This window comes from Oryctolagus cuniculus, chromosome 3 (assembly GCF_051225735.1).
Source record: "Oryctolagus cuniculus isolate XC-2025 breed Fujian yellow rabbit chromosome 3, ASM5122573v1, whole genome shotgun sequence".
NCBI lineage: Eukaryota > Metazoa > Chordata > Mammalia > Lagomorpha > Leporidae > Oryctolagus > Oryctolagus cuniculus.
In genome coordinates this window covers 174,488,840-174,605,322 of record NC_142869.1, presented here as the reverse complement: position 1 = coordinate 174,605,322, position 116,483 = coordinate 174,488,840, and the positions used below count along the sequence as shown (strand labels likewise).

The 116,483-nt window shown below is 43.1% G+C and overlaps 1 protein-coding gene, 1 long non-coding RNA gene and 1 pseudogene across 31 annotated transcripts; 2 read left to right on the top strand and 1 right to left on the bottom strand.

Annotated features, from left to right (window-relative positions):
* Positions 1-4,184: 4,184 nt before the first annotated feature.
* On the bottom strand, positions 4,185-84,687 carry EZH2 (enhancer of zeste 2 polycomb repressive complex 2 subunit). Of its 30 annotated transcripts, none has more exons than XM_089329575.1 (21): positions 84,550-84,687; positions 51,764-51,887; positions 51,087-51,215; positions 40,764-40,939; positions 36,976-37,092; positions 30,933-31,053; positions 29,223-29,363; positions 27,302-27,404; positions 26,618-26,796; positions 19,267-19,358; positions 17,573-17,813; positions 14,845-15,014; positions 14,215-14,309; positions 12,553-12,593; positions 11,985-12,110; positions 11,010-11,188; positions 7,452-7,547; positions 6,804-6,885; positions 6,052-6,132; positions 5,794-5,878; positions 4,185-4,509 (listed from the first exon to the last, which is right to left on the bottom strand). In XM_089329575.1, the coding sequence occupies exons 5-21, from the start codon at positions 37,009-37,011 to the stop codon at positions 4,449-4,451; spliced, it is 1,929 nt and encodes a 642-aa protein (XP_089185701.1). In that variant the 5' UTR covers positions 37,012-37,092; positions 40,764-40,939; positions 51,087-51,215; positions 51,764-51,887; positions 84,550-84,687; the 3' UTR covers positions 4,185-4,448. The 30 variants fall into 30 exon arrangements, with proteins under 30 accessions (XP_089185701.1, XP_089185703.1, XP_008256292.1 ...); XM_089329577.1 differs by having other exon boundaries at positions 26,633-26,796; XM_008258070.5 differs by lacking the exons at positions 40,764-40,939; positions 84,550-84,687 and adding exons at positions 79,355-79,519; positions 84,195-84,323.
* Positions 84,688-96,061: 11,374 nt separating this feature from the next.
* On the top strand, positions 96,062-97,138 carry LOC149127610 (large ribosomal subunit protein eL33 pseudogene; annotated as a pseudogene).
* A 10,372-nt stretch (positions 97,139-107,510) lies between these two features.
* On the top strand, positions 107,511-110,696 carry LOC138849075 (uncharacterized). Its single transcript, XR_011387483.2, has 2 exons — positions 107,511-107,701; positions 109,631-110,696. It is a non-coding gene; the product is annotated as an uncharacterized LOC138849075 (long non-coding RNA).
* Positions 110,697-116,483: the final 5,787 nt, after the last annotated feature.

Below are 116,483 nucleotides of genomic sequence, written 5' to 3'. Positions count from 1 at the left end.
GGTAACAGCGTCCCGGGGTCACCCAGCGGGGCACCGGCGGCGTCCTCCCCGGGACTGGGCTCTGCAGGGCGGAGGTGGCGCGCCCGCCGGCGCCTGGACGCCCTCCGACTCCAGGACCCCCGCGCAGTAGCGCAGTAACGCCGTGAGGTCCTGCCGCCGCGCCGGCTCCTCTCCGGGTAGGGGTCCTGCCCCAGTGGGAACTGGCACCGGCAGCCCAGGTGGGCGCGGGGTGGGCGCGGGGCCCAGTCCCCCGCAGTCTTGCAGCTGAACGCCTCGTCCCTGCTCCCTTCGCGTGAGACAAATGTCAGGTCGGTGGATGTGGACAGAGGCCAAGTGTCACTCGCTGCACTTCTCTAGCAAGAAATGCGAAACAAAACCTTGTGTGAGGAATTCACTTTTCATGACAGCTCTGTAGCTGCTTGGAGGCAGAGGCCCAGTGTCCCAAAACCCGTGTGTGTGCAGTCCCTATGGGAATCCTGCCCGCCCAGAGGAGAAACCATGAACATCCAGGAGTTTGCCCTTCAAGGAGACCCTCCCCCGCCCCACCCCGCCCTCTTACTACTTGGACGCAGCACATCTGGATGGTGCCATGATGTTGCAAATGCACTGGGGCCTTCTGCTGAGTTACCACCACGTGTACTTGTGAACCGCTGGGTGCATGTGTGTGTAGCAGCGCCGCAGCGCACCCTATAAAAATGTAGGACACTATTATGGGTCCAAGCTTTTAAAATAAATTAGCCAAGCCTAGTATCTCTGGCCTAATCCTCAAGTCCCAGAATGGCCCACCATATCACTGTCGCCTTTACCCTTTCCTAAAATTTATTTTCACTTTTATTTGAAAACCAGAGGAAGATCTTCACCCACTGCTCATTCCCCCAAATAGCCGCCGCGCTGAGGCTGGGCAGCCTGACGCCAGGAGCCCTGTACTCACCGAGCCACCACTGCTGCCACCCGGGGTGTGCATCAGCAGGAAGCCGGAGTTGGAAGCAGAGCCGGGGCCAAATCCAGGCTCTGAGAGGGGACGACGCCGTCCCAAGCGGGATCTTGATCACCGCAGCAGTGCCCACCTCTGCAGCCACCGGAACCCAGGGCAGAGATGCGCGCTGCTCAATCCCCCAGGAGGAGCCGGCACCACGTGCATCACCCCTGCTTGCCAATCCTTGGTTTTTAGAATGTGGCCAAAGAAGTGGGAACAGGATGCCAGCAGCCAAGAGTGCATCTTCATCGACTCGACTTTCAGAATCCCCGTGGCCTAATCAGAGCTGGACTTTGGCTCCCTCAGCCCAGATGAGCAGGGTAAGCGGGTGCCCTGAGGGAAGTTTCCTCTTAGCTCGGGGAGACCAGGCAAGGGGGCGGTCACCTCCACGCCCTGAGGGCGGCAGACCCCCACCCCCAGTGGCTGCTGGCAAGCATCTTTGGTGTTGCCTGTGTGAGAAAGCAGCCGGGCAGATTAACCCATGGGAGTTTATTTGAAGGCTTGCCCTGAGGACTGGATGACAGAACAGGACTTGCAGGCCCCTGGAATTTTAAATCTTTTGGGCATTTTAAAGTGTTTGTTAATTGCCAACGTCAGTACTTCAGTTTTCTAGACTTGACTGAACCCCAAGAAAGCTCCAACATGTTCTGAGGATCTGACCCTTTGCTGCATAGGTGGTGAGCGGTTTTTGTCTTCAGGAATCGGTCGAGCGGCTGTGTATACCTTCGTGTCATCTTGCCATCCAGTGCACGTGCCTGTCCCATGGCAGACCACACAGCTTTGTCCTAACAGGTGAGTGCAGCTGACTTCTGATCTACAGGACAGTCCAATGTTGAAAATAAACAGCAGCTTTAGGTGAATGGCTGTAACTGATTTCTCATAAATAAATGGGTATTTCAGTTTATAGAAATCAGAATTAAAAGATTACAGAAAAAAGTAAAATCCAAGCAGCTTTTCCATAATACACATTTTCCATGAGCTTTTGGTGATTTCATATGCAAGTATTGAAAAAAAAAGTTGCATGGCCAGTGCCATGGCTCACTTGGCTAATCCTCCGCCTATGGCGCCAGAATCCCCCATGGGTGCCAGGTACTAGTCCCAGTTGCCCATCTTCCAGTCCAGCTCTCTGCTGTGGCCCGGGAGTGCAGTGGAGGATGGCCCAGGTGCTTGGGCCCTGCACCCCATGGGAGACCAGGAGGAAGTACCTGGCGCAGAACTGGCCATAGCGGCCATTTGGGGAGTGAACCAACGGAAGGAAGACCTTTCTCTGTCAAATTTTACAAAAATTTGCATTAAAGTAAACATCGTTTAAGTCTACTTTCTGTTTCAAAGTACTTATAGAAGATGTTCTAGATTGAAAAGAATTCTAACAAGCAAAGCAATGCTCTTTTATGGTGCTTTTAACCTCTGCACAAGCTGGAAGCCGAGCACCTACTCTTGGATGGCAAGCTCTGCTGCTTCCCCCCACACAAACCAAAGTGTCCAGCTGACAGCCCTGACTTAGATGGCCTTTATTATCTAGGATCTCACTGGCCGAGGTGTACCCATCACTTCTGCTCAGAAAACCTTCATGTTCATGGAAGCCACTGCAGAGGGCATTTAGAATGCCATTTCTTTATTTGAAAGGCAGAGGCACAGAGATGACTTCCATCTGCTGGATCACTCCCCAGATGGCCGCAACGGCTGGAGCCAGTTGTTTCTTCCAGGTCTCCCTCACAGGTGCAGGGGCCCAAAGACTTGGGCCATCCTTCCTCCACTGCTTTCCCAGGCTGTACCAGAGAGCCGGATGGGAAGTGAAGCAGCTGGGACTAGAACCCACGCCCGTATGGGAATGCCCCACCAGCTAGGCCACAGCACCAGCGCCTAAAGTGCCATTTCTAATCATGGTATAAAAAGCTTGCTTGTAGGTTAAGAATACAGTGGGGTAAGCACTGTGGCACAGAGGGTTAAGCTGCCAGGTGAGACACCCACACTCCATACCAGTGTCAGTTTGAATCCTGGTACCTCCACTTCTGATCCAGCTTCCCACTGATGCACCCTAGGAGGCAGCAGATGGTAACTGCCACCCACAAAGGAGATCTGGACAGAGTTCTGGGGCTCCTTGGTTCAGCCTGGCCTTAGCTGCTGCACACATTTGGGGAGTCAACCTGCAGACTGGGAGAACTTTTCATCTACTTGAAAAAAAAAACAAATTAAAAAAACCACCAGATAGTGCTCAAAACCACTGAGCAGCAGCTGGCTTGACATAAAGGCGCCACCTCTCAGCTACTTACATCCCGGGATGCACTGTGTTACTGCTGGGCCCAAGTCTCATCTGAACAGGCCCACTTGGCAATCATGAAGAGTGGCTCCATTTAGAGTAGGAAAAGGAGAAATGACCCAACCAACCAAAGTAACAAAATTACCTCCTTATAGGCTAAATGGCTGGCCATTTTGCCCAGGGACACAGAGTGCCAAGGGAAGAACAAGAGGCAAGCAAGGGTTTCCTAGGTGGAAAGTGGGAATAGTTAGAGCCATAAAATACATCCGCACTAACACCAGAAAACTGCAGAGTCTAGGACAACACACAGGAGACCGGAGTCGCAGGCCAGGCCATCAAATCCTTATCCCTGCAATCAGCATTCTTTGCAGAGAAGGCAACTTGCTAGCAAGTAACTAGGAACTGCGGAGCACAGACTGTAATACCCCCACTGCAGTAGACTGACTGACAGCTATCAGGAGGAGGGTACCTGGTAGCTGAAAAATCCCTCTTGGTCGGGGGCTACTCTGAGACAAACTGTTGTCATGCAGAGTACAAGGTACAAGCACCCCCCCATTTTCTTGATATTTTGAGAGCATGTTTTTCCCTACCTCCCCAAGGTAGATTTGTACCTAGTTTGTAGGTATGTTAGGAATTCCTGCTTATACTATTCTAAGAATTAGACCCAGACTAATGGAATTTAGAGGTAGATAGGCTCTTAGGAAAGAGGACAGATTAGAATGTAGCCGCCCTGGTCTCCTGTCTACAAGACCAAGCTCCTTTCTCGGCAACCCGGTGTCATTCACTTACATACATATGTCTTCTGTATACTGACAGGCACTACAACCATTCCTAGAATTTGCCACATTATAATACAATCAGTTATTAGTATCTAACAGGAACACATTTTCTGTCCTTTTCTAAAATCAGTTAATGAAGCTTGATGATAGTTGACTCAACAAACAAGGAGAAGTTCAAGTATTCTTTATTCAAAGTTGAAAAATGTACCATACTGCATTATTGCAAAAATTCACTGGTACAAAACACTTTTGCAGCTGGTGAGAAGGCAATAAAAAGTTGATTTTAAAACATCACTATAAATTATTCTTACAGTACTCTGCAAATTCAGAATTTCAAACTGCATTTTCTTTTTCTAAATCGCCCACAGTACTCGAGGTTCCTGAAGCTAAGGCAGCTGTTTCCGAGAGGAAGGGGAGGAGGAGGTAGCAGATGTCAAGGGATTTCCATTTCTCTTTCGATGCCCACGTACTTCAGGGCATCAGCCTGGCTGTATCTGGAACAACATGAAAAAACAATCGTCACCTTTCCAACATGCGGTGAGACTGCACACAACCAACCCTGCTTCTTACAGTATCTTAAAAAGATAAGTACATACACCCACTTACACAGCTACAGGCATTGAGGTACATTCATGGAAGGCGACACATTCTGTGTCACTGGTAGCCTAGTTAAGAAGTCGCCAGGTTCTGAACTGAGAAACCTGTTTCATTATAAGCATTCCCCTACGCCACTGCAGCAGCCTGCCCCAGGAGGGCACGTCTACATCATGACGTACAGGCCTAACACTGGGAAAGTAGAACAAAAAGGTAATCGTGATTTGGAAACAGTGATCTGAGCCACCAAAGAGCAGCTGCACACGGGTGAAAAGGTGAGGGGACAGACAGAGAAGTGTGAGGCCCCGACCACTGGGTGCAGCCTCCAGGCACCCTCAACCCCAGGCGCACCTGCCTCTCTGTTCAGAGCACACTGGACTGAAGCAGAGACGACCATGCCCCCAGAAGGACCCCCTCTCTGACCCGACAATCTCAGTTCTCTCCGTCAACTGTGTGGTGGTAGTCATTAAGCCCTGGTTTGCAACAACTCTTAAACAGCTTCTGCGTGGGATTCATATTCGGCAACAGGATTCCTTTATTAGACAGTCACCTGACTGCATCTGATTGGATGTTAAATATATAAGCGCATTGAATTTAGTCCACAGAACTTGATAAGCTGTATAAACTGCCAGCCTAAGGCCTCCCAGCATCCCAGTGGTTTTCCTCCCCAGAAAGAGCCCAGAGGCAGGTAGTTACCAACAGTGCTGACTTTTTAAATAATAATGTGGTGTGGGGTATTTCCAGCAACTAAAAAGATGAAGTAGATGTAAGTGTAGAACTAAAGTTCTGTGTAGCATACTGGCAAGTCAAAGCAGGTGGCCGAGTAATCTATGTAAATATGATGTGATCACACTGTCTTCAGACAGGTGCCACAAGCAGGCTTGATGCGTGCACCAGGACAGGAGGACTAGGACTCACACAGCTCTCGGCAGGCTGAGAAGTGGGGCTTTCTGCATAGGTTTTAATCTAATTGTGTAGGTAATGCTTATTTTTAAAATGATGAGTGGAAAACGACATTACTGTGATGGCAGGCTGCAATGCCGCACCGACACCGATGGCAGACAATGCCCAGTCATGCCCAATGACAGCCGATCTCGCAAAGAACTGAAAAACAGCCCTTGTCTACAGTTCACATGTAGGCAGGCAAAGCCCCCAGATCACATTAGAAATGTACTTTTACCAACCTGTAATCAAAAAACAGCTCTTCACCAGTCTGGATGGCTCTTTTAGCAAAAATACCTATCCTGTGATCTCCATTAACCATCATAACTGGAAAGAAAGATACACTGGTGTCAGAGCAGGTAGCGTTAAGACAGGCCACAAGGTGGTTCCCTGACTCGGGAACTTCATAAAGCTGTCCCAGAACTACTCAAGCCCCCATCACTGTATAAGAAAGGGAGTCCATGTTATCAAGCTACAGTTCTGACTTCTTAAGTACCCACCTTTTGCATAGCAGTTTGGATTCACTGAATGATTTGCAAAACGAATTTTGTTACCCTTGCGGGTTGCATCAACTACAAAATCTAAAAAAAAAAAAAAAAATACACTGAATAATTTGTTGTCAATCAATAAACAGTTATTCTGGAAATACAACTGGGTATAGTTCTTCAGGGTTTGAATTCAAAAGCAAAAAGATCATGCAGTCAACTTCATTCAGTTCTAAATGATACTTGGGAGAAAATGCTGTTCTAAGTTAAAACTAATCACTGGTAACTCAGGATGGTTGTCTATCTCATGCTATTACTTATCAACTATGCACTGCTGAGCAAAACCTTTCTAAAAAAGGAATCTAAATTCCTAACACAAAAACATCCATTTTCACATGTAAAATTCTATTAATGTTTTTTCACTATACTGTCTATGTAGCAATCACAGAAAAACTACTTGTTCCGATTGCGTTCCTGAGAACACCTGCACGTGACTGGAACAGCAGCAGCTTCCTGTTCACAGTCCTTGGGTAACACCCAGATCAAGTGTTGGATGATGCTTTCACATGCAACACTCCATGTCCTTCCCAGGTCAGACAGACTCGAAGGGTGCCAAGCTTACACAGCACCCAGGTTCTCAGGAAACAAGCTGTCCTTTGGAGGTCCTCCTAGTCACCTCATGGAATTCTAACGCCATCTCCAAGCACTCAGCAGAAGGCTCCTACGTGCAACCCAGAGGAACTAAACAAGTTCTAGTTCAAACATACCATTGTTCAAGTTGAACAAAAAGCTGCACATGTATTTATCATATACTTTTCCTCTTCTGTCTGCTTCATCTTGAGAAATTATCTAAAAGGAAAGACATAAGAATAAAGTGTTTTGGGGCAGGTGATACAGCCTGGTAGAGCACACAAAAAGCTCAAGAGGATTTAGTCTCAGGGAGACTACTAAGCAAAGGAACACTACAGCCTCTCTTTCCCATTTGGCCTGTTCACTGGTCAAGAAGAGCAGTGACATTTTCAGGACTCCAGCTCAAAGATGGATCAAGTGATTATGCTTGGAGGAAATGGCTAACGAAAGTGTTTCTGCTGAGTAAAAGCCACGGCCTGCAGCTTCAATACAAACTGAAGCTAGGCCTGTGATTGTTTCCCTTAACCTACAACTAACCCTAAGAGCATTTCTAGGTCCTCTTCCGCTAGGCTGTGAATTTAAGCAGGACAGACATACAAGCTCCCATGCTCCCCCTTTCCCCAAATCCTAAAAGCTACATGTGGCTAAAACTGAAGCATTCCAGTTACTAAGCCAAACCAAAACCCACAAGCCCAAGTCAAGCTGGAAAGACATTTTATTCATTTCTAATCAAACCCAATGGACTTGCCCAATGAATATGAGAATATGCAATTAGTGTGCCTTACCTCTCCACAGTATTCAGAGATGAATTCATTTTTCTGTACAGGGTCTTTAATAAAAATTCCCCAGCCTGCCACATCAGATGGTGCCAGCAACAAATGCTAGAGAACAAAAAGCAACTATGTAATCATATTTGGAAAGCAAAGATAGACCTGTTTCAATGCAATTCAATACACTGTAGACTGGGTCATCTGAAAGCTGCTGAGGATAGCTGGCAAACTGAAAACACCGTTGTGTTTCTGTTTTTTAACCAAACACAGGCGGACATTGTGGCACAGCAGGTTCAGCCGCCACTCGCTCGCATTCCCTATTAGAGTGCCTAGGATTGAGTCCAACCTCCACTTCTGATCCAGCTCCCTGCTAATGCACCTGGAAGGCAGCAGCTAATGGCCCAAGTACTTGGGTCCTTGCCACCTCCTGGAAAACTCCGATGAATCCTGACTCCTGGCTTCAGCCTGGTCCAGCCCCAGATGTTTGTAGCCATTTGGATCTTTCATAAAGAAAACATACAGGAGGCCGGTGCTGTGGCATAGTGGGTAAAGCTGCCGTCTGCAGTTCTGGTATCCCATATGGGCACTGGTTCGAGTCCCAGATGCTCCACTTCCAATCCAGCTCTCTGCTATGGCCTGGGAAAGCAGCAGAAAATGGCCCAAGTCTTTGAACCCCTGCACCCACGGGGGAGACCCAGAAGAAGCTCCTGGCTTCGGGTCGGTGCAGCTCCAGCCACTGGGGCCATCTGTGGAGTGAACCAGCAGATGGAAGATCTCTCTATCTGCTTCTGCCTCTCCCCATCTCTCTAACTCTTTAAAATAAATAAATCTTTAAAAAATACATACAGGATAATTAACTCTTACAGAAAATACAACTTCTGGTGTTACTAGTCCCTTCCAGTTATCATTTAGTAAGGTCTTTTAGGACTGTGCACTTTTACTTCCCTATCCCACTAGTCCTTGAATTCCTTGAGTAATTACTTTCAATTTGACTTTAATGAGGATACACCCAATCATTGCCCCTTCTCCACACCTTTTCCCTCCACTCCCAGCTACTCCGTTTTCAGTTCAAGCCCTCCCCAGCCCTGCCCCTACATCCTCCCAGCACTTGCCTGGCTTTCCGTCCTCTTGCAGTCCTGCCACTTCTCCCCTCAGTCTAGCATTCTGGTGGTAGCAGATGCCAAGATCACCACCAGTGTCAATTAGACAGTTAGGGATTCATCCCCATAGTCTTTTCATCAGGGCTTATGATTATGCTTTCATTCAAAACCCATGACATGTCAAAAGGTTCCCTGATCACCCAGGCTTCCAATCTCGCCCTATTCTAGTCCATCCTGCCTTCATTTGATGAGTGTCCCAAATCCCCTCCTCATCAGAAATAAAATAAGCTAAATATTATGAAGAAATTAAATCCAATTGGTGAAAAGTAACCACATAGGGGCCAGCGCTGTGGTGGCACAGCGGGTTAACAGCCTGACCTGAAGCATCGGTTCCAGTCCTGGCTGCTCCACTTCCAATCCAGCTCTCTGCTATGGCCTGGGAAAGCAATGGAAGATGGCCCAAGTCCTTGGGCCCCTGCACCCATGTGGGAGACCCAGAAGAGGCTCCTGGCTTCTGATGGGTGCAGCTCTGGCCATGGCAGCCAATTGGGGAGTGAACCATCATATGGAAGACCTCTCTGTCTCTCTTCTCTCTGTGTAACTCTGACTTTCAAATAAAAATAAATCTTAAAAAAAAGTAACCACATAGTATTCTGAGAACAGTATGGCCCATTTTCTGAACAGGGAAGGGTAGATCTATCATACAATGGCAAGTATAGTATGAGGGGGAGAAATTATAAAATTTTTAGGTCTGAAGATGCCACGGGAAACTAAACAAGCACCAATGTGATCCAATGACCTAAATGCATATATAGCCAGATAGAGTTAAACTATCCAAATGACTTACAGAAACAAAAACCACCACCCTGCATAGCTGACCCAGACTATCAAATCTGCCATACAGACTTTGGTTCAAAGAAACAAGGAGACAAAACACAAGAGTTCTGTGTGATGCCTGAACAGAATTCCTGGTACAAGGGCACTACTAACAATAGTGGGATCTCATAACAGTTCAGCAACCTAAGATGTTTGCCTACCAAACACACACGAACAAAAGAACAGGTAGACAATACTGGAGTAATAACATCAGGGAGCTTAGGGCCAAATGCCCAGATTCGATTTTCTGCTATTTAAAAATCATGTAACTTGGGTTTCCTTATCTGTAAAGTGAAATTGACTATTCCTAGCCCACTGAGTTATGAGGATTAATGAATACACAAAGCACTTAGAACAGTACCTGCAATGTATTATATAATTTAAAAAAAAAGAAAAGCTATTATTACTATAAAAACAACTAAAGATTGTGAATTTCTCCAGCACTCTGTTGTTAAAATTTCTTTTGTTCAATATTTACTTGCTGACTGCTATGATTAAAATCACCTACATGCAATTCTTAGGCTTCAAAGTATTAAAAATACGATTTTTTAATAAAGATTATTTGAAAGAGCTACAATAAGAGAGGGATCTTCCACTCACTGGTTCACTCCCCAGATGGCTGCAATGGCTGAGCCAGGAGCTTCTTCCAAGTTTCCCCCACAGGTGGGAAGGGGCCCAGACACCTAGGCCATCTTCCACTGCTTCTCCCAGATGTATCAGCAGGGAGCCGGATTGGAAGTGGAGAAGCTGGGACCTGAACCAGCACCCATATGGGATGCCAGTGGTGCTGGCAGGGGCTTAACCCTCTGCACCACAACACCAGCCCCCAAAATACTATTTGATTAGAATGAGTCTCTATATTCTGAAAGAAATCATCAACCACTTTACCTTATTACCTTATTTACCTTATTTCCATTAAGGAGACTAAAGATGAACTACTATTTCTATTACCTAACATTAAAAAGGAACTCAAGTCATCTATTAAGCAACTAGTAAAATGCCTGAAACCATCAACGGTCATTTCTCAGAATTTACTGGCTTGGGGCCAGTGCTGTGGCACAGCGGGTAAAGCCACTGCCTGTAATGCCAGCATCTCATATGGGCGCTGGTTCGAGTCCTGGCTGCTCCACTTCCGATCCAGCTCTCTGCTGTGGCCTGGGAAAGCAGAAGATGGCCCAAGTCCTTGGCCCCCGGCACCCACGTGGGAGACCTGGAAGAAGCTCCTGGTTCTTGGCTACAGATCAGCGTAGCTCCAGCCATTGCGGCCATCTGGGGAGTGAACCAGCAGATGGAAGACCTCTCTTTCTCTCTCTGCCTCTCCTTTCTCTCACTCTTTCAAATAAATAAATAAATCTTCAAAAAATTTTTTACTGGCTTATCATAACACTTAAGTAAGGTATTCTATGGAAAACTTAAGAAGGAGATTGCATTACTTGGAAAAATCCAAGTGCATTATTCAAAGAAAAACCATTTTTGGTTTCTCGTCTGCTGTGCCATTCAATGATCATGTTTACTTTTTTGCTCCCAGCTGAATGATCTAGGACTATCCTGACCTCACATAGTCTACCAAAAAGACCTTCTTGAAGTTGACAGTTACCTTTTTGGAACCCCGCTGAATACTACAGTTTTTGCAGGACACATTTTTACTGTCCCAATGGTCAGCAGCTCCACAAGTAAGACAGAGGTCAGGGTCACACTCTCGGACAGCCAGATAGCACGGGCACTGCTTGGTATTGCACTGCGCTTTGCAACGGCATCCAGGAAAGCGGTTTTGACCTTAGAGAGATGTTCATCATCATCATCATCATAATCATCATCATCACATGCAAAAAAGGGCATAAAGGGAAGTATCACAGTTGGGTTGGGTACCCAACTGATACATGTAGCCCTCACAACCACCACCTTACTATCCATCCCACAGTACAGATGAAACAACTGAAGTAACAGCAAAGTATAAGCAGTCCGTACCAAAAAAGATCATCACTGAGTTCTTGTTTCTCCAGTTTGTATTGGTAAATGGTATATAAGGTTCTATGATTATAAAATAGGTATGAAAGAAGGGTTGAGACTACAAAATATCCATGGTCCACGACCATTCTAAAAGCTCACAGTTCTAATCACTTCCTTAACATCCCAGCTTTGTGTGCAGCTTCATTAAACAATTATAAAAAGGTATTAGCCTTATGCTGTATTTCTTTACTGAAAACTGAAATCCTCCTAACAATCTCTGGTGCCTCAAAATTATTTGGTAACTACTAGATTCCCCTTTCATTCTGTGCCAACTTTATTATGATTTAATATAAATGATCAGAGACAAAAGAAAGATTAAGTTCCTTTAATGCAATTTGGTCTGTCCTGCACACACACATACACGTTACCCAGGAGAATGAATGGACACCAGCACAGTGCCAGGTATGACACTCAATAAATGACTGTAAGATAAGATTTCCTAAGTAAACAACAAGGGAGCCACTCCCGTGTCCTTTGGTTCTGATTTAAATCACTATTTTTAATTGCTGGCCAAAGGTCTCCTTAGTTCTCATGCAATTGCATCAAAGCAACAAATACTTACACTCTGAACTACACTGACAAAACTTTTCACAAAAATTTTGTGCTATCACACAAGGGCACGAACTGTCACAAGGCTGCCGTGGATGATCACATGGTTGATAGTTGTAAACATGGTTAGAGGAGCCATCTGAATAAAGATAACAGCAGGCAGGCCCATTAATCCAGGAAGAGGGGAAAGGATCACACACAATGAACAAGAGTACACTCTTCCCTACCACCTTTGGAGCTGTACTGTATTTACAATGTTACACACAGTCCTGTTTAAAAATGATGGCAAAAGCAACCTCCCACCCCAAAGTGCTCAGGAGCTTTGCCACTAAGTCTCAAAGTGCATCTTTTCCAAACTGCTTCTCCTTTAACCAATTAAGTGACTCACTCCATCCAATCAGCTGTCTCTTTACAAAGAGCACTGCTTGGCCATTCATCAAGAGACACCCTCCATTTATACAGGTTTGATGTACAAAAATGAATTCTATCACAGCAACCCCAACTCTAATGCAGTCACTATTCTAAGTCAAATGAGAACAGACATTTAAAGCTAATAATGAAGGTGAAGGAAAGATGCTAACCCTTTTTCAGTTGTATCTTTCTGCAGTGTGCTGCCCACAACCTGCAAAAAAAAACAAAAACAAAAACAAAAACAACACACACACACACAAAGAAAAAAAATACAAACTTCACATAAAGCTAGGGCACAGGGTCACAGCTACAAATCCAACAGACAGCTGCTTCGATGGCTCAATCTGTGCCATTAACACAGCAGTGCTTTAAAGCCAGGTTACAACCGAAAAGGCACACACTATCCAGCTACTATTTGCCATCAGTTCAGAGCAACTCCGAAACAGCCTCATCACTCAGGCTGCCTAAGGTGTGCGGAGAAGCCAGGCTGGTGGCATCCCTTTCTATGCTCATCCACATCACCTGCTCAGGACTTATAAGCAGATATACTTTGTGTAGCAGCAAGTGTCTGTATCTACAGATTTATTCTGATGTGAATTATGCTGATACTATCTCTTATTTCAAGCATCATTAATAATCTAGCTGAGCTACACGGTCAGAAATTCAACCAAAACTTCAGAAAAATCTACTAAAACCTAAATTCCTGTGAGAAAATCTTACAATTTAAGTTCTCAATTAGGATGACTTGACCTTTATTAAAGAAATACACAAAGAGCCTATCTGTAGTTTTTAGGCATATGTATGTGTTTCCTTAGCCACTCAACTATGCTTCTCTTTTAAAGGAGGCAAGCATTTGGCCTAGTGGTTAAGATGCTTTTGTACCATATCTGTGCGCCTGATTCTAGTTTCCTGCCAACAGAGCAGCAGTGATGGCTCAAGTAGTTGGGTTTCTGCCAGTCATGTGGGAGACCAGGATTGAGTTCCCAGCTTCTTGCTTTGGCCTGGCAAATTCCCTGCTGTTGTAGGTCATTTGGGGAATGAACCACAAGATGGGAGCCATCTGTCTCTTTCTCTGCCTCTCAAATAAAATTAATTAAAAAAAAAAAAAAGATACACTCCCTAAAACTAACCTGGAGCTCACAGTAGAAACACCTATCAAAACATTTCCTAAAAAAATGCTAAAAAGGGGCCGGCGCCGCGGCTCAATAGGGTAATCCTACGCCTGCGGCAACGGCACCCCGGGTTCTAGTCCCAGTCAGGGCACCGGATTCTGTCCCGGCTGCTCATCTTCCAGTCCAGCTCTCTGCTGTGGCCCGGGAGTGCAGCAGAGGATGGCCCAAGTGCTTGGCCCTGCACCCCATGGGAGACCAGGAGAAGCACCTGGCTCCTGGCTTTGGATCAGCACAGTGCGCTAGCCACAGTGTGCCAGCCGCAGCGGCCATTGGGGGGTGAACCAACGGAAAAGGAAGACCTTTCTCTCTGTCTCTCTCTCTCTCACTGTCCACTCTGCCTGTCAAAAAAAATGCTAAAACGGGACTATTTATGTAGCCTTTACTGGAAAAAAAAAACAACTACTAAATCATTTATGTTTTTGATAACCAATACACATGGTAACCAGAACTTTTATGATCATTCCACATGTACTGATGGCTGTTGTATTCTTACAGAAAAACAGCAATTGCGAGTGGAAACACGATTTCACAAATATGTTTTTGAAGACAGTCTGAAGTTGTTGTATAACAGCCCAAGTAGAAACTGATCACTGCCTTTATAAAGTGCCTTGCCTGCAGCACCTATTTTGACTTCTCTAAACAGCCTCACAGCAGACTTACCGGTGTTTCCTTTTCTTCTTTCTTGGAGGGGTATCGACATCCTCAGCGGGAGCTGGAGCTATGATACTAGATTCTTTGACTCTAAACTCATACACCTGACAAGAGGCAGTCACAGTCATGAGAATAGTTTTTGAAGCAAATCATTTTTATACTCATTCATACCAAAAAGACTTCTCTCTTCTTGACACTGCTAAATGCTAGGGATACAGGAGAAATAATTGTCCCTACCTTCAGGAAGTAGAGAGTAGCTGCAATTATTTTCTGGTCAAGTGTAGTGATGCTGGGGTGAACACTGTGGCGTAGCAAATTAAGCCACCACTTGGGATGTCCACATCCCCTATCAGAGTGCCTGGTTTGAGACCCGGCTGTTCCACTTCCAATCCAGCTTCTGCTAATATGCCTGGGAAGGCATGGGATAACAGCCCAAGAACTTGGGTCCTTGTCACCCACATGGAGTTCCAACTCCTGCGTTCAGCCTGGATCAACCCCAGTGTTGTCGGCATTTGGGGAGTGAACCTGTGGACTGAAGAGCTCTCTGTTTCTCCCTCTCTGTCACTATGCCTTTTGGATCAGTACATACTTATATCTATATTTGGAGCTCTTGTAATAATATTGAACAGTTATGCTTACCTGTCTACATGTTTTGGTCCCAATTAACCTAGCAATGGCACAGAAATTATCATAGTAAGTGCCAATGAGGACTCTAAACATCGAGGCTTCAGCACCACTCCACTCCACGTTCTCTGGAGGTTCAATATTTGGCTTCATCTTTATTGGTGTCTGACATCTAGAATTTGCTTCTACAAAATCAAATGTAAACAATGGTCAAAAAATAGTGATTCAAAGAGGTATCACCTCACCCTGGGTAGAATGGCTCACATACAGAAATCAACTAACAACATGCTGGCGAGGATGTGGGGAAAAAGGGACACTAATCCACTGTTGGTGGGAATGCAAACTGGTCAAGCCACTATGGAAGTCAGTTTGGAGATTCCTCAGAAACCTGAATATAGCCCTATCACACAACCCAGCCATCCCACTCCTTGGAATTTACCCAAAGGAAATTAAATTGGCAAATAAAAGAGCCGTCTGCACCTCAATGTTTATTGCTGCTTAATTCATAATAGCTAAGACATGGAATCAACCTTAATGTCCTCAACAGTAGACTGGATAAAGAAATCATGGGATATGTACTCTATAGAATACTAAACAGCAGTAAAAAAAAAAAAAATGAAATCCGGTCATTTGCAACAAAATGGAGTAATCTGGAAAACATCATGTGGAGTGAAATAAGCCAGTCCCAAAGGGAAAATATCTTATGTTGTCCCTGATCGGTGACAACTACCTGAACACCTAAAAGGAAACCTGTAGAAGTGAAATGGACACTATGAGAAACAGTGACTTGATCAGCCCTTGTCCTGACTGTTGAGGAACAACTTACTATTTTATTCCTTTTAGTATTTTTTTGTTCTACTTAATACCATTGGTTGAACTCTTTAATTAACACACAATTGTTCTTAGGTGTTTAAATTTAACTGAAAAGTGATCCCTGTTAAATATAAGAGTGGGAATAAGAGAGGGAGATGTACAGTTCGGCACATGCTCACTCAGACTTACTCCTATTGGTAGAGTTAGAAACATACCAGGGGATTCCAAATTAATCCCATCAAGGTGGCATGTAATAATGCCATCTCATTAGTCAAAGTGATCAGTCTAAGTTCATAATTGATCATAATAATAGGACTAAGTGTCAAAGGGATCACAGAAACAAGACTAGTGTTTGCTAATAATAACTGATAGAATTAAAAAGGAGAAAATGATCCAACATAGGAAGCAGGAAACACAGCAGACTCGTAGAATGGCAGATGCCCTAAACAACACTCTGGCCTTGGAATCAGCCCTTAAGGCATTCGGATCCAGCTAAAAAGCCCATGAGAGTTGCTCAGGCATGGAAAGCCAAGACATTGTGGCAAAAACAAACAAGCAAACAAACGAAAAAAAACTAAATGAAAGGTTTCTGTGAGTGAGATCCCAGTGGAAAGAACGGGCCGTCAAAGAAGGACGCACCTTTCTCTGAAGGGAGGAGAGCGCTCCCACTTTGATTATGACCTTGTCTAAGGTCAGAGTTTGCGAACTTGAGAGGCTTCCATAGCCTTGGAAGTTCATGACAACAGCCTCGGGTGATTACTGACGCCATAAATAAGAGTGTCAATTGTGAAATCAACAACGGGAGTCACTGTGCACCTATTCCCCATGTAGGATCTCTGTCCTTAATGTGTTGTACTATGCAAATTAACGGTAAAACTACTACTCAAACAGTACTTTATACTTTGTGTATCTGTGTGGGTGCAAACTGTTGAAATCTTAGTATATACCAAGTTGATCTGTATATAAAGAGAACTGAAAATGAATCTTGATGAAAGAATGGAATTGGAGAGGGAGTGGGAGATGGGATGGTTGCGGGTGGGAGGGAGGTTATGGGGGGAAAAAGCCGCGATAATCCAAAAGTTGTACTTTGGAAATTTATATTTATTAAATAAAAGTTGAAAAAAATTAGTAATTAGAAATAGTATCAAGTAAAACTCAGGATGCACTCAAGAAAAAAAAGCAGGAAATAGGGACCAGCATGTAGCACAACAGGTAAAGCTGCTGCCTGCAGTGCTGGCATCCCTTATGGGCACTGGTTCATGTCCCAGCTGCTCTACTTCTGATCCAGCTCCCTGTTATGGCTTGGGAAAGCAGCAGCACATGGCCCAATCCTTGGGTGCTGTGGAGACCCAGAAGAAGCTCCTGGCTTTGGATCAACCCAGCTCTGGCCACTGCAGCTATTTGGGGAATAAACCAGCAGATCGAAGACTTTCTCTCTCTCTGCCTGTTAACTCTCTGCCTTTCAAATAAATAAATCTTAAAAAAAAAAAAAGCAGGAAATAATCATATTTTCAATGAACTAAGTCTAGAAATAATAGTATCAGTAACTAAAATCCAATCAGTAAAATACTAACTCATCAGTACTAGTTTTCTCTCTAACCAAAACAAATCAAAGAACTTCAAGAACACTAAACCACATGATCTGAATTTCACGATGCCCTGTCTGAGAAAGGTGAGAAAGCACATAGCACAAAGAGAAAGAATAAGCTGCATTATCAACCTTTCAACAACCCACAGTCCAGAGTAGGAGTTGGGGGCAGAAGACAGCAGTAACGGTTCAGCTTCACATCCCTGAATGATGTTCTGTGGTCTTGGACTTCTGGTTATATTGAAAACTAACCAACTAAGAAAAGTATCCAATACATCCTTAATCTTCCCAATATGAAGCTTTGAAAGCAATGGTAAAACCCAGTTATTAGATGTGCCTTACCAGAAGAACTAGAAGTTTCATCTTTTTTCTCTTCTTCCTCTTTATCATTGTTTTCTCCCCCTGTTTCAGTTCCCGCCTCCCTATCACTGTCCGTGTCCTTCGACTCCAGCACATTGATGGTGGGGGTGCTGGGTCTGCTACTGTTATTAGGGAGCCGTCCTCGTCTGCGACCCCCTGGGCGTTTTGGGGGGGTCTTTATCCGCTCAGCAGTGAGGGCAGCAGCAAACTCCTTTGCTCCCTCCTACAAAATGAAAAAGGCAGACATCAGGGTAAAGTTCAAAAATCATTTTGGTGGAAGAGCAAAAAATAAAGACTGCATAAGACAAATTAGTCAAGACATCTATCATAATATCCATTTGTCACAAATAAACATTTGTATATGCTTTGTTTTGATCTGCTTTTGATAATTTGAAAATTTTAGATTAATATGGGTTTAATATATTGTCAGGCAAGACCGTTATGTGTAGTGGATTTGTGAAATATAAACTGATTATAATTAAGTTAGACCATAAAATAAATTATGTATATATAAAGGTAGTTATTTCTATATTTACATTTATATTTATACATATTTAAAGGAACATCTTTACAAAAACAGTAACATGTCTAATGTACATTAGGTCAGATTCCTGCTTCAGGAGTTAAGGTAATGCATAGCCCTTTATGGTGGTGTTTACTTAAAGAATACAACACACGTACACAAGCTTGACTTATCACTTCCTGCCATACTATAAAAACATCAGATTCTTTCTTCCTGTGAGGGATAAGCTGCCACAGGAAGACATGAAAGGAACTTCAGGAACAAGACTGCCTGAGGGTTACAGTTCGCATTATGAGGTACAACAATCCAGTCTCAGAAAGTATAAAACAATGGTAAGAGCATGGTTTATACAGAGATCACAGAAACATTTTAGATGAGCCAAATACAATTCTGCCTTATATAGAATATTACAAAATATGCTCAAGAATTCTGTTTTTTTAGTGGAAATAGAAGGGAGAAGTTTGAGAGTAGCCAACAGTTTTATACTTCATTCTACACAAACCAAATTGCTTAAAAATAGGATACCTTCTGCAGGTGCCATTCAATGAATCTTCTGTCCAAAATCCAACAGGCAATTTATACCCATTTAGTTCCTAGGTAGGAGTGGCTTGGTTCAAAGAGGGGAAATGGTAAAAATAAGATAGTACCCGTAAAAAACAACTTTCCTACCTCATATTTTCCTAACCCCTTACCTTGTCTCCATCACTTAAAAAAATAACAAAAAAAAAAAAATTGGGATCTAATATAGCTCAAACTACAGTGCTTCTAAAGAAACTCAAGAAAGAATATGGCTATGAGAAAGACTTAGGAACTACAGCATAAGATTACTGAGTTTCTGGTTTCGAAGTGGGCTACCTGTACTTCACATTCTCACAAACTTTGTGGAAGGTATGAGTCCTTGATCCTAAAGACCTTGAAATGTTGCTGAAGAGATAACACAGATAAACAAAAGATAATAAAAAAATTAATGAAGGACTAAAATGTGTGGTACACGGGCTATGAAAGAAATAACATGGGTAAGAAAATCTACCTATTATATGGCCAATAAAAGTATGGGTACAGACAATGTTAACACTGACTTTATCACCTCCACCGAAGTTCAAAGTTAAGGCTTCTCAAATACCCTCTGGAATAATAAAGCACTAAATCTTACCAAATGCTGATAACACTGTGGTCCACAAGGTTTATTGTCTAGAGCTGTTTCTGTGTTCTTCCGCTTGTAAGTATTGGGTGTTGCATGAAAAGCTGCAAAATAAATTAAACATCAACATCAAGTACCCATTACAACTGTGAAATACTGTCACTTTTTTTTTTAACTCTCCTGGGAAAACTAATTATAATAAACTGTAACCTTCCTAATGTGGTTTACATTACTTTATACAACTTTCCTTCAAGTTCTCATTGAGCTATTACAATGTATTCTCTGCTGTTGCTCCTTCTCCTCCTCCAACCCTAAGCAGGAAGGCAACACAGTAAGTTCTAGAATGATTAGTAATTTCTCTTTTCCTTGCAAACAGAATTGATGCATGTAAACTATAAACATATTTCAATTAAGTCTTTACTATTCTCCATATGAGCAGCTGATATTCCCAAAATAAAATCAGATTACTATTTTATCAACAAAATTCTGACACCTACAATTTCTTGATTTCAGCAATAAATTATCAAATGGAGAGTAAAACACAATACCACTTATTAAAACTCATTTTTTTAAAGATTTATTTATTTATTTGAAAGGCAGAGTTACGGAGAGGCAGAAGCAGATAGAGAGGTCTTCATCTACTGGTTCACTCCACAGATGGCCCCAGTAGCTGGAGCTGCGCCAATCTAAAGCCCAGAACCAGGAGCTTCTTCCAGGTCTCCCATGTGCGTGCAGGGGCCCAAGCAGTCAGGCCATCTTCTACTGCTTTCCCAGGCCCTCGTGGAGAGTTGGATTGGAAGTGGAGCAGCCGGGTCTCGAATTGGCACACATATGGGATGCTGGTGCTGTAGGCAGTGGCTTTACCTGCTACACCACAGCGCCAGCCCCAAAATTCATTTTTAAAGGTAAAGAGGACAGGTACTAGCACTGTGCTTTAACAGGTAAAGTTGCCACTTGGGACACCAGCATCCCATATGGGTGTTGGTTCAAGTCCCAGCTGTTCCACTTCCTATCCAGCTCTCTGCTATGGCCTGAAGCAGTAAATGATGACCCAGGTCCTTGGTCCCCTGTACCCATATGGGAGACCTGGAATAAGCTCCTGGCTCCTGGCTTTGGATCAGCTCAGCTTTGGCCACGGCAGCCATTTGGGAAGTGAATAGAGGATAGAAAACCTCTCTCTCTCTCTGGCTGTACCTCTTCATCTGTCTTTCAAATAAATAAATAATTCTTCGGGGAAAAAAAAGAAAGAAAGAACCTAGGGAGAGCCTGTCCCTTTAGAGGAAAATACGAAGATCAGATAAAAGACTTTATAAAGATGTAAGTGTGTGAAACTTAAAATTATCAGCCCTTGTCTCTACTATTGAGGAAATATTTTTTTCTACTATTTGTTGAATTCTTTACTTAGCAGAGAGTTAAGCTTATGATTATAAATGATTATAAAATAAACTGAATGTATGTCATAAAAATTAAGAGTAAGAAAGGAGGAAGGAGGGTAAGAGACAGGGTAGGGTGGGAAGTATCACTATGCACCTGAATCTGTATATATGAAACATATAAAATTTGTTCACCTTATATAATTTAAAAATTATTTTAAAAAAAGAAGATAGGATTTTGGATGCTTTCTCTATAGAGAAATATAAAATGCTTGAAAGGGTAAAATATTTGCCATGGTTGGGCATTATACAATGTATACATATAATAAAACAGCACATAGTACCCCATGAATATGTACACTTGTATGTCTATCAAAATTTTTTTTAAAATTCCAGAGAGAAAAGAAGTTCTCAAATGTGATAACATTAAAGTAATGGCACACTGGTACATGAAAATAATGTCAATATGCATGCTGTAATAGTATGAACTTTAGAGAATTCATTGTGAAAGCTTGCTTTTTCCTGTACAAATGTTAGAAATAGCTTATTCAGAACTACAAGATGAAAATTATTTCAATTTGAATTAAAAAGTGACATATTCACAAATCATTTCTAAATATTTATGAAAGGATATTAAAACTAAAGTTCCACGGAAAAGACAGGGGAACTAAAGGTAGACTATACGGGAAAGAAGGGGACAAAAGGTAAAATTATAACGTTTTTAAAGTAAAAGTCAAGGCTAAAATTTTGTTTCATGTGAGTGAGCTTGTTTCTCCTAGAAAGAGAGCCTAACACCTTATGCCTAATTTAGCACTGGCTTACATTTTGACCAGCTGAGGACCCCTAATACAAAAACCAAGCTAGACCTAGCAGTACATACATAGCTACATATTTTTTTTTTATTTTTTATTTTTTTTTTATTTTGACAGGCAGAGTGGACAGTGAGAGAGAGAGACAGAGAGAAAGGTTTTCCTTTGCCGTTGGTTCACCCTCCAATGGCCGCCGCGGCCGGCGCGCTGCGACCGGCACACCGCGCTGATCCGATGGCAGGAGCCAGGAGCCAGGTGCTTTTCCTGGTCTCCCATGCGGGTGCAGGGCCCAAGCACCTGGGCCATCCTCCACTGCACTCCCTGGCCACAGCAGAGGGCTGGCCTGGAAGAGGGGCAACCGGGACAGAATCCGGCGCCCCGACCGGGACTTAGAACCCGGTGTGCCGGCGCCGCTAGGCGGAGGATTAGGCTAGTGAGCCGCGGCGCCGGCTCATAGCTACATATTTTTGACAAGAATGTGTTTTGGGGGGCCAGGGCTGTGGTGTAGCAGGTAAAGCCGCCATCTGCAGTGCCAGCATCCCATATGGGCAAGGGTTTGAGTCCTGGCTGCTCCACTTTCAATTCAGCTCTCTGCTATGGCCTGGGAAAGCTGTGGAAGATGGCCTAAGTGCTTGGTCCTTGCTCCTGTGCAGCACTGGCCATTGCAGCCATCTAGGAAGTGAACCAGCAGATGGAAGATTGATTCTCTGCCTCTGCCTCTCTATAACTCTGCCTTTCAAATAAATAAATAACTCTTAAAAAAAAAAAAAAAAATGTCCTGGGAAAAGCAGCCAAAGATGGCCCAAGTACCGGGACCCTGCCACCCACATGGGAGACCAGGAAATCTGTTCCCTTTATATATAAACGAAAGAAAACAAGAACTTCCATGTGCCTCAGGTGCAGACACCCCCCCAAATCCCAGTCACTTAGTCTCTCCACCTCCCTCCCTCCCTTCACAGTCCCACTTTTATGACTGCAAATCAATCTCTTACTAAAATCAGCTGGCTGAATTGAGGGATTGGTGCAACCTGCTCTACAAGGTCCCTAATCACAGGACTACTGGGGTAATTTATTTCCCCTATATGTACTGGCTTGCTTTGTGGGAGAAGGGGGATTTTTTTTCCTAGTAACCCTGGGCCCCAAGCAAAACGCAACTACCACCTGCACCCATCCCACAGACTGACTGGAGCCCACTCTAGCCATCGTCAAACTTCCCTGAAGGACATACTGTTGACCAATAAGCGGATCAGGAGCATTGCACACCGAATGGGAACTTGGACAGGAGCCAGCATGCTCCTTTCAGTCTCAATTTCAATCTGTAAGAACCGTAACTCCTGACCCCTCAGGGAGTCTGGGAATTAAGCAATAGCTACAAAGCTTCTTGCTCTGTTTGTGATAAATTCCTGCTCTCTTGCAATAAACACTTCCTTTCTTCTACCAAGACTGTCTTGCTGTTCATCTGGCAAAAGGATCAGCTTTGGGTCCTATAGCAACTTCTCCAACCACTTAGGGGGCCATATAAGGAGTTCCTTTTAGTATCAAAAGATCAATATGCCAGAGAATAAAATCAGTTTACAGCAAGTAAAATATAAATCTCTTCAAGTTAAAGGAAGATCCTCACTGTCATTCAAAAAGAATAAAGATGCAAATTAAAACTATGTTAAAAATAACACTTTCGCTTACAAAATCAAAATGAAAACATCAAAACTACTTTGACAACACATTTCATTGGCAGGGATCAGAGGAAACAGACATTCTTATTTTGCTGGTATGTCTTTAAACTGGTATATCCCCATATAGCTAAATAAAGTTTATCACTTAAACTGGAATTTGCGAGAAATGAGTACAGGCACGTGCAACGTTATTCACTGCAGCACCATTATGGCAAAAGGCTAAAAAAAAAAAAATCCAAATATTCATGTTTAGGGGCCAATTCAGTAAGTTAGAAAGCCTGTCATAATGCAGTACTACTATGCAGTTGTATAGACAGGCCTAATAATGTATAATATAAAGTCAGAAAAGGGTAAAGTCAGAACACCATGGCACCATTTGAATATGACAGGATAAAGAATATATTAACAGTGCCCAGTGAAGATGTAAAAGAACCATAAAAGTGGTTAAATGCAAGAGAGCTGAAAAACTCAACGGGCAGAAGTGTTAGGAGGGCCGGTGCTGTGCCACAGTAGGCTATGCCTCTGCCTACATCCCATATGGCTGCTCCACTTCTGATCCAGCTCCCTGCTAATGGCTTGGGAAAGCAGTAGAGAATGGCCCAAGTGCTTGGGCCTCTGCTCCAACTTGGGAAACCAGGAAAAAGTGTTAGGGAGACCTCACAGTATGCATTTTAATTCTCTGTTGAAATGTAAATAATATGAATGATGACCTATTAAAAAATAACAATAGCTAATAGAAGCCAGGTATTTCAACTATTTCACACACATTAATTCAGAGATAAAAAACTACCTCAAGCACAAAATGTTATGTTTAACATTTATTTTAATAACTTATTTTATATAAAAAAATGCATGGTTTGTAGTCAAAATTCATGTAAGGCAATAAAATACCTTAAGAATTTGTTTAGGCTCAATTATAAAGAAAATGGCTCTAGTACAAGAAGGGAAGGTGAGGGGAACGGCCAATGCTGCAGCGTAGAAGGTTAAGCCTGCACTGCAAGCATTGGGACTGTTCTACTTCTGATCCAGCTCCCTGCTAAGGTGCCTGGGAAAGCAGCAGAAGATGGCCCAAGTGCTTGGGTCCCTGCACCCACGTGGGAGACGTGGAAGAAGCTCCTGACTCCTGGCTTCAGCCCTGGCCATTGCAGCCATTTGAGGAGTGAACCAGCAGATGGAAGACCTCCCTCCTTCCCTCTCTGTATCAAATAAATGAATAAATATATTTAAAAAAATGAAGAGGAAGATGAAGGGAAGCTGCACCTGGTAGTTGCTGCAGGTGGCAGTCTACTGTCCCACAAAGGCCACCTTTATTAAAGTGAAGTATTTCTCTTCTCTCCAGCTTGAATGAGATCATTAACATGTTCAAGGTTCATCAAAATTACTCATCTCTGAAGAGCACAATGAAATAACTCTAATAATAAGGCGTACCTTATTTTGCTGGTTCATGTGTACAAAAGATACATTAAATGCTATAGCTATAAACAAATTGGAAAGAACTTTTCAATGACTCAAAAACAGAGCTCCCTCCAATTCTTTTCTTATGACATCTACATGCAATTTACAATATTAACAAAATGGTGGTGTATAAAGAGGAATTAAAATGCAATTCAAGACGATCATTTCAAGGGCTGTGTGAAAATAACAGTTTAAGACCAAACATTTGATAATCGTCCAATGCCTAAAGCAAAAAAATGGAAGATATACTACAGATTATACTACCATATCATAAATTTAAACTAGTTTAAGAGTATAGAGCATAAATGTTTAAAAAAAAAAAGAAAAGGGGGGGGCGGGGGGCTGGTGCTGTAACTTATCGTGTAAAACCACCGCCTGCAGAGCCGGTGCTGTGGCTCACTTGGTTAATTCACCACCTGCGGCACCAGCATCCCATTTGGCACCGGGTTCTAGTCCCAGTTACTCCTCTTCCAGTCCAGCTCTCTGCTGTGGCCCAGGAGGGCAGTGCAGGATGGCCCAGGTGCTTGGGCCCCTGCACCCACATGGGAGACCAGGAAGAAGCACCTGGCTCCCAGCTTCAGATCAGTGCAGAACTGGCCATAGCGGCCATTTGGGGAGTGAACCAACGGAAGGAAGACCTTTCTCTCTGTCTCTCTCTGTATAACACTACCCATTAAAAAAAAAAAAAAAAAAAAAAAAAAAAAAAAAAAAAAAAACACCACACACACAAAAAACACCAAAACACCGCAAGCGGTGCCAGCATCCCATATGGATGCTGGTTCAAGTCCTGCCTGCTCCCCTTCCAATCCAGATCTCTGCTGTGGCCTGGGAAAGCAGTATAAGGTGGTCCCAGTCCTTGGGCCCCTGCATCCACGTGGGAGACCCGGAAGAAGCTCCTGACTCCTGGCTTCAGATGAGCCCAGCTCTGGCCGTTGGAGCCATTTGGTAAGTAAACCAGTGGATGGAAGACATCTCTCTCTCTCTCTCTCTCTCTCTGAATCTGCCTCTCTGTAACTCTGCCTTTCAAATAAATAAATCTTCTTTAAAAAAAAAGAAAAAAGAAAAAGCAGGGACACAAAACCCAAAAGGCAAAGCAATGTAAGGCCATTTAGGGCAGGGTCAAAAGCTTCTAGAAGTATTACTATGCCATAAACAGGCACCCTAAAACATAATATGGAAAAAGTTGAACTATATTATGTAAACTCTGAAAATTAGGAAGTATGAAATATATTCTCAAAATATATACCTCAAAAGTAGTTGATGCTTTTAAAAATGTACTTAAAAATAAGGTCCAGTTAACTGGAAAATTACTAAGAAACTTCATTTCCTAAAAATATCAGGGAAAAAAAGTATTATTGGATGTACCATAATTCATTAAGAATATTTTATGCTTTGCTAGTATACAAAACACGGGTATTTAAAAAGCAACTTACTGGGCCGGCGCTGTGGTACAGCAGGTTAACGCCCTGGCCTGAAGGGTTGGCATCCCATATGGGACCGGTTTTAAGACCTGGCCACTCCACTTCTGATCCAGCTTTCTGCTATGACCTGGGAAAGCAGTACAAGATGGCCCAAGTCCTTGGGCCCCTGCACCCACATGGGAGACCTGGAGGAGGCTCCTGGCTCCAGATCGGTGCAGCTCCGGCCATTGCGGCCAGTTGGGGAGTAAACCATTGGATGGAAGACCTCTCTCTCTGCCTCTCCTCTCTCCTCTCCTCTGTGTAACTCTGACTTTGAAATAAATAAATCTTTTTTAAAAAAAAAAGAAAAGCAACTTACCCAGAGGACCAAAAAAAAAAAAAAAAAAATTCAACACTAAGTAGACAAGAACTAATATAGCATTTTTTTAGCCAATTTCTTTAAAACAGAAGTCTGAATTAAATGTGTATAAAACAATCCTCAAGCAACAACATAAAAATAACAATACTGAGTTCATAACATTTTTTAATCTTAACTGTAAGATTCAGTAGAAAATTCTAGTTGTATTAAATAACATTATTTGAGTTGCTTTAAAACATAATTCCACAACAAGAGATGGAAAATGAAAACGTACAATAATTGCACTTACGATGTAGGAAGCAGTCATATTTAAAACATCGCCTACAGAAAAGCGTATGAAATGAATGTAAGCTTTGCTCCCTCTGAACAGATTTAGCATTTGGTCCATCTATATTGGGAGTACATTCAGGAGGAAGTGCACCTGGGAGCTGCTGCTCGGTGAGTTCTTTGTATCTGACAGTAACCAAGAAAAATTTAAGTAAATATAAAAGAAAAATCACTTTTTCAAAATAAAGTTTCTAAAAGGTTTCCATGTATTATTTTAATGTTTATCTTGCCTAAAACAAAAAGGAATATATCTAACATAAATCAATCTTTATAGACAAAGAAGCAATTAGATATCAAGAATCAAATTCAATGAAATGATTCAGGTATATCATGAAAAAGGATATTAGTTTTAATTAATCATCAATGTTACTGAACTTTCTGCTAGTATCCAGAGAAATTTTCCTCTAAATAGACTGCTATAAATTTTACATGTATATATAGTGTATATATAAAGGTATTTATTCAACTATAATGTTTTATAGTGTAGAATACCACAGATAAATATATTGCTTCAAACATCTTGCCCACACTATAAACAAGCAAGTGCTATATTTGTTGCATTTGTAAATAAACGAAAAGGAGAATTTCCACAGCACACAAAGTGAGACTATCTCAGAAAAGCAAATCTTACTTTTCCTTTAGTTCTTCTGCTGTGCCCTTATCTGGAAACATTGAGGAAATGGCTTCAAAAATTTTATCAGAAGGAAATTTCCGAGGTGGGTGGATTTCTTTATCTGATTAGGGAAATATGAAAGGGGGAAAACATGAAGTCAACAAGTTTTCAATCTTTCATTTTCTATACATAACTGTATCTCTATAACATAGCTGATTTTCTAAGAAATCATGAACTTTTTGTTTCACTAACATATTTTATGTGTATTTATGGAATGCGCATATGTCAAACACAAAATTCAAATACAAAAAGTTTTCAGAGTTCTGGAAGGGGCCAGTGCTATGGCATAGCAGGTAAAGTCGCCACCTGCAGTGCCAGCATCCCATATGGGCATGGTAACAGTCCCAGCTGCTCCACTTCCGATCCAGCTCTCTGCTATGGCCTGGGAAAGCAGAAGACAGCCCTAGTCCTTGGGCCCCTGCACCCACGTGGGAGACCCGGAAGAAGCTCCTGGCTCCGGATCGGCACAGCTCCAGCCGTTACGGCCATCTGGGGAGCGAACCAGCGGATGGAAGATCTCTCTCTCTCTCTCTCTCTGCCTCTTCTCTTTCTCTGTGTAACTTTGATTTTCAAGCAAAATAAATAAATCTTAAAAAAAAAAAAAAGGGGTTTTAAAGATTTATTTATTCATTTGAAAGTCAGAGTTACAGAGAGAGGAGAGGTCTTCCATTCCCTGGTTCATTCCCCCACTGGCCGCAATGGCCAGAGCTGCGCTGATCCAAAGCCAGGAACCAGGAGCCTCCTCTGGGTCTCCCATGTGGGTAAAGGGGCCCAAGGACTTAGGCCATCTTCCACTGCTTTTCCAGGCCATAAGAGAGAGCTGGATTGGAAAAGGAGCAGCTGGGACTAGAACCGGCACCCATATGGGATGCCAGCACTTCAGGCCAGGGCATTAACCTGCTGAGCCACAGCACCGGCCCCTAGGTTTTAATGCCAATCATGCTACTAACTAATTTTGTCACTGGGCCTGACTGCTTACTTAACTACTTCGGTCTGTCTCCTCACCTGTAAAACAAAGAGTTTAAACTAGATCATCACTAAGGTATCCCTTTATTATAAAAAAAAAAATCTATGCATCTTTGCAATTTTTCCCCAAAGAATTCTATGCTGCTTTAATATGATCCATGCCAAGCAGAAAATACCAACCACAGACTGTCTTGGGACAGACTACTTTTTGGAGAGTCGCAGCTGACTCGGGAAGAAAGGCATAAGTCTAAAGTCACATATATTTTGGTTATCATCATGGAGTTCAAGGCTCCATTTCTCCCCAGTAGTGTGATCTTATGGATCTAATAATATCCACCTTATGGAGTCTTTATTAGGATTAAGATGGTGCATATGACAGATCACAAAAGAGTGCTCTCTGGGTAAGGCGGACAAAAATCTAGGCCCCCGCAGCGGCTATATATACTTTTTGGGGGTTCACCTCACATAATGGCGCCTTGTGAGATCAGAGCAAGAAATGGACCAATGGGAGCTGCAGTTCATCCACAGTGGTTTTCTCGAGAATCTTCCAATAAAATTAAAACGATACCAAAAAAAAAAAAAAAAAAGGTGGTGCATATGAAGTGATTAGCATACAACTGATAGGTATATAGCATATGCATACACACACAAAGCAATATATACATATAGAACGTTATGTTACAATGATGGTTAAGATGACTGCTCAGATGCTCACGGAAAAGATTAGTTTCTTTTGCTAACAACAACAAAAACACACAAAGATGTTCAACTGCAGGATGAAATGTTGCAAATAATATTCAAATTTTGATACTACTATCAATGTGAGAAAAAGAAGAAATTAATTTCTACATTTACTTCACTATTTTGAAAGAAGAGTGTAACGGCTACCTAAAAAGCTAATAATCAAGCGTACCATCTCGGTTGTCCTCTAGATCCTTCTGTTTCTCTTCTCTGTCATCAGGATCATCTCCATCATCGTCGTCATCATCATCATTGTATTGGCCAAGAGCATTCACCAACTCCACAAAAATTTCATCATTTATGAACCCACATTCTGAAATTTGTTAAGGGATATCAGAAATAAACAGAGGAAAGCGGCAATGACAAAAGTTTATGTATTCCTCTTCTAGTTTGGAAAAGGCCATAGCCTATCAGTATTATAAAAATTAGTATTAAACTGGATGTTTGGGGAACAGTTAAGATCAGTTTCAAGACTGTTCTTAATCAAAGTTAGGAAAGAGAATTTATCTTTAATATTTGTCACTTTTTCTTGAAATCAAGGCCTAGCACTAACCCAATCCTCTACAATTAACTATAGCTTTAGCCCCCTCCCAAACAATGTATCTGTCCTTAAACTGATTATAGCAGGTATTGGTTTACACTAATAATGAAAATGACATTGCAAATATCACCCTCCTTTCAGACACTTTAGCATAACCTCCTAAACACACACATACACACACACACAGATTCTAACTGAATTTCAGGTGCTTCTGTAGTCTATTGCAGAAGATATTTTTGAACAGTAGGGCCATGTGCCACAAAAGCAGAGCCCCAACCCTAATTAATTTTACTAGTAAAAAGTCTTAAAATCTAGATACTCACACAATTTCTATTTGATTTGCCTGTTACTGCATTATAATTTATGCTAACCAACTACAGATAATTAAGTGGCAAACATGAGCCTCCAATTAAAAACAGAGAAGGGGCAGATACTGGGTCTAGTGGGTGGTTAAGGTATCCACATACTGCCGGCGCCGCGGCTCAATAGGCTAATCCTCCACCTAGTGGCACTGGCACACCAGGTTCTAGTCCCGGTCGGGGCACCGGATTCTTTCCCGGTTGCCCCTCTTCCAGGCCAGCTCTCTGCTGTGGCCCGGGAAGGCAGTGGAGGATGGCCCAAGTGCTTGGGCCCTGCATCCGATGGGAGACCAGGAGAAGCACCTGGCTCCTGCCTTTGGATCAGCGCGGTGCGCTGGCCACAGCGCGCCAGCCGTGGCGGCCATTGGAGGGTGAACCAACAGCAAAAGGAAGACCTTTCTCTCTGTCTCTCACTATCCATTCTGCCTGTCAAAAAAAAAAAGATATCCACATACTGTATCCGAGCACCTAGTTACAGTCCTGACTCTGCTCCCAATTCCAGCTTCCTGCTGATGTAGATCCTGGGAGGTAGCAGGTGATATCAAGTACTTGGATTGCTGCCATCCAGATGGGAATCCTGGATTTAGTTCCTGGCTCCTGGCTTCCGCCTGGCCTAATCCCAGCTGTTATGGGCATTTGGGGAGTGAGCCAGCAGACAGACACACTCACTCTTACACTCTCTCTTCCTCATTTGGGCAGTGAACCAGCAGATGGACACACTCTCACATATCCCCCCCCCCCCCCCCCCGCCGCCTCTCTCTCTCTACCTCAAATAAAGCTTTAAAACTTTGTTTTATAAAAACAGGAAAAAGATTGAAAATATTGGGCTTCTGAGCCTATGTCAGTCCTTTAGAGTTTGGTTTAAATTTTAATTTTATTATTAAAAATGATTCTTCATACCCTATGTTAAAAAAAAAAAAAAAAAAACAAGGTTATCTCTCAATTCTTTAGCCATTTTTGCAAGAGAATAAACATGGCTCACCTCTATCTCCGTGTACTTTTCCATCATAATTTTTTATTAGTTCTTCAATGAAAGTGCCGTCCTGGTCTAGAACTTCATCTCCCATATAAGGAATGTTATGTAAAACAGTTTCATCTTCCACCTAAAAGTTTAAAAAAAAATTAAAAACCAGACTTAATCTTATTAAAATATTTTTAAAATGGCAAGGTACTATAACTAAAACACAACTTTTTTTCTTAAGTAGATTTCTTTACTCATTGTACAGAATTAAAATATCAGTCATGAGCAGATGTTTGTCACGGCAATTAAGATGCTACTTGGGGGGCCAGTGGTGTGATATAGTAGGCTAAGCCTCCGCCTGCAGAGCCAGTATCCCATATGGGTGCCAGGTCAAGTTTCCCAATACAGCTCTCTGCTATGTCCTGGAAAAGCAGTGAAAGATGGCTCAAGTGCTTGGGCTCCCGCACCCACAAGAGAGATCCAGAAGAAGCTCATATTGGCCCAGCCAGGAGTTGCCTTCGGTTTGGGGAGTAAACCAGCGGATGGAATATCTTTGTCTCCATCTCTCCTGTAACTCTGTCACATAAATAAAGATCTTTTTTTAAAAAATAAATAAATAGAGATGCTACTTGTGCGGTATCAGAGTACCTTCATTAAGGTACCAGTTCTGCATCAAAATCCAGCTTCCTGCTTATGTGCACTCTGAGATAATAGGTGCTGCCTCAAGTACTTGGGTCCCTGCCACCCATGTGGGAGATCCAAATGAAGTTCCCAGCTCTTGGCTTCAACCTAGCCCAGCATGACTGTTGTAGGCATTTGGAGAATGAACAAGCAGATGGACAGCCCCTGTCTATCTCTGTCTCTCTGCCTTTCAAGTAAATAAAGTTAGTAAATAAACCTTTTCACTTTTTTAAAAAAAAAATTATCTAGTTGGAAGGTAAAGTTACAGAGAGAAAGAGAGAAATCTTACATCTGCTAGTTCACTCCCAAATGGCCACAATGGCCAAGGTTGAGCCAGGTCGAACTCAAGAGCTTCTTCCAGGTTTTCCAAGTGGGTGGCAAGGGGCCAAGCACTTGGATCATCCTCCACTGCTGTCCCAGGTACATTAGCAGGGAGCTGGATCAAAAGTGCAGCTGGCAGAAGAGCCAGGACACAAATCAGCACCTCCACAGGATGCTGGTGCAGCAGGAAGCAGCTTAACTGGCTATGCCGCAAAGCCGGCCCCTAAATAAACCTTTTCAAATTAAATATGACTCAGACAGCAAACTCTGAAAAGCTATAAAGGAATTAAAGAGCTCTCACCAGTAACTGTACCTGAGAAAACAAAACTGTTGACGGAGAAAATAATTAAGAAAAAATACTTCACATAGTGTAACATATCATCAATATTACTATCATATGCCTCTAAGAAGGAAAAAATGCTGCAGACTACGAGGAGACATCATCAATTTTTAAAAATTCCTATTTCAGATACTGAGTATCTTAGAACTGATGAAATAGTTTATCAGAATCAACTATGCATAGCTACCCAACCCAAAAAAAACTACCATAAGTAAACATTTCTAAACTTCACTTAATGCTCTAGGTAAGACAGTCAATATAATAAAATTCTAGGGATGTAAAATAAAACATCAATAGTCTATTATAAAAATTATTCCAAATGATTCACGCTTATATGCAAAAGAACACTGTATGGTAACGAAGTATTTTAATACTGAGATGAAAGCTGACTGTGCTATTAAGGTAACAATAGATTAGCTTATATCAAGGTTCAGAAGACCACAGTGAAGAAAAAGTTGCTAGCTTTGCAGGAAAGAGCCAATCAAAGAAAAGTTCAGGAAAAATGGAGTATTCAAGAATATAAGAGACCGAAAGTTGACATTCATGGAAGATAATTTTCAATAAATAAAAAAGATAATAATTGTAAATGAAGACTGGACAGTTCTGAAGTGCACGTTTAAAGAAAATAGAGTAATTCAAAGTAAATTTAAATCTAAATCTTAAAGAGGCCTCTGAACAGAGTAATGATTAAAAAAGACTTTTAGAAAAATAATTCTGATACACAGAATAGACTGGCTAAGACTGACTAGGAAGACGAGTCAGCTATTTAAAGTGAGATGGTCCTTTCTGTCTCTCTCTCACTGTCCACTCTGCATGTCAAAAAATAAAAAAAAAAGTGAGATGGTGCAGCTGGCGCCGTGGCAGAGTGGGTTTAATTTAATCATCTGCCTGTGGCGCCAGTATCCCATATGGGTACCGGTTCTAGTCCCGGCTGCTCCTCTTCCAATCCAGCTCTCTGCTGTGGCCTGGGAAAGCAGTGGAAGATGGTCCACGTCCTTGGGCCCCTGTGCTCACACGGGAGACCAGGAAGAAGCATCTGGCTCCTGGCTTCAGATCGGCACAGCTCCAGCCATTGCAGCCATTTGGGGAGTGAACCAACAGAAGGGAGACCTTTCTCTCGGTCTCTCCCTCTCATTGTCTGTAACTCTACCTTTCAAATAAATAAATAAAATCTTTTTTTTTTTTTTTTTTTTTTTTTTTTTGACAGGCAGAGTGGACAGTGAGAGAGAGAGACAGAGAGAAAGGTCTTCCTTTGCCGTTGGTTCACCCTCCAATGGCCGCCGCGGCCGGCGCGCCGCGGCCGGCGCACCGCGCTGATCCGATGGCAGGAGCCAGGAGCCAGGTGCTTTTCCTGGTCTCCCATGGGGTGCAGGGCCCAAGCACCTGGGCCATCCTCCACTGCACTCCCTAGCCACAGCAGAGGGCTGGCCTGGAAGAGGGGCAACCGGGACAGAATCTGGCGCCCCGACCGGGACTAGAACCCGGTGTGCCGGCGCCGCTAGGCGGAGGATTAGCCTAGTGAGCCGCGGCGCCGGCCCAAATAAATAAAATCTTTTAAAAAAAATAAAAATAAAGTGAGATGATGCAGGCTGGAATCAGAAATATGACAATGACTGACACAGAAGATAACACAGTTAAGACAAATGTTACATTCAGGAATCAGCAGACAGGAAATAGAAGGAAAAGGAAAACCTTCAAACAATCCTTAGATAAACTGAGGTCAACAGGAACATTCATAAAGGTAACAGTTCTTGAGACAAATGAGGGAAATTGGCAGAAAGGGGAAATTTAAGGTATAAAATGAAAACCTAAGATTTTAATGTATTCATCAGCCAAAGGTGGCAACGTTTTTCTGCCAAGGGCCATTTGTATATTTATATCATTCAAAAAATTACCAACTCAAAAATTAGCCTGCTGTTGGGAGCCAGTGTTGTGGCACAGCAGGTTAAGCTACTGCCTGAAATGCCTGCATCCCATGAGCACAGATTCCATTCCTGGCTGCTCCAATTACAATCAGGCTCCCTATTAACTCACCTGGAAAAGTAGCAAAGATGGCCCAAATGCTTAGGCCCCTGCCACCCACATGGCAGAATGGGATGAAGCTCTTGGCTTGGACCAGTCCAGCCCAGTCCAGTCCCTGGGTATTGGGGCCATTTGGGAAGTGTACCAGCAGATGAAATCTCTGTGTGTTTGTGTGTGTGCGTGTGTGTGTGTCTGCCCCCTCTCTCTGTAACTCTGCTTTTCAAATAAGTGATCTTTAAAAAAAAATATTAAGCCTTCTATACAGACTTATTGAATTTTGATTCCCATCTGCTGTAGCCTCAGCAGGGCCAGACTGGATGATTTCATAGACCTTATGTGACCTGCATCTATATACAGATGCAAACTTACATACACACTATGGTCCTGTTTTCATCTCATTGCACTTCACTACTACCATTTAACTAGCAGAATTCATTTCTTTGGATATAAGACAAAATTAAATGATATTTGGCTGTTTTATCTTCCTAATTGTACCCGTATAACCTTTGCCCCCCAAAACATATTCTAGCCATAATATAGCCTGTCTGAGTTGCTTTGCTCAGTGACCAGAACCCATCAACAATTCCTAATAATATTTACTGACAACTTTAAACACAATATTCTGGGGCTGGCACTGTGGCGTAACAGGTAAAGCCACCGCCTGCAATGCCAGCATTCCATATGGACGCTGGTTCAAGTCCCGGTTGCTCTCTGCTATAGCCTGGGAAAACAGCAGAAGATGGCCCAAGTGTCCTGCATTCACATGGGAGATCCAGAAGAAAATCCTGGCTCCCAACTTCAGTTCGGTGCAGCTACGGCCATTGCAGTCATCTGGGGAGTGAACCAGTGGATAGAAGACCTCTCTCTCTGCCTTTCCTTCTCTCTCTATGTAACTCTTTCAAATAAAAATAAATAAATCTTTAAAAAAAATTCTCTGAGAATTTTAGTTGATTAATAATAAGACCCCCCTCTAAAGGTCTAGCGATATGATTCTCAAACTAAATGTTTTGAGTAGTAAAGCTTTAAACATACAATTTATGCAACTGCAGAAGAGTAGCTCAAGTCTACCTTTAATCTCCTACTGTTATAAAAGTCACTAAAAATATCAATATCAAAACTATCATTTTTTAAACCAGTAAACAATTCTTCAAAGTAGGCTCACCAAGGATACAACATTTTAGTGGTCTTCCCACCTTATAAGTCAAGTACTATGAATTTATTATTTAACAACAGAAGTCAAAAATATACACTTTAATTGCTCTCTCATTCCACCCTCCTTCACTCTACTTCTATAAAGAATTAAACACTTGGGGCCGGTGCCGTGGTGTAGCGGGTAAAGTCGCCACCTGCAGTGCTAGTATCCCATATGGGAGCCAGTTTGAGTCCTGAATGCTCCACTTCCAATGCAGCTCTCGGTTATGGCCTGGGAAAGCAGCAGAAAATGGCCCAAGTCATTGGGTCCTTCTACCCACATGGGAGACCCGGAAGAAGCACCTGGCTCCTGGCTTCGCCAGCTATTGCAGCCATCTGAGGAGTGATCCAGCAGAAGACCTCTCTCTCTGTGCCTATGCCTCTATGTAGCTCTGCCTTTCAAATAAATAAACACTAGCTTTTTATTACAAAAGCTACTGGAAACGTGTAACCTGTGGAAATTTGCTAACTTGTGTTTTAGAAGCCCCAATATTGCTTCCTAGTGTACATTATCACTTAATAACATGCAGCCTAAAATTGTTTTAAGCTCTTAAATAAGAAAAATGCCAAATCAGACTGAGATTATAGGATACTGCTAAGGGGTAAGAACTGTAAACTTCAGTCTTTATCTTATTTTATTTTTTCCACTTAGACTAAAACCCAAGCTGCTTTTAATGTGTTTAAACCTGTGTATGGTTTTTGCTTATCCTTTGCAGAACAGTGGGAAAAGACAACACTACAAATTTTTTTAAAAGTGCATTGCTTGATCGATTATCTGAGAAGCAGAGAGAAGAGAGAGAGCTCCACCCACTGGTTCACTCCCCAAATGCACACAACAGCCAAGACAGCCAGGCAAGAGCTGGAGCCAGAATTCAAACCAGTTCTCCCAGCTGGGTTACGAGGGCCCAATTACTTGACCCATTACTGTTGTCTCCCAGAGTCTGTGTTAGTAGAAAGCTGGAATCAGAAACCAGAGTTGGGTACTGAACCCAGGTACTGGAATATGGGACATGGTTTTCTATACTAGTGTCTTAATTGCTAAGCCTGAGACCTACGCCTACAGATGCATTTTTTTAAAAAGTATTGAGGGTCCAGTGTTGCAGCATAGCAAGTAAAGCCACCTACAAAAATGGTGCCTATAGGTTCATGTCCCAGCTGCTCCACATCTCAGCTCATGGCCTGGGAAAAGCATCAGAAGATGGCCCTGCCATACACATGGGAGAGGTGGATGACGCTCCTGGCTCTTGGCTTTGGCCTGGCACAGCCCTGGCCATTGCAGCCATCTGGGGAATAAACAAGCAGATGAAGATCTCTCCTCTCTCTCTCTGCTTCTCTGAAACTCTGCCTATCAAATAAACACTGTGTTAGTCAAATTTTTTTAATTTCTCTAACAGTCATCATTTTGATAGCATTATTTATACTATCTTGATTCACCTTGACAAGAAAATTATGGGTTTTAATTCAAAATAAGTTACTATCAAATAAGCAGAAGATATACTATTTACATACCATAAAATTCTGCTGTAGGGGAGACCAAGAATACATTATGGGTACTGAAGCAACTGCATTCAGAGTCTTTAATGGGATGACTTGAGTTGGAAAATCCAAGTCACTGGTCACCGAACACTAAAACAGAAAAAATAAATTTGCTCTTAAGAACAAAAGGACAACCTTAAGTTGTAGCCATCATATTGTAAAGAGACACTGTCTACTTACAGAAAGAAAACTTCTTTACCTAGAACAGTAAAGTTCATAAAAATTCTCTTTAACTTAGGGTGAAAAAATTCCTCAGACATTGCAAAATTTCAAAGTCCTCCAATCTTTTCCCATACTTACCAAGATCAACAGGAATCAAAGATTATATTTATGTTAGTCTCAACAACCTGCTTAACTGGTCCATATTCTCACTATACATTTCCTAGCTCCTTCTTAATTTCTTATACCTCAATCACAAAGAATAGTAATATATTTACCAAATATGTCACCTAAATTTTTATTAGAATAAGGACACTTCTTGGATTCACCTTTATCTTCTTTCAAAAACCAGTGTCATTTGCTGATGTTATCGATGATACACAAATATTAAGGATAACAAATTTGAGTTTCAATCACAACAAAGTGGATTCATATCAATTCTGAAGATCTCTTAAATTAGTAGCCAATATTATTTTCCTGTGTACTAGACACTACTTTAAACACACTATATGTCTTACAGTTAGTCCTCATTATAACATTATTAACATTATTCTTAGCTCCCATGTAAGAGTTGAGAAAACTACAGTAAAGAAAGGGTGATTATTTTGGCCAAAGTTGCACATTAGGTAAGGCTAGAATCTAAACCCTGAAAGTCTAACTCTGGAGCCTCTACTCATACTCACTACACATCCTGCCATGACATTATTTCTATGCTTAATGGCATATAATCCCTTCAAATAACATACTTCATACAATCTACAATGTTACCAATTTCAAGGCAAACCATTATCTTCCATATCACCAAAGGAAAATGTTGCCAAACTATGACATAATACAATTCTAATTATGCGTGTTTCATGTTAAAAATGTTGTACTTTTGATTCTGTGAAATATGGTAAAAATTTGTACCCGAATAATCACAGCACTTTCCGTTCTACCTAGGATCCCACCTTTTCTTAAAAGAGTACCACTATTCCTTTCTGTCTCTCTCTCACTGTCTAACTCTGCCTGTAAAAAAAAAAAAAGAGTACTACTATCTAATCATCAGGCCTCCAGAACCTTCCCAAAAATATCCTGGATACCCTATTCATGATTTACAATCAGTGAAAACAGGGCAAAAAAACTGAGTAAGATGAAACATAGAATTTTATGTATGTATGTGTATATATACATATATATATACACTCATACACACACAAACATATTAAATGTTTAATTTCAATTTAGATGAAAAAATAGCAGGACTAAATCTAATGAAATTAGAGTAGAAATTTTTGGCATAGAGGTCATACCTGGCCCCCAAGCACTGCACCAGGCCAGTGACATAATCTCACAGTCATCATGGTCACTGAAGCATAAAAATAATTCCTTCCTGCGCCAGCGCCATGGCTCACTTGGCTAATCCTCTGCCTGCGGCACTGGCACCCCAGGTTCTAGTCCTGGTTTGGGTGCCGAGTACTAGTCTCGGTTGCTCCTCTTCCAGTCCAGCTCTCTGCTGTGGTCCGGGAGGGCAGTGGAGGATGGCCCAAGTGCTTGGGCCCCTGCACCCGCATGGGAGACCAGGAGGAAGCACCTGGCTCCTGGCTTCAGTTTGGCGCAGCATCCGCCGTGGCAGCCATTAGGGGAGTGAACCAACGGAAAAGGAAGACCTTTCTGTCTGTCTCTCTCTCACTGTCTATAACTCTCTCTCTGTATCTCTCTCTCTATCTAACTCTGCCTGTCAAAAAATTTTAAAAAATAATAATTCCTTCCTTAGTGGAAGTAAAGGTTAAAGGATAGAGTACTTAGGAAGAACTCCAACAAAGATTAATCTATTAATTTACTTTCCAAATAGGCAAAGATAGAGATAACAATACTAGAAAGCTTATAGCTCATGTAAATAAGGTGTGAATGTTCACTTATACTCTACAACCTATAATCTTTCCCTTTTCTACTCTTTGGCCTCAGATAGTATCTTTCATACATCTATCTAATAATCCAGTAAAAGCAGTTAACATTTGTTGAGCACATACTATGTTGTAGGCACTGTGCTAAGTCCTTATATACATTATCTTTATTTTTCATTACAACTTTATGACATTAAATAGTTTTAACATCACAACTTCAAATGAGGAGACTGAGGTACAGAAAAATTAAATAATTTGCCTAGTCACAAAATCAGAATTAAAACCTAAATCTGACTGCATCACCCAAGAGCTTATTACTGTGCTATAGTTCTTGCCTTAGTGATGCTCATAAGGTAAAATAATGAAGATAGCCATACAACATCTGCTGTATGAAAGAGACACGTTGGCAACACTACAGGAGTAACTCCTCCACCAGCTTCCTCTTTTATCCTTATTACTACCAAGGTTTCTTTCATTCTTTATTCCTCACTGGGTAAATTTGGGGGTGAGGGTTGGTTATAATTAGCGAATGAAGTGTTACACACTGTACAGTGATTTCAAACCACAACCATTTCATTTATTTTAAAAAGAAAAACTCATTTTGGCTTTACAAGCAGGAGAGGGGATAAATTAATTCTGTGGTTTTAATTCTGCAGAAGAGCTGCCTTTGAAGTTTAGAGGGGGGTTTGCCTCTCCAATTCTGATTTGCTTGCTTTAACAACCAAACCCAAGGTCACACATAAGGTTCAACAGTTGTGTAAGAGGACATGATAGTTTTTGCTTCATCTAATTCTGGTAATGCAGGAAAGGCTGAGTATACTGAATGAAGTCAGCTGGTTTTCCCATGAACAGAAAGAACTTAGAGAAGCACAGAAATTAAGAAGGCATAGGCTAAAGCAGTAAGTACTACTTCCAATCTCATATCTGTATGCTGCTCCCAAACCCCATTATCTCAATTTTGAGTAACCCAGGAATAGGAAATAAGCTCTCTGAGGGCAAAAGTAGCTGAGGCAAAGTAACAGTGTGAAACAATACTCAGCACAGTGTCTCGGAAAAAAAAAAAAAAAGTAGGCACTCAAAAAATGTTTCTGGACTAACAGACTGCATTTGCTGATTTCCTCTAATGGAGACTTCAACTTCAATATCCGTTAAAAGGTAAGAGCACCTTTTCAGAAAACTAACAGTCTACCCTACCTCCTATCTCTGCAGTATCTCTAGAAATGTATCCCATGCTTTAACTGTTAACCTTAATAACCATACTCCTTTCACTCATGAAATCATATTCAAATGCAAAAGCATTTGTTGGTAAAACAAGTTTGGGAATTCTTATTTGACTTAAAGGAAAATTACTCAAAATTCCCAGTTACTTATCAGCAACTTCTTTTTCTCTGAAAATGTATCACCCTTGACAGTTTACATAATTTAGTATCATATCACTCAGAGTAGTGAAAACAATTTTGACCTCATGGGTCTTCAGAACATTTTACCTAATCAGAGTCATGTGTCCTGGAATCAGGAACTATGAGACCTATATATCAACAAATTAACTTCTCTAATTCTAATTCCAACTTGAAGAGCACATAGGGAAATCATGAAAAATGATTTATCATCAACGATAAAGAAAATGACTAGAAGAGTTATCAAGGATGCCACATTTTCAGAGAAATGGAGCTTACTGGTAAGTAACCAGGTTCCTCTGAGGATGGATAGACTTACATCAACCAGCTGGTACAATAGGCGACTGTGTGGCTGGACCACTGGGAGCTGGAGAGGGAAGTCAAGCCAAAAATAGCAGTTGTAGGAGTACACAACCAAACTGAGATTCTTGGCAGGCTGGTTCCAAGTAAAAACTGTGTTATGGAAAATCGTAGAGGGAAGAGCAGGTGAATGGCCTGCAGGGAAGGGAAAGAAATTAACACACCCTACTACGTGCCAGCACCATGCTAGAGATTTACAGAGTTAACACACCCTACTACGTGCCAGCACTGTGCTAGAGATTTACCAGAGTTAACTTCTTTAGAATTGACAACTACCCTACGAGGTAGGTATGACTCCCCATTTTCACAGCAGGCTATCCTAGAGGACAAAAGCTACGGCCATCCTGCCCCTCAACAATCTTTACCATGAGGAGGGTTAAGCCCAACTTCCACGTAGTATGAGGAAACACACAATTATTCGAGTAAAAAATATTCTTGGATAACAGTTGGCTTGTTTATTAATTTGTCAGACATAATTGTTCACATTGTCTATTATCTGTTAGCCTTTCCACCTGAGAACAATGAGGTACAAACAGGAAAGCTGTCCCTCCAGGAGAAAAAGGATGAGCAGAAAGCATCAGTTGACACCAGCTCTTGAGAAAAGCTAGAGATGACTTCTGAAACTATCTTAAATTCCTCAGGATTTGAGGAAAGAAAAGATAACACACACAAGTTTTAAATTAGCTAGCCTGTCTGATGAATATGACACCATATATAATTTAAATTCAAAATTTGAATAAACTTAACAACAGAAGTGAGTTCATAAATATGAAAAACATCAAACTTTTTTTAAAGATTTATTTATTTGAAAGAGTTACACAGAGAAAGGAGATATTTTCCATCCATTGGTTCACTCCCCAATTGGCCCCAACAGCCGGAGCTGCGCCAATCAGAAGCCAGGAGCCAGGAGCTTCTTCCAAGTCTCCCACGTGGGTGCAGAGGTCCAAGGACTTGGGCCATCTCCTACTGCTTTCCCAGGCCATAACAGAGAACTGGATAGGAAGTGGAGCAGCCAGGACTCGAATCAGCGCCCACACGGGATGCTGGCATTGCAGGCAGCGGCTTTACCCACCACGCCACAGCACTGGCCCCAAAAACTTGTATAACATAATTAAAATTTTTAAAAAATGGAAGTGAGTTCATAACCATGTTTGGAAGACAAAAGAGGGGACCTGCATTGTGCCATAGTTGGTTGAGCCACCACCTGTGTCACCAATATCCCAGCTGCTCCACTTGATACAGCTCCCTGCTAATATGCCTGGGAAAGCAAAGACGGCTCAAGTACTTGAGCCTCTGCATCCATGTGGGAGACTTGGATTAAACTCCTGGCTCCTGGCTTTGGCCTGGCCCAGCCTCAGCTGTTGTGGCCATTTGGGGAATGTACCAGTGGGTGAAAGAGCTCACTCTTTCTCTGTAACTCTGCCTTTCAAATAAAATAAATAAATCTAAGGGGAAAAAAAGACAAAAGAGGAGGAAAAAAGTGATTGAAGGAGACAACCTCTCAAATATGAGAGGCAGAAATAAAAATGCAGACAAAAACAGTTAATATCTTGACCCAGATGTATTTGATGAAAGCAACTAATGAAGTGTATTGGATGTGTTAAGGAACAAAAGAGTGACTGGTCTCAGGTTGTAAATTATTTCCATTTTTGTTGTTAAATATTTATGTTACAGAGCCATTCCAAAATGGGTGAAGAACCTCCCCTTGACAACATAAGGCTACTAACTTCTGAACTCACTTTTATCCTTATGCCAGTTGTTATACTTCTTTCCAAGGGCTTGGGAGATGGGAAGGCAGACATATATAACATTTAACATAAACGTACAATAATTTCAGTAAGTTTAGAGACCATTAAAGCTCTTCCCAGTATCCCAGCTTCAGGAGCCTGGTCCTGAATGAAAGAGATCATAAACAGAAAAGACCTAAATAATCCCAGGCTAAAATCCAATGCTATTTGGTCTGAAAGGGGGTATTAGCATAACTCATTCCCTCATTAACTGCAACTTTGCTAAAAACTCCAATTTTGCTAAAATGCTAGAGATCAGACACAGAGCACAGGACATGAAGATAATAAATTCCCAAAAAAGAACATGAAACAACTAATCAGTCATGTTCATCCATCACATTCAAACTCAACTATCTAACTAAAAAACAGGCCTGTGAGTAAAAAATAAGGGAAGAAAGAAGGAAAGGGATGGAAAACAAGGAGGGAAGAAGCAGATAAAAGACAAAAACTAAGAAATGAGACACTGTATTACATAAGTCCATGGCTTCCATAGTTAGAGCAACAGAATCATTTAGAAGTCCTGCTTAAATAATCAGATTTGAGTTTTAATACTATATAGTAGTACAGGTGCCAGTGAAAAACAGACAGACAAGACAATCGCAAGCATGGTCTTTTAAGGGGCAATGCTCCAATTCTGGCTCAGACGGTACACTTGGGCAGGAGATCACCAATCAGGCGGGCTGTTCTGTTATCTTCATAGATTCATAACTATTACTAAACTGGTCACTGACAACTCAATAGTGTTGGGAAAAAAAACCATAAAGCTAAATAGAAAAAAATTCAAAACTAGCCCCTTCCTCACTCTTTATAAAAAAGGAAATTCCTGATGGGTTAAAGGATATTACAATATAACACTAAACAGGACTCGCATTGTGGTGTAATGAGTTAAGCCACTACCTGCAATGCTAACATCCCATACGGGCTCTGGTTTGAGTCCCCAACTGCTTCACTTCTAATCCAGCTCCCTGCTAATGCACCTGAGAAAGCAGTCGAAGATGGCCAAAGTCCTTGGGCCCCTGACACCCACCTGGGAAACCCAGATGAAGCTCATGGCTCCTGGCTTTGGCCTGGCCAGTCCTGGCCTTTGCAGCCATTTGAGGAGTGAACCAGCAGATGAAATTTCTCTCTATATATATTTTTTTCCCTCTCTCTTTGTAACGCCGCCTTTCAAATAAAATAAATCTTTAAAAAAAATGAAAACAGAACAGAAAGGAAAATGGATGAATAAATCATAATAATGAACTAAGAATGACTTTCTGATACTTTAAAAAACAAATCAGAGTGCTTTTGTACCACAGTGCCTGGATTCAATACCCAGACTCCTGACTCCAGCTTTCTGCTACTGCAGACCCTGGGAGGCTGCAGTGATGACCCAAGAGATTGGGTTCCTGCCATCCAACTACTGGACTATACAGGAGACCAGGATTGCATTCTAGCCAGAAGCCAGGAGCTTCTTCCTGGTCTCCCATATGTGGGTGCAGGGGCCCAAGTCGCTGGGCCACCCTCTGCTGCCTTCCCAGCCACACTAGCAGGGAGGGAGCTGGATCTAAAGTGGAGCAGCCAGGCCTCCAACTGGCACCCACAGGATGTGGATGCTGCAGCAGCAATTTTACCCACTACGCCACAGTGCTGGTCCCCGTGCAGTAATTTCTAAAAGCATGTTATTATCCACTTCTAATGTATTCCACGGGAAAAATAAAAAAAAAAAAAAAAAAAAAACTGAAAAAAAATAAAACCCCAGAAGGGTTGTACTACAGGGAGTTTTGCCTTTTATGTTTCTGATTTGACTGTTACAATGACCTCTTAGTTGGAGTGAAAAGATAAAACTCTTGAACAAGCTTCACTAACCCAATATTCACATCAGCCATTACAAAACTTCCTCGGGGCTGGCACTGTGGCTTATGGCTTAGGCCAAGCCTCCGCCAGTGGCACCAGCATCCCATAGGGGCGTCAGTTTGTGTCTAGGCTGCCTCACTTCAGATCAAGCTCTCCATTTATGGCCTGGAAAAGCAGTAGAAGATGACCCCAGTGCTTGGATTCCTACACGAACACAGAAGACCCGAAGAAGCTCCTGGCTCCTGGCTTTGGAGCAGCCCAGCTCTAGCTGTTGCGGCCATTTGGAAAAGTGCACCAGCGGATGGAAGACCTATCCTCTCTGTCTCTCCCTCTCTCTGTCTATAACCCTACCTCTCAAATAAATAAGACCTTTTTTTAAAGATTTATTTATTCAAAAGTCAGAAGTTACACGGAGAGAAAGAGAGGCAGAGAAGAGAGAGACAGAGGTCTTCCATTGCTGGTTTACTCCCCAATCGGCTGCAATGGCTGGGAGATGTGTCGATCCAAAGCCAGGAGCCAGGAGCCTCTTCTGGGTTTCCCACAAGGGTGCAGGGGCCCAAGGATTTGGGCCATCTTCTACTGCCTTCCCAGGCCATAGCAGAGAGCTAGACTGGAAGTGTAGCAACTGGGACAGAACTGGCACCCATATGGGATGCCGGCACCTCAGGCGGCAGCCTCATCCGCTATGCCATAGCAACGGCCCCAAAATAAAATCTTAAAAACAAACAAACAAAAAACTTCCTCAACAGTTGTCAAGGGTAGATAGTGAAATCTGCCAATCCTCCAAAAATGTTATTTAGACATTTTTGAAAAATTTTTTAGACTTAAGATACCTTAATCTTAAATTTACAAAACTGATCCTAATATGACCTTTCCTAAAAGCATAAAACACTTCTATTAGTTTCCTGTCAAAAGAAAACTTTATGATCATGTTACACTGGGGCCAGCACTGTGGCACAGCTGTGGGTAAAGCCACTGCCTGCAATGCCAACATCCCAAATGGGTGTCGGTTCAAGTCCTAGCTGCTCCACTTCTGACCCAACTCCCTGCTAAGATGCCTGGGAAAGCAGTGGAAGATGGCCCAAGTCTTTGGGCCCCTGCACCCATGTGGGAGACCCACAAGAAGCTCCTGGCTCTTAGCTTCAGATCAGCCCAGCTACGGCTGCTGTGGCCATTTGGAGCATGAACCAGAGGATGGAAGATATCTCTCTCTCTCTCTCTCTCTCTGCCTTTCAAATAAATTAATAAATCTTTAAAAAAAAAGATATTCATCTACTCAACCTAAACAAAGACAGAAAGAAAATAAAGGCTAAAGCAACCTAAAGATCATACAGGTGGGAAGGACTAAAAGAGTTAATATCAGACACAATTCTCCAAGTAAATATTAAGAATTAATATCAAGTAAATATTAAGAAAGGCAAGGAGGGATTGGCATGCGGCATAGCAGTCAAGCCACTACTTGGAATTACTACATCCTTTATCGGTGTTAGGTTCCAGTCCCAGTTCTAGCTTCCTGTTACTGTGCATCCCAGGAGGAAGCAGGTGAGGATGACTCAAGTAGTTGGTCCCTGCCACACATGTGGGAAGCCTGGATTGAGTTCCAGGTTCCTAGCATCAGCCTGGACTAGCCCTGGCTGACACAGGCATTTGGGAAATGAACCAGCACATGGAAGATGTCTCTCTCTCTCCGTGTGTATCAAATAAATAAATAAATTTTAAAAGGGGAAGGGGAAGAATCACAGAAAGCTAGGGACTAGGTCCTTGAGGCACCAAGACATGATGGACCTATTTAGACTGAGATTAAAATCAACACTTGCAGAACCATCCATTTATTTTCAAAAACATGGAAACAATGACGTAGGTTCTATGCCATATTTGTTCACAGGCTCATGAAAATCTAAACCTAGAGATCTTTTAATTCTTAAATTTACAAAGTAAAGACAGTATGTTACTTTATTGAAAATTAAGAATATATTTGAGTAAAGACTACTAAATTTTCACTGGATACACTAAAATATTTTCTTTATAACCAGTAACTAAATCTATAATTATAATTAGCTGAGGAAGGCACATTACCAGGTCAATAAATAACGCAATGAAGTGATTGCATGTAAACCAGCCACTTTTTCTTCTTCAACAATATTAAGTTCAAGTTGCCAGCATACAAAAGAACTTACATTTTGCTAAAACCCTCTCCAAATCATTTGCAAACACCAAATGATACACAATGAACTTGAGAATCATTTCAAACATTATTAGAAAGAGCAAGTTTAAGCATGCTTCTCTTTCACAGTCCTAATATGCATAAAGAGGAAAAATTCCAATACAATGAATGAATGGAAAAAGTATCTTACAGTTTTTAGCAAGAAATGGACAAATGCAAAAAGATTCCATCATTAAAACTGGAAAATGGCTACAAATTGAAGAGTTACAGAAGGCAAAGTAATGACAGTCACCTAGGAAAAAATTTTTGTTAAACAGCCACGCATTTTGGCAAAAAGGTTTACATCCTGTCTTATAATAATATATTTGTTTAATGACAGTTTGAAGCTGGTGCTCTAACTTAAAATGATTAACTGGAAAGCAAAGGTAAAACATATAGTCATTGTCTTCAAGAAATTAGAAGTATTTTTTAAAAGAAAAACTAAGAACATATGCTATATTAAAATTTTGGTTAGGTTCTATAATCTCAATAACAAAAAAATAGTTACTAAGTATCTTAAAGACACACTAAGAAAACAATACACTAAAGATGCAGTTGAACTGTAGAGCTCTTTGATCTAAAGTAAGCATCTTCCAGTAGTCACCTCATTCGATTAGAAAGTAAATTTTTGTCAGACAGTCCTTACCAAAATAATCTACAGAAAATCATTTTAAACTGAGTATATCAGGGTCAGTGCTGTGGTACAGTGGGTAAAGCTGCCACCTGCAGTGCTTGCATCACATATGGGTACCGGTTTGAGTCCTAGCTGCTTCATTTCCCATTCAGTTCCCTGCTAATGCACCTGGAAAAGCAGTGTGGAGTATGGCCCAACTGCTTGGGCCCCTGCACCCACATAGGAGACCCAGAAGAAGCTCCTGACGTTGGCGTGGTCCAGCCCTGGCAGTCATGGCCATTTGGAGAGTGAACCATTTGATGACAGATCTCTCTCTCTCTCTGTAACTCAACCTTTCAAATAAAATAAATCCTAAAAAAAAATAAATACTGAGTATATCTACAACTACAGAAGGCAGTGAAGCATTGAGACTTGATTGAAGAATTGAGATCTGTCACTGATGCATCATGCTGCCAGAGAACTTAAGCTGAATGTCAGCACTTATATACAATTAGCTTATAAAAACAAATGGTCAATGAAAACAATGCTATAGCACTTCAATTTTAAATGCTACTGACTTTATGTGTTTCAATCAACACTGCAGTCTAAAATTCCGCCAAAGCTACTACCAGGAAAGCCTCTGTAAATGATGGTCACTTCTATTTTCTCCACCTGCTTGACCTACTTCAGACTCCAACTTTTAAAACAAATAAAGGAAATTACAGATGGAAAAGTGCAAAGCAAAGAAAAAATAAGCAGAGACATATTCTCATCTGAAAAGTCAAGAGGTTAGACTATGAGAGCACTAAAGTTCTTTCCAGCCTTAAAACTTGGATTTATTGATATAATACCGAGAAGCTTATCATAAACTGTATAAACCTCAGTTTCTAAAAGTCGGTGATGATGGTTTCTAAAAAGGGAGAGGGAAAATAAAAGATGAATCATTTGAAGTAAAACCAGCTATCAACAGTGGTGTAAAAAACTAATGATCTTTATCAGGTCAGAGCTCTATTTCAAAAAAATTAAATTCCTAAGGCTAGGGATTTTTCTTCCCTCCATCCCCGCCCAGTATCTTGGGAAAATGTTTCTTCTAAACCTGTGTGAGGTACTGGAAATACTAGGTTTAGAAAACAATTTTATTAAAATGTTGATTTGTTCTCAATTTCTCACATAAATTCAACAAAAAATTCTGTATCTTTATGTTCAACAACTTATCTCTTGACAAAATTAAAAGTAAACTCAATGAGTAAATAGTTAAAAACTATAGTCTTAAATTTAATGAAAAATTACATTATGGGGGGCCGGTGCCATGGCGCTGTCAGTTAATCCTCTGCCTGTGGCATCGGCATCCCACATGGGTGCTGGTTCTAGTCCCGGCTGCTCTACTTCCAGTCCAGCTCTCTGCTACAGCCTGGGAAAGTAGTAGAAGATGGCCCAAGTCCTTGGGCCCCCGCACCCACTTGGGAGTCCAGGAAGAAGTACGTGGCTCCTGGCTTCGAATCGACACAGCTCCAGCCATTGCAGCCATTTGGGAAGTAAACCAATGGAAGGAAGACCTTTCTCTCTGTCTCTAGAGCTTTGTCACTATCCCTCTCACTGTCTATAACTCTAACTCTCAAAATAAATAAAATCTTTAAAAAACAAAAAAAAAGAAAAATTATATTATGTGCAAGTCCCGTTGTTCACCATCAACATGCTCTACTCTTCAGTTTGTCTTAGCGAAGTACTCTTCCTGGCCCACATCAGATCATTTGAGTAAGCAAACTAACTGACGTCTTCTAAGGCTCAGTTTCCTCACCTGGGGGAAAAGGTGTAATACAACTACCTTGAAGATTAAATGAGGTAATGTGTACAATACCTAGCACAGCGCCAGAAGCCATTATTGCTGTTAATTTTATTATAAATCTAAGTTGGGCTTTTTTTTTTTGGTAGCATTTTGAGATTCCCAAAGGCAAAGTATTTCTCCAAATTGCTACAATTTAGTCCTCCACAGAAAAAATTAAAAATGAAGTTGTCTTTTTGTGTAAGCTTAAAGTTCCAAAAGGTCACTAGATAAAATGTTCAAAATAACTAGCTATAAGCTTTGTCACGATCCCTTTTAAGGATGTTCTGATTGGCAGAAAAAAGAATTTTTTATACACAGTATATAAATAAAAAGTCGTTTGCCTCTAATTTCTAGGCTCTGATCTGCAACAGACAAGGAGGAAGATTTAAGCATTTAAATACACTGTAAGTCAGAGCCTTAATGAGTTGTCACCTGAAAAAATGCATAAATAACTAAGAATCATTCCAAGTCATGTGTCACCATCAAGACGACTGAAATAATCATAGGAACATGCTGGAGCCACTAAGACATCAAGAAGTCTTTGAAGCCTACGTGCTACAGTCTTGACAGGTTCATACAACAGCACATTATTGTTTGATTATTATAGTAATGCTTTATGAAAATGATTACTAATGAAAAAAATTTTAGAAAAAATTCCATTGTTTAGATTCTTCCCATGTTTAGAAACTCCTAAACAATGTACTACACAGCGTAATCTTAATTCCAAACCACTTTTTCCCCTTTTTGCTTCAGCTCCTATTTAGAGATCCTACACCATATCTTTCTATGTAACACAGGCATTTAGACAGAAATGCCTAAACTAGAACCCTACTGATTACTTCTAAACTGCTCTGGTTTCTGACAGTTTTATCTCAGCTTGTTCCAAGTGTTTTAATTGGATATTCAATTATAGATTCTACTACATATGTACTGTCTTTCTTTGAGAATAGGAACTCCTGCAGCGTTTAAGATCTACCTCATCAAGATGCTATATGAAAGGAAATTCCGATCTCTCAAATTGGAATTTAAATATTCTTATAGAGAGCCTTAGCCTTCAAACAAAATACACAATAAAAAGATTTCTTGGTCTATGAATATGTGGCACAGTTGGTTAGGCAGGCCTTTGCAACACCAGGATTCCATATTGGAGTGTCAATTCGAGTCCTGGCTGCTCTGCTTCTGATCCAGCCTCCTGTTAATGTGTCTGGGAAAACAGTCCCAGTACCTGGGCCCCTGCCATCCACGTGAGAGACCCAGATGGAGTTCCTGGCTCTTGGCTTCAAACTTGCCCTGACCTGTCTGTGGCCATTTGCAGAGTGAACCAGTGGATGGAAGATCTCTTTGTCTCTCCCTCTCTATTTGCCTGCCTTTCAAATTAATTAATTAATAAGTTCATAAAAAAGGTAATCAAAAGATGTTTATTAAAAAAAGAAAAGTCAGGTCCGGTGCTGTGGTGTAGTGGGTTAAAGCCCTGGCCTGAAGCACCGGCATCCCATATGGGCACCGGTTCTAGTCTCGGCTGCTCCTCTTCCAATCCGGCTCTCTGCTATGGCCTGGGAAAGCAGTAGAGGATAGCCCAAGTCCTTGGGCCCCTGCATCCACGTGGGAGACCTGGAAGAGGCTCCTGGCTCCTTCGGGATCAGCGTAGCTCCAGCCGTTGCAGCCAACCAGCAGATGGAAAACCTTTCTTTCTGTCTCTACCTCTCTCTGTAACTCTGTCTTTCAAATAAATTACAAAAAAAAGTCTTGCTTTAAGTAGTGATCTGATGAGAACATTAAAGATTATTATATTTAAAAGCTGTTCACTAAGTCAACAGTCTTATAGAATCTAGGAATTCATCTAGGGATTCTAAACACAGAAAAATAGCTAGGAGTGTGATCTAAGGCAATCATTAAGAAGAAACAGCAATAACAACATGGTCATCCTGCAGTCACTGATTTCCTCCCAGTAACCAACCAACATTCCAACAGCAAAGATCATTATGTGCTGATAATTACAACATGTTATGTTAACCAACCTCCCTAGTCCCGCGCAATGAGCTCACAGAAGTCATGATGTGCACAGGCTGTATCCTTCGCTGTTTCCACTCTTGGTTTAAGATTTCCGTTCTTTCCAAAATTTTCTGACGATTGGAACTAAACATACTCTTTAAAAAAATGAACAAGAGGAAAACAAAATTGTTCATTATTATAACTTGTAACATCTCTAAAGCAGATTAAAATCTAGTGATTTCTCACAAATACCAAGAGCATCTCTACAAATGCAGATTTTACACGAAACTAGTTTCCCACATTCACATAACACAAAAACACCATACCTATTATTTTATTGTGAGTGGGAGGAAAATTATTTCCATTATTAATTTTGTATTTTAAAAAAGACTTTAGAAACATAAAATTAAACCATTCCTTTGCATTTACACCCTCTTTTATATATACGATATAAAGGTACCCTAAAGAGACTTATTTCCAAATAGGTTGATAGCCTAGATTAAAATCTTTCCACTATCATTAATGTGCATGCTACATGTTAATTAAGACAGATCAATTACCTTGGCTTCCAAGTCCTCATTGATCTTATTATAATCTAACCTTGGGTGAAAATGTACTATTTCAAAATAAAATATATTTAACTTTACAGGAAAAAAAAAAGATCTTTAATTGTATATGCATTTGCACAAAAGACAAACTATACCTTTACTTCATCAGCTCGTCTGAACCTCTTGAGCTGCCTCAGTCGCATGTACTCTGATTTTACACGCTTCCGCCAACAAACTGGTCCCTTGTCAGATTTCTTCCCAGTCTGGCCCATGTTTATTCTAAAAGCAATGGATCCACATTAAAATCACTAATCTAATCGGTCCAGGTATGATTGCCTAAGTTTTAATCCCCAGCAAACAAACTAACAACAAAAAAATTGCACATTATACTGTTGGATATTTGCAAAAAGGTGTTCCATATGTGGTTAAATCCTCAAAGCATTTAGTTTAAAATATGTTTTTATATAACACAACCTTTGAAAGATTTTTATTTACAGAGGTCAGCACTGTGGTATAGTGGGTAAAGTCAGCACCTATGGTGTTAGCATCCCATATGGGCACTAGTCTGTGTCCCAGCTGCTCCACTTCCAATCCACTTCCCTGCTAATGCACCTGGGAAAGCAGCAGAACATGGCCCAAACACTTGGGCCCGTGCACCCACAGGCAAGACTAGGAAGAAGCTCCTGGCTCCTGCCTTCAGATCAGCCCAGCTCCAGCTGCTGTGGCTATTTGCAGAGTGAACCAGCAGATTTAAGATCTCTCTCTCTTTTACTCTGCCTTTCAAATAAAAAGTTCTTTTAAAAAAAATTTATTTACAAAAACTCTCTCTACATTCCTAAATAACATCTATCTTACAGAAATGTGATCTCATTGCAGGTATTAAATTATTCCTCACCACTAGCTAGTTTTTACACCACAGGATAAACATTTGTAGGGAAACAAATGTAGAGGCATTCTCTCGGTTTTTTCTTTTTTTTTTTTTTTTTAAGATTTATTTATTTGAAAGTCAGAGTTACACAGAGAGGAGAGGCAGAGAGAGAAAGAGAAAGGTCTTCCATCCGCTGGCTCACTCCCCAGTTGGCCAAAACAGCGTGCCGATCCGGAGCCAGGAACCAGGAGCTTCTTCCAGGTCTTCCATGGAGGTGCAGGGGCCCAAGGACTTGGGCCATCTTCTACTGCTTTCCCAGGCCATAGCAGAGAGCTGGATTGGAAGTGGAACAGCCAGGACTCGAACCAGCACCCATATGGGATGCTGCCACTGCAGGCAGTGGCTTTACCCACTACGACACAGCGCCGGCCCCTCTCTATTTTTCAGCATTAAATTAGCTGTTATGAAACCAAGACGTATCTGACATACAGCGTTGGTACTCCACATCTCCAGGTTGTGGCCCATTCACAGATTGAAAATATTCAGAAAAATAATCAAAAAAGCAAGACTAGAATTTGCTGCATGTCAAACACTTCAATGATTGCACTCAAATGAAGTAATGTATAGGCACAACTTGCTGTAGCCTTCTGCATTTACTGCCTTTCCCCAGCACTTACTGTTGGAGCATTGTTTGCCTTGCACCTATATCATGTATTATACTTTTTTTTTTTTTTTTTTTGACAGGCAGAGTAGATAGTGAGAGAGACAGAGAGAAAGGTCTTCCTTTTGCCGTTGGTTCACCCTCCAATGGCTGCCACAGCCGGCGCCCTGCAGCCGGCGCACCGCGCTGATCCAAAGGCAGGAGCCAGGTGCTTCTCCTGGTCTCCCATGGGGTGCAGGGCCCAAGCACTTGGGCCATCCTCCACTGCCTTCCCAGGCCACAGCAAAGAGCTGACCTGGAAGAGGGGCGACTGGGAAAGAATCCGGTGCCCCGACCGGGACTAGAACATGGCGTGCCGGCGCCGCAAGGTGGAGGATTAGCCTATTGAGCCGCGGTGCCGGCCAACTATACAGTCTTATAATGGTTGCCTCTGTACTGAAGATGCAGACTTCTTGTCATATTCCCTAAACAACTATTTAGATAGCATTTATATTATGTTAGGTATTATATGTAATCTAAAGATGATTTAAAGAATACAGGAGGATGTGTGTAGGTTATATGCAAATACACACCATTTGATATCAGGAACTAGAGCATCCATGATGGGGAGAACATATAAAGGGACAACTATAATTTAAAAAGGTAAATCCATAAAAGTAAAATTTGCATTCAGTCCTAAAGGTAAAAAACATGAGACAACATAAATAAATTTACAAATTACTCTCCCCTATACATGCTCCTCACTGAACACTGTGACAAATGTATTTTTGCCTTTTGTGCCACCTTTCCTTATATTACAGGTATCTACTAACAAAAAACAAATGCTGGGACCGGCATTGTGGTATAGCTGGTAAAGCTTCCACCTGCAGCACTGGTATCCTCTTTGGGTGCCAGCTAAAGTCCTGGCTGCTCCACTTCCGATCCAGCTCCCTGCTAATGTACCCAGGGAAACAGAGGAAAAAGGCCCAAATTATTTAGGCCCCTGTACCCAAATGAGATCAGGAAGAAGCTCCTGGCTTCACACTAACCCTTCTGGCCATTGCAGCCAGTTGGGTAAGTGAGCCAGTGGATGGAAGATTTCTGTAAACTCTGCCTTTCAAATAAATAAATAAATCTTTTTTAAAAATGCCACAAATGCAAAGTAAATTCTTTTGCCTCATCTTTAGTTGTAGGCTCTAAGAACCAATTATTTTTTAATGTGGGAACAGCCTACAGGTTACCAGGTTATCTAGCTCATACTACTGATTCTCTACCCTAAGTCTATCTAAACAAGTTCTTTTCTAGAATACTTTCTTCTTAAATTATTTTTTTAAGACTTATTTTATTTATTTGAAAGGCAGTTACAGAGGCAGAAGCAGGAGTGAGGAGGAGAGAAAGGTCTTCCATCCACTGGTTCAGTCTCCACATAGCCACAGTGGAGCTTCTTCAGGGTCTCCCACACTGGTGCAGGGGCCCAAGGACTTGGGCCATCTTCTACTGCTTTCCCAGGCCATGACAGAGAGCTGGATTGGAAGTGGAGCAGCCAGGACTCAAACCGGCATCCACTGCAGGCAGCGGCTTTACCCATCATGCCACAGCAAGCCCCTCTTCTTAAAGAATACTTTAAAAAAAAAAAAAAGATTTATTTTTGTTTAAGAGCTATAAAGAGAGAAGGAGACACATATACACACAGAGACAGAGATCTTCCAGCTGCTGGTTTGCTCCCCAGATGGCCATCAACAAGGACAGCTAAGCCAGGCCGAAGCTAGGAGCCAAAGGCTTCATATGGGTCTCCCACGGGAGTGGCAGGGGCCTAACACTTGGGACATCTTCCTCTGCTTTTCCCAGGCCATTAGCAGGGAGCTGGATCAATAGTGGGGCAGCCAGGACATGAACTGGCGCCCACATGGGATGCCAGCATCACAGACAGCAGCTTTACCTGCTTCATCACAATGTTAGCCCCCAAAATACTCTTCAAAAGGCCACTTCTCTGTTAGGTCATGCAGTGCTATATAGCTCACACTAAGGAATTTGCTTCCATTTCTTTAGGAGTAATGGTAAGCCACTAAGTGTTTCAAGTAAAGGAGAGACAGTTCACAATTCTAAAAAACCAAGCTGAGAGCAATAAAGAAACAAGAGCTGAGGTGGGGAGAGTAAAATAACAACTGTGCCACCAGGTTAGATCCACAGAAGTGTATTCTCTAAAGAGATGACCAGCTTTTTAAACTGCTCTGGTGAAGAAAAAGAAAATGAATTCAGGAGTTACTGAGGAAATTCTTTAACCAAATGACGCTCTAAATATGGCAAATGAAGACTGATGTTTGGTGCAGCAGTTTATAGATCTCCTGGGACACCTGCATCCACGATGGGATGCCTGGGTTCTAGTCCCAGCTGCTTGTGATTCAAGCTTCCTGCTAATGCATTCTGGAAGGAAGCACGTGACGACAGTTCAAACACTTGAGTCCATGTCAAACAGGAGACTTGCATTGAGTTGCAGGTTCATGGCTTCAGACTGGCCCAGCCCCAGCAGTTGTGGGTATCTAGGGAGTGAAGCAATGGATGAAAGATATCTGACTCCGTCTCTACCTTTCAAATAAATACAAACTTTTTAAAAATATATATAGGAAGTGGAAGGAGAAGGCAACTTTCTGGCTTGAATAACTATATCTCTTAAGTAGCATTTACCTATTTACATAAAGCTCTCAGGCATAGAGAAAACTACCGAGGAAAAGATTCAGAGGAAGAATAAGAGTCCTGAGTCAGTGGGTCCCTTTCTATAGGACACTCAACCACCACGTACAGCACAGAAAACAGGTCCTGATTCAGAGCTGAAAGGGGCAAAGCAATTCATTTTCTCAAGAACAATAAACATTATAGACCAGGCAGTGAGTGGACAAAGTTAAATGAACATACAAAGATGAGTAAAACTGCTCTGATGGAGCTTTATGTCCTACTAAAAAACGAAGAATAAACAGATTAAAAGATAAATACATGCACACAAAAAAGGACAGGTGACTGGAGAAAGAAAAAGACAGCAGGACTACAGAAAGAAGGCAGCAGAGATGACAAACAGCCTTAAAGGTTACACTGGTGGGGCTGGTGCTGTGGCATAGCGGGTAAAGCCGCTACCTGCACTGCTAGCATCCCATATGGGCACCAGTTCGAGTCCCGGCTGCTCCACTTCCTATCCAGCTCTCTGCTATGGCCTGGGAAACCAGTACATGATGGCCTGAGTACTTGGGCCCCTGCACCCATGTGGAAGACCCGGAAGAAGCTCCTGGCTCCTGGTTTTGGATCAGCACAGCCCCGGCCGTTGCAGCCAATTAGGGAGTGAACCACCAAATGGAAGACACTCTCTCTCTCTCTCTCTCTCTCTCTCTCTCTCTGCCCTTCCTTCTCTCTCTGTGTAACGCTTTCTATCTAATAAATGAATAAATCTTAAAAAAAAAAAAAAAAAAAGGTTAAGCTGGATTTCAAAAAGCAAAAGAGGACAGCGCCGCGGCTCACTAGGCTAATTCTCTGCCTGCGGCGCCAGCAACCCCGGGTTCTAGTCCTGGTCGGGGCACCGGATTCTGTCCCGGTTGCCCCTCTTCCAGGCCAGCTCTCTGCTGTGGCCCAGGGAGGCATTGGGCCCTGCACCCGCATGGGAGACCAGGAGGAAGCACCTGGCTCCTGGCTTCGGATCAGCGCAGCACACCAGCCATAGCGGCCACTTGGGGAGTGGACCAACGGAAGGAAGACCTTTCTCTCTGTCTCTCTTTCTCTCACTGTCTAACTGCCTGTCCAAAAAAGGACAGAGCACACGTGAAGGTCAAGAGTAAGAATGCCAGAATTTCAGAACTGGAAGGCTGAATGAAATAGAACCAGTTCAAGCAGAAGTGTTCTCAGTGTGACCTTGTCTGTGGGCTGCTACAGGAGCAAAGCTGAGAGTCACCAGAATTGTGAAAAGTAAATACAAGAGGACCCGCCTCCGAGGTAAAGCAGAAAATGTACAAGGAAGATGGTGAAGTGAGGCCAAAGAACACCAAAGTTAGGAAGAAATTAGAGCATCAATTTTAAAAATAACTTTGTGGCAACTGTTTGCTTCCATATCTGCTAGTCAGCTAATTGATGAGCTCCAGTAATTCCATGCAAATTATTTTCAGATCACTTAACACTTCAAAGGCCTACAAACTAGGGGGAAAAAAAGGGATTATCTGTAGTCTCATTAGCTTTCAGGCTAATCACAACTAGTCCATCTGCCTTGACAAATTCTTTTTTTTGTTTGTTTTTTTTTTTTTGTTTTGTTTCGTTTTTTTTGACAGGCAGAGTGGACAGTGAGAGACAGAAAGAAAGGTCTTCCTTTGCCGTTGGTTCACCCTCCAATGGCCACCGTGGATGGCGTGCAGTGGCCAGCGCACCGCGCTCATCCGAAGGCAGGAGCCAGGCACTTATCCTGGTCTCCCATGGGGTGCAGGGCCCAAGCACTTGGGCCATCCTCCACTGCACTCCCTGGCCACAGTAGAGAGCTGGCCTGGAAGAGGGGCAACCGGGACAGAATCCGGCACCCCAACCGGGACTAGAACCCGGGGTGCCAGTGCCGCAGGCAGAGGATTAGCCTAGTGAGCCGCGGCGCCAGCTGACAAATTCTTAGTCCTTGGTGGTGCAACCCTATGCAATAAAGCCTGTGAAAGGAACATTTAATTTTTAGTTATGTGCTGTATGGTTATATTACTACTCACTTTCTAAAATGCACATTTTATGTCTTGGTAAAGAGATACTTCATTAATTAGCATTTCATGTCTCAGTTCTAGAACCCTCCTTGACTAGTATTCAGGAATGCCTTCTCTGCTAAGTATTAAAATATAACTCCAAATGTTCACACTCTGCATTAGCAGAAGGAAACCTTTAATAAAATGACTTGCTACCAAATGGATGGGGACACTGTGAATACATCTGGTTTTTAAAATTTTCATTCAAAAGACTTTTTAATTTCATAGGTGAAATTTCACTAGTATGATTTTTATTCAGGATATGAAGCTTCTATAATTCAAAACAGATTATGGCTCTCATTAAGATAAGATTCTATCTGGGGTTGACACTGTGGTGCAGCGGGTTAAAGCCCTGGCCTGAATCGCTGGCATTCCATATGGGCACCGGTTTGAGTCCCGGCTGCTCCTCTTCCAATGCAGCTCTCTGCTATGGCCTGGAAAAGTAGAAGATAGCCCAAGTCCTTGGGCCCCTGCACCCACGTGGGAGACCTGGAAGAAGCTGCTGGCTCCTGGCTTTGGATCAGTGCAGCTCCAGCTGTTGCGGCCATCTGGGGAGTGAACCATCGGATGGAAGACCTCTCTCTCTGTCTCTACCTCTCTCTGGAACTCTTTCAAATAAATAAATCTTTTTTTAAAAAAAAGATAAGATTCTATTTATAAACAGTGAGATCAAAATCTGTTAATTCAAAAGTCAAGCCAGGACGTGGCAGGGACCATCAAAACCTCAACAAAATGTATTGACACATCACAGATTTACATTCATGTAAAATTAAGATAAATCACATTGTCCAGTTTATTTTATGAATCAAATCAAACTCAAAAAAATCTTTAACATCAGCCGTTATGAAGGTATTTCAAAAGTTTCATGGAAAACATGAATAAAAAGTTCATTCTGGTCCAAAAAATTGAAATCATATTTGTTCCTCTTAAGTAGATACTATGCTTCCCTCAGCCCTCCCACCCCATCCTCCGGCATCAAGTCACCCTTCCCTGGGAACTGCATACCCACTCTTCTCTGAGAACTACCACCTACTCTGCAGAGAGCTGAATCAAGCTGCTTGTGACCCTTAGAACCAATGTATCACTTATCTCCCTGGGGACAGTGACCAGCACAGAGTTGGATATATGACCAGAATCAGTCAAGGCTCATTCTTCTCCATTCCAATTTCAACCTGGGGCAATGGTACCCGAGGACTTGTTGAAAGATATCCTGCAACTAACTGTGAAAAGAGTCTGCAAAGACTACCATCAACAGGAAAAACGGAATAAACTTCAAAGCCAAGAAATGGATTCTAGTCACACCACTTGAATACTCAATCAGACCTCACCAAACTAATTCCAGAATTACTTAGTTATGTGAGTAAAAAATTACCCTCCCCACTTTTTTCTTAAGCTATTTAAAGTTTTCTAACATATGAAATACAAGGGCCGACGCTGTGGCATAGTGAGTAAAGCCACTGTCTGCAATGCCAGCATCCCATATGGGCACCGGTTTGAGACCCAGCTGCTCCACTTCCGAACCAGCTCTCTGCTATGGCCTGGGAAAGCGGCAGAAGGTGGCTCAAGTCCTCAGGCCCCTGCACCCACATGGGAAGACCCATAGGAAGCTCCTAGCTCCTGGCTCCGGATCGGCACAGCTCTGGCCGTTGTGGCCAATTGGGGAGTGAACCAGGGAATGGAAGACCTCTCTCTCTCTCTCTGCCTCTCCTTCTCTGTGTAACTCTTTCAAATAAATAAATAAATCCTAAAAAATATATATATGTAAGGTACCAGGGATACATAATTAATAGAGATTATATACACAAGAATCTGTGAATTAGTGGAAGATGGGTTCTCATAGCCTATTTCACTATCATCAATGGGGCTGGGGATAACTACAGTCATATTGTCTTCTGTATCAAGTAAGGCTATTTCTCCACTTCTAAGTTTTGCAGCAGCACCAATTAAGTAGCCATGATGCCCTTTCTAGCTGTAAGGTGACCAGCTCACAAAAGCTGAAGAAATCAGCCTTCTCCTCTGTTAGATGCAATCCTACTCCACTTGTCAGGAGTCTTTACCTGAAAAAAGACATTCCATTCCTGGGGTGGATCTCTTAACAGTTAAGTCACTGGGTGAGATGCTTGCATCCCGAATAATAACCTGGAGGGTTTCTCTCTTTTTTTTTTTTTTTAAGTTTTTTTTTATTATTATTTGACAAGTAGAGTTACAGACAGTGAGAGAGGAAGAAACAGAGAGAGAAAGGTCTTCCTTCCGTTGGTTCACCCCCCAAATGACCGCCACGGCCGGCGCACTGCACCGATCCGAAGCCAGGAGCCAGGCGCCTCCTCCTAGCAAAGCCCAAGCACTTGGGCCATCCTCCACTGCCTTCCCGGGCCACAGCAGAGAGCTGGAATGAAAGAGGAGCTAGAACCTGGCGCCCATATGGGATTCCGGCGCCACAGGCAGAGGATTAGCCAAGTGAGCCATGGCGCTGGCCCAACCTGGAGCGTTTCAATCCCAGCTCTAACTCCTGATTCCAGCTTCTTGCTAATTCTGACATGGGAGACAGCAAGTGATGGTTCAGGTAGTTGGATTCCTGCTACCCACTATGGGAGACTTCAACTGAGGCTTCCAGCTTCAGCCTGGCCCAGCCCAGGAGTGACCCAGCAGATGGGGAGTTCTCTGCTCTCTCCACCTCTCAATTTAGAATAAAACAAAACAAACTACATTCCTTCCCCTCCTCACTTAGCTGCTAATAACTGAAGGGGAGCAAGGGGAGTGCCACAGGCTCCATCAGTACTCTTGATACTTTTTAAAAAGTTCATCGTCCTAAAATTTGTTAAATCAAGACAATAACCATCTATTTAGTCTTTCCAAATATTTGTTTCTACTTGCCTGAAGAAAAATGAAATAATAAACTACATGTAGTATTTATCCTTCTTAACATTAAAACAGCATCAAGTGGGGCTGGCGTTGTAGCACAGCAGATTAAGCCACCTTCCATACATAGTGCTAGCATCCCATATGGGTGTCGGTTCAAGTCCTGGCTGCTCCACTTCCAATCCAGCTCCCTCCTAATGCTCCTGGGAAAGCGGTAGAAGATGGCCTAAGTCCTTGGGCCCCTGCATGTGTGTGGGAGATCCTGATGAAGTTCTTGGCTCCTGCTGCGGCCATCTGGGAAGTGAACCAGCAGATGGAAGCTCTCTCCCTTTCTAATTCTGACTATTTGAAAGTCAGAAAGTAAAATAAATCTTTAATAGTAAAATACATATAGCATTAACTTTATGTCTTCACTGATTACCAAGCTAAATAAGATAAAATTCAAACCCAACATAATTTAAGTAATATGATTTGTAAAATGCCCTATGTTCTTCACTAAGAAAATTTTACTTCACAGCAAGTCTGACATAAAATTGCATATTTTGAAAAAGCACTAGTCTTCAACAGTGCTCTTATGTTCAAATGCCTTGATGGCAGCTATTAGTCTCACTTAACAATTCCATTTTCTTAAAATTTTCAGTTATTTGAGAAGCAGAGAGTGGAGGAGAGGGTGAAGGAGAGAAGAGCAGGAAACAGGAAGGAAGGGAGGAAGGGAAAGGTGAAAGAAGGAAGGGAGGGGCCGGCACTGTGGGCTAATGCCCTGGCCTAAAGTGCCGGCATCCCATATAGGCGCCGGTTCGAGACCAGGCTGCTCCACTTCCAATCCAGCTCTCTGCTATGGCCTGGGAAAGCAGTAGAAGATGGCCCAAGTCCTTGGGCCTCTGCGCCCACATGGGATACCTGGAAGAAGCTCCTGGCTCCTGGCTTCGGATCAGCACAGTTCCGGCCGTTGCGGCCATATGGGGAGTGAACCAGTGGATGGAAGACCTCTCTCTCTCTATTTCTCCTCTCTCTGTGTAACTCTGACTTTCAAATATTATATATATATATATATATATATGAGGCAAAACTAGGGTTATCTGCATTCCATTCCAACCTAAGCTCAAACAAAAAACAAGACAGCATTTAGTCATTAATTCTTTTGTTTCAAAGACAGTATTTTTTTTTTTTTACATTTTAGGCTTTTATTTAGTGAGAAAGTCGCATAGGAAAGTGAGAGCTTTATTTAAGAGAGAGAGGTAAATCTGGGTTCATACCGAGTGCCAGGCACCAGCCACATGGAAGAGGCCACGCGCCCTAGAGGTGCAGGGCTCCAGCCAGCCCCCTCCTAGCTAGAGGCCAGGACAGAAGAAGAGAGCTCAAAGGCAGTAATTTTTAAAATTTATTTTCTATTTATTTGAAAGGCAGAGTTACAAGGAGAGGAGAGACGGGGAGAGAGAAAGCACAAGACATCTTCCATTCTCTGGTTCACTCCCCAAATGGCCGCAATGGCTGAGGCTGGGCCAGGCCAAAGCCAGGAGCTAGTCGCTTCTTCCAAGTCTCCCACATAGGTGCTGGCATCCTCCACTGCTTTCCTAGGCACTTTAGGGGGAAGCTGGATCAGAAGTGGAGCAGCCAGGTCTCAAAGCAGTGCCCAAGCAGAGGCTTAACCTGCTATGCCACAATGTTGGTCCTAGTCCTATAATTCTAAGGCCTATGCAGTCTTTAACAAAAGGTCAAGAGCACAGACTCCAAAGCTGAGACTATCTGGGTTCATATCCCAAATCTATCACTAACCAGCTGTATGTGAAATAGGCTAGCTTCATGCCTTACTCACCTCACAAAAGAGGTTAACTTGTGTAGAAAATCTATCTTATAGCCTTGTGATGAGAAATAAATTTATGTTAAGGTACACAGAGCCTGAGAGTTGATAAACACTATAATCACTATCAACTACATAGTGACCGATGAGTAGATCAGAAATTACAACAATCTTATGAAAAAGTTAAATAGATAACAACCTAACAAAAGGTGTTTTTTTAAAAAATAAAATAAAATAAAATAAAATAAACTAGGGGCCAGTGCTGTGGCGCAGTGGGTTAACGCCCTGGCCTGAAGCACCAACATCCCATATGGGCGCCAGTTTGAGACCTGGCCACTTCACTTCCAATCCAGCTCTCTGCTATGGCCTGGGAAAGTAGAGGAAGATGGCCCAAATCCTTGGGCTCCTGCACCCACATGGGACACCCGGAAAAAGCTCCTGGCTCCTGGCTTCGGACTGGCACAGCTCTGGCCGTTGTGGCCAACTGGGGAGTGAACCGTCGGATGGAAGACCTCTCTCTCTCTCTACCTCTCCTCTCTCTGTGTAACTCTTTCAAATAAATAAATCTTTAAAAAAAATAATAAACTATATGAAAATAAAACAAAAGATGTCAGAGGCTATAAGGATAGAACCCAAACTACAATGAATCTAACTTAGCATTATAATTTTATAAGGTAACCTCATTGGAAGTGCAGAGCACAGGGGTAGGAGCTAACTTACTTAACTTTGAAATATCTGTTTCAACTGTATATGCAGGGGTGGAGAACCTTCTTCCTGCCAAGGGCCATTTGGATATTTATAACATCATTGGCAGGCCATACAAAATTGTCAACCTAATTAGCCTGCTATAGACTGAAAGAATTTTGAGTTCCAAATGTGGTTTGCCTTGGCAGGGGACAGACCAAATCATGTCACAGACCTTTTACAGACGTTCCCCACCCCTTGGTATATAGGAAGGCTAAAGACAAAAAGAGTGATACATAAACAGTATATTCTAGTTGGTCAATTTGTTTCACACACAGTTACCAGTTGGTAATTCTGAAAGTACTCTATATTTACTAGGGGTAAACAAAATAAATTGTAGTTAATATGAGCCAGGTTCCTTAATGTCAGAGAAAAAAGAAGTTACAAATAAGCAAAAAGTGGTGCTAGATTAGTCAGAAATATCAATATGAACTGATTTTTTTTTATCGACAGGTAGAGTTATAGACAATGAGAGACAGAGAGAAAGGTCTTCCTTCCATTGGTTCACTCCCCAAATGGCCGCCACGGCCAGTGCTGCACCGATCCGAAGCCAGGAGCCAGGTGCCTCTGCCTGGTCTCCCATGTGGATGCAGGGCCCAAGCACTTGGGCCATCCTCCACTGCCCTCTTGGGCCACAGCAGAGAGCTGGACTGGAAGACGAACAGCCGGGACAACAACCCAGCACCCATATAGGATGCCGGCGCTGCAGGCATATTTATTTTTAAAACATATGTAGAAAGAGAAACAGATAGGAATATACATATGGATTAGCTGACACACCTGTATTTCCAAGCTCTATCCACAGGGTTCCTGGAAGTAGCAACACTCCATTATCAAAGAGCATACCCAGAACCCGTAACTTCTGTCTAATTCTCCAATACAAGGGAAAATGGCAATACAAAAACGATTAATCCTGGGGCTAGAACTGGAGAAATACAAGGTAAGCCTAGAGCAGCAGGAAAAGCAATGCTCAAAAGATGAATGGAAAAATCTTTAAAAAAAAAAAAAAATAGAGGATAAGAGACAGAAGCCAAATTGAAGAACTTCCCAATGACCACAGCAGGAATCATTTCAGCAGCCAAATATATATATATATATATATAATAACCAAATTAATAAGCATCCATAAGCCAATGATTGACTAAATAAATAAATGGAAAAGAGATAAATCTTCCTTACAAGGAATTCCAAATAATCTGTGTACACACTTCCCCTTTGTGGGAGGCAGAACTGTTTCCTTCCCTTGAGCGTAAGCTATATTCAGTGACTCATTTCCAAGAATAAAGTCTGGAAAGGGAAACGAGAGTTTCAATGGAAAAACCTAGAAGATACCAACATAACTAGATGATCAAAATTTAGATCACCAGTGATTAAGTCATCTTGCTAACAAGTATCTCTTCATGTGATGTAATGAGACATGAACGTCCCTTCAGTGACATCCTTCTCTAAAACTTCCTAACCAATAATCTCACTCCAATTATAAGAATATCTGTTAAACCCAAACTGAAAGACATTCTTAGAAAATGCCTAACCAATACTCTTTGAAACTCTCGAGGTCGGGGCCAGCACTGTGGCGTAGCCAATAAAGCCACCGCACCAGTGGTGTCAACATCCCATTTGGGCGCTGGTTCGAGATCCGACTGCTCCACTTCTGATCCAGCTCTCTGCTATCACCTGGGAAAGCAGTGGAAGACGGCCCAAGCCTTTGGGCCCCTGCACCCATGAGGGAGACCCGGAGGTCTCAGATCGGTGCAGCTCTGGCTATTGTAGCAAACTAGAGTGAACCAGAGGATGGAAGACCTCTCTCTCTTTCTCTTTGCCTCTCCTCCTCTCTCTTTGCCTCTCCTCCTCTCTCTGTGTAACTCTAGCTTTCAAATAAAGGAATCTTTATTAAAAAAAAAAAAAAGAAACAGAGGGGCCAGCATTGATTTTAGCATAGTGGGTTAAGACTCTGCTTAGGACACCACACCCAATCAGAGTGCTACATACAAGTCCTCCTATTCTACTTACAATCCAGCTTTCTGCTAAGGCTACTGGAAGGCAGCAGGTGATGGCTCAAGATGGCTCAGGTACTTGTGGCTCAAGTGGGAAACCTGGTTGGAGTTCCTGACTCCTGCCTTCATTCTGGCCCAACAACCCTGGCTGTCGCTGCCATTTGGGGAGTGAACTAGAAGATGGAAGGTGGATTTCTCGTCTCTGTCATTCTACCTTTCAAATAGGTAAATAAAAACAAAAGAAAAGAAACAGTAATTGAGACAGTTTTTGTTTTTGTTTTTAAGATTTATGGAGGGGCATTGTGGCATAGTAGGCTAAGCCTCCACCTGCTGTGCCTATGATCGCCAGTTCGTGTCCTGCCTGCTCCTCTTAAAATCCAGCTCTCGGGGTCCGGCACTGTGCCACAGCGGGTTAAAGCCACTGCCTACAGTGCCGGCATCCCATGTGAGTGCCGGTTCTAGTCCCGGCTGCTCCTCTTCTGATCCAGCTCTCTGCTGTGGGCTGGGAACGCATAGATGACCCAAATCCCTGGGTCCTGTACCCGTGTGGGAGACCCAGAAGAAGCTCCTGACTCCTGGCTTCAGCTCAGCACAGCTCCAGCCTTTGCAGCCAACTGGGAAGTGAACCAGCAGATGGAAGACCTCTCTCTTTCTGCCTTCCCTTCTCTGTGTAACTCTTTCAAATAAATAAACAAATTTTCTAAAAAAAATCCAGCTCTTTGCTTATGGCCTGGGAAAGCAGTGTAAGATGGCCCAAGTGCTTGGGCCCTGACCCCTACGTGAGAGACCTAGAAGATCCTGGCTCTTGGCTTCAGATCAGCCCAGCTCTCTGGCCACTGTGGCTAATTGGAAAGTATATTTAACTTGTAAATCTGCCCCCACCCCTTCTTTTTTTTGACAAGCAGAGTTAGACAGTGAGAGAGAGAAAGGTCTTCCTTCCATTGGTTCACCCCTCAAATGGCTGCCACGGCCGGCACGCTGTGCCGATCCAAAGCCAAGAGCTAGGTGCTTCCTCCTGGTCTCCCATGCCGGTACAGGGCCCAAGCACTTGGGCCATCCTCCACTGCCTTCCCGGGCCACAGCAGAGAGCTGGACTGGAAGAGGAGCAGCCGTGAGAACCCAGCGCCCCACCGGGACTAGAACCCGGAGTGCCGGTGCCACAGGCAGAGGATTAGCCTAGTGAGCTTCAGTGTCAGCTGCTTTGGTTTTAACATAAGGAGTTTGTATCTGTACATTTTTATTTTATTAATAAAAATAAAGTCAAGTCAATGCTGAGACTCCATGCAAAACCCTTATTTGAAAATCATATTATAAAGAAACTAAAGTGTTGAATGAATTCAGGAAAAAAAAAAAAAAAACAGTAAGAGCCCCAAACTGGATTGACAGCTGAGGGAATGGGACCAAAAAAAAAAAAAAATCAATGGCAAGAGACATCCTAAAATTAAAATCCAAATGCCATATATAAGAAAAATTGATCAAAAATGAGAAAGAGGAGACGGCATTTAGCCTAGTGGTTAAGATACCTAAATCCCACATTGGAGTACCTGGGTTTGATTCTCAGCTCCAGCACCTCACTCCAGCTTCCTACCAATGCAGACCCTGGGAGGCAGAGATGATGAATCAAGTATTTGGGTTCCTTGGCCGGCGCCACAGCTCACTAGGCTAATCCTCCGCCTTGCAGCGCCGGCATACCGGGGCGCCGGATTCTGTCCCGGTTGCCCCTCTTCCAGGCCAGCTCTCTGCTGTGGCCAGGGAGTGCAGTGGAGGATGGCCCAAGCCCTTGGGCCCTGCACCCCATGGGAGACCAGGATAAGTACCTGGCTCTTGCCATCGGATGAGCGCAGTGCGCCGGCCGCAGCGGCCATTGGAGGTTGAACCAACGGCAAAGGAAGACCTTTCTCTCTGTCTCACTGTCCACTCTGCCTGTCAAAAAAAAAAAAAAAAAAAAAGTATTTGGGTTCCTACTACTCACCTGGGAGATCTAAACTGAGTTCCCAGCTCCCAATTTCAGCTTTGGCTCTTGTGAGCATTCAGGGAATGAACCAGGAGTGTACGTTTTACTTTAAAATAAAATATTTTAAAGTAAATGCTTTAAAATAACATACTTTACTTTTTAAAAAAGCATTTTCTTTTTCAAAATTAGTGAATGGCAACATTTTCCGATTTCTTCAATATCTTTCTAATAGAAGAAGGCTGCATTCTCAAATCTGCTGCTTCATTCAGCCTGTTCCAATGGTTGTTTTGGCTAAAGTGTAATAAGAAAATTCCAACTCAGATATTTAGCTAGACAAAGAAAGAATACCTGAAGAACTTTTGAGGTAACTGTTCCACGAAAAAAATCGCTAGTTCAACCAGTTCAGTGGCTCCTTCAACTTTAGCGGCTTTTCCTCAAAACAAACACTACAATTCAGCAAGCATTAGTACTTTCTTATACTATTACTTAAAAGGTAGAATCTGAAGTGGTATCAATGAACTTTTCCTACTCTCCTATATTAACATTCATAGGACTATTCACTCTAAATATATAACTTACACGATACTATCTCATCATCCTTCGTTTTGAAAACGACTGATCCAAAGGCCGGCGCTGTGGTGTAGCAGGTAAAGCCACTGCCTGCAATGCCGGCATCCCATATGGGCCGGTTCGAGTCCCAGCCGCTCTACTTCCAATCCTGCTCTCTGCTATGGCCTGGGAAAGCAGTGGAAGTTGGCCCAAGTTCTTGGGCCCCTGCACCTACGTGGGAAGACCCAGAGGAAGCTCCTGGCTTCAGATCAGCACAGCCGATCTTGCAGCCAGTTGGGGAGTGAACCAGCAGACAGAAGACCTCTCCCCTCCACCTACCTTCCTCCCTCCCTCCCTCCCTCTCTTCTCTCTCTCTTATAACTCTGAGTTTCAAATAAATAAATCTTTAAAAAGAAAAAAGGGAAAGAAAACTACTGATCCAATTAGGTATGCACTTTCCAGAGTTGATTTTTAGAGAAAAGGAAAAAAAAAAAAGATAGTTGTTAAATCCATTAATCCCCAGGTCTCCCAAGTGAGTATAGGGGCCCAAGCACTTGGGCCATCCTCTGCTGCTTTTTCAGGTGCCATCAGCAGGGAACTAGATCAGATGTGGAGCTGCCAGGACTTGAACCAGTGCCCATGAGATGCAGGAGAGGACTTTGTCTTCACAATAGTGCTGGCCCCTAATCCATTAATTGCATCAGAAAGTATTTAAGTACCGAGAAGCTTTCAAGTTCACAGGATATGTTATCCAAAAATTCTAACTTTTGCTTGAAAGTTCACCGTTCTCTTTGCCATAAAAATAGGATCAGCTATTTTCCTTAGTAGTAGGCTCACTTTGTTGAGAAAATGTCTGCCAAAAACCCAACTCTGAATAATCACAGTTTATCAGCCCCTCTGTTAAGTCAAAAAAGTAGCTAGTGCAGCTTGCAACTCACATAAGTGCCTTTCCTCAAAATCATACTTTGATATGCATCAAAAGCACTTTTACATTCTCATCTTGCCCCACAGAATGTTAAAAATGCTTGTATTCAAGGATCAAGATTTAATAAAACTAATCATTCTTACTACTTCATCAAGGACATTCTCAAACAAAACCTGTTTTCACTTCAAGTGTTAATATGCCAATTGTTTTTACTCACAGTTGTTTTCACACCATGGGTACAAATGTCAACATGGTAAATTTTTTAAAAAGGCAAATCACATCTTAGTATTATTGTAAAAATAACTTTGATCTCACAGATCTCTTAGGGTCTATGCTTTGAGAACAGCTGACATAAAAGTACCCAGAAATCATATGAATCAGCAGCAATCAAAACACCCTGCTCTCACATTTGACTAGCAGAAAACCTAGAACAGGATATTCAAATTATGTATCTCTAAGAAATTTTTTATTTTATTTATTTGAGAGGCAGAAAGACATAGAGAGATCGCCCATCCACTAGTTAACTGCAAATGCCCGCCAAAAGACAGAGCTGGGCCAGGCTGAAACTGGTAGCCAAGAACTCAGTGTGGGACTTCTATGTGAGTGGCAGGGAAATCCCACCCCTCATGGCCCCTCCACTTGCCCTTCCACTTTACAGCATGTAAGAGCACAGTGAGAGGCCCCAAACGTTAGTGCCTTGAACTTCTACTTCACAGTCTCCAGAACTATGAGAAACAAGTTTCTATTCTTCTTAAGTTACTCAACCTCAGCTACTGTCATAGCAGCACAAAATGAAATACAACAATATTTGGTGTTGAATGACTTTATTACTATAACATCACTTTTCAAAAATAATGAAGCCCAGAGAAAATATTTTTTGAGTCCCCAAATACCTACAGAAACTATAGTTATAAGGGACTGACCACCCACAGGGAAACTAGTTATTTAACTCCTGCAGTTTTCTCCCTGCAATATCCAGACTAACAGTAAGATTTTCAATCCCAGCACTTCCATATGGGGAAAAAAGAAAATGAGGACAAGGATGAGAGTACAAGACAAATGTTGGGGCTGGCACTGAAGAGTAGCGGGTAAAGCCGCGGCCTGCAGTGCCAGCATCCCATATGGGCGCTGGTTAGAGACCTGGCTGCTCCACTTCCCATCCAGCTCTCTGCTATGGCCTGGGAAACTAGTAGAAGATGGTCCAAGTCCTTGGGCCCCTGCACCCACATGGGAGACCCGGAAGAAGCTCCTAGCTTCAGATCAGCGCAGCTCCGGCCATTGCAGCCATCTGGGGAGTGAACCAGCAGATGGAAGACCTCTCTCTCTCTCCCTCTCTCTGCGTAACTGTGACTTTCAAGTAAAAGAAATAAATCTTTAAAAAAAAAAAAAAAGACAAATGTCACCAGATAATTTGTTAAAAAATTAGTTTACTTTTTTTTTTAAAAAAAGATTTTACTTATTTGAGAGAGACAGTGAGAGGCAGAGACAGAGAAAGGTCTTTCCTCCGTTGGTTCACTCCCCAAATGGCCTCAATGGCCGGAGCTGCTCCTATCCGAAGCCAGGAGCCAGGTGCTTCTTCCTGGTCTCCCACGTGGGTGCAGGGGCCCAAACACTTGGGCCATCTTCTACTGCCCTCCCAGGCCATAGCAGAGAGCTGGACTGGAAGAGGGGCAGCCAGGACTAGAACCGGCGCCCATATGGGATGCTGGCACCGCAGGCAGAGGATTAACCCACTGCACCACGGCGTCGGCCCCCTAAAATTAATTTACTTCTTTAACTACAAAGCTAAATTTTACTAAGAATTGAGAACTAATATGAACTTGCCAATTCAGATTTCATTGTTCTTTACAAAGCTAGTTTAGTCAGATTCAGCATAGTCCATTATGGCAAAACCTTTCAGTTGCTATTACACCCAAAATGCAGGGACATAATAGAGAAAATAGGCTTATAATCAATAGATGTTTTATGAATTGATAATTTGATAAAGAATTTGGGAGCAATGGTTATATTATATACTCAATTAAATGCAAGCTAAGGAGAATCACAATCACATGTGACAGTAATGTGAATTTAAGACCACTGTTTCACCAGTTTTCCAGAAAAATAATTCTAAGTGTGCAAACAAAAACCAAATACCTATAATCACAATTTTTGAGCTAAAAAGCATCCTTTAAAAAAAAACTCTAGAGGCAGCAAAAGCCTATTCTTTAAGAGACTTTGGTCTTACCAGCTTTGAGAACCTGAGCAAGTTACTTTCACCAAGCCTCAATTCTTCATCTGCAAAATGCTCTGTTGGAATATGGTGAATATGAGATAAAAACAAGCTGTCCAAAAGTTGTTCCATTCACAAAAGGTACTTGCCTTGGCAGAGTCTCACCTAGAACCTATCACTCTTTGCATAACATCAAGCTACTGGTGGGAAGTAGCACTTCAAAAATATCTTTACAACCTTAGCTCTCAAAGGCTTTCCAAAGAGGCAAAATGATTTAAGGGGAGAAATGAGACAAGTCAATAATTCCTCCCTCTATGCCTGTCATCTACAAGTCTAAATTGATTAATTTTAAAAAATTTATGTACCTGGAAGGCAGAGACAGAGGAAGGGAGGAAGATCTTCCATCCGCTGATTGACTCCTCAAATAGCTACAACAGCCAGAGTGGTGCAAGGTTGAAGCAAGGAGCGTCATCCTCATCTCACACGTGGGTGTAGGGGCCCAAGTACTTGGGCCACCTTCCGCTGCTTTCCCAGGTGCATTAGCAGGGAGCTGGATCAGAAGTGGAGCAGCTAGGACTTGAACCAGCGCCCATACAGGATGCCATACTGCAGATAGCGACTTTACCCACTACAGCACCAGCCCTAACAAAGTTCATCTTAATAGAAGCTTTTTTTTTTTATTTCTTTGACAGAGTTAGACAGTGAGAGAGAGAGACAGAGAGAAAGGTCTTCTTCCTGTTGGTTCACCCCCCAAATGGCCACTACGGCCAGAGCTGCGCCGATCTGAAGCCAGGAGCCAAGTGCTTCCTCCTGGTCTCCCATACAGATGCAGGGGCCCAAGCACTTGGGCCATCTCCTCCACTGCAGCAGAGGGCTGGACTGGAAGAGGAGCAGCCGGGACTAGAACCCGGCGCCCATATGGGATGCCGGCACCACAGGTGGAGGATTAACCAAGTGAGCCACAGTACTGACCCCCAATAAAACCTTTTATAATATTCATAAGGACAGAGTCTACTTTCCTCCTAACAAATAATGCATGGTATTTACTTTCAAATAATTAAAATGCAAGATTTTTTAACAAACTCAAGAGTAAAATGTTTGTAGCCTATATAAATATATATATATATATGTAAAGATATTCAACATCACTAACGCCAATCAAAATCACAATGAGATAGCATTTCATACCCACTAGGATGGCCACTATCAAAAGAACAGAAAATAGGGACTGTGGGGAGCAACTCGGACTAGACTAAGTTACTGGAATTAAGACTTATTCTATGCATCTGCTCTCCCACAATATGGCGCTGGGAGAGAAGAAAACAGCTTCTACACAGCTGCCTCCAGTTCAGCCAATAAACTGTAGGACTTGCTCCTGATTGGAGGAGAGCAGCGTACTCGGCGTGTGGGCAGCCGAGTTAGGATTGGCGGAGGAGGACTATAAAGGAGGAGAGAGATGGCATGCACCAGGAACACCTAAGGGGAACATCTAAGGGGAACACCTGTGCAGCCCCCGAGAGAGCCGGCCGGCGGTGTGCCGCTCCCCTGCGGAAGTGGGGAAAGTGGCCAGGGGGAACCGCCCTTCCACGGAGGTGGAAGGGACAGTAGCCAACCCGGGAAGAACCAGCAGCAAACCCGGGGAGGGCCGAGCAGACGAAAGAACAGCGCAGGGTCCTGTGTCGTTCCTCCATGAAGAGGGGGAGCGACAAGGGACCAGCAAAGACATGGAAAAGCTGGATTTTTTTTTTAAAGATTCATTTGTCTGTTTAAAATGCAGAGTTACAGGGAGAGAGAGAGAGAGAGAGCAAGACATCCACTAGTTCACTCCCCAAATGGCCACAATGGCCAGGACTGAAACAGGTGGAAACCAGGAGCTTCCTCCAGGTCTCCCACATGTGTGCAGGGGCCCAAGCACTTGGGCCATCCTTCACTGCACTCCCAAGCACATTAGCAGAGAGCAGAATGACCAGGACTTGAACCAGCACTCATATGGGATGCCAGCTTCGCAGGTGGCAGCTTAACACTGGCCCCTGGAAATTTTCTGAAGTGTTGGTACAAATATAAAATAGGGCAGTCATGGAAAACACTATGCAGGTTCCTCAAAATATTAAAAACAGGACTATATTATGATACCCAAATTTCACTTCTGGGCATATGTTCAAAACAACTGGGGCCACAGTTACAGTACAATTAAGCCACCACCTGTGATGCCCGATGCTCCACTTCTGATGCAGCTCCCTCCTGGGAAAGCATCAGAGGATGACCAAGAACACATTGAAGTCCCCGATAGAGTTCAGGCTCCTGATTTTGGCCTGGTCTAGCCCTGGCTGTTGCAGTTATTTGGAGAGTAAACTGGCAAGCAGAAGATCTCCTTCTCTCTATCTCTTCCTCTCTCTGTCATTTTGCCTCTCAAATAAATTGTCAGAAAAAAAAAAAATCACAAAACACTTCAAAGCAGGAATCTAAGATATTTGTACAGCAACATTCACTGCAGTCTGTTCAAAATAACCATGAGGAAGAAGCAACCCAAATGCCTATCACCAGATGGATTTTTAAAATGTGGTATATACATACAATGGAATAGTAAACAGCCTTAAAAAAAAAAAAAGAAATTCTGTCACATGCTGCAACACAGATGAATCTCAATGACATTATGTTAAGTAAAATAAGCCAATCACAAAAGGGCAAACACCATATGATTCCACTCACATTAAGCATCTCTAAGTAGTCAAAATCTTAGAAACAGAAAAAAGAAAGGTACTTGCCAAGGACTGTGGGAGGGGAAAGTGAGAATTAGTGATTAGTGAATATAAAATTTCACTTTTGCAAGATAAAAAGAGATCTATCACACAATAATGTGAATATACTTAACACTACTGAACTACACATTTAAAAAACAGTGATGACAATAAATTTAATGTTACAGGTTTTTAACACAATAAAAAAGAAAATATTTGACTTAGGGACTACACATACATTAGGCACATGGCAAGATTCCATTATTTATTAATACTCATACACCTACAAATAAAATATAGAATTTTACAACAGGTTATGACATCAGAAAACATGAAAGTTGCTTTAATGACTAGAACTCTTCCACTGTTTAAAGAAATTCAACTGCATAATTTTCTTAAGATTTTTGGGCTGCTTACAAGTGGTCTTTAAATATCAAAAACCAAGGCACTGGGGTGAGTATTTAGCTTAGCAGTTAAAAGATCAGTTACTTTGCCGGTGTCCCATATCAAGAGAACTTGGGTTTAATAACTAACTGGCTCCAGGGGCCAGCGCTGTGGCACAGGTTAAGCCTCTGCCTTGCCGTGTCAACAGCCCAAGGGGGTGCTGATTGCTCCATGAGTCCCAGCTGCTCCACTTCCAATCCAGCTCCCATGCTAATGTGCGTGAGAAAGCAGTGGAAGATGGCCCAAGTACTTGGGCCCCTGAACCCACGTGGAAGAACTGGAAGAAGGCCCTGGCTCCTGGCTTCAGCCTGGTCCAGACCCTGCCACTGCAGCCATTTGGGAAGTGAACTAGTGGGTGGAAGACCTCTCTCTCTCCTTCCTTCCCCCTCCTGTACCTTCGCCTTTCAAATAAATAGAATAAATCTTTAAAAATAAAATAACTGGCTCCAGCTCCTGACTCTAGCTTCTAGCTAACACAGATCCTGGGAGGCAGCAGAAATGACCCAAGTAATAGGGTCCCTGACAACCACAAATGAGACTTGAATTGAGTTCCCAGCCCCAACTCTCAACTCAGCCCAATTCCAACATCCTAGGCATGTGGCAGTAAACCAGTGGATGGGAGTTCACAATCACATAAACAAGCAATAAAATGGGTAAAATAATCCTACTGCTGTATCTTTTTGACATCTTTTCAATTTACTGGAGACACCTTGATATACTTTGAATAAAATTAGCTCCTATGAACGTACCTAAGGGATGAAAGTATGGTGGTATAAATTTGTAAATTATTTCATGCTCCTCATTCAATTTTTTAAATCAGTTTCTCCAGCTTTCTGACTTTAATCAAGTCTACTAAGGATATAAATTGTCGCGTCCCTCGACCAGCAAGGAAGACACGACCCGAACTCTTCTTCCAGCAGTTTATTCAGGAACCTCTTTCAAACTTCTACTACCGCCTCCTTTCCTCTCCCCTCCCTCTTATAGCCATCAGTGCACCAATCAAAAGCAGCCAAGTGGCAAGCATTGATTGGTACAGCAATGCGGAAGCCGGAAGGGAGCTCAGCCATCTCCTTATTAGGAGATGTTTGTTTCTCGCCAGTCCTTCCGGGGGAAAGGAGCCGGCGCCATCTTTAGGGCGCCGTGCAATGGCTCCCCACAATAAATTAAATTTTTACAATAATCAGTATTATGACAGCAGTTAGCAAAGTGCACTGGATGGTAGGGTACAGCCACACAAAACTCACTTGACAGATTGAGGTAGGGTAAGTAGAGATATTTAAATATTTATTGAGTTGCTGCTAGGTCTTCCAGATTTTCAGGGTTCTGACCCAAAACAATGTCACAAATATTTTATTAGTACCTACAATATTCAAAACCCTTTTCTAGGCTGGCACCGCGGCTCACTAGCCTAATCCTCCGCCTAGCGGCGCCGGCACACCGGGTTCTAGTCCCGGTCGGGGCGCCGGATTCTGTCCCGGTTGCCCCTCTTCCAGGCCAGCTCTCTGCTGTGGCCAGGGAGTGCAGTGGAGGATGGCCCAGGTGCTTGGGCCCTGCACCCCATGGGAGACCAGGAAAAGCACCTGGCTCCTGGCTCCTGCCATCGGATCAGCGCGGTGCGCCGGCCGCAGCGCGCCGGCCGCGGCGGCCATTGGAGGGTGAACCAACGGCAAAGGAAGACCTTTCTCTCTGTCTCTCTCTCTCACTGTCCACTCTGCCTGTCAAAAAAAAAAAAAAAAAAAAAAAAAGACCCTTTTCTAAGGTTTACTGTACAGATGGTAACAAAAGAACTTAAATGAAGGTGAGGGGCCAGCATTGTGGCACAGATTAAGCCACAGCCTGAAATACTGGTATGCTATATGGGCACAGGTTTGAGTCCCAGCTGCTCTTCTAATCCAGTTCCCTGCTAATGGTCTAGGAAAGCAGAAGATGGCCCTTGGGTTCCTGTATCCACAAGAGAGACCTGGCAGAAGCACCTGTCTCCTGACTTCTCCCAGCACAACCCCTGTTGCAGTTATTTGGGGAGTGAACCAGTAATTCTGCCTTTCAAATAACTAAGTCCTTTAAAAAATAAAGATAAGAGGAAGAAAGGAAAACCACTAATATATGTATTTACAGTACTACTTTCTAAGCAGGAGAGAAGCTGTCTACTATTGATGGTATAGGGGGAGTGTTTTGAGACACAAGCTAAACAGTATGAGAAGCTAACATGATAGGAAAAATATTCCAGAAAGAGGACAAAGCACAGACACAAGAAACATCCTGTGTTCTGGTAAGACCGAATGAGATCAGCAGGGGAAAGGGAAACATACAAAGACTAAAGACACCTCCTGCTGTTCTACGGACCACCTAGAATGCATTTGAGGGGCTTCTTTCTTAAATCCACAGCCATGGGACAACAGAGCTGAGCAATGACACGATCAACTAGAGTGGTATATGACACCCAAGAAAAGCCCAAAGCCTTGCTTTCATTTGTCCTAATTAAAGCAGGAGAATGAAAGTTTATATAATTTGTATAATGAAGAAAAACTAAAAATTAGTATGGGTGCAAACAAAGCATTCAGCAAAAGAATTGGTACTTTGCAGAAATAAAATACATAAAATCAAGTATATATACTTGACTATAATGAAAAACCATCCGTGTCTATAATAGAATTTACTTGTCAGAATATAGACCAAGCTTGGCAATCTTATCTACATACCATATTATCATTGTAAGATCAAGTTTATCTTCAATTTAACTTTAAAAATTAGCATTAATATTCTCACCTATCCTTTGAAGAAAAAAACTTAAGGTTTAGCTCACTAAAAAATGAAAGGGCCTGAAATATTCAAAATGAAAAGTTAAAGAACATAAGCGTATGCAGTTAGGCTAGCAGCTATAACAGCTCATCCCTTATCAGAGTACCTGGGTGCAATTTCCAGCTCTGGCACCTGATTCCAGCTTCCTGCTGATGCACACGCTACAAGGCAGCAGTGATAGCCCAAGTAATTAGGCTCCTGCAACCCACACGAGACCCAGATTGAGTTCCTGGCTCCTGGCCGCCGCCCCCCAACAAGGCATTGCAGGCATTCGTGTAGTGAACCAGTAGATAGGAGTTCTCTCTCTCTCTCATACTCCAAAAAATTACTACATATCACTTTAAAAAACTAGTTACCATAGGATCCAGCATTGTGGCACAGCAGGTTAAGCCAGCACTTGCAATGCTGGCATCACATATCGCAGTGCCAGTTCAGGTCCTGGCTGCTCCACTTCTGATTCAGCTCCCTGATACTACGCTTGGGAAAGCAGCAAAAAGGCCCAAGCGCTTGGGTCCCTGCCACCGGTGTGGTAGATCTAGATGGAATTCCAGTTTCCTGACTTCAGTATGGACCACCCCAACCATTGCAGTCATTTGGGGAGTGACCAGTGGATGGAAGATTTGTCTCTCCCCGTCTCTGTTGCTCTTTCAAATAAATAAGTACATCTTTTAAAAAAAACAGTCACAAAAGAATATATATTTTATTATTCCATTTACATGAAATTCTTGAACAGGAGAAATCTGATCAGCAGTAGAGAGGAAATGCTTATAATGGAGCATGAAAGAACTAAGATGATGGCAATGTCATCTATCTTGATAGAGGTGGTGTTACAGGTGTATACAAATGTCAAAACTCTTCAAACTGTATCTTTCAAACATGTGCATTTTACTGTGCATAAATTATACTTCAATAAAGTTGTTTTTAACTAAAAAAACACTTTTTAGAAAGCAATTTGACAATACCTATTAAATCTGAAATGTGCATAATCTTGAAATGGCAACTCTCATTACAGAATGTTATCACATAAATGTTCAAAGACACATAAAGATGTTCACTACTTTTGAGAAAAGTGTCTTATCAGAGAATTGATATGCTGTATTATGATACATTCATAAACTGCAATATTACACATTCCATTTAAAGTAGGGGAACAGGCTTGTGCCAAAGCAGGTGAGTTGACATGTGCATTCCAAACGGGAGTGCAGTTTTGAATCCTGGCTACTCCGCTTCTAGACCAGCTGCTTGCTAATGTGCCAGAGAAGGCAGAATGGAGCTGGCTTTGTTGCTCAATGGGTTAAGTTGCTCCTTGCAACACCAGCATCCCATTTTCAAGTACCAGTTCAAGTCTTGGCTGCTCCATTTCAGATCTAGCTCCCTGCTAATGTGCCTAGGAAGGCAGTGGAAAACGACCCTAAGTACTTGGTGCCTGGAACCCATGACGGCAACAAGACAGTTTCGGGCTCCTTGTTTCAGTGAGGGTTAGCCATCTGGAGAATGAACCAGTGGATGGAAGATCTCTTTCTTTCCCTTCCTCTGTCGCTCTGCCTTTCAAATAAATCAATGAGGAGGCACAGGGGCCCAAGCACTTGGGCCATCCTCCACTGCCTTCCCGGGCTACAGCAGAGAGCTGGACTGGAAGAGGAGCAACCAGGACCAGAACCCAGCGCCCATATGGGATGCTGGCGCTGCAAGGCGGAGGACCAACCAAGTGAGCCATGGTGCCAGCCCCAATACTTTTAAATGAAACAGATCTTAGACTGATCTTTTAAAAAGGTGTGTTGGAACTCAATAACTTGGTCTTACTGTAATGAGATAAATCTGAAAATAGACTTTCATCTATGAATACAATGGGAAAAGTTAAACTATTAAGGTAAGGAATGAGATTACAGGAATCAAGAAAGCCTTCATTTTATAAATGTCTAAATTATTTAGTATTTTAACTGAGCACATATTATTTTTATTTTATATTTATTTTTATGTAACAACAGACATTTCCAAATAGAAATAGATAAAACATATGTAGCACCACTTTCATTACTTGCAAGTCTTAAGCACATATCTAAACTTGAGAAGTGTTAGGTCCCAATAATGAGAAAGTATACCCTTAACAATACTGGCACAATAAGTAACTAAAAATCATTTATCAAACGCTTTGTACCAAGTATAAATCTAAGGGCTATAACCATCTTATCAGATGTTACCATGATCATCACCAACTTACAAATAGGCAAACCCCTAGATCCGAGGCACAAACTGACAGCTTAAGAATTAGACCTCAATAATGTACCTCCCAAGACCATACACCCTTAAAACTCTATACAATACTTTCCCTCAAATGTGTACTATTACAGCTCTAGCTGTGAAAGAAATCTTCAAACACATCTTTTAGTCTGGGGTAGAATATCAGATTGTACCGCCCATAAAACTATAATTATCTACTGTTAAATATAATTCTCTGATTGACTTACTCATTCTTCTTGAAGGAAGCCAGTAGATAATATGGAATCAAACAGAATTTGTGTCGATCATGACAGCAAATCCCCAACTGAATAATCCTGTGCAAATTGTTAACCCCTTTAGACGACAATTTCTTTATCCATAAAGGTTTCCAGAATGTTGCTATGTTCTGTATTCTGATAAGATACACATAAAATTTACCAGTTTCACTTTTTAAGTGTATAATTCAGCAACATTATGTATACTTAAAATATTGCTCAAACACTAGCACCATCCCTCTCTTGAACTTTTCCATCATTCCAGACACTCTGTGCTCATTAGACAATTAACTCCCCACTCCCCTTCTCCTCAGCCCCTAGTAACCCTTATTCTATTGTCCATAAAACTGCCTATTATATCTATTGCATGTAAATGAAATCACTGTTTTTATGACTTCTGTACAAAAGACTTATTTCACTTTGCATGTCTTCAAAGTCCATACATGTTACACAGCACGAATCAGAATTCCATTCCTTTTATGTCTGAATAATATTTCATTATATGTATATACCATATTTTCATTCATTCATCTGTTGATAGAGGCAGAGTGACTTTCACGAAAACTAAAGCAAAAAACAAAAAAGAAAACACATCTGGCAAATAGCAGGCATTTTAATTCCTTTTTCATTTCATTCTTGTCATACTTTTGTACCAAGTAGTGGTACAGTGTTGAGATATTACTAGACTTACATATCTATGTTTTCTTTAAAAAAGATTTACATGAAAGGCAGAGTTAGAGAGAGACAGATCTTCCATCTGCTGGTTCATCCCCCAAATGGCCACAACAGCCAGAGCTGGGCTGATCTGAAGCCAGGAGCTTCTTCAAGGTCTCCCATGTTGGTGCAAGGGCCCAAGAGCTTAGGCCATCTTCCGCTGCTTTCCCAGGTGCATTAGCAGGGAACTGAGTCAATGGAGCAGCCAAGACTTGAAATGGCAGCCACACAGAATGCTGGCATCCTAGGCAGAGGCTTAACTTGCTACACCACAATGCCCGGCCCCATATCTGTATCATTTTAAAAGAATGAATAGTGTCCCAATAATGATTCACAATTAGTGTCACTATTCCCTTCAGTTTTAGCTCCAACATCTACCTCAGGGGTAGGCATTTCGCACAGCAGTTAGGATGTCCCTTGGTCTGGCCATCTTTCATATCAGAGTACCTGGGTTCAACTCCCAGCCCTCCTCCTGCTTCTTCCTAATGTATATCCTAGGAGGCACAGAAGAAGATGGCTCCAGTACTTGAGTCCCTACCACTCACACTGAAGACTCAGATTAAGTTCTGGGCTCCTGGCTCTGGCCTGGCCCACCCCCAGCTATTTGCAGGCATTTGGGGAGTGAAACAGAATGGGAGCTCTCTGTCTCTGCCTCTCTGCCTTTCAAATTCTTTTAAACTGGTAATTTTTTTAAAAACTTACCTCAAATTATTTCAATAAAGAACTCATTAATTCTAACCAGACATCTCTGAATTAAAAGATGTGCTACCCTCTCTTACCCTCTCCCTTCCTTATATTTTTGTCCAAGGATCATCAACATCAACATAAATCAAATTAAACAGCTACTATATGCTAAACATCCAGATGATTTATCAAGCTTCTCTCTAGTTCCCTGAAACACCAAACATGAATACTAATAATTGTACCTAAAGGACTTCTAATTTTCAATATCATAAATTATAACTAGGAAGAACCTTAAAGACTAATTTATCTTGACAATTATTTTTCTTTATAATCACTGCTTCTCAGAAATGGAGGAAAAATATTTTCCAAAGTTCTCTATAACACAAATATATCCTGATTGCTTTGCAAGTTCCTCTGTCAAATGATTTCCCTATATTTTCCATATTCTCTTAATTCGTTCTATTATTAAAGTCCGTGTTTTCTAGCAACTGCCAACGTAAGTGCTAGGTATATATTAAGAAAAATAAGAGAGCCTCTGCCTCCAGGCAGTTAGAATGCAGTGAAGGAGCCCAATGCATAAACAAGTGATTACAATACAATTTGATACATACTGTAATAACAGTATGAACAAAGACTTCTGAGAACACAAGAGTGCCTGGAAATTGCGGGAGGGCCTCTGGAAGGTAAAGTTCATCATCTGATCAGGAACCATTCTCTGAATTTAACAAATTGCTTGTCTCCACTTATGCTCTCATTCAAACTAATGGTTTCACCAATCCATAGAGAATTCGTCATCATTTACAAAAAATGTATTCATCAACAATACACGCATAAAGACTTCAAGGATAACTCATATATCATTTCTCAGTGACCCCCAAATTCATTGTATGATCAACCGAGTTGTCAGTTTTTTAAAAGAAGCAGGCCAACTTTCTTACTCATGGCTCATTTAAAGGTTAATAATAAATTAAATTTACATCCCTTGAGAATGCCACTTCAAAGGATAAAAGATATCCTGGAAAAACTCCAGTGTAACCTAGAGAAATCTGCCTTAAAATTTTTAAATGGCCAAAACAGACCATCATTTATATGTACACGTGCAAGCAAAGCCAATATTAAAGTATTTTTGTTTTATCTAACTACACTAAATCAACAAGTGCTTTTTATATTGCTACTTAAACTAAGTAATTCTAAATTAAAAGATTCATAAAGCTTTCAAAAATAATTTAAAACAAAGTTTAAACCAATTTCTCAGACTTTTTTAAAAAATATCTATGGCAAGTACAGATAGTGATTATCAAATACAGAATACACAAGGGCAAAATTAGAATTTCTTATCCTAAAATACCAAAATTTCTGCCAAAAATCTGCACAACTAGCTCATAACAAAATACCCAAGGTTACTACTATTTTTAAATACATAATTGTCAGCAAATAACATGGACGTAAATGTGATTTCATAATGTCAACCCTTAGAGTAGCACCTGGAATGTGTTGCTCAGTGATGTCCAAAACGCTGCAAAATAGATGTAACACAAAATTTTAGACTGTATTTGTCTCCATGTCTCTAAAACCACAAGTTAGTAGATGCTTATTTGACCTTCAGATAGAACACTATGTGATCAGAAGATAGCCTATGTTTTTCTAACTTCCTTTCTTGGAACATATTCACTTTCTACAAAAGTCAGAATTTAAAAGAGCAATTTTCTCTAAACATTACATTCCCCAACACACCTCCAAAAATGGAGAATAGAATTCTTTATATCTAGAGTAGAACAGACTAGAATCCTGTATGCCTAATTTTAAGGGGATTATGTACAGGAAATTAAAATATGCCCTAAATATTTTTTATTTTCTTGCAAATAAAATTAAATAAACCAGTTAAGACTATATACTTGTTCTGCATTCTTCTAAGTGCTCAATAACAAAGAGTAATAGAAAATAAACTCCAAAACCCACGTATTGACAACACTCCACTATTCCAGAATTAGTCATTTTTAAAGGTTTAAGTGCTATGTTATGTGACATTAAAACATCATAAAATTAAACCTAACTTCTTGAAACCTAGAAAGTAAACCTCATAGTAAAACACTTTAAATAAAGATTCTTATTTCCAAATGAATCTAAATTTCACAGATCCTGGGTGAAAAACAAAGGAATTTTAGGTTAACTGTGGGCAGCATACATTCAATTTTTCAAGCAACGAACACTTCTGCATCCAGTCTTTTCAGACTCACCAAAGCTATTGTTCAGGGAAAGCAAGACCAACTAGTAAGAAACTGCTAACCCTAGAGCCTAAACACATATTCGGAATGGGCATTTTATCTGGATCACCTATTTCTACCATCAAATCTTCATTCAACCCCTCGGGATTGGGAAATAATCGCCGACTAAATGACAGTTGACTTCGTTAGCACCTGTCGCCAGTCCCAGATGTACCACACAAGTTAGTCAAAACAGCTTGTAATTTCTTAGGAAAAAAAAAAAAAAGTATGATTCTTTAAAAACTGGGAACTCACTATGCGTTCACCAAGTTTTCCGAAATCTCGCGCTTCATGCGTCCTCCTATTTCCAAAAAGTCACCCCGCGGCAGAGCCGTGCTGCTGAGTGGAGGGGGTCGCACAATGAAGCGGGAACTCCACAGAACGGCCTCGGGGCGAACAAAACCCGCGGGGCGGACGCCAGCTCCGCGCTGCCCTCAAACTTCACGCGCAGCCCGGCGGGGAGGCGCCCCCCGCCCGGGTCTGCGGCGGACGCGGGGTCTCCGGGAGACGTCAGACGCCCAGCTCCTCCGGAGTTCCCACGTCGCGGCCGCTGCCCGGAGCCGGCGCGGGGCGGGACCGAGCCCTGCCCACCCGCGCCCGCGGCGCCCCGCGCCCCCACGCGCCCGCGGCCGGGGACCCCCGCGTCCTGCCCTGCCCTCACGCCGAGCTCTCCGGAGACACAGTCCGTCCTTTGTCTGAGTGCGGACTCGCGGCTCGCTCCCACCAACTTGTGTGTGTCCCGTCCCACCCGGGCGCTCCCGCGGCCCCGCCACACAAAGGAGACCTGAAGCTCGGGGCGACCACCCGGACCGGGCACCGGAACGCCCCCGGCCCCGGCGCCCCGGCGCGGGCAGCCCCGGCGCCGGGAACCCCCCGCCCCGCGCACGCCTCGGCTCCCTCCTCGCATCTCCGGGGAGGGTCCGCGCTGCCCCGCTCGCGGGGTCGCGCGGGCCGGCCCGCCCCTCACACGGTCCCCCCAGAGGGGTCTCCCCTCTCCCCTCCCCCGCGCCCGCGCGAGCGACGACCGGGGAAGCCCCGCTCGGACGATACCGGGGACCGGCAAGGAAGCGGCGGGCAGGTCCCCGCGTCGCCGCCGCCCTGGGTCGCACTCCCGGAACCCCGCCGGCCGAGCTGCCGACAGCGCGCGTTACCTTCGTCCCGCGCGCCAACCCGCACCGCTCCCGCGCACCGCCCCCGCGCGCCGCCGCCGCCGCCGCCGCCGGGGCTCCACTGCCTTCTGTGTCCCACTGGGTGTCGGACGCGACCGGACCGAGCGCCAAACGCGACAGCCCAATCGCCATCGCTTTTATTTGGCCCCCCCAGTCCAATCAAGCGCCGCCCCGATTGGCGGGATGCGAGGCGGGCGCTCGTCCAATCACAGGGCCTGCCGGGCTCGGAGGCGCCGAGCGAGCCCCACGCAGAGCGCGCTCGGGACTCGCGGGCCGGCGGGCGCGCGGGTGCGCGTGCGCGCGAGCGGCGGGGCCCGGCCTGAGGGACGCGGCTCACCGTGTGGAAGCGCTGCCGCCGCCGCCGCCGCCGCCGCCGCCGTCTCTTTGTTCTTTGGCTGAACGCTCGGCGCCTCTCGGGAAAGCGGTGGGCACGGAAGGCGGGGACGAGGCAACTCTGTGGGGGCCCGGAGGCCGCCGCCGGCAGAAGGCGGGAAGGGTGGGGTGGCGGGAACCGGCTGGAGGGCGGGGCTACGCGCTCGCGGCTCTTGGCGGGAACCGGCGCCGTGGAGTTCCCGGCGGGGGAGGGGCGGGCGGCGAGAGCCAAGTTTGAACCAATTCAAAACTCGGGGGCGGTAACGGTTTTAACTGCCGCGCCGATTTCCCCGCGCGCGGCGCGCGGAGCGGAGCGGGGTTGCGGCGCCGAGTTTACGGGCGGACCTGCCGCGCGGCCTCGGTCTCGGGTGCCCCGCACGCCCGCCCCCCGGGAGAGCCGTCACTTTTACTTCGGTCTGAGGCGGCCGCTTTCCCGCCCGCACTCGGCTGGACTGAAGCCGGCAGAGCCTGCGGTGCCTACCCGTAGAAACCTGGGGCCGAGAGGCCGGACGGTTAGGGCCCCTTTGTCGTGGAAAGCGCCCCTCTCGGACCCTTCCTGGTGATTGTCGTTCCAAGCACGTGCCAGCGTTAAAATGTGTTTATTCAGGCTGCGTGCGGTTCACGTGCCTCACGCTACGTCTCTGCAGAGTATTAAAGCGATGGCAGCGTCTTGGGGTGGTTAGAAAGTGATGGGGGGGGGGGGTGTTAACCTGCCTCAAAGGCGTCAGAGATAAACTGCTTAGGGTACAATCTCTCCTGTGCCTTATCTGGCGACGAAGTTAAAAGTATTCCAAAGTTGTTTTCCATATGATGCATCTGTAGGGCAAAATACCCTTTTTCACTGGGATCCCACATTGGGAGATCAGGCTGGGAATTTTTAAAAGGTCAACTATGGACTGTTGGGTAAAAAGCCTAAAAAAATGTTTTATGAATTAATTTTGTAAGTTAGCCCATGATTTTCCCATCTTTGCTAAATCAACATCTAATTCCTCATATATTCTGAACCAATTAAGTGCTGGAAAATATATGACAGGAAGCCAAAAGAGAAAAAAAGCAATCATGTGCCCCCGTAAAAGCCAAATTACCTTACAAATAAATGTTGGAAAGAGTCCAGAAGTAGATGTTATGCCTCTTCAATGTGACTATAAAGTAGTGAACTCTGTTAATGTCACCAGTACATATCATTTTCCATGGTAAAATGTTCCCATCTAGACTTAACTATTTAAATCTCAAAAATTAACTACTTTTACCTAGATTGCTTATCAAATTATTGATTTTATCTCTCCTTTAATATGTATTAAAACAGTGGGAACCTTATTTAAATATTTATTCATTCATTTATTTGAAAGCCAGAGTGACAGAGATCTTCCATCTGCTGGTTCACTCCCCAAATGGCTGCAACAGCCAGGTCTGGGCCAGACAGAAGCCAAGAGCCAGGATCTCCATCCTGGTCTTTCATGGGATGATAGGGGCCTAACACTCAGCCATCCTCTGCCACATTCCCAGTCACATCAGCAGGAAGCTAGATCTGTGGTTGTCACAGGCTGTGGTTTCACCAACCATACCATGACACCAGCCCCACATGGGAGCTTTTTTTTTTCCCAGAGAAAAATCGAAATTTTATTAGGGACTATCAGAAAGCAAATCGAAGGAATATATAAATGAATGCAACAAAGAGTAAAATGTCATATGAGTTGTTAAGGCATTTAGAATCAAGGAATGATGTTGAATCAAGATGTTTCCAAAAAAATCTCAAGAGGAAATTTTAACTAGCTCCTGCAAAAGCACAAGATCTAGCATGGTGGGACAGTGAGGACTCTCGAGGTGCACAAGAACATAGATTCTGAAAGTACAGAGCTGACAGTGCACCTTGGGAAAAAGAACAGAGGGAGCTAAAATGGCACTGAATATTTTGAAAATGAGTTTATGATGTATATTTAGGTATAAATATAGGGATGCTCCAATAAACTTATGGGAGGGCTGGCACTATGGCACTACAGGTTAAGCCACTGGATTGCAAAGCAGGCATCCCATATGAGTGCCAGTTGGACTCCCAGCTGCTCCACTTCTGATTGAGTTTCCTGCTAATGCGCCTGGGAAAGCAGCAAAAGATGGCCCCACTTCTTGGGCCCCTGCACCCACCTGGGAGACCATGAAGAAGCTCCTGGCTTCGGCCTGGCCCAGCCCCAGCTGTTGTGGCCATTTGGGAGTGAAACAGTGGATGGAAGCTCCATCTTTCTGTCTCCTATGTCTGTCTGTCTCTCTCTCTCTCTCTCTCTCTCTAACTCTGCCATTCAAATAAGTAAATAAATTTTTAAAAAGAAAGAGAGAAAGAGAAAATTATGGGGCCTGCACTGTGTTGCAGTGGGTTAAACCTTTTATCTGCAGCACCAGCATCCCATATGGATATCGGTTCAATTCCCAGGGGCTCCACTTCCAGTCCAGCTCCCTGCTAATGTGCCTGGGAATGCAGCCCAAGTCCTTGGCCCCCTACACCCACGTGGGTGACCCAGAAGAAGCTTCTGGCTCCTGATTTCGGATCAGCTCAGCTCCGGCCATTGCAGCCATTTGGGGAATGAATCAGCGGATGGAAGATCTTGCTCTGTAAACTGCCTTTCAAATAAATAAACCTTTTTTAAAAATGGATGGAAAATAGAGTTAAGTATTTTTGGTTAAGAAATTTTGAAATACGTGGACAGTTTTTTTTCATAATACACATTCCATGACATTTTTGAAGGCCTCTGCCATGTAATACAAAGGCTAAGTTGGAACATCAAGGAGATAGACCAGTGAATCATGATACTAAGTTCAGCAATGACATTGCCCAGTTAAGCAACATAATGTAGGTCACAGTGGGGACGGGAGAAAGAATTTAAAACATTGCAAAAGGACTTCATTGTATCTTGGAGAGCATATTTTGCGGCTATTTTAATATGTTGGCAAATAGAGGAAAGTTAGATGTGAGAAGAAATACTTTGTTTTTCTTATAAAGATTTATCTGAAGATTTCCATCGTAGGAGATCAAGAAAATATGCAGGCCTTTTTATGAATCTTTGTGATCATTTCAATAGGAATATGTGCTTAATGAATACCAACCATGTGTGAGTGTGTGTATGTCTGAATGCTGGTTACCAAAGGGACCTAAATGAAGCAGAAAGCCATGCTACACAGATTGATGTGAGATGTGAAAGTCACAAAGTATTTTTGTTTAAAAATACTCAGAATACAGTTAAAACACTATTGGTAAGTCATTCTGTTCTCTGTTAAAGATACGCTACTAAATTATGGGATGAAACCAAAAGTGGAGAGTTAAAACTCTGAAGTCATGAGTATAATATTCATGAATAATGAAGTAATTCTTCATTATTCACTGCTGTACCCCTAGGGCTTGGCACTGCTGGTGCCCATTATACCCTCGAGGTTTTCCTGGGATCCAGCACTTTCATCTTGCTGAAGATAACTTTTGGGGAGAAGCAGGATAAGGTTAAATGCAAAGTTCAGGCTGTTAGCATCACTGAATTTCCTTTTACATCCCTTCACTATAAAGTTCTATAAAGAACTTTCCTTTCAATCCCATGAATGGGGTTTACTTCCCACACTTTTCATTTATTCACTCAGTATTCAACAATGATCCAGGTGCTAGGAATACAATGGAAGCAAAACAGAAACCTCTGCCTCATGGACCTCATTCTGTTACAGGTAACATGACAAAGGAAGGGGACCTCAATTCTTATCTCACTAGAAGAATTTCCATGTGGACAAAGCAATGAGCAAAGCAAGATTTATTTAAGTCAGAAATCTGCCAGGAATGAGGCTCCAAGAAAGGAAGACAGGAGAAACTGGTGGAAATGGAGTCTTTTGCATAATTCGGGGGATAATTAACAATCAAAGGGCAGGGAACAAAACCCATCAGAGGGCCCAGAACTGTAATCCTGTCTAGCCTGCTCATGATAAAACTGGAAACTCGGAAGGGTTGCATCGGCAGTCTTGTCTTGGTAAAGGCAGCTTTTCAAAGGAGGCATGCAGTGTGATCCAGCACTTTCATCTTGCTGAAGATAACTTTTGGGGAGAAACAAGCATTTTGCACACTCGTGAAGGGACTCCCCTTTCCTCATTCCAGCCCAGGACCAACTCAACTGCCTATTAGCCCATCTGACTGTCACGATTCTAGTGCAGAGGAGCAAATAAAATGTGCAGCACATGACATGGTGATAGAGAAAAGCATGGAAGGAGGGAAGTATTAGGTGAAAGTTCTGTAATTTAAAAATAGGAAATTTCTCATTGTGAAGGTGGCATTTGAAGGAAAAGCTGAAAGAGGTGAGGGTGCACTTCCGGAAACAAGAGATATTCTGTGTCTCCAGAGTGGAGAGGGCCTGAAGTGGGAGGTTGGCTGGTGTGCTATATGACAGAATCAAGAAGCCAGCCAGGAGTGGATGTCAAAGAGTTGAGGGGGCACAAATAGATCTTTTAGGGCCTCGTGGGCCATGGTTAGGACTTCATTGAGAGGATTTTGAGCAGAAAGGTGATTTGATCACTTAAGATCATTCTAGCTACTGTACTGAGAGAAACCTGAAGCAGAACAGGGACCAAATCAAGAGAGCAGGGTGCTGAGCCTATTGTAGAAACTCAAGCAATAAATGATTGTGGCCAAGACCAAAGTGGGAACTATAAGCTGGTAGGAAGTAGATTTTCGAAGTCTGGGCAATAGGATTTGCTGACAGAACTAGATATGTGGTGCAAAACGGTGAGATTGATGTAAGTGTAAACTGCAGAAACAAAAGATGGGATGGAGGCCAGTGCCGTGGCTCACTAGGCTAATCCTCCGCCTTGTGGCGCCAGCACACCGGGTTCTAGTCCCGGTCAGGGCGCCAGATTCTGTCCCAGTTGCCCCTCTTCCAGGCCAGCTCTGTGCTGTGGCCAGGGAGTGCAGTGGAGGATGGCCCAGGTGCTTGGGCCCTGCACCCCATGGGAGACCAGGAAAAGCACCTGGCTCCTGCCTTCGGATCAGTGCGGTGCGCCGGCCGCAGCATGCCAGCCGTGGCGGCCATTGGAGGGTGAACCAACGGCAAAAGGAAGACCTTTCTCTCTGTCCACTCTGCCTGTTTAAAAAAAAAAAAAATGGGATGGAGATTTGGAGGTGACTATAGTTTGAGACAAAGTTTGAGATGCATGGTTTCAACCAAGTAGAAATGTCAAATATGTGGTCATTACTGAAAGTAAACTTTCCCCTACTAGTTTAGGTTCCAGTGGCTGAAAACCTGTAAATTTATGACAGAGTAACCAAAAAAAAAGTTTATTATGTTTGTGGTTGCACTCTTGTGACAGCACCTCCCAAAAAGGAGGAAAGGTTTCTGTAGCAGCTTAATAAAAGAGGTGCTTTAAGGCGCCAAGGAAACTGGTTTACATAATCTGGGGTGAGAGGGTAAATGTCTTTGTGCCCAAGGTCAGCTAAGACGTCCTGGGGGGGGGCACTTGTGGGAACTCATTATCCTAAGGATGTACTTTAGTCACACAGAGGAAGTTCAGATAAGATTTCTACATGTTTTTAAGTAATCTTTGGCTTTATGGAAGTCCAGGGTTGTGGAGAGTTGTGACTGGAAACATCACTTTGGGATCATCAGCAAATAAATGCTATCTAAAACCAAGGGAGTAAATTTAAATAGATAAGAGTTCAAGGTTCTCCAACTGGAAAAGGTTGTGGAGATGAGAAACCAGTGAAGACAGAAAGGAAGCATCAGTGAAATGGGAGGCAGGTAACAAAATACAGTCTCCTGGAAGCTGAGAAAAGAAAGTGATTCAAAGGAGAGAGTAACGAGTTTCATAGCATGCTGCTAACAGGTGGAGTAGGATGTCTGAGACTTGACTCTTGCGTGGATTTAGCAATATGGAGGCCATTGATGCCCTTGATAAGACTGGTCTCAGTGCACTGACGGGGATAAAAACCAGGTTAGACTGGATTCCAGAGTTAATTTGAGAAGAAAATCGGAGGCAGCAATTGTAGACCATTTTCTCAAGACTTTTGCTGAGAATGAAAGGAAAGAAAATACAGTTGCAGGAATAAGTGGGATCCAGAGAAAGAAGATCTTTTTTAAAAACATAGCCATGTTAGTATCTGATGAAGAGCAAAGGAAATAGGAAAATTGGTGATTCAGGAAAAGAATATTCCTTGAGCAATATCCTTAAGTATGTCAGAAGAGGTGGATTCCAAATCTTGGACAGGAAGCCAAGGAAATGGGTCCCAATGCATGAGTAAAGGATTTGGTCTTTGCCAGAAAAGAAGAGAAGATAGAATATATGGGCACAAATGCAGAAACATGTATGTCTGATTGCAACAGATACACATTGGTAACCATCTGACCAAGTGCAGGTAGTGCTGGAACGAATATGTAGAGTTAAGGTGAAAAGCTGTTTAGACCATTATGTTGTGTCATTGCATTTATGACAGTCCTCCCATTTTTGCCTTAAAATAATTGTTCAGTCCCAACAGAAATATAAAATGGATGAATTGGGGCCGGCGCTGTGGCACAGTGGATTAAAGCCCTGGCCTGAAGCGCCGGCATCCCATATGGGCACCAGTTCAAGACCTGGCTCCTCCACTTCCAATCCAGCTCTCTGCTATGGCCTGGGAAAGCAGTGGAGGATGGCCCAAGTCCTTGGGACCCTGCACCCACGTGGGAGACCCAGAAGAAACTCCCGGCTCCTGGCTTTGGATTGGCACAGCTCTGGCCATTGTGGCCATTTGGGGAGTGAACCAGTGGATGGAAGACCTCTCTCTGCCTCTCCTTTTCTCTCTATGTAACTGACTTTCAAATAAATAAATCTTTAAAAAAAAAAAAAGGATGAATTTAGTTTTAGGGATATAGGATACAATACAAAAGTGGAAATTCTAAAGCTGTTTGGAGAACAAATAGTCATATGATACAGTGTGGTTAAAAGATTTGAGATTACCAGAGTAGTATCAATTAAAGGTCTGAGAAGGAATGATCCCTTATAACACGTAAGAGTGGTGTTATATCACAGACTGGAAAACACCTTAGGCTGATTCAAGAAAATATGTAGCATGCAAAGAAAACTTAATAAAAGAATATTTAAAAAATAATTTGTGACTTTTGATTTTTATAAATTCATTTTATCCATTTGAAAGAGAGATACAGAGAGCTCTCCCATCCACTGGTTCATCCCCAAATGCCCTCAATATCCTGGGGTTGGCCATGCCAAAGCCAGGAACCAGGGACTCATCCAGGTCTCCCAGGTGGATGGCAGGGACCAACGTACTTGGGCTATCACCTTCTACCTCCGAGGTTACATTAGCAGGAAGGTGGAACTGGGAGCAGAACCAAGGACTCAAACCTAAACACTCTGATATGAGGTATAGGTATCCCAAGCAGAGTCTAAAGTGCTGAACCAAACACCCATCACTGACCCTTTTCAGAATTAGATTGAGATAGTCATCTCCAGAAAGCCAAAGGAACATGTGTTAAACATCCTCTAAAATGCTCCCAAATATAATCACCTCCTTGGTTTTTTAGATTTATTTTATTCATTTGAAAGGCATAGTTACAGAGAGAGAGGGAGAAATAAAGAGAGTCTTAAATCCACTGGCTCGGCCAGTGCCGCGGCTCACTAGGCTAATCCTCCACCCTGCGGCGCCGGCACACCGGGTTCTAGTCCCGGTCGGGGCGCCGGATTCTGTCCCAGTTGCCCCTCTTCCAGGCCAGCTCTCTGCTGTAGCCAGGGAGTGCAGTGGAGGATGGCCCAAGTACTTGGGCCCTGCACCCCATGGGAAACCAGCTCACTGTCCACTCTGCCTGTCAAAAAAAAAAAAAAAAATCCACTGGCTCACTCCCCAAAAGGACCAGGCTGAAGCCAGGAGCTTCTCTCAGATCTCCCACATGGATGCAGGGGCCCAAGCACTTGGGCCATCCCCCTCACCCCACTCCTTTCCCAGGAGCATTAGCAGGGAGCTGGATCAGAGGTGAAGCAGCAAAGACTCAAACCAGCGCCCATATGGGATGCTAGTGTTGCAGGTCCTGGCTTAACCAACTATACCACACTGGCCCCCAATATTGCCACCTCTTGGTGCTCATACCATTTTGTAATTCTCTCCCTTGAGTGTGGGCTAGACTTTCCACAAGCCTCTAATATGGCCACGAAAGAAATAGGATATCATTTGGGAAATTATGTTACAAAAAGGCTGTAACCAGGGCCAGGGCTGTGGCTTAGTAGGCTATGCCTCCACATGCAGTGCCAGCATCCCATAAGGGCACCAGTTCATGTCCTGGCTACTCCTCTTCCGATCCAGCTCTCTGCTAATAGCCTGGGAAAGTAGTGGAAGGAGGCCCAAGTGCTTGGGCCCCTCAACACATGTGGGAGACGTGAAAGAAGCTCTTGGTTCCTGGCTTTAGTTGCAGCCATTTGGGGAGTGAACCAGCAGATGGAAGACCTTTCTCTCTGTCTCTTCTTCTCTCTCTGTATTCCTCTCTCTCAAATAAATAAAATCTTAAAAAAAAAAAAAAAGACAGTAACCTTCCCGTACCCCTCTCTCCCTATCTCATTCCTTACTATGGAATAAGAATTCAGCTTTGTCTAAAACTTCCACCACCCCATTGTACTATTCACTTTCCCACTAAGCTGAACAAGATGTTACCATCTTATAAGAGTCTTAAGAAATTTTGGCTGGCACTGTGGCTCACTTGGTTGATCCTCCACCTGCAGCGCTGGCATCCCATATGGGTGCCAGTTCTAGTCCCGGTTGCTTCTCTTCCAGACAGCTCTCTGCTGTGGCCCAGGAGGGCAGTGGAGGATGGCCTAAATGCTTGGGCCCCTGCACACACATGGGAGACCAGGAAGAAGCTCCTGGTGCCTGGCTTCGGATTGGCGCAGTGCCAGCCGTGGCGGCCATTAGGGGAGTGAATCAACCTTTCTCTCTGTCTCTCTCTCTCTCACTGTCTATAACTCTACCTGTCAAATTAAAAAAAAAAAAATTTGATCAAAACAAGTGAAGACCGAAATATATTTAAACATTTAGACAATCTAGAAACTACCTGACAGTTTTAAAGGAATTCAACATGAAACTGAGGGGTGCTTAGCCAGAATATGGTTATAAACCCCTGGACAGAATGGCATTTTCCAGATTCAACACCTGTTTTACCAAGGACCGCTGAGGATTTGGGGAAGTGGAGAACTGAAGAATCTTACCATTATTCTGGCATATAACAATAAAGAGTATCAACAAATAAAATAATAAGATGGCCCAAGTCCTTGGGCCCCTGCACCCTTGTGGGAGATCTGGAAGAAGCTCCTGGCTCCTGGCTTCATATCGGTGCAGCTCTAGCCATTGCAGCCATTTGGGGAGTGAACCAGTGGATGGAAGACTTCTCTCTCTACCTTTGCTTCTCTGTAACTCTGCCTTTCAAATAAATAAATAAATATTTTTTAAAAAAGTGATAAAACATCCCAGCAGGGTGAATATGTGGTGGGGAGGGTGGGAGCAGGGAATTGACAAGATAACATGATTTTGATTCTAAAATAATAATGTGAAATGCAAAAGACCTAAAAGAACCAAGATAATTGAAGAAGAGCGAAGGTGGGCAACCTGTGACTACCAAATATTGAAACCTAGTTTTTTCAAGTCACAATAATTAAAACAGTGATGTTGGCACAAAGATGGACAAATAGACCAATGGGAAACAAAATAAGAGTCCAGAAACAGGCCCATACCTAAATGGTTACCTGATTCATGATGAAGGCGACCTTGCAGTGCAATAGGGAGAGGGTCATCTTCTGAATAATTGGTTGTAAGTCAATTGGCTATTCCTATAGAGAAGAAAATCTTGATCTCCACACCAGATGAGCTGATGATCTAAATGTGAAAGAAAACAGAGAAACATTATCAAGATCTTGGAGTACACAAAAAGTTTTTAAGCAGGATTTTTTTAAAGGACTCATAAAAAATAGGCTATATTAACGTTAAGAACTTCTATTAACCAAAATACACTACTAAAATACTGAAAAGCAGAGCCAGCATTGTGGCATAGCAGGTTAAGCCTTCGCTTGTAATGCCAACATCCCATGTGGGTGTGGGTCTCAAACCAGCTGCTCCACTTCTGATCCAGCTCCCTGTTAATGCACCTGAATAGCAGCGGAAAATGGCCCAAGTGTTTGGGCCTCTGCATTCACGTAGAAGACCTTGAAGAAGCTCCTGGCTCCTAGCTCTTGGCTTTGGCCTGGCCTATCCCCGGTTGTTGTGGCCATTAGGGGAGTGAACCAGTGGATGAAAGACCTCTATCTATCTATCTATGTATCTATCTATCCCTCACTCTGTAACTCTGCCTTTCAAATAAATTTTTTAAAAAACTTTAAACAATACTGAAAAGCAGGTCAAAAAATAGAAGAAAACCACAATACACTTACCTGACAAAAGATGTCTGTGCATTGTGTAAAAAAAAAATCATACAAAACAGTTTGAAAAAGAGGACAAAACATTAGGAAAGGGAAAAAACATTAGAAACTGGCACCCAAAAAGATGGATATACATATGCCCAATAAGTATATAAAAGATACTCAGTTTCACTAGTTACCCTAAAATGCAAATAAAATCATAATGTAATATCACTACACCCCAAATGGCTAAAATGAAAAAAAAAATACCAAGTGTTGACAAAGATGTAAAGTAACCAAAGTTCTTTTTTTTAAGATTTTTTATTTATTTGAAAGTCATAGTTACACAGAGAGAGGAGAGGCAGAGAGAGAGAAAGTTCTTCCATCTGATGGTTCACTCCCCAGATGGCTGCAATGGCTGGAGCTATGCTGATCTGAAGCCAGGAGCCAGGAGCTTCTTCCAGGTATCCCACATGGGTGCAGGGGCCCAAGAACCCTGACCATCTTCTACTGCTTTCCCAGGCCATAGCAGAGAGCTGGATTGGAAGTGGAGCAGCCAGGACTCAAACCAGCGCCCATATGTGATGCTGGTGCTTCAGGCCAGGGTATTAACTCACTGCGCCACATCACCAGCCCCAGGTAACCAAAATTCTTACAGCTGATTAGGGGTGTAAATTGGTATAAGCACTTTGGAAAATTGCAAAGATAATATTTACTATACTTAAGTATGAAATATGCTATAAATTAAAAATTCTATATAAAATATAAATATAGCAGGTGACTATGTACGTGTGTATATGTATTTACCAAAAGAATATTCATAAGAGCACTGTTCCTAATAGCCTAAAACTGGAAACTATCCAGTTGCCCATCAACAGTAGAGTGAATAAATTAAGATACATTTACATAATGGAATATCCTACAACAATGCCCATGATTAACCTACAGTTACATACAACAATACGAAAGAATTGAAAAAAAAACAGAATGTTAAATGGAGAAAGATAAAAAAAGAAATGTATCATATGACTATTTATTTAAAGTTCCTTGACAAGCAGAAGTGGTCCTTGATGAAACAATAGTGGGTAGAATCAGAATTGAGGAGGGTAGTGATGAGAGTGGTGATAATGTTTCATTCCTCACTGATATGAGTGCTACATAAACAAATATATTTCAATCATGAAAACTTAATCGAGCTGTACACTTAGAATGCATACCGTTTCTATTTGTGCATTATATTTCAAGAAGTTTAAAAAAAAATCAGAGAGGCGGTGTCAGCCATCATGGAGCCTGTGGAGGCCTGCTGGGAACAGGACTTCTAGAAGGTAACTATGTCTGGGAGACTGTGGTGCAAGGCCATTTTTGCTGGCTTTAAGCAAGGTCTCCGGAACCGAAGGAAGCACATAGTGCTTCTTAAAATTGAAGGTGCTTATGCTCTGGCTGAAACTGAATTCTACGTGGGCAAGAGGTGTGCTTATGTGTTCAAAGCAAAGAATAGCACAGTGATTCCTGGGGGCAAACCTAACAGAACCAGAGTAATCAGGGAAAGGCAACCTGTGCTCACGGAAACAGTGGCAGGATTTAGGCCAGATTCTGAAGAACCTTCCTGCGAAGGCCACTGGACACAGCATCCGTGTGGTGCTGTACCCCTCAAGGATTTAACCTATTGAAAAGTAAGTAAATAAAAATGGATTTGTTCTCTTGTAAAAAAAAAAAATCAGTGCGAGAACAAGGAGTAAGAGTAACAAAGACGGGTAAACAATGAGGAAGGAGGAAAACTGAAGTGTAATCTCCTAGAAGTCACAGGGAAATAGAAATGTTAATAAGAAGGAGGGGGGACAGCACCGTAGCATAGCAGGTAAAGCCACAGCCTGCAGTGCCGGCATCCCATATGGGCGTCGGTTTGAGTCCCAGCTGCTCCACTTCCAATCCAGCTCTCTGCTATGGCCTGGGAAAGCAGTAGAAGATGGCCCGGGTGCTTGGGCCCCTGCACCCATGTGGGAGACCTGGAAGAAGCTCCTGGCTCCTGGCTCCTGGCTCCTGGCTCCGGATCGGCACAGCTCCTGCCCTTGCAGCTATTTGGGGAATGAACCATCAGATGGAAAATTCTCTCTCTCTTTCTCTCTCACCCCTCTCCCTTTGCCTTTCTCTCTCTCTCTCCCTCTACCTCTCTGTAACTCTGCCTTTCAAATAAATAAATCTTTAAAAAAAAAAAAAAAGAAAGGTACAGGGTGGGCATCTGACACAGCAATTAAGTCACTGTGTGGCATGCCAAGATCACAAATTGTAGTGCCTGAGTTGAAATCCTGGCTCCACTTCCAATCTAGCTTCCTGTGAAAGCACACCATGGGAGGCTGCAGATGATTTCTCAGGTCTTAGATCCTTGCCACCATGTGGGAGACCCAGCTCGAGTTCCAGGATACTGGTGTCAGCCTGGCTCAGCCCCAGTTGCTATGAGCATCTGCGGAGTGACCCAGTGGATGGAAGATTTCTGTTCTGCTTTCTCTGTGTTTCTCTGCCGTTCAAATAAATAAGTAAATAATAATAAAAATTTCTTCAGAATATTTAAAGAACTCTTAGAACTCAACAATACAAAGAAAGTAGGGGTGAGCACGTAGCCTAGCAGTTAGATGATTGCATCCCACATTGATGTACATGGGATCTATATCCAGCTCTGGCTCCTGACTCCAGCTTCATGTTAATTCAAACCCTGGGAAGCAGCAGTAATGTCTCAACTGGGCTCCTGCCCATCAACATGGGAGACTTGGATTTAGTTCCCATCTCCCAGCTGCAACCCTGCCCAGCCCTGGCCAGTGCAGGCATTTTGGTAGTGAACCAGCAGATAGGAGCTCTGTCTGTCTACCTGTCTGTGTCTCTCTCTGCCTGTTAATTAAACAATTTATAAAAAAGAATTACTTCATTTGGTAAGTAACAAACTTATAGAGCCCATTACCAAAAATACAGTATAATCAGGCAAACAGAAAATGTTTAAAATCTGAGCCATACCTGACCCTTTATTAATTCATTTAAAAGAAACTTACAGAGCAACTGTCTGGCATAGTGGTTAAAATGCCATTTGGGAAGCCATATTGGAGTACCTGGGTTCAAGTTCTGGCTCTGCTCCCAATTCCAGCTTCCTGCTCATTCACACACTGGGAGGCAACAAATGATGGTCCAGGCAGTTGGGTTCCTGCCACCCATACAGGAGATTTTGATTGAGTTACCAGTTTCTACCTTTGGGCTGGCCCAGCCCCAGCTGCTGCAAACATTTGGAGGGTGAACCAGTAGGTAGGATGTTTCTCTCTTTTTCTCTCTCTCCTCTCTGTCTCTCTGCCTTTCAAATAAATAAAAATTAATTTCTGGAACATTTAAGACCTTTATTTATTTATTTAGCACTTGTTTTGACCCTGCCTGTGCCAGATCAGGACTATGGGAGAGTGGGGAGTGAGGGATATAGAGAAGGATTCCTCAAGAAAGAGTAAACGGAGGGAAAGAGAAAGGGGTGTGGGGTTGGAGAAGGGACTAGTTAGCAATGCCAAGATCAGACGGTGGCCAGGTCGGAGATGAGGCAGAGCAGCCCATCCCCAAGCCTGGGGTGGAGGGAGTGGTGGTGATTCCCTTACCTCTAGAGTCGTCATTGTGTAGAATCTCAGAAGCAGCAGGTGTGGTGGGACCTGCAATCGGGACCAGGCTCTGGGAGATTTCTAACAGAGGAATTCCTGAGTTATGGGAGGGGGTGGGTGGGCATCAAGGTCTTTCTGCCACGAATATCCTGAATATCTCCTCACTGTTCTAAGTACAAGGCAGTGCTCCCTCCTCAAATTATATTCTAACTTGTATTTATTTATTACTTATTTAATTTGAAGGGTAGAGAGAAAGAGAGATCTTCTATCTGCTGGTTCACTTCCCAAATGCCCTCGACAGCCAGGGTTAGGCCAGGCCAAAGCCAGAACCCTAGAATTCAATCCAGGTCTCCCAGATGAGCGGCAAGGACCCAAGTACTTGTGCCATCACCTGCTACCTCCCAAAGTGTGCCTTAGCTGGAATAGGCAGTCGAGCTAGACTTGAACCCAGACACTCCAATATGGGATGAGTGTGTCCCAGTATCTTTAACGCTGCATCAAATGCCACCACTCACCTCAAATTCTTCAATGTACTCATTGAGTTTGCACTGTGACGTCGTCTGTCAGCTGTGTCCTCCTTCCCTGTGGGCCCCTGGCAGAGTGCCATTGCACACACTCAGCACTGACATGTGTGTCCCATTGGCACAGGACACGGAGCTGGACAGACGAGTAAGGTGACTCCAGCTTTGTGAAAGTTCATGACAATCCACTGACATGCTGCTTCGAAACTCCCGTATTCTAATGATTCCCGACTACAGGCTTTTCCTATCAGCAGAAGAGCCTGTTCTGATTCAGTATTCCAAACGTAAGAAATGTTTCCAATTGCAGAAATTCATTCCTAACTTGAAGAGAAAATATTTTCCTACTGATAAGATGTATCAAAGTGGTGTATAATCTTTGGGGGAAAGAAACAGCAGCAGTGATAAAACTTCAGCTGGGGACCATATGTTTTCAAAAGCAGTCATTTTAAACTAAAGGCAGTGTATCAAGTGATAGAACTTATTCATTTGCAGTGTTGTCATGCATGCATAGCTCACCTGTGAAATCTTTGAATAAAAGAAATCACTGACCTTAGCACACTTGAAAGTGACCTCACAAGCTCACTTTTGAATGTCCTCATATAAAGACTATCCTGGGAGACTTTTAAAAGCATCATCAGTTGCTCGATAGTTTATATCTTCTTACTGCAAAAGAAACTAGAGTGTAATAATGAATGAACAATGGCAAAACCTTCTCAGTATATGAACTTATTCATTTTTTAAAATAAGATTTATATATTTATTTGAAAGGCAGAGTGACAGAGAGGGACAGGGACAGGGAGAGACAGAGAGAAATATCGATCTTCCATCCACAGGTTCACTCCCTAGGGCTGGGCCAGGCCAAAGCCAGGATCCAGGAACTCCATCCAGGTGACCCATGTGGGTTGCAAGCACCCAGGCTATCCTTTGCTACTTTTCCAGGCACATGAGCAGGGAGCTGGATGGGAAGCAGAGAAGCAGCTGCATATGGGATTCTGTCATCGCTAAGTGGCAGCTTAACCCGACAGCCCCACACTTACTCATTTTTTGCCCCTAATTTTTTCTATAACACAACTTCTATTATTTTACAAGCCAACGTCCTTCTGATGTGAGATGAATTCCAGCATAAAATGAGATTATTAACTTTTTCCTAAGAGATGTAATCATTTCTATTTTCAGATTGCATTAATTATACATATTGTAATAGCTTTTTTTTTTTTTTTTTGACAGGCAGAGTGGACAGTGAGAGAGAGAGACAGAGAGAAAGGTCTTCCTTTGCCGTTGGTTCACCCTCCAATGGCCGCCGCTGCAGCCGGCGCACCGCGCTGATCCGATGGCAGGAGCCAGGATCCAGGTGCTTTTCCTGGTCTCCCATGGGGTGCAGGGCCCAAGCACCTGGGCCATCCTCCACTGCACTCCCTGGCCATAGCAGAGAGCTGGCCTGGAAGAGGGGCAACCGGGACAGAATCCGGGGCCCCAACCGGGACTAGAACCCGGTGTGCCGGCGCCGCAAGGTGGAGGATTAGCCTATTGAGCCACGGCGCCGGCTTGTAATAGCATTTTCAAACACACTAATGTCTATTCTGAAAAAGTGTTTTTGGGTCCTGCAAACCCGAGTCAGCATTGCTTTACAGTAATAAACAAACCAGCTCAGTGACTCAGTGGAGAAGGGCCTCAGGTGTCTTTCCCCTTCACTCTCCCTCTTTTTCTATAACCACTATTTTTTCCATAACATTTATGTTTGAATGTTGACATTCCTGTTTTCAATTAAGTTTTTTTTCAGATTGTAAAGGAAATGTAAATTGCCTATGTCCCATCTCCCACGGAGATCCACTTTTATCATTTTGGTCCTTTCGCTTTCCTTCTTAAAAAGTGACATTTCATGGGCCCCGTGCCGTGGCTCACTTCGCTAATCCTCTGCCTGCAGCGCCGGCATCCCATATGGGCGCCGGGTTCTAGTCCCAGTTGCTCCTCTTCCAGTCCAGCTTTCTGCTGTGGCCCGGGAAGGCAGTGGAGGATGGCCCAAGTGCTTGGGCCCCTGCACCCTCATGGGAGACCAGGAGGAGGCACCTGGCTCCTGCCTTCGGATTGGCACAGCGCCGGCTGCAGTGGCCATTTGGGGGGTGAACCAACGGAAGGAAGACCTTTCTCTCTGTCTCTCTCTCACTGTCTGTAACTCTACCTGTCAAATAAATTTAAAAAATCTTTAAAAAAAAGTGACTTTTCAATGTAATTTTTAAACATTTTTCTCATTATAAAAGGAAGACATGCATGTTGTGTTTTTCAAGCAACAATGTCAGCAGAATGCTAGGAGTGGAGGAAGCAGGGCTCAGCCACGGAGGGAAGGTTGGGCGACGTGGTCTTTGAGAACAGCATTTCGGCAGCATCTGCCATTCTGAATATGTGTACTCTGCAACCACTGCTAGACATTTCTCATAGGAAAGTTCTGGTACATGCACATAAAAATAGGGATGGTCACTGAAATGTGGCTTATCAAAGAAAAAAACAGGAAATGGCTGCAGGTCCTCACTCGGAACATAGTTAAATGATAGATTAGATGTATATAATAATATATTATTATATTGTATTATAATGTAATAGTATAGCTGTATTGCAGAAATTTTATGTGTTGCATATATTTAACAAATACTATGTAGCTATTAAAATGGATGAGATTAAATAAGTAAAGTTTATTTTTAAATTATTTTTCTTTTATTATTTTTATTATTATTTATTTTATTATTATATTATTTTTTGGTGAATTTATTTCTGAGCCATAACTTTTTGTTTCTTCTAGGATATCTTTTTCTCTTTTCTTTCTTTCTTTTTTTAAGATTTGTTTATTTGAAATAGCAACAGAGAAGGAGAGACACAGAGAGATCTTCCATCTGCTGGTTCACTCCCTAAATAGCTTCAACAACCAGGGCTAGGCGAGGCCAAAGCCAGGAACCAGGAGCTTCTTCTCGGTATCCCACATGATTGGTATGGGTCCAAGCACTTGGGCCATCTTTGCTGCTTTCCCAGGCACATTAGCAAGCGACTGGATCAGAAGCAGAGCAGCCAGGACTGAAACAGGAGCTCCGATATGGGTTGCTGGTGTCATAGGCAGCAGCTTAACCCACTGCGCCCCAGCCCCAGCCCCAGCCCCAGCGACATCTTTCCCCTTTGTGCTGCCCCCTCCTTTGGTTTAGGAAGAATTTCTTCCTCTTCAGTGAGGATCATGATGGCGGGGCAGGAGAAGCTTGTGCCTGGATCACTTGGGCTGTGAGCTCTATAGGAAGGGCAGCATATCTCGGGTGCGTTGTTCATCTGTATATGTTAATAACTGGAGAATCTACATCCAAACCCTGAAGTTCAGCATTCCTTCTGCCTTTATAAATATGCACAACAGAAATTCAACACTCTTTGGGGGCTACCGACCCTGTGCCCAGACTCACTGTTTGTTTCTGGCACACCTATGAACTCCACCATGGTAACGGAATGGCACACTCTTTAACGCGACATCCTTCAGATACCTGGTGGCTTTTTGGATATACACACATTGACGGCCTGGGCAGTTTCTCGGCTGTTCTTAAAGGGAACAGGAAGATCTCAACCTGCTGGCTTACATGATTTTGTGGGAATTTCTGGGTCAAGTGAATAGCGAACCATTTTCAGGGACCACCTGAGGCCGCTTACAGGATGAGCTGCTTGTTTAAGTTGCTGAATAAAAAGTAGGCGGTAAACCAACACGTACTGATATTAAGACATCTCCAAAGCATGCTATGAAATGGAAAAAGGAGCTGTAAAACCGTGTTGTGGTGCCATCACAGTTAGGTAAGTGTAAGAGAGGTAAAGGTGCATATGTACACAGAGCACGCAAAAGGGCGGGAAAGTTCCCACAAAGGGAGAAGGGCAGAGCGAGAACAGTGAGGGGGCAGCTCCCACCGCTGGCCCTGATGCCCTCACAAGAAGGGTCTATTCCTGTACTACTTCTTTCATTCTAAAAAGTGAAACTATGATGTACTTCATTAATTGTTAACACCATCATGTTTTAAGGCACCACTTTTTATATTACAATAGGCACATTTATTCTAAAAAAGTTAATTACTACAGAAAAGTATAATTAAGAAAGAAACATCACCAGAGACCCTCTCTCTTCCTCTCCCTGGTGGAGTAATTCTATTACAGCCACAAACCCCAGAGCCAACCTCGCACTTCCCAGGTCCTCTTTACTGGGCTCTATTCTGATAGAGTACTTCTAATATGCAAATCCACTATTTTTTTTAAAAAAATGTATTTAGTTATTTGAGAGGCAGAGTCACAGAGAGAGGAGGAGAGACACAGGGAGGTTTTCCATCTGCTGGTTCACTCCCCAGGTGGCCACAATGGCTGAAGCTGGGCTGATCCCAAGCCAGGAGCCAGGAGCTTCCTCTGGGTCTCCCACAGGGGTGCAGGGGCCCAAACACTTGGGCCATCCTCCACTGCTTTCCCAGACCACGTCAGAGAGCTGGATCAAAAGAGGAGCACCTGCGACTAGTACCGACGCCCATGTGGGATGCTGGCACTGCAGGCAGAAACTTAAAAAAAAAAATTATGGAACAAAATGGATGCAACTAGAACCCATTATACTTAGTGAAATAAGCCAGTCCCAAAAAGGCAGATACCATATGTTTTCTCTGATCTGTGGTAACTAACAGAGTACCTAAAATGTAACGTATTGGAATGAAATGGACATTTTGAGCTTCATGATTGTTACAGCCCTTGTCTCTTCTGTTCAGGAACAGTGTTTTGTTCTTCATACTATTCGTTGAGCTCTTTACTTAGTGTAGGGTCAATCTTATGAGTATAAAGGAAACTGAAAACAGAGCTTTGTAAATATTGAGTGGGAATAGGAGAGGAAGGAGGAAGAACGGTGGGAGTGTGGGCAAGAGCAAGGGTAGGGTGGGAAGTATCACTATGTTCCTAAATCTGTGTATATGAAATTTGTATACCTTAAATAAAAATTTTAAAACTATTTATGGGCATGGGGAATGAAAGCAGCACGGGGCTGTGGCCGAGCTCCTACAGTTCTGCTGGGGATACTTGTTGCGGTCCCTGTGGGCTCCATCCATCTTGCAGACTACATCTGACCCCAGACAGCACAGGTTGTTCCCTCGCCACTGGCTGTCAAACCGGGATATCTGGGTGCTCCTTCCAAACCCAGTGGGGCCTCCTTTACAGTGTGACACTTCTCTACCTAGGCTCTGACCTAACAATTACCTCCTTTTCTCTCTGGGCTTAAGGTTCTCCTGCTAAGTCAGACATCTGTCACCTGATGACATTTCATTAAAACCATAGTCACTTCACGGAAGACACCACTAAGCACACCAATTACCAGGAAATATGACAAAGTAACGATGTGCTTCCTTGAATAAATATACCAGAATTTATATGTTCTCTTCACACCCCTAAGGGCTCAAAATCTCTCTGAAAACCTCCTTTTGAAATTGCTCTCAGGGGCCAGCGCTGTAAAGCACCGCCTGCAGTGCCGGCATCCCATATGGGCGCTGGTTCAAGTCCCGGCTGCTCCACTTCCAATCCAGCTCTCTGCTATGACCTGGGAAAGCAGTAGAAGATGGCCCAAGTCCTTGGGCCCCTACACCCATGTGGGAGACCCAGAAGAAGCCTCCTTGCTCCTGGCTTTGGATCAGCACAACTCCAGCCATTGCAGCCAATTAGGGAGTGAACCAACAGATGGAAGACCTCTCTCTACCTCTACCTCTACCTCTACCTCTACCTCTCCTTCTCTCTCTGTGAAACTCTGACTTTCAAATAAATCTTTAAAAAAATGTAATTGCACTCAGCTACGGAATCTCCTAAATAGTCACTCTTTTTTTCCTTTCAGTAGATTTTATTTAGAAAGTACCCAACAGGTGTTTGAAGCCAGAGCTGTAGTGGTGGAGCTGTGTACCAGTGCTGGCAACAAAGGGAGCTTGTTCCCTCTGATGTTGGGGTGCCACGAACATGGCCATACACGCTGTTTATGACCAATGTCCATTCTGAGTGGCTGTGTTCATTTCAATTGACCAGTGCTTGTGCCATATCAGTTATAAAAATAATCTTAATTCCACCTCTCTTAGGGGGCTTGACCACCCCACTTCCATTAGCTGTTCCCAAAGCTCCCTCCCCCCAAATTAGGCCACTCTTGTTAAACAGTCAAAACGCACTTGCAAGTTGAACAAGTAACTGTCGACTTGTGATTCACATGAAAGCTCGCTCTCTCTCCTTTAAGATATATTTACTTATTTGAAAGGCAGAGTTACAGAAAGGGAGAGACAGAGATTTTCCATCCACTGATTCACTCCCCAGATGGCCACAACTGCCCAACCACCAGGGCTGGACCAGGTGGGAGCCAGGAGCCAGAAGCCAGGAGTTTCATCTGGGTCTCCCATGTGGGTGGCAGGAGCCCAAGGACTTGGGTCATCTTTCATTGCTTTCTCTGACGATTTAGCAGGGAGCTGGATCAGCAGCGAAGCAGCTGAACTTGAACCAGAGCTCATATGGGAGGCAGGTGCTGCAGGCAACTGCTCTAACTGCTATGCCACAATGCTGGCTCCACTCTCCCAAGGTTTAAAGGATGTGCTCCACTGTTTCCAGTTCATACCCAAAAATCCATTCTTCAGAAGACTACTCTTTTGAAAGGAATGGATTTTAATAACTGAAAACGAATGAAGAGGACAGTCATAAATGATGGTTGAAAACATTTAAGTCCAGAGAATACTTTTGTTCAGATTAATGAGGGAAAGGTGACTGAAGGCTGAAGGGCTAAATTCAGGTCTAGAAAGAGGCTCCTTATGGGGTTCAATTCTGGGAAGTTTCTTTAAAAAATATTACTTCATGGGGCCAGCGCTGTGGCACAGCAGGTTAACACCCAGGCCTGAATCGCCAGCATCCCATATGGCCGCCGGTTTGAGACCCAGCTGCTCCACTTCCAATCCAGCTCTCTGCTATGGCCTGGAATAGCAATAGAAGATGGCCCAAGTCCGTAGGCCCCTGCACCTGCATGGGAGAACCAGAAGAAGCTCCTGGTTCCTTGATTTGGATCAGTGCAGCTCCGTCCATTGCGGCCAATTGGGGAGTGAACCATCAGATGGAAGACCTCTCTCTCTGCCTCTCCTCTCCCTTTGTAACTCTGACTTTCAAATAAATAAATAATTTAAAAAAATATATATATCACTTCATGTGCAAAGTTAGCACCAGACTTGAGAAAAATGTGCAGAACATGGTGGGGAATCAAGGAGGAAGAAAACAAGCTTTCAGGGGCAGTGGAGGCATGAGAGCTGCCCACTGGCTCCTGAACCATCATTCAGAACACAGAGGGAAGGAGCCTGGGAGCTTGGATCTGCCAAAACAGGGAGAGAGGAGGCCACTCAGGCCAAGATTTGTGGCTGTCAGTCCACCGTGGGCACACATCACACAGGGCCAGGCTGATTTATGAGGCCTGTGAGGCCCAGGATATTGATGGCCCCTATAAACATGAGAGCCCAGAGTATTAGAAAATTGGCATGTGCTTTATAAATGCATTCTTCTACTAACAGTCAACCCCAAGCCCAGGGTACAGTGCTCAAAAACAATCTAGATAGGCTGTTTTCTATATCATCACACTGCAAAAAAAATGTTATAAAGAAGCATAATTTATTTTCTCTTACATGTATTTCATGGTACCAGTTTGGCTGCAGTGGTTTCAAGTGCCCCGTTGGGCCAGAGCAACAACACCATGTCATTGTTGACACATAGTAGGCGCAAGAAGCATTTGTCTACTATAAGCTTATGAGTTTTCAGTGTGATTAACCACATTCAAATCCTAGCTCTATTAGCAGAAACCTACTGAACCTCGATCTTCTCATCTGTAAAATAGGAATAATAAATAATTCCTACTTTGTGGAGTTGTTCTGAGATTAACATGATACATGTGAAGAACATGGTTTTTGTAAAGGTATTATTGTTGAAGATATTGGTCACTAACATATTATGGATTTGGAAATGCAATCTCTGGACAACCATTCTGGCATCACATAGGCAATAACAGAGACTCAACAAACTGTCTTCATCCCATACAAGGCTCTCTCTAAAAAGGCACACAAACAGCAGCGGTGAGTGGTGACCTTTTTAAAAACATTGTCAAGACAATTCTTCTAAGCATTGCCTAAACATGTTCCGGAATTTCATCTTTTGTGGTAGGAGGATCAGGCATCTCTCTTTCCTAAGATAATTTCTTTAATTTTTAGTTCTGAGAATGACTCTGAAAGACGTCAGAAGCTGGGCCTGTTACTACACTGTATCATTGTTCTCACTTCTCTCCTCCCTTTGGCTGTGTGACCTTGCAGTCCGGCCCAGCCCCTCGTGTGGGTATTTCCTCACCCTGTGCATGCAGGCAGGGCTTGGCCATATGACTCAGCCTGACCAGCGGCATGTCGGCGGCTGTGATACAAGCAAAGGCTTGAATGTGTCTGCAACTGGCCAGTCCCCCTGCCGCTCTCGCACTGCTGCCATTGCCATGAGGAAGACACATTCTCAGGGATTAAGGCAACCTGGAGCCGACCTGCAGTGTGCAGCCACATCCTGTTAGGTCCAGGTGAGACGGAGGAGCTGTCAGACACGGAGGGATGGCACCTTTGCTGTTTAAACCCCCGAATTTGGAAGGGATCTGTTACACAGCAAGGGCTAACTGATAAACTTCCAACCCTGTCACTTTGGTGTACTATAGATAAAGCTGTTCTTAAATAATAATAATAATAATGCAAAAAATATACTGAAGTATAAGTGAAGTGATATATGGATTATATAATTATAAAATAATATATAAATTATATTATGACCCATATATAAATTATATAATACAGAAATTACATAATAGCATAGAAATACACTAACAATTCAGTGGTCTTTTCTTTCCTCAAAACTTTTAAGTGATCTTTATGTCAAAATGGACTTTTTTAGTGTACAAAAATATAAAGCAAAAAAAAAGAAATTTGAACCTTGATTAATGATGTGTTTCTTTTTGTCAGTATGGAAGCAATATGATGAAACAGGCTAAAAATAATATCAAGATAGAAATGTTCAGAGGTGCTGATGTTGTGGTGTAGCTGGTTAAGCTGCCGCCTGTGACACCAGCATCCTGTATGGACATCGGTTTAAGGCCCAGCTGCTCCAATTCTGACCCAGCTCCCTGCTAATGCGCCTGGGAAAGCAGTGGAAGATAGCCAAGTCCTTGGCCCTTGCCACCCACTTGAGAGACCTGGATGGAATTCCAGGCCCCTGGCTTTGGCCTGGCCCAGCCCTATTTAGCCATTGAGGCCATTTGGGGAGTGAACAAGCCAATGGAAAATATCTTTCCCTCACTGTAACTCTGTTTTGCAAATTAATTAATTAAAAAATGAATTCTTTAAAAAAAAATAAAAGTTCAGAGCAGAAAGGCAGGAAAACCTTACAGATAATATCCACTGGGGCCAGCGCTGTGGCGTACCAGGTAAAGCCGCTGCCTGCAGCGCTGGCATCCCATATGGGCAACGGTTGTAGTGCCGGCTGCTCCTCTTCCAATCCAGCTCTCTGCTGTGGCCTGGGAAAGCAGTGGAAGATGGCCCAAGTGCTTAGGCCCCTGCCAGACCAGGAAGAAGCTGGCTTCGGATTGGCACAGCTCTGGGCGTTGCGGCCAATTAGGGAGTGAACCAGCTGATTGAAGACCTCTCTCTCTCTCTCCCTCTCTCTCTCTCTCTGCTTCTCCTTCTCTCTTAGTGTAGCTCTGCCTTTCAAATAAAATAAATAAATGGGCCATCAAATAAGGAGGTACCTTTCTCTGAAGGAAGGAGAGAACTTCCCCTTTACTATGGCCTAGTCTAAATAAGATCAGAGTTGGCGAACTCAGGAGGCTTCCACAGCCTTGGCAGCTCATGACAAGAGCCTCGGGTGATTACTGACATCATAAATAAGAGTGTCAATTGTTAAATCAACAACAGGAGTCACTGTGCACTTACTCCCCATGTAGGATCTCTGTCCTTAATGTGTTGTACTATGTGAATTAACGGTATAACAGTACTTTCTACTTCGTGTATCTGTGTGGGTGCAAACTGTTGAAATCTTTACTTAGTATATATTAAGTTGATCTTGTGTATATAAAGATAATTGAAAATGAATCTTGATATGAATGGAATTGATATGATATGAATGGAGAGGGAGTGGGAGATGGGATAGTTGCGGGTGGGAGGGAGGTTATGGGGGGGCAAAGCCACTATAATCCAAAAGTTGTACTTTCAAAATTTATATTTATTAAATAAAAGTTTAAAAAATAAATAAAATAAATAAATCTTTTTTAAAAAGATAGTATCCACTTCAGCGGGAAGTGAGAGGTGGTCTGCTGGCCTATATAATTATTTACATTCTTCAGATTAATTATTATTCACCAGATGTAAGGTAAAACCTACTATCTCTTCTATGAGGAAGAATAATGTTTAAATGCAAATAATCAGCCTTTTCACACTGGATGTTTTCCATACCTGTCCTGCAGGCAAATTCCAAAGGTTGATGAAATAACAGGGTTAGCACCATCTATCAAAAGCACCATCAAGGGCCCGATGCTGTGTTGTAGTGTGCTAGGCCTCTGCCTAGTATCTCATATGGAAGGCGGTTCAAGTCCCGGCTGCTCCTCTTCTGATCCAGCTCTCTGCTCCAGCCTGGGAAAACAGTGGAGGATGGAAGACCTGGAAGAAGCTCCTGGCTCCTGGCTGCAGATCAGCTCAGCTCAGGCCGTTGCAGCCATTTGGGGAGTGAACTAGCAGGTGGACGACCTTTCTCTGTCTCTCTCTCTCTGTCTCTCTCTTTCTCTCTGTAATTCTCTCTCTTTCTCTCTGTAACTCTCTCTCTCTCTCTCAAATAGATAATAAAAATGTTAAAAAAAAAAAAAAAAGCACCATCTAGCCACCGTCTAGTTCTATTTTGAACTAACAATCAGTGCTTATGTTTTAACCTCTAAAAGATTATTCACTGTATCCATGCAGCTAACTGAGGCCATCCAGTGGGGCTGGGAGTCTGTGGGCCCCTGCTGGAAAGCCTGTTTCCAGACCAACTGGCATCTCCCCCACTAAGACCTTCTTGTGCTGCATGTGTGACCTTGTGGCTTTAAATCACACCTTCAGGGTGGGGGCAATCTTTCACTCAGAGCTGGCAGGAGAAGGGGCTGGGTCCCTGGGGAGAGTCAGACTGGTTCCAGGAGATCCAGGCTATCTTCTGTGACCTTAGGCTTTAAACCACACCTCCAGGGTGGCTGCACCTTTCACCCAGAGCTAGCAGAGAAGAGGGGCTGAGCCTCTAGAGAGATGGACAGTCTCCAGGAGACCCCCACTATCTTCATGAGCCCCAAGCCAATCAACATACCGTATGTGGAATCCCCATCCAATGGGCACCCCCACAGAATGACTCAATGAAAAACACAGTAATGCCTTAAAAACCCGGACACTTCCTCAAAGCCAGTGTTCCCTGCAGGCACGCCGCCTATCTCCTCTCAGACCAGACGCTTTCTCTGTCGCTTGCCAAATAAAAGGTTTTCTTCTGTCTAATAAAAGTTTCTGCCTCTTTGCGAATTGTTTCTCGGCTTTTTATTTCTATACTAAACTGAGGAAAAGAACCCGCGAACTCCTTGCTCCAGCAACTGCCGTCCCCTCCACAACTGGTAGCAGTTTGGCTGCAAAGAGCAGAACCCCTCTACTAACTGGAGCTCAAGCTACATGGATATTTACTGTTTACTTTCCAAAAAACTCAGGGATAACCCAGGTCAGGATTGATCTGCCCACTTCGTAATGTCATTAAGGACTCGGACGTTCTGTTGTTTCACGTTGCACATGGGCTTATCATCCCCACGCATGTCACTTCATGGCTACAGGATGCGTGCTGTAGTTCCAAGTATCACATGAAGATCCGAGGCAGAAAGAAGGGGCAAGGGCCCAAGGCAGCCGCCGCTTTCTCACATTATCAGGAAAGCAAACGCTGTCCACAAGCCCCCCTGCAGACTTCATCCGGCATCTCACAGGCAAGAAATGCACCACACGCCCACAAATACTCCTCGCTGAAGGAGTGGCTGAGAAAGCACTTACCCACGGAAAGAGGGTGACTAGGGTAAAATATGAATCATCTCCTCAGGCTGGGCACACTATCACCCTGAGCAAAACCAAGCTTCTTTTAGCAGAAATGAGAGGAAATGAGTCTGGGGTAGCAAACATCATCTTCGTGTTACCTAAGCTGCCCTTAAATACCTGTTTAGTCATCCTAATGGGAACAGGAAAACAGAAAACATGGAATTGTGATGTTACCATTTTGGGGGCGGAGCAGGAGCAGGGTTAGGAAATTTTTTTGAACAGTTAAGCAAGCAGCAGATACAACCCTTCCCCCAGGATATCCACACAGGGAATTTGGGAGAGTGCCCCGAGCCCCTGAAAGTCAGCACCGGATGACTGCATTGAGAGTGGTCCACCTACGTGCGAGCACTTGGCACGGGATTCAAGCCACTGCTGGAGACACCCACATCCCATACCAGAGTGCTCGAGTTTAAGTCCCAGCTCCATTCTCCTTCCCGCTTCCAGCTAATCCACACCCTGCGAGCCACCCCTGTGGGAGACCCAGATTAGGATCTTAGCTCCTAGCTTCATCGTGGCCCAATTCAGGAAGTTCCAGGCATTTGAGGAGTGAACTAGTGGAGGGATGCTCACTTTCTCACTCTCATTTTCTTTCTGCCTTTCAAATAAATTAAGAAATTTTATAAGATGCAGTCCTACCTAAAGTCAACTCAGTTTTTCAAGCTGATCCTCTAACATATATAGCTTCTGGTCTCTGTTTTGCTTTTTCAAGTTGGGTACGTTGTGGGTCTGTTGGTTGTTGAGTCTTTTCCTGCCCTCTGTAATTGAGTTTGCAATCAAGGAACTTTGACAAAATTTAACAAGTGGAATTTTCACTGTTTCCTGTGTCATCATGTTGAAAACAAAAAGGCCAACAGTTAAAAACTGAGTTTCTATTTCAAAGTATTATCAAAGTCAAACATCGAATTGCAAAATATTATACAGAGGAAACTGCGCAGGACTAGCTCCTGCTGACTAAGAATTTACAACCTGGGATAATCTGGCAATAATCTCATTTTGAGTCATCAAATGGGAGTGGGGGGAATCAGATAATGTCACTATATGAATATACAAAATCAGTTAAGTCCAAGCTCCATATTATAGCAAGTAAAATCAGAGATTGCTAATAATGTCTCAAGTCGCATCTGCTGAACAGAATATTGCGTATGCTTTGACTGTGAAATAACAACATTTATTTTTCATCATGAGATGCAGAAATCAGGATCCTTACTTCGCAACCACACCCAGTAATTATGTGAAACAAATTTCTGGTAATAGAATGATGACTGAAAATTCATTCTTGAGAGCTTGCATTGTGACATAGAGGGTGAAAGTGCCACTTGTGATGGCAGCATCCCATATTTGTTCGAGTCCCTGTTCTACTTCCAATCCAGTTGCCTGCTAATGTGCTTGGGAAGGAGGTGGATAACGGCCCAAATACTTGTGCCTCTGCTCCCTACATGGGAGATGAGCTCCTGGCTCCTGGCTTCAGCCTGGCCCAGCTCTGACTGTTGTGGCCATCTGGACAGTGAACCAGCGGATGAAAGACCTCTCTCTCTGTGTGTGTGTGTGTGTCTGTCTGTCTGTCTGTCTCTCTCCCTTTCTCTCCATTACTCTTCCTTTCAAATCAATCAATCAATAAATCTTTTTAAAATTTAATTCATTAGTAGGTAGAGAAAAAGCAAATAAAGAACATAGAATAAGAATTGTGAAGAAAGTGTAAAGATAATTTTCTTCTTTCTTTTCCCTGGAGTGGGAGAATCTGTTTTTCAATTTTATTTCCTTCTTTATCAGTCTAGTAAATCAGTATTGTGTATAACTTTATGCTACTATTTCTATTTCTTAAAATACTTATTTATGTGAAAGGCAGAATTACAGAGAGATATGAAGAGACAGAAGGAGAGAGAGACAGAGAGAGACAGAGACAGAGAGGTCTTCCATCCACTGGTTCACTCTCTAAATGGCCACAACTACTGGGGCTGAGCCAGGCTGACTCCCAGAGCCAAGAACTCCACCCAGAACTTCCATGTGGGTGGCAGAGGCCCAAGCACTTGGGCCATCTTCAGCCAGCTCAGAAGTGGAACAGACGAACCGGCATTCATATGGGATGTCAGGCTTGCAGGTGGCAGCTTAACATCTGGCACCAAAAAGACTGGCCCCAGCTTTATGCTTTTTTAAAAATCTAAGCTTCTGGTTCAACACATCATATTTCTTCTCTAACAACAAACATTGCCCGTGTGACTCCTTCTCTTGGCTTCTGCAGGATTCTGAACCTGGCATGAGTTTTGTCTTAGTGAAGACCTGAATCATCCTGTGAGCAGCTATGAAATATGCTCCATCAGGCTGTGGTCGGGGCAGACGCAGGAATTAACTCACAAGAGCAGTGGGCACCCTCAGCAGTCTCCCCAGGCCACAAGCCGTGGAGCTGACACACAACGAGGCTCCCGCCCTTGCTCCACAGAGCAGCCGGGCCTATCAACAAGCAGAGCCCGATTTCCACTGCAGGAGGGTCTGGGCGAAGCTGCCAGCCCAGTAGCTGCAAAACCCTCTTTTCTCCTTGGCTGAGTCCAGTTATCTAAAGTGTGTGCTTGTTGGAGGCTGCCTGCAATGGCAACCCTTACTACTCGGCCTTATCATTTCCCTCTCGGTCAGTCCGCACCGCGCCTCCAGCTGTCCCAAGATTCCTGAGCACCAGCAGAATTGAGATAAATAAACTCAAATGTCACAGGTGTGAGTCAGGAGAAGAGAGGGTGAAATTTTCTCCCTGAACATATTCGCTAGTAATTGAAGAAATGTCTTCATTTCTGTGTTATTGTTCCATCTCTGCTCCTTTTTTTCCCCTTTTCCTCATAAATTTATAGCGGCAACCTGCCATTCTAGTCATCTAAAAGCTATTTTACTCTAGTATTAAAGATGGCCTATCTAAGAGAACTTGTGGTTCCTTTCATGAAAATTTATTTCCATATATATGAACTAACAATTTCAAAGACTCCAATGCATATAAAATTAATAAACCCCAACCCTGCTTGATAGCACAACCACGATGAGGTCTACAAATTGAAATCACTGTTACTGCCCAAATATATTCACATCTGGAAACCTGATGGCGGCCATCCCCAAATCAGTGTTTGCCCTAGAGAGAGCAGTATCGGTGCAAGGGTGTGGTACACAGGTCAGCATGCGCTTAGGACATCTCCGGTTCAGACAACAGCACAGGTCAAGAGCTGACAACATGGAGCCATTCTGAAAAGACAGACCAAAGTGGTGAGGCGTCAGAGCAGCCAAAGATTGGTTCAGGCAGGAGAGGCCTCCGCAGAAAAAGAGGGGAGAGCCTAACTAAGCGCTAACCACTTGCTTTAGGTATGAAGGGGACTTCAAAATGTTCATGGAGAATGTGTATTATGAAAAAGTTATATACAGGTTTCAAAAATGTTTTGCACCAAAATAATCGTTTAATTCCATTTTCCACAAACCGTTCTAGTGTATGAGAGAGGTAGGTTTCCCTGTTTATAGATGGAGAAACTGAGTTCTACGGAGAACCCTTGGTCAGATGTCTCTGGCTTGTACGTTGCTTGGTGGAATCGATTCTATTTCTTTTAGTCTCCATTCTGTTGTCATCATTTTGCACTGGGCCTCTTACTAAAGGGCACTTAATAAACACTTGTTGCATCGATAGCCTTCCACTGCCTAGCTGTCTTGCTGGTGAGGCCCACACGCTGGAGCAGATGGTGCCGGACATTACTGAGCCGTGGACTAATTAAGAGTACCCTGTGTTTCCTTTGAGGCAGGGGATCATCTCCAAGCTTCCAGTTCGCTGATACGGATCAGGACCACATGCTCTGGCCACGTCTGTCTCAATCCTTGTATTCATAGCAAGAAGAGGCCCCCAGGGTCAGGTTCCCAGCTTGGCAGTGCAAGCCCTACAGCTGGTATCTCGGTCTCTCTTCATCAGTTTTCTCCAAGCAAGGCAAGCACATGACATCCAGTATCTTTCCTCCATCTGCCTTACTACCCTCCCCTCTCCAGGACCTTAACAATAATATTGTGTCCTGTGTCCCCGTGAACATTTGATAAGAGTATTCAGAACAAATGCAGATCCCCAAGGGATTATAGTCCTATTAATTCTGATTTTTACATCTACGTTAGTGAAATTAATTCCTCCTGGGCCAAGACTTAGGCATATTTCTCAATCAGTATAAAAGAAAATAGAGAATTCTTTCATTTTTCTGTACTACTTTATTCAATCATATCTCTTTGTGACTAAAAAGGCAAAAAGATCGTCTCTGCAAACACTTGAGAGGTTGAGACAACTGTACAGAATTAGGTTGCATGGCCACCAATTTCCTTGGAGCTGATGTTACTGAGTATTTCGGCACACTCCTCTCCTCTAACAGTTCCTCTGCATGTGCCCAGACACGCACACACACACACACACACACCACCACAACCACCACCCCTCCTTAGCACTTTAAATGTTAGATAGCACATATCAAACTCATTTTTTTTGTTTTGCTTTTCAATTTTGAAAATAGTTTTAGGTTGAGAAAAATGTTCACAAAACAATATGAAGAATTCCCATAAATACTCCCCCCAGATTCCGCAAGTAAAGACACATTGAGGGGGTCGGTGTTGTGGCATAGTAGGTTAAGTCTCTGCCTGCAGCACCAACATCCCATATGGTTGCCAGTTCGAGTCCTGGCTGCTCCATTTCCAATCCAGCTCCCTGCCGATGGCCCAGGAAAGCAGTGGAGGATGGCCCAAGTGCTTGGGCCTCTGCACTGGCATGGGAGACCTGGAAAAGCTTCTGGCTTCTGGCTTTGGATTCACTCAGCTCCAGCTGTTGTAGCCATTTTGGGAGTGAACCAGAGGATGGAAGACCTTTCTCTCTGTCCCTCCCTCTCTCTCTCTGTAACTCTGCCTCTCAAGTAGTCTTTTTTTCAACTTTTATTTAATAAATATAAATTTCCAAAGTATAACTTTTGGATTATAGTGTGGCTTTTCCCCTCATAACTTCCCTCCCACCCACAACCACCCCATCTCCCACTCCCTCTCCCATCCCATTCTTTATCAAGATTCATTTTCAATTATCTTTATATACACAAGATCAACTTAATATATACTAAGTAAAGATTTCAACAGTTTGCACCCACACAGATACACGAAGTAGAAAGTACTGTTTGAGTACTGGTTATACCGTTAATTCACATAAGTACAACACATTAAGGACAGAGATCCTACATGGGGAGTAAGTGC

Excerpts from the sequence above, each read along its gene's own strand:
- EZH2 (XM_008258064.5), bottom strand. The coding sequence starts at position 84,344 with ATGGCGATTGGGCTGTCGCGTTTGGCGCTCGGTCCGGTCGCGTCCGAC. Across the intron at positions 27,405-29,222 it reads TCTAGAGGACAACCGAGATG|ATAAAGAAATCCACCCACCT; the intron begins GTACGCTTGATT and ends TTCCCTAATCAG. Across the intron at positions 12,594-14,214 it reads AAGAAGAAAAGGAAACACCG|GTTGTGGGCAGCACACTGCA; the intron begins GTAAGTCTGCTG and ends TTTTTTTTGCAG.